Source organism: Rousettus aegyptiacus, unplaced genomic scaffold (genome assembly GCF_014176215.1).
Source record: "Rousettus aegyptiacus isolate mRouAeg1 unplaced genomic scaffold, mRouAeg1.p scaffold_m13_p_12, whole genome shotgun sequence".
Lineage (NCBI taxonomy): Eukaryota > Metazoa > Chordata > Mammalia > Chiroptera > Pteropodidae > Rousettus > Rousettus aegyptiacus.
Genome location: NW_023416287.1, coordinates 21,132,435 through 21,275,611, shown reverse-complemented (window position 1 = coordinate 21,275,611; position 143,177 = coordinate 21,132,435). Strand labels below are relative to the sequence as shown.

The 143,177-nt window shown below is 43.0% G+C and overlaps 4 protein-coding genes, 1 long non-coding RNA gene, 1 other non-coding gene and 1 pseudogene across 8 annotated transcripts; 3 read left to right on the top strand and 4 right to left on the bottom strand.

Annotated features, from left to right (window-relative positions):
- The first annotated feature begins 24,803 nt into the window (after positions 1-24,803).
- CSNK2A1 (casein kinase 2 alpha 1) lies at positions 24,804-67,420 on the top strand. Of its 2 annotated transcripts, none has more exons than XM_036229554.1 (13): positions 24,804-24,944; positions 48,897-49,106; positions 51,310-51,421; positions 53,255-53,356; positions 53,873-53,923; positions 55,238-55,297; positions 56,719-56,802; positions 60,068-60,178; positions 61,090-61,191; positions 62,185-62,285; positions 63,114-63,262; positions 64,269-64,355; positions 66,052-67,420. In XM_036229554.1, the coding sequence occupies exons 2-13, from the start codon at positions 49,006-49,008 to the stop codon at positions 66,165-66,167; spliced, it is 1,176 nt and encodes a 391-aa protein (XP_036085447.1). In that variant the 5' UTR covers positions 24,804-24,944; positions 48,897-49,005; the 3' UTR covers positions 66,168-67,420. The 2 variants fall into 2 exon arrangements, with proteins under 2 accessions (XP_036085447.1, XP_036085448.1); XM_036229555.1 differs by having other exon boundaries at positions 24,822-24,944; positions 53,554-53,923; positions 66,052-67,416.
- Positions 43,149-43,267, bottom strand: LOC118610527 (annotated as a pseudogene).
- LOC118609998 lies at positions 66,341-78,195 on the bottom strand. The gene is made up of 2 exons (XR_004953633.1): positions 78,093-78,195; positions 66,341-71,322 (listed from the first exon to the last, which is right to left on the bottom strand). It is a non-coding gene; the product is annotated as an uncharacterized LOC118609998 (long non-coding RNA).
- Positions 78,196-78,229: 34 nt separating this feature from the next.
- On the top strand, positions 78,230-93,709 carry TBC1D20 (TBC1 domain family member 20). Its single transcript, XM_016148881.2, has 8 exons — positions 78,230-78,420; positions 84,457-84,642; positions 86,146-86,226; positions 88,628-88,814; positions 88,967-89,068; positions 90,037-90,178; positions 90,968-91,155; positions 91,408-93,709. Exons 1-8 carry the CDS (start codon positions 78,351-78,353, stop codon positions 91,661-91,663), a joined length of 1,212 nt encoding a protein of 403 aa, XP_016004367.2. The 5' UTR covers positions 78,230-78,350; the 3' UTR covers positions 91,664-93,709.
- A 4,049-nt stretch (positions 93,710-97,758) lies between these two features.
- Positions 97,759-115,230, bottom strand: RBCK1 (RANBP2-type and C3HC4-type zinc finger containing 1). Of its 2 annotated transcripts, none has more exons than XM_016148878.2 (13): positions 115,189-115,230; positions 114,496-114,593; positions 113,239-113,383; positions 107,832-107,925; positions 107,526-107,724; positions 106,043-106,164; positions 105,792-105,965; positions 104,486-104,646; positions 103,353-103,464; positions 100,726-100,905; positions 99,929-100,027; positions 99,450-99,593; positions 97,759-98,430 (listed from the first exon to the last, which is right to left on the bottom strand). In XM_016148878.2, exons 2-13 carry the CDS (start codon positions 114,515-114,517, stop codon positions 98,350-98,352), a joined length of 1,533 nt encoding a protein of 510 aa, XP_016004364.1. In that variant the 5' UTR covers positions 114,518-114,593; positions 115,189-115,230; the 3' UTR covers positions 97,759-98,349. The 2 variants fall into 2 exon arrangements, with proteins under 2 accessions (XP_016004364.1, XP_016004365.1); XM_016148879.2 differs by having other exon boundaries at positions 115,154-115,219.
- A 7,057-nt stretch (positions 115,231-122,287) lies between these two features.
- TRIB3 (tribbles pseudokinase 3) lies at positions 122,288-133,852 on the bottom strand. Its single transcript, XM_016148877.2, has 4 exons — positions 133,661-133,852; positions 129,034-129,324; positions 126,369-126,661; positions 122,288-123,603 (listed from the first exon to the last, which is right to left on the bottom strand). Exons 2-4 carry the CDS (start codon positions 129,322-129,324, stop codon positions 123,111-123,113), a joined length of 1,077 nt encoding a protein of 358 aa, XP_016004363.2. The 5' UTR covers positions 133,661-133,852; the 3' UTR covers positions 122,288-123,110.
- Positions 133,853-136,226: 2,374 nt separating this feature from the next.
- On the top strand, positions 136,227-136,330 carry LOC118610193. Its single transcript, XR_004953845.1, has one exon. It is a non-coding gene; the product is annotated as a small nucleolar RNA U13 (small nucleolar RNA).
- Positions 136,331-143,177: the final 6,847 nt, after the last annotated feature.

Here is a 143,177-nt window from a genome sequence, read left to right as displayed (position 1 = left end):
GGATACCAGTAGACCAGGAAGCCAGAGGAATCTAGGAGAGTGAGACAAGGAAGGGAAGAAAGGCAATAAAGGTGAGTTATTGAGTCAGTTTCCAATTTGGGCAACCAGTGTCTTATCTCACTCAGACCTTCTGAGCAACCAAGAGAATTACCTCCAATGGATAAGAGACCGAGAAATTTATCCACTAACTTTCATTTCCCAGTGATTAAGGGTTGTCTCATGGTGTACCATCTCCTCCCAGATCCTGACTGAGAGAATTCTCCATGCTTCAGAGAAGTCAAAAGACTGACAGGCACTTGAAATGAGATGTCGTCAGTGAGCTGGGAAGTACCCACAGTAGCTACAGCTAAAGTCAATGATGGGCTGAGGGAACAGGTGTGGGACACCAATAAAAAATAATGATTTGATTTCATCTCAGAATAAGAATTCCTTTCCAAATGTCTAGACTGAAAAAAATAAAAAATGCAGAAAAAAAGGTCTAGACTCGGAGTCTACAGGCTTCATCAGTCTGAGGATTCATTTTGTTTCATTAGCAACTTATTAAATGAAATTGGAATCTAAGGCCTTTAGGAAGCTTGTGCATTCTTCATTTTGCCATAGGCCCCACTGTTCCCCATTACTCACATGCCTTCAGATTTCTGTTACCTGACTGGTTCCCAGAGGCATTTGACTTTGAGGCCTCTGCACAGCACGTCTCATTAGCTACAGGGTCCTTAAGAAGATCTTTGTCTTACATCTGTATCTCCAGCTCCACACAGCCTGGCCCATAAGAGGGTCTAATAAATGTTTGCCAGTGAATCTAGCCTCTGTTGCCATTTTTCTCTGTCTGGGAGCTCACGGCTTTCAAGGCTGCCTGCTGTATTGTCTGCTACCTGCCCCCACCCGCTCCTGCCCAGGCCCCCAGGCATTCCCAGTGGGGACTGGGGGTGAAACTCCCTGCTTGGGGTGAGCAGCAGGTTAATTTCCTCCTGGAGCTTCCCTCAACAAACAATGAGACAATGGCCAGCCGGAGGTGGCCTGCGTAAGACAGCGGCGGAGGGGAAGTTGTAATCTGTGCGTGAAGCCAGCGGGCAGGCAAAGGGGCGAGAAAAGCAGCCCTGGCCAGACCGGGCCCTCCACCCAGCAGGCCCCTGGGACCACTGCAGGCCCCAACCTGAAGGTCACCTGAGTCGCCCTTAAGGAAAACAGCCACAAACCCCCATCAGTGTGGAGAAAACACGGATGGGTGGGGCTCGCCCTCACACACCCTCCCTGACCAGATGGTCCTAGTTCCTCTCTGCAGAACCCCATCTGCCCACCTCGGGGCCCTGCTGGCAGGGAGACATCCCCAGACAGACACCATCTGATTCTAGCCATGTGACATTGGTTGGGGTGGGTTACTAAACTTCCTTGTGCTTTATCTGTAAACAGAGAGAATGATACCAACTCCTTCCTCTGGTTGTCAAGAAGATTATATCCCTCTATTTTCCAACTGGCATTTATTGAGCATCTGCTATGTGCAGGCACTGTATTGGATGTCAAGGATACAGTTATGAATGAGACAATGTTCCTGCCCTCATGGAGTGCACAGTCTTAACGTGGAGAAAGTCAGTAACCAGGCAACTGCACGGATACATGAAATCACACCAGTGACAGATGTTACCAGGAGAGCGGGCAGCACCATTAAGACTGCAACACTGGACCCAACCTACTTTGCAGGTCAGGGTGGGCTTCCTCTAGGAAGAGGCAGCAACTCTGCTGAACAGGGAGTGGAAGTTGACTATGCCAAAGGGAAAGAGTGCAGGGAGCAAAGCAAAGGCCCCGGATGCAGGAACAAAGTCAGCACTAATGAGGAAGAGCAAGGAGGCCTGTGCACCTGGGCCAGGATTTTGTTCTTTATCTGGAAAGCAAAGGAAAACCATTGAGGGTTCCAGTGGAGTGACATGATCCCATCAGCTTTCAGATAATGCATGAAAGCACTTAGCCCAGTGCCTGAACAGGTCCTGTTCAAGCACCTCATGCATGACAAGTCACTGCTTCCCCAAACCTCCTCATTACCACCAGCCAGGGTGGGGACTTGCTTTGCTCACCTCACAGATGAGGAAACTGAGGCTCAGGGCACAGGAGAGAGAGAGGTGCACACCAAACGGGTCCCAGCTTCCTCTTGGGAAGATTGGTAGTTGGCAGGGCATCCTGAGACCACAAAGAAACTCAGGGTGGGAACCCTGGTCTCCCCACCCACAAACACACATCTCAGGGTGGCTCCTTGCCCCCTTCCTTGGCCCCAGAGGCTCCCCTAAATCTAGCTCTGTACCCAGAAAGGAAAAAGGACCGCAGATGACTCAGGGATATCCCCATCCCAGGTCATGACCCCACATGTCCTCAAGAGCTGAGCAGCCTCACTCAAAGCCACCGCCATATCCAGTTTCAAAGCTTGCCTTTGGCTCTGCCACCACAGCCTATCTCCCAAGCGAGTGGCTGCACTCCACAGAGACTCAGAAAGAGCAGCTCTCACCAGGGAGAGTTGTAGCTGTGACTTTTACGGTCCTTTCTCTTAGCCATCCAGTTGCCATGAGCCCCACTTTACTAAGGAGGAAACTGAGGCTTGAGGCAGAGAGGCCTCCTGACCACCATCCCAGAACCAGCAAGGAGCCGTGGCCAGTTCTAAGCTGGTCAGCCTCAAACTTGTGCTCCATGTACGCATCTCCTGTAGGACCCCTAAGTGGCTCATTTTACAGACCATGTCACTGCCTGCTCAGAGCCCCTGCTGGCTTCCCATGGATTGGGAGAAGGCTTTGCCTTGGTCTATAAGCCCCATGCCTTTCTCTGCTCATGTCCTCATTCTGCACAGCCTTTCCTTTCCTCAGTCACTCGCTCCCACCTCAGAGCCTTCAGCATCCACTACCCCCTCTGCTTTATTCACACCTCTGCTCACATGTTACCCCAGAAAAGGCCGTCTCCAAACCCTCAGACCCTGCTTTATTTTTCCCCACATGGAGACATTTATTTGTCTGCTCCTCAACTACGAGCCAATGAGGGCAGCGCAGACTTGGTTTCCTGTTCACAGCTGAGCCCCAGTGCTTGCACAATGATAAGCGCTTAACAGGTATTTGTCACATGAATGAAGGAAGGAAGAATGAAAAGCCTCCAGTCCCACTCCTCCCCCAAACTGCATCCCCACCAGCTCCCCGCAAACACCTTACTTGCTGATGCTGGCCTTCCAGGTTCAGGAAGGGCCCGATCACAGCCAGCGCCTCACTGGTCACAAGCCCTACTCTAAAGAGGGAAGAAACCAGAGCTCAGTGAGAATATGTGACTTGTCCAAGGTCACAGAGACACAAAGGTCACAGAGCCACAATTCCCTAGGGTGTCTCACTCTCCTATCACTGCAGCAGGAGGCGCCTCTGCTCTGAGGGCCCAATAAAATGGGAATATGAAGGCTCCGGCTCACCCCCTTTCTCCAGAGGACCCAGTTATATTGAGGGACAGGGGTATTCCTCAGCTGCCAGAAGCTCCCCTCCTCCCAGTGCTGGGACTCCAGCTCCGCATGTTCCAGGAAATCCAGGCCACACTTCCCTCCATAAGCCTCCGCCCAAAGGGACCCTCTGGGGAGAGAGAGCATTTCTGAGGAAAAGGGGGGTGAAGGTGGGGGGTGTGGGAGAAAGAGTCACAAAAAAAAAATTGTGGCTGGGCCAGGAATGTGCCTGGGTGAATCGGAGCCAAGCCTCCTGTCACATCCACAGCTGTGCCGGCCAGGGCGGGGTGCAAGGCGCAGGCGGGGCCAGGTCACCCTCAGGACAGAACACCAGAAGCCAACCTGCTCCTGGTGGGCAGGCCGGCTCCCGGCCAGCAGCCTGGTCCAGGAGAGGCTGGGCAAGCACCTGGGCCAGGAGTCAGGCCAGGAGTCAACCCAATCCATTCACTAGCCTGGGCCTCAGTTTCCCCGACTGTGCAATGACCAGATTTGGAGTAATGCTGAAGCTGGGTAACTTTTTAGTAAAAGACCAGTTGAATAAAGTGAGAGACGGCCACACTTTTTAGCTGAGTTTAACCTGGGGTCTTAACCTTAGGAACTCTGTAAACTTGAATGGGAAAAATAGCAACTTTGTATTCACTAATTTTAACTGAAATGCAGCATTGCCTTCACGTGTGCATGTGAACTTTGAGCCATAGCAGGATTAGCAGTAACCTTGGCACAACAGAAGTTGAAGACATGACGGTGGTTGCAGATAGCTCCACGAATTGTTTATGCTCCTCCAGACTTGAGACTTGCATCCACGCCTTTGATTTAATGTGCTAAAGAAACTCATCTATTACTGCATCACAAACCTATGTTATTATCTCAGCAACAGCATTTCAGTATAGTGGGTTTCCTAAAGTATAATTCTACGCACTTTATTTTATGTGCTTAAAAAACATGATCATGAAAAGTGGTTCATCCTGTCGCCAGATGCCAAAGGGGTCTGTGGTTACAAAAAGCTAAAAATTCCTGCTTTATATGCAGCCATTTTTATTTTTAAACAGGAAAGTACTCTGTATACTGACTTGGAACAATGTCAAAACACAGTGCAAAGTGCTGTCCAGAAAAGCAGGATACACCAGTGTCTGTATAAGAACCAAGCCAGGTGCCTAAGTTTGCTTGATGTGGGGAGCCCCAAACTGTAACAGTTTGGGTCACCCCAGGGTCTGAAGGAGACCTGGCACTCAATACCTTGAGCACTGATTTTTTTCATATACATATACATATTCAGAAAGAGTCAAGATTCTGAGAGGGTGGCTGTGGGAAACACGGTTTTGGATCTTCCCAAATCCCCACCTCAAAACAGGCAAAGCAACTAGGTAGCAAACCAAAACCCCATGGACAAGATTCATAACTAAACTCCGTGACAAGAGGTCCCTACAAATCCCGAAATTCAAGTGGATGAAGACAAAGCTACGCAGTATCATGATCTGAGTGAAAGAACACTCTCGGCATGAGTGTTTCTTTCTTTGGGGGGTGGGGGACAAAAACAAAATGATAATAAAGTGCCAGCCTCTGACTCGAGGCCGGGATTAGCGGGGGACATAGATAATCATACAAACACATAAAATCGCAACTGTGACAAGAATAATTCTAAGGGTTTGAGACTCTGAAAGTGTACAAAGGAATCCATATATGAAATATTTTGCAGTTAAAAAAAAAGGAAAAAATCAAAGAACAAAAGGAGAAAGGAAATAAAGAGGCCAGCAGACAGACAGCCATGCGGGCAACTTCTCCTTTGTAGGCCCAGGTCAGTGGAGGCACCAGAGGGCAGCCGTCCGCCCACACAGGCTCAAGGGGAGGTATCTAGCCCCCTGCTCAGGCCTCAGTGCCCACTGCCCAGTGTCTTCCTTTTCAATGAATCATGTGTTTGTGGACTAAAAGGCAGAGTTGTCCCAGCCAGGAAGTCCTTAGAGCCATCAGCACAGAGGCAACCCCTAAAAATGGAAAAAACACAGCCCTCAGAAGTTGAAGACACAGGTTCGAGTCCCAAGCTGGCTACGTAATTAGGGGTGATCTCACATGGATCTCAGAGGTACAGAGAGAAGGCACCTGCCAGGGTTCACCCAGTAAACCTGCGGACACTTCTGGACTCCCAGGGGGCCTCCTCAGTGTGGGAGAAGTCAGAAGCCCCTGGCAGCCACAGGTAGGGGTGAGGATGAGGTGTGTGTTATGTCCTCTCTCCTCAGGCTCCCCAGATACTGAGGCAGCCCCACCCTTGGGGTAGAACAACAACAGAGCACTTGGGACCTAGCCACACTTCTGTTCACTCTCAGCAGGCAGATATCCTTATCCCCATTTTACAGATGAAGAAACTGATGCTCAGAGAGGGGAGGAAGGCCACTTGAGGTCATACAGCCCCAATGTGCTTTGACCCAGGTCACTCATGGGGAGACACTGCAGCCCCTGGGGCAGCTCTGTCATGGCAACCCCAACCTCACACCAAGCCTGGAGGCCCACTCAGGGGTGCGGCTGTCTCCCAGTGAACAGGACTATTTTTAGTGTCTGCAGCAGGGGCTAAGGGCCAAAGCCAGGAGTGACAATGGGGGGAAGGGGGTGGGGCTGCTGGCGGCCGCCCCCGCACCCAACAGCCGCCCCATTTCCTCGAGGAACCAGGCTGTGCACAATACAAGGAAAGCCGAGTGGGGAGCGGCTGGGGGCTCCTGTGGGGGGGCTGACCTAGCCCATCAGGGCAGCTGGGGGCCCAGAGCAGGCCTCGGGACCAGGGGGAAATGGACCATTAGTCCAGCTGCCTGGTCCAGAGAAGAAGTGATCTTTCATTCTCTACACTCAACACACTCATATTCATTCTCTCTCACACATACACACACTCATCTTAATCTCATTCACACATTCACACTCATTCTCTCATACAATAACACTTGTTCTCACACACTCATTCAGACACTCATTATCTCACACATACTCACCCACACTCATTCTCTCTCCTCTTTACACACGCGTGCGCACACGTGCGCACACACACGTCTTTTAGTAATTCTTAAGCCAGGTCATGACCTGCTCCAGCCTCAGAGGCCAAGAGCTGAGCCCTGGGGACTCGGTGAATTACGGTTCCCCCAGAGGCCAAGCAAGAATTGATTGGAGGGGCTAGGTGAGAAATGCTGTCATGAACACCCCAGGCACTTCTCCTGACCTTCTGGAGAGGGGTATCTTTGCTGGGAGGTCCTAGCCTGGACCTGGGGCTCCAGTCGCAGGAGCTATGTGACAGCCACAGGAAGGTGGTTCCCCAGAGCCTGTGGACGAGGGCTCCTTCCCTGCCCCTCTACAAAGGGGATCTCAGTTTTGCCTGAACACAGGTCTTGAACTGAACTTGATGTCTGATGTTCTCTGTATTCTCCCATGGCTTAGGGAGATGGCTTCATCCCCTCCCCATCTCTGCACTGCCGGCCACTGCAGACTGAACCCTGGCTGATACCTTCTCTCCATCCCACCTCCACAAGCTTGTGTACTCCATGCCCTCTGCTAGAGATGCCCTCCTCTGTCTTCTGTTCTCTTACTACCGTTAAAGCTCTGAGAGCAAGGACAGTGACATTTTTGTTTATCACCATGAACCCAGAACCAAGCACTGTGCCTGACATGTAGCAGGTGCTCAATAAATACATGTGGTATGAAATCTTGGCTTCCAGGAGGCCTCTCCTCCTCTCCTCATTTTGGACAAAGTTATCTCATCGGACCTTCTTGACCATCCAGTGAGGCAGACACATTCATCGCTGTTTAGGAAGGAGAAAATTGAGACTAGAGATGGGATGTGGTTTGCTGAGGGTCACACAGCGGTAGCAACATAGGCAGGATTCACATCTAGACCTGGAGTTCCCAGCTGTGTTCTCACAAACCTATGCCTGCCCATGGCCATCAGCTCTCCAGTCTGTAACTGATGGCTTGGAGGGGGTTCCTACAGTTCAGCCGAAAGATGAAGGTGACAGTGGAATTGAGATTTCAGAGGTATGTTAGAGATGGCACCAACAGGATCAGGTGATAGGCAAGAAGCAGGGGGTGAGGTGGGAGGAGATAAGGAAGTCACTATGTGTTGGGTGGCACCTTTACTGAGTCGGAAGAAATGCAGGAGCAAGTCAGGAAACATTAATGAGCAGCTGGAATCAATGTCCGGAGCCCAGGGGAGGGGCTAGTTCTACACCTTAGATCTGCATTTAAGGGTCATCAGGGTATGGGTGGGCTAAAGTCATGGGGTTGGGTGACATCGCCTGGGAATGAGGCCACAGAATAAGATGGCAGAGTTTTACTAAGAGAGTAACTAATACTGGTGAGAGTGAGGTTTGCTTGTTTTAGGGTGGTCCTCCCCAAGAACAGGGGCTTCTCCTGCTCTCCCAGGACCTGCCTAGAGCTGGGCTGTCCTTCACATGGGGCAGAGTTACATCCAAGGATCAGGAAGAGAAGGCAGAGGGGTTTTGGATACACACTTGGTGGGGGGTGGGGAGGCTCTGCACGGAATGAAAAATGACCCACAGGAGATGCTTAAGAAATATTTGACAGAATACTATTCAGCAATGAAAAGAAATAGATTACTGATACTTGCAACAATATGGGTGAATCTCAGAGACATCAAAACAAGTGAACCAAGGCACAAAACAGTACACGCTGTCAGATTGCACTTATATGAAATTCTAGAAGACTCAAAACCAAGTGACAGTGACAGAAATCAAATTAGTAGTAGCCTGGGCCCAGGAGGTGTGATTTATGGGTGAGGGGCACAAGGGAGCTTCGAGGGTGTTGGAAATGATCTGCAGCCTCATTGGGCACTGGTTACATAGGGCGTACATTCGTCAAAAGGCATGGAGAGATACACTTAAGATGGATAACATTGGGTACCGTTGATTTTATGTCAATTACATCCTAATATAGTTTATTCTAAAAATTGTTGCCATTCTCTCAACCTCGAGAATTTGATTGCTTATGAGTTGAACTGCATTCTTTCTAGGAACGTCGGGCACCTCCTCCCAGGCAGTTCACAAGTCTCAACTGAGTCTGCATTTAGGCATCTGCTGAACTTACTTCCAGGAGCAGAGAGGGTTATGAAGTGAATGCAGGCTGCTATTTATTGAGCAAAACTATTCATGGGTAACTCACTTCCCCCAGCTCTCAGTGAGGTGGGTACTCTCATTGTCCCCACTTCACAGGAAAGGAAAAACGGTAGAGGGAAAGGAGTCTTGCTCAAGATCACACAGCTGGCAGGCGGGAGAAAGGGAATTAGAACGTAGTGTGGCTCCAGTGTCCCCGTTCCCCACCGCGTGGGAGAGGGTACTGGGGCCACCGTTCGACCTTCCTGATGCTCTTTGCTTTTCTGGCCTCAAACGCTCCTCACCCCTTCCATAAAACAAAAGCCCAGCAGGGGCATGGACATGCTCTCCTTTGAAGGCAGTTGGGAGTGGTACCTGGGGGTACCCAAAGGGGCTTGCTTGGCTCAAACTCATCCAAGGGAACTTGTCAAGGTGTTCCTCCCAACACCTGCAGCCATCTCATTCCATTTCCTGGCTGTGTGACATGAGACAAGGGCCTCTGCCTGCCAGTGTTCATCCAAAAAATGAAAATAAAAATACTACTTGCCCTTAATGGGTTCAGAGTCTTCTTTTGGTGATGAAAATGTTTGGGAACCAGATAGAGGTGGTGGTTGTGTGACATCGAATGTACTAAATGCCGCTGGATTGTCCATTTTAAATGGTCTATTTTATGTTATGTAAATCCGGCCTCGCTAGAAAAGAAAAAATGGGGGAAAAGAGATCATCTATGTAGATATAAAAACTACCTACCTAAAAGCTGTAGTGAGGAGTAAAAGAACAAGCACTTAGAATACTGCCTGAGCAGTAGTCAGCATGCCGTGCATTTTTCCCTCGATATTTAGTGCTCCCGATTGTTGGCCAAGCTGCCATCCTCGCTGACCAGCCCGCTTCGCAAACCTCCCTGGGCTCCCTGCTTCAGCCCTTGCCACTCCTGGCCACCCTCATGTCCCATCACTCCCTTCACTCACTCGTCACCATTAAAACCGGCACCCTTGCTTTTCACGCCGCCCCCCATGCCAGGCAAGCCCTTGCCACAGGGCCTTTCACTGCCTATCCCCTCTGCCTGGAACGCTCTTCCCCCAGATTCACATCGCTGCTGCCCCACTGCCTTCAGACCTTTGCTCAAATGCCCCCTCCTCAGAGAGATCCTTCCTGATCATCCTCATAAAACAGCTCTGCTCCAACCACTTGTCTTCCCCTCACGGGCTGTGCAGCCTGATGTGATATCATACAGTGATTTGTTTTCTGTGTTCTGTTTATCTCCCCATGAGATTGGCCACTCCTTGAAGGACTTAATCTCTCTTCAGAGGAACTTTGTTTCCTGCTAGGAGCCTAGCTTGGTATGTAGTGAGCCCTGCATAAGTATTTGTTGAATGAATGAATGAATGAATGAATGAATGAATGAATGCCATGGATAGTGCCTCAGTGGTCCCAGTATTGCCTAACACAGGAAGGATGGGGACATCTGTTGGGGGAAAACCGCTGTCCAGTTCAGGGTCCCACCACCTGTGGAGTCTGGAGAGGCAGGGGTCTGGGTCCAGAACCCTGGCCCAGAGGCCTTGCCTGTCCCCCGCTCCTCCAACCCTCAGCCCTCTGCCCTGAAACTCCAGACTCTGCTTCCTCCCCTTGCAGCCATTCCTTCTGCCTCCCAGCCTCTTCCTTTCCTCCTTATCTGTGCCCTAGCTACTCTCCTCGGGTCTTTATCTTTCCCTTTAGCTGCTCTGCAGGAGCAGGGAGATACCTTCCTTGATCCTCTCCTTTCCCACCCTCTTGCCTGGGCCTTAAAGACGCTCCCTCAGGCTCAGCACCCCACCCAGGCTCTCTCCTCACCTCCAGCTACTTCCAGCGGGGAGGGGCAGATATGGGGAACAGGGGCTAGGCAAGAGTAACCATAGGAGCCTCGTGTCCCTCCGCAGAATTCTCAGCCTCCACAGACCTGCTCTGTGACCCATCTCTCCACTTAGAGGCCAGCTGGGGAACTAGGTTGTCCGTGCTTCAGTCTCAGCTCTGCCATTTACTTGCCAGCTGGGTAGCCTTAGGCAAGTCACTTAACCTCTCTACGCCTCAGAATTTGTCTTAGCACAAGGATGCAATGCACTAATGTGGAAGGGCTTTGTAAATTGCAAAGCCCTAAACCAACCTTGGCTGCGTATTTGTGCCATGTTTCTGATCCAACGAACCCAGAACTCTGAGGGAGAACCTTCCAGTGGCCCCTAAGCTATCTCAAATATTATCCTCATTACATGATCGATAACATCCTCAGGTTTCACAAAGGTCACAGGCAAGGGTCCATTTCCTTTGAGACAAGGGTAAGGTCCCAGAGAACACTCTAGAACAGTATCGCTTCAGCTAAGCCTATTGTCCCTCAGGGGCCTCACAATAATTTGCAACAGGAAGAATCATTATTATTCCATTTTACATATTTGGAAGCTTTGGGCTGCCTGACCCCAAAGCCCAAGTGCTAATGCTCTCCCTGGCCAACAGACTGGAATCCCTATCAAGCTATCCCATACCTGTGCTCACCTGGGCACCCTGAGAACTCCTGTGAGCTCCCTATACTCCTGCTCAGCAACTTCTCTCCCCAGTTTTTCCTAGGCACTTCCTCTCAGCTTGTTTATGTGATGTCTCTGCCCACCAAACACAGAATTCTGAGGAGCAGCCCTTACGCTCACCAAATGATATGGACAGTGAGCTAGGAATACTCACAAGATTGTAAACTATTTGTAGAGATGGTCTTATTCATCTTTATTTCCTTCCAGAGCACTCTAACCATCAGGCCTGAGACTAGGATGAGGTAATGCTGCATATCACATCATCAATAAGTATCCTTTCCATGGAGTCCCTGCTCACCCATTGACTCTCTGGAAGAGCCTGGAAAAATCTTCAGTTTCACTTTTTCAACCATTATTTCCTGAGGGCCTACTTGCTGCCAAGCACTGTCCTGGGCACTTGGGATAAAACAGAAAACAGGACAGGCCCAGTCAGTATTTTTGAGGGCCTAGAATCTAGACAGGAGACAGACGATTGGTTAATTGAGATAGAGGCTAAATAATCACAAATCACCACAAGCACTAAATAGGAAAAGAACAGAAATGAACACCCACAGGGCTGCCAGCTTTAGAGAAGGGCAGAGGGGGCCTCCTGGAAGAAGTGACATTCAAGCTGAGGCATGAGGAATAAGAGAATGTCAGCCAATGGAAAAGACATCACAGGTGGCAGGTACAGCATGTGCAAAGGCCCTGATGCAGGAACAGGCTTCAAGGAACATAGTGGCCATTGTTTAGCAAGTGACAAGAGATGAGGGGGCGGGGAAGCCAGACGTGAATCATGAAGGGGTGGTGGTGGGATCTGGCAAGTGACTAGATTTAATTCTAAATAGGATGAGAAGATGTGGAATGTTTTGGTCAGACAACTCCACTACCCCACCATGTTTCTCTCAAGGTTCTAGCCAAGGGCTTTCACAGTGAGGTCCCTGAACCGGCAACATCAGCATCACCTGGAACTTGTTAGAAATGCAGATTCTAGGGCCCCACCCCAGATCTACAGATCACACACTCTGAGGGTGGGGTCCAGCAATCTGTGCTTCAACAAGCCCTCCGGTGATCTGATGACGCTTGCGACCCACTCCTATACAATCAATAACCCACAAGTTAGAAATGCAACCCAGAGTCGCCACCTGGTGACACTTTTTGGGAACTACAGTCGGGCCGCCGTTTTTACCGCTAGCCCTTTCAGACCCGAGCAAGAAGAGGAAGGACATTTTCCACTGAAAGGACCCAGACCAGGGTCGTGGACAGGAAGGTGGACTTGGAGTTCACCTGTCCGCTTTTCTTGCATGCAAAGAAACACAACATAGGAGGTCTTCCACAGAGAATAACTTCAAGTTTTCTTCCTGCTATGACTGGAATAAAACACAGATTCCTTACCCAGTATCTCTATCTTCATTTCCTCTCTTCTCGCGCACACTCCCGGTCAGCCGTACTGGCTTTCTGGCTGTTTCTCAAACACACCAAGCATATTCTCACCTTAAGGCTTTGGTATTAGCTTTTCCCTCTGCCTGGAATGGTCTTCCCCCCACACTTGCATGACTTGCTTCTTCACTCATTCAGATTTCTGTTTAAATGCCATCTCCTCTGGGAAGCCTTCCATGACTACATGCACCAAGAAGCCCTCACTCAACTCTTTCTTTCTGTGACCATCTTGTCTTCTTTTTCTTGACATTATCTTATATATTTATTTCGTTTTTGCCTATCCTCCATATGAGACCGTGAGTTCCGATAAGGCAGGGACGTTTATCTCTTTTGTTTATCGTTATATATCCAGTAAAAAACCAATAGATATTCCATAGATATTTACTGAATGAATGAATATACTCATTGAGGCAGGTGTTATCACCCTCTTTCCTACTGATGGGGAAACTGAGGCTCAGCAAAGTGTGACTCACTCAGGTTCACAAAAATGAGTACGTGATTAAGGTCTAGATTTGAAGTGGGAGTTCTGGAGGCAGAAGGATAAGTTGTGTCTACAGTGGCACTTTGAGGTTCCTGAGGCTGGGGAGATTTTTCAATCAGGTGACTGCGTTGCCATCACTCGAGATCAGCAAGCAGGCAGCTATGAGTTCTAAAGGATGTTCCTTGTGGTAAAGAGACAGAGGACAAGGGTCCAGTGCCAAGATCTTAAGTGGGGCAGCACCGCCAGGAGCCTTGGGCGGTCCCTAGTGATTGGGGGTTGCCCCGAGCCTATGGGTGCCAATATCACACAGCAGTAGGTCCTAAGTCCGACGTGGTATTCTAATCTCCTTTTTTTAATAACCCGAGAATGAGATAAAATTCTACTTCACAAGCAAACACTGTTTTGTTTTATTTTGTTAATTGTTATTAGACTTTATTTTTAGAGTGGTTTTAGTAGAAAAATTGTGCAGAAATGACAGAGAGGATTCTTATACTCCCTCTCCCCAACACACAGTTTCTCTTATTATTAACACCTTGCATTAGTGTGATACATTTGTTACAACTGAAGAATCAATATGTATGTATTATTATTAATTAAATTCTATAGTTTATGTTAAGGTTCACTTTTCACGTTGCACATTTCTATGGATTTTGACAAATGTGTAATGTCCTATATTCATCATTACACCACTGCACTGGAGGGTTTCACTGCCCTAAAAATGCTCTGTGCTCCATCTGTTCATCCCTCCTCTCCTTCCCGCAAATCCTTGGCAACCACTGATCTTTTTTACTGTCTCTATAATTTTGCCTTTTCCACCACAGAGTGTATTTGCTTGGTTTTAATATACAATGATCCTGCCAGGAAAACGACCTCCACATAAGTCAGAAACAAACCAAGTTGTATTTGGTTCAGAACTTTACCTCAAATGGCTGGCATTTTGGATGATCACAACCATGATGAAGTCATGGTGCTCGAGTTACCGGAACTCCTGGTTCAGCCTCAGATTCGCGGTGATTCCACTCACAGCCGTGACTCCCCAACTACTTCGTGATGGTTTCTTTATATTGTGCCCTCATATTTACATTTTAATTCATTCTAAATTACTTTCATTTTGTTTTCTTTCACACCACAATTAGGATATTATGTACACTGAAAATTATGCGTGTCAGTAGGTTATGTTATCCAGGAATTTCATTTTAGAAAAGAAGCATTACAACCGGGTGTTAAAAGAAACATTGTGTCCCCTAGGGCTTCAGCCCACAGTTAACCTGCATGACAAGCACATGGTGGCAGCAAGCACTCAAAAGGCACTGTGTTGGGTCAGAGACTTACAGGTACCAATTGTCACATCCTCACAGTTCCCCCGCCAGGCACTACGCAGTGTGTTGTGTTGCCCTGTTTTACAGAGGGTGAAACCGAAGTTCTAACAGAATAAAGTCGCCTAGTGGGGCTGGAAATTGAATCCAAACCCACACTCCTAATAACTCAGCATCTTGCCCTGAATTTCCTGGGCAAGATGAAAAACCTGGAAAAACCATGTTGGGTGAGCTCCCAGGAAAGGGTGGAGAAGCACATGGGGAGCAGAAAGGTCAAGACTACAGGTTCTGGCCTGGATTGCAACCTTAGCTTTGTCACTTATTCATGCGTGACCCTGGAACCATCACTCCCTATCATCTATAAAATGGGGATGATATCACCAAAGTGTGGTAGGTACTATCCCTTTCCATATTGTCAGTGTGGAAACTATGGCTCATAGAGGGGAGGTGGCCTGCCCAGTGTTTAATGGAGGGTGATCGTCTTCTAATTACATGTTTAATTTGCGCAGTAAGGTCCCGTGTCTCCTTAAAAGCCTGATTCGAGACTCACAGATCATCAGGAAAAGGTTAGGGGCTACCTTCCCCGGCCACCCATCATTCAATCCAAGCATCCACATGTGATCTCACAAGACAGTAGTATCTGAAAGCTCCAATGGGCTGGAAGAGCTGGGGCAGGAGGTGCTGTCCTTGGAAGCACTGGGCCTCAGTTTCCCTGTGGTGGACTCCGGCTCCAAAACAGGTCCCACATGGATCCATTTTTCTCCATCTCCCCCACTTTCATCTTATGTCAACATAACCTCTCATATGAATCACTCATCTCTCCCCCTTGCTCCCCACCCTGTAGCCATAGAGATATTTGATTAATGTAAAATCATATAAAGTCACTCCCTTGGTTAAACCTTCCTTGGTTCCCTACTGTTCTTAAGCCAAACTTCTCTATGTGGTAACGTGAGACCCTGCCACCCCTCCAGTGTTCCTTCCACCACCACCCTGCATGTATGTTCAGGCCGCACTGGGCTCCTCCATGGCATTTGAATGCACCAGGCCTGTTTCTGTCTTAGGACCTGTGCTCATGCTTTTCTTTATCCTAGGTCAGCCCATACATGGCCCCCTCCTTGCTTTCACAGGGCAAACTCCTCTCTGCCTCCCCTAGGTGAGCTTTTTCTGCTATGCTCTCTCATACCCCACCTACTGGTCTCTCCTAGCAATAATCCCAGTTTGTGAGGATAGATTTGTCTGCTATCTTCCTCTCACTTGATCAAGCTCCACTGGGACGCTGATTTGTCTGTCTCTGAGTACTGAGAACCTGAAGTGTCTTCCCCAGAGTAGGTGCTCAGGAGAACTGCTGTCCGGTAGACTGAATGGCCACCCAAAGGAGAGGGATGGCCCATCTCCTCTACCATATGGACTAAGGCATCCAAGACAACTTGAAGGCAAGGAGGAAACTGGGGAGAAGCAGAAGGCAGAGGGAATCCCAGGCACAATTCAGTTCTCTGTTGAACATGAGCCTGCACGTGCCAGACACCATGCCATGTCTTAGGGACAGTGTATGTATTACAGGCTAGTGAGAGAACAAGCTCTGAGCCACACCACCTGGGCTCAGAGCCCAACTCACTGCTCAATAGCTACACATGTTTGAGCAATACACTAAGCCTTTCTGAAATCTTAATGTCTCCATCAACCAAATGGGAGAAGTGGAAAAGAATCTTCATTATGGGAAATGCATGCCTTAGCGGCATTAGGACTAAATGTGCCCTTGAAACCCTAGTGGAACCAGCAATTCTGTTTGGTCATTGTTGCTGCATTACACAGCACTCCAATATTTAGTGGCTAAAACAACCATTTTTTCCCTTACTGTTGTGTGTGAAAGGATCAGCTGGCAGTTCTTTGTTCCAGTCAGATGTTGGCCTGGTCTGAGCTTATCTGAAGGTTCAATAGCCGACTTTTGGCTGGGGGCACCAACAGGTGGCCTTTCCACCATGGCAACCCACTTGCCACTTTCGTTACCTGTACCCCTTGTATTATCTCGGTTTCAAGCAGTCAGTGGCCACCACCTCCTATCTTCACTCTCCAGTGTGCCAACTCTGACAGTCCTTCAGCCCCACTGGGAACTCCGATCCATTGAGCCTTTCCCCTCATATCCTTATCTCCCTCCTCACTGATTAAAGCCCACAGGGCATCATTATTCCCTCAAATGCCTGCAGTGTACCTACCCGCTGGTTAATACCAGTTGCCTATCCTTCTGTGCTTATTCTGCTACAGTGGGATGTGGCTGGAGAACAACACAGCACCATGTGGACTAGTTTCTCTTTACTCACTTCAGTACTGCCCAACAATTACACTATGCTCCCTTGGTCTATTCATTCTAGACAATTCCTTCCTATCTTCTCCTAAACCTCCATCTTCTTCTCCTCCATTCTCATTCTTAGTTGAGGACCTTGCTTTCTATTTCACAGGAAAAATTGTAGCAATCATAAAATACTTCCATTACACAAGGTTCAACTACACAGCTGCCTACCTACCCTCTTTGGTACCCATCTGGGACTATGGACCGGCTATCTGTGCCCCAAGCCATGGTCAAACCTCCTATACTTGTGTATAGATCCCATCTTTCTCTCTCTTCTTCTTCTTCCTCTTAGATCATTATTATTATTTCCAATCTACTGAGTCATTCTCATCATCATAAAATATGCTAATATTTCTTCATTGATTTCTCTTGAGCCCACTTTGCTCTCCATCTACCATCCCATCCTCAGTCCTATAGCAAAACCCTTCAAAATGTTGTCTGTACCCACTGCCTCAATTTCTCTACTTGTTCTCCTTTCATTACAGAAAAGGTACAAAAATAATACAAAGAATGCCCAAATACCAATGGCACAGACTTTACCATCTTTGTTTTATTATTCTCTCCCTCTTCCTCCTTCTTCCTGAAATTTTTTACAGTAATTTGCAAACATGAGTCCCTTTATCTCTAAACACAGGTGTGTATTTCCTAAAAGCAAGGACATTCTCTTACAATAACCAAAATCAGAAATTTTTACATTGATACAATATTGTTATCTACAGACCTCCTTCAAATTTCACCGATTGTCCCACTGATATCCTTTATAGTAAGTGAAAACCATTTTTCCTGGTCCAGGATCTCAAATCACAGTTATTATGTCTCTTTAGCCTCCTTAATCTAGAAAAATTAAAGACTGCTCCTCAGTCTTCCTTTGTCTTTCAAGACTTCAACATTTTTGAAGAGTAGAGACCAGTTATTTTGTAGAAATATCCCTCAACATGGGTTCATATAATGTTTCCTCATGAATCAGTCAAACATTTTTGGCAGAAATGCCACTGAACAGACACTGTGTCCTTCTCTGCATCATATCAGGAGGTACATGGTGTCAATTTGCCCCATTACTGGTGATACTTTCATCAGTTGGTGGATGTGGTGTCTGCTGTGTTTCTCCACCATAAAGTTACTATTTTACACTTTGTAATTAATAAGTTTCTTGTGAGGAGACACTCTTAGACTATGGAAATATCCTGTTTCTCCTCAAACTTTAATCCATTATTGATTGCAGCATCCATTAATGAGACTCCTGAGACAATTATTACGATGGTGGTTGCCAAATGGTGATTTTCTAATTCTTACTCTTCTAGATTTATTAGTTGACTTTCTACTCTTAAAAAGTGCTTTCCTTTCCCTTTCTTTCTGTCTTGCTGTCTTTCTATATCTGTGTATTTAAGCCTTTTCCTACTCTCCTTTAATCCCACTCCAATCAGGCTCTTGCTCTCACCAGTCTGCCTACACTCTTTCCTGTAACAATGCCCTCTGCTTTGCTAAATCAGTTCTCGGTTCTCATCTTCTTGACCTCTCAGCAGCATCTGACACAGGTCATCGATTCTCCCCCATTGAAGTGTTTTCCTTACTTGGTTCCCAGGACATACCTCACTGGCTACTCCTTCTCAGGCTCCTTTTTTGATTCCCTGTCGCTTCATGTTGGAGGCTCAGTCCTTGGTCCTCTCCCCTTCTCCATCTATGCTCACTCCCTTGAAGATCTCACCCAGCCTCATGGCTTTAAAAAACATTTCTAGAATGAGGATTCCTGTATCAGTCTTCTTGGGCTGCCAGAACAAGACGCCACAGACTGGGTGGCTTAAAAACAGAACTTTATTTTTTATTTCTCACAGTTCTGGAAGCTTAAAGTCCAAGATCAAGGTGCCAGCAGGTTTGGTTTCTAGTGAGAATTCTCTTCCTGGCTTGCTGGCTTCTCCTGTGTCCTCACATGGCCTTTCCTCTGTGCACACTCAGAGAGAGGGGTGGAAGGCTCTGATATTTCTTCCTCTTCTTGTAAGGACACCAGTCCTGTTGGTTAAGGCCCCACTCTTATGACCACATTTAACCTAATTACCTTTCTAAAGGCCCTATCACCAAATATAGTTATGTTGGGAGATAGGGCCTCAATACATGAATTTGGGGAGTCATAATTCAGTCCATAATAACTCTCAAAATTACATCTGCTTATCTCTCTCCTGGGCTCAGATCCATGCATGCAACTTCTAACTAGGCATCTCCATTTGGAAGTCAGATGGTTGCTTCAAATCTAACAAGTCACAAATGGAACCGTCATTCCTCCCTTCTTTCCTCTTCAAAAGTTCTCCTCCTACAACCTTCCTCATCTCAATTAATGACAAATTTCTTCTTTCAATTCTTCTGGCCAAAAATATTAGAATTATCCTCAATTCCTTTCTTTCTCAAACACCTCATACCCAACCTGTCCCTTAGCTTTATTTTCAAATTAACTTCAGAGACTGTGGTTCAAAACATCACCATCTTTTGTCTGGATTGCAGCAGTAGCTTCTTACTTGGTCTCCTGGCTTCAGCCCTCATTCCTATTCCACTTATTCTACACCTAGCAGCTAGAAAGTTCCTATAGAAATGCAAAGCTGGTCTTGTCCTCCCTCTGGTCAACCCCCACCTCACTCAGAGCAGAAGCCAGAGTCCTTACAATGACCCACAAGGCTATGAATGATCTAATTCAGGGGGATTTCCCTGACTTCATTTTCCTTTGAGCGGGTGTTCCTTAAGTCTACTTTACAGCCTTTGCCCTTTCTGTTCCCTCCACTTGGAACAATCTTCTCCCATATACCTCATGGCTCCTGACTCGCCTCTTTCAAGTGTTTGATCAAGAATCACCCTCCCAGTGAGGCGTCCATTGACTACCCCATTTGAAATTGCACCAAAGCACTCCCTTCTCCTTTCCCTGCTTTATTTTCCTCTAGAGTACTCACCACCATCTGACATACCATACATACTTCCACAGAACATGAGATGGTGAAAATGAGATTTTGTTTTGTTCACAGTTGCACCTCCAATAATAATTGTCACATTGCTTGTACCCTTGCTATATGCCAAAATGTTTTTAAGGGCTTTACTGTATCACTTACTTAATCCTGACAAGAGCCCTGTGAGATGGGTATATCAGTTAGCTATTGCTATATTAATGTTGCCTAACCAACCACCCCAAAATTCTATGGCTTCTTGCAGCAAATATTGATTTTTCCCTGTCTCATCTGCAGTCGTTTGGGTTTTTGCTGATCTCAGCTGGGCTCTGCTGGGCTTTGCTCCAGGTCAGGCTGGCTACATGCATCTTTCATGCTTCTGGATGAGCTTGTTTGATGCTAGGGATTTGGATAGGAGCTGCTGCTTACCTAAACCAACATAGAGCATTCTCTTCCTAACTGTTTAGGTTCCTGTCATTCAAAGTAGATAGAATTTATGAAAAAATACAATTTAAAATTTAATGCAAACTAACATCAAAATACAAAACTATTCTTAGCCCAAACTTTCCTACCACAACTTTGATTGGGACTCTGTTTCAAAAGATGCAATCCAACAATGACAGTCCCACTCTTACTACAGAGATGCACATTCCAAGGGGAACAATGGAAAACATGAGCTCTCTTAAGGTTTAGGCAGGAACTTGCACATTGTCACTTCCGCCTACATTCCACTGGCCAAAGCAAATTATATGGAGTAGGGAAATATCAACCACCTCTAGTTGGAGAGAGAGTGGCAGTCACTAAACAGTAATCTAATTTGCCACATGATAAGTTATGCTATATCTCCTTTCTCTCTCTCTCTCTCTCTCTCTCTCTCTCTCTCTCTCTCTCTGTCTGTCTCTCTGTCTCTCTCTCTGTATGTGTCAGACACTATACAACATACCATACACACATTAACTCAATCCTCTCAATAGTTCTGTGTGGCAGGTACACTTTTATCCCCATTTCTCCCATCCTCCCAACCAAACTATCTCTTTTCTCCTTCCTTCTTTCTCTCCTTCCTTCTTTCTCTCCTTTTACTTTCTTTCAGCAGATGAGGAAAGTAAGGTTCAGAGATGTTAAATAACTGGTCCAACCAGGGTTATACTCCCAGAAAATGATAGAGCTGGAGTCCAACTAAGTCGAAGTCAAATTTACAAATACCATGTACAAAACAACAACAAAAATGCCATGTGCCCCAGGCCGGGAGATTTGGACTTCACCTGAAGACAATGCAATGCCATTGAAAACTCTTGAGCAAGAAAAAAACTGGTGGTTAATAAACTTTTCTCCAGTGGCAGCGTGCATTCAGTGGTAGGATGCATGGGAGAGGGAGGGAGGAGGGACCCCCGAGGCAGTCACAAAACTTCAGGCCGGAATTGATAAGGAGCCAGGCTGGAGCAATGTCAAAAAAGAAGAAAACAGTAAGTGTAAAAATCAAATAGAAAAAGACAGAAGTGAGAGACAGGTTGAAGGACAATTTTAAAAGATTTTTTTCTTTATGGAGTGTTAAAATAAAAATTCATGTTTGTTGCTCAAAATTTAAACAGAAAAATGTGTATAATGCAGACAGAAGTGTTTAAAATAAAAGTTCCCTCCTCTTCCTCTCTTCAGAGATAAGCTCTGTCAATAGTTTGTGGTAAATTCTCTCTGCCTTTATGTAAAACTATATAACACATATACATCCACTCATTATTGTTTTTAAATGTCTTCTGACCAAACTTTTGTTTTGTTCTTTGCTTTTTATCACATAACAGTATGACAGGGTCAGCTTTACATGTCAGAATATTAAATTGCTTTCATTCTTTTTAATGGCTTGGCCACCTACTAGCTGTGTGGCCTTGCACAAATTGTTTAACCTCTCTGAGACTTGGTGCACTTACTTTGTAAATGGGGATATAAGTGTACCTGCCACACAGAACTATTGTGAGGATTATGTACCTGCCACACAGAACTATTGTGAGGATTAAGTTAATGTATGTATGGTATGTTGTATAGTGTCTGAGACATACTAAGTGCTCAAAAACTTAATTCTTATGATTGTTAATAGTTCCATAATTTATTTAATCAATTCCATACATATGGTCATGTAGTGTGGTATGTTGTTTGCAAAGATGACCACAATTCCACCCATTCCTGTATAGATAGATGACTGTTTGCAGTATGACTTGATGTTTTTCCAATCAAGAGAAAGAGTCTATTTCTCTCTCCTTGAATCTGAACTGGCATGTGATGGGCTTTGATCAATAAAATGCAGTGAAAGTTACCCTATAGCACTTCTAAGCCTAGGCCTCAAGAGGCCTTGCTGCTTTTGTTCTCTTCCTTTCAGAGGCCATCATGGGAGGAAGCCTGAGCTAGCTTTCTGAAGAAGCCAAAGGGAGAAGACCAAAGCAGTTAAGCCATAGGCCCAGTCAGCAGCCAGACCTGTGAATGAGGCCATATACAACCAGTCAGCTTGCCAACTTGCTAACTGACTGCAAATGGGGAAGGTAAGCCCAGGCAAGACCATGTACAGCAGAAAAAAGCTGTCCCAGCTGAAACATGTCCAAACTACCGATCCACACAAACATAAGCAAATAAACGATTATTGGTTTAAGCCACTCTGTTCTGGAGTGATTTGTTAAGCAGCAATAGAAAGTTGATACATCTAGATTCTTAATACAGTGAGCATGAGTGAGTATGGCCCAGGTTGAAATGCAAGCTCCATCTCTGGCATGTGACCTTGGGCATGTCGTATTATCTCTCTGAGAGATGTAGGGGGTCAGGAAGAGTAAGTGTGAAAGATAACTGAGCTGATTTTTGGAGGCTCCATAACTAGTGGACATTGGAGACTAAGAGCTTGTTGGGATCAGAGACCTACACCAGGCTGCCCTGGGAGATGGCAGGGTTTGGGTCTCAACTGTGTCCTGCATTGTACTAAGGGTTGTATGTGAATTGCTTGGGTGAGCCCTCTGAGTAAGGTCATGGAGGCTGGAATTAAGCGGAAGCATAAAAAATAACACTGTAGGAAACACTGAAACTATAGGAAAGGTGTAGGGTTAAGCCTTGGGAAATACTCTGCTTCTCACATGAAATCCCAGACTCCTTACCATGGCCTGAATGCCCTGACCACCTCTCCCACCATTTTTCCTACCTTCTACCCCTCATTCACAGTGCTTCAGCCATCCTGGACTCCTTCTTCAAACTTATCAAGCTCTTTCCTGCCCCAGGACATTCGTTCTTACTGTTCCCTTCTCAGAGCGACCATCTGAACCACTCAAACTCAAGTTTTTTATTCTTTTTATAGCACTTACTGCTACCTGAAATTGTCACTTATTCATTTGTTTACCTGTGCATTATTTGTTTCTCACTTGAGAAGGTGAGCTCCATAAGGAACTGGTATCTGTGTTGCTCATAACACATCCCCAGCACTTAACGGTGTTTGGCTCATAGCGAGTAATTAATAGCTTTAAACTGAATAAATGCTAACAAAATTGGGAAAAAGGAGCCATGAGAACCAAAACTACATAGTCCAAGAGCTAAGTGGAAGGCCTGACATTTCTTGAAAGGCGGCTTCAGGGAAACCATAGGATCATCTTATCTAACCTCCTCAGTCCATAGGTGGGGAAATGGAGGCCCAGAGAGGAGGAATGACCAGCCTGAGGGCACTCAGACAACCATCACTTTGGATTCCCAGCCTATTGGGATCAGATGCCACAGACCTGTCTCACAGATGAGGCTAAGAAAAGGTCGAGGCTACCTCCTTGAGGCCATCACTGTGTCTGCAGCAGCCACCACCCCCATCCCGCCCAGGAGGAAATTGTCTCTTTGGGAGCAAAGGTGCCAGTCAGCTGACAAACTGCCAAAAGAGGACTGGAGAGGGTGGGGGAGGCCCATCTCTGAGCCAGGCAGCTACTCTGAGGCAGCTTGAAGATAATAGCTGGTACCGAAATAACCCTACCTCCTCACCTCATCCTTGTTCCAGCCCTCACACCTATGTCCCATCAGAGGTGAGGCTAACACTTGAATTCCTCTCAGTAACAATTACATACACCAGCTTTTACAAAGGCCTTCAGGGGACAAGATGATCATCAGACCCAAAGCTGTCCATTGGGGAGTCATAGTCTGATGAAAGAGACAGGCTAGGGACCATCTGGATGCTGAGTGATGGTGCCTAGGTCTGTGGGAGCTCAAGAGAGGAAAGATCCGCAGAGGAGAGGACTCCTGAATTATTTCGATGGGCATACAGAAGTTAGCCAGTTCGGGAGGTGACATTAACATAAAGAATCGTCAGGGCGAAGGCAGGGAGGCAACACGAATATTTCCCGGGAATGATCTGCAGTTTTATTGGGTGGGAGCATCAGGGATTTGAAGGTGGGAGGGCAGAATGGGAGGCAGAAGGGGGTTGTGCGTTGTCCAAACCATGTGGGAACTTGGATGTCAAGAGGAGAGCTTGAGCTATCTTTGTTGCACAAAGAGCCTTGGGAGATTTTTAACCAAGAAGACGCCATGATCAGGTTTGCTCGGTAGAAAAATGTCCTCTGGGTGTTTAGGGAGGTTACCCAGGCAAGGACAGGGGCGGTGCAGACCCTAGGGAGAAATTATTCTAGATGGGCAGCTCTAGATAGGACATCTGTAGGAGACAAGAACTGGGTGTCAGACTCTAAGAGGGCTAGTATCGTCACCTCCACGCCTCCTGTGCCACACCAGTCCTGCGGTCCAACTTTCGTTCGCTTGTTCCGAACTCGAAGTTTGAGCAGAAAAAAATGTGCTGCTGTAACCCTAACCTTAAACGAGGGGTCCGAGCAGGAGACTTCAACTCCCAAACTGCTTCGCTCTACAGATCTGCGGGTTGCGCATGCTTCTTTTCAAGAAAGGCGGGCCGGTTTGTAGACTGATGGGTCTCGTAACCTGAGTGAAGTGCGGGAAACCTAGGGACCGCCATCTTAGCTTGGGTCAAACCAATTGTACACTTAGGGGAAGGTTCGTGTTCTTTCTTTCGTCAGTTCTTAAATGTACTGAAATAAAACACACTTAATTATTGCAAGTCTCTTTATTATGCTTTACGTCGAAAACGTCTATTTTGCGCTCTAATCCGGAAATGAACCCCAGGTTACAATAGCACATTCCGGCATGGCAGCACTCAGCGCAATTACCATGGGGGCGGAGTCTGAAGCTGACCCGCCCCGCCCCCTGGTAGGAGGGGGCTTCCGCTTCCGGGAGCAGTGGCTGCAGCCTCGCTCTGGTCCCTGCGGCTGGCGGCCGAGCTGTGTGTCTCCTCCTCCGTCGCCGCCATATTGTCTGTGTGAGGAGAGGGGAGAGCGGCCGCTGCCGCTGCTGCTTCCACCACAGGTACCGTGGGAGCCACCAAGCGAGGTTGTTCGCGAGTAGAGGTTGACCCAGAATGAGGCTGCCGGGCGCAGCCGCCCCTTATGCTTCCAGCAAACTCCAGAGCGGCTGGTCTCCTTCCCCTGCCCCCCCCACACACACACCGGCCGAGGCCCCTGCAGCCCTTCGGGGAGGCACGGGGCCACCCCCCAACCCGGTCCTGTGAGCAAGACTTGGGGGCAGAGGCTGATGCGAGGGTGGGGACTGGCTCGAGAGTCCGTCTTATTAGGGGGAAGACGGCTGCTCTGGGGCGGGGACTAGGGGGCAACTTGGAGGAGGGGGTCAACAGAGGGGGAAGGGAGCTTGTGGGGTGGGGCCGCAGGGGGATGCTGGCGACCGATGCCTAGGAGAGTAGTGCCTGCTGGGTAGGGTGGGGTGAACCTTCCCGCGGAGCAGAGCAACTGGAGTCGGGGGCCTTCTGAGGATCCCTCTGGGCGAGGCTGGGCTTCCCACCTGCAGACTGGGGTGCAAGGTGGAGAGAACCCCGTTTGAGGTCACTGAGGAGAAAGGCAGAAGGGACCACGAAGTGAGGCAGAACGGGTTGGAGTTAAGGGTTAGTTGGGAGCCTGGATGGAAGAGGAAGGGTATGTAGAATTAAAGGTTGGCTAAAGAGTAGACATGTTAGTTTGTGACCTTTTGAAACAGTAGGACTTTTTTGTTTTTGTTTTTTTGTTTTGTTTTGGAGCCTTGGAACATTTCTAGGCTAGGCAGGTAGGTGATGGGTGGAGCTTCTGTAGTTTGTTTTTGGGAAGCAAAGTCAGGGTCAGGAGAAGTTGCTTCTTGGCTATTGCGATGGTGGGAATGAAAGACTTCTGAAAAGGAGGTGGCAAATTAATTTGAGAAGTCTTGATTGCCTTTCAGCTACTACCTTCTATGAGACAGGTGTGCAGAGAGAGGAAATGAAAAGAAAGCTAGAAAGGGAAGATTTTTCTAAGAGTTGGAAGACCTCATTCCATCTAAGGGGTGACAGTATAGGCCCAGTAGTAAAGAACCAGACTGCCCGAGTTCTCAAATATCAGTGCCACTACTGCTTAGTTGTGTGACCTAACCTCTGTAAACCTCAGTTTTCTTAACTGTAAAATGGGGATGATAATATTCCCTAGGTCATAAATTTATGGTGAGGAGTAAAGATAATTTGTGTCAAGTGCTTAGCGCAGTGCCTAGCCAGGTAGTAAGTGTTCAATATATCTTACCTGTCACTATTATTAAAAGGGACTAGCTGGTATATTTGGGGTTCTAACGTTCTAAATAAAATTTATGGTTGAGAGTCTGACAGCAGGTAAAGCTTCAGAATATTATATTTGTAGTTACAGCGTTTTTGTTGTGAGTCATTTGGCTTAACTGTCTTCGCGGACCTTGGGCTAAAAGATCAAGACTATATCATTTAAAAAATTTCACCTGCAGTTTTACCTGAGTAGGTTTGTCCTTCTATGACTTTGAAATAGATGACTTTCATTTCTATTAGAGAAAGGTATGTGACCTGAAGAAGGAATGAAAGAATTGGAAGTTGCTTAGATTGATTTAGTAACTAATTTCAAAGTTAGGTCACTCTGGAGAGACTTTTTTATTATTATTTTCTTTTTTTTTTTTTTAAATGCCAGTGTAGGCCCATTATGTCCTTTTCTACTGAATACAGTAGAGGAGAGAAGCACACATTTAAGGGGTAACAGTGGGTTACTTTCTGCGTAATGGTTCAATTTCCTTGCTGTTTGGAGATGAAACAAATGGCAGCTTCTTTTCCACAATGCATTTTAAAGCCTTTCTTGTTGTCTAGCCCTTCTCTTCCTGGTAAATCCTTGATTTTACTATTGTCACTATCTCTTAACATACACCTTTATTTCACAACTCTTGAAGAAAGAAATTTTCTTTAGGAACTGAGTTTAAAGTCTTACATACGGTTGGTTGGGTTTATAGTATACAGAATGGCCTCCCACCCTCTAAAAAAGATGTCCATACTCTTATTCATAAAATCTTTAAATATGTTAAATGATAAAAGAGACTTTGCAGATAAATTAGGGTTAAGAATCTTAAAATAGGAAGATTGGCCTGGATTTTGTGGGTAGGCCCAGTCTAATTACATGAGCCCTTACATGCAGAGAAATTTCTTCAGCTGAGAGCTAAAAGATGGGGCAAAGGGGAAATCAGAGCTTTGAATCGTGAGAGGGACTCCATTTGCTGTTGCTAGAAGGGGCCACATGGAAAGCATGAGAAGGAGTGCTGGCAGCCTATAGTAACAAAGACCTGCCCCGGCTGACAGCGTGGAAGTGGAGATCTCAGTCCTACAGCCATAAGGAACTGAATTTAGCCAACAGTCTGAATGAGCTTGGACGTGGATTCTTCACCAGAGTTTCCAGCAAGGAATACACCTTGATTTTGGCCTTGCAAGACCCTAAGCAGAAGACATAGGCAAGCCCACTCAACTTCTCACCTACAGAAACTGAGATAATAAATTTATGTTGTTTTGAGCCATTATGTTTGTGGTAATTTGTTATGGCAGCAATAGAACACTAGACTAGTATAGATTTTAGTACCAGGAGTTGGCTCCTGTTATCTAAAAATGTGAAAGTGGCAGTGGAGGCCAGGAAAACAGTGTTTTTAAGAGAAGGCCTACAACAGATTGTTAGTAGAAATATAGATGTTAATGACTGCTAATCAGGGCTTGGGTGGAAGTGAAGTATGCATTGGAAAATGGAAAAGACTATCCTTGTTACGTAGTGAACAAGCTTAGAATTGGGTCCTGTGGTTATGTGGAAAAGATAATTTATAACTGACAAACTTGTACATATAGCTGAGATTTCCAAGTGCACCCTGGTTTATTTGTGAATGTAACTAATGGAGTGAACTCTTGTGAAATTCAGATAAAGTGTACTAGGTTCTTGAGGATTTTATACTAATAGAAATAATGCCAGCTTGGGTTGAAAGAGACAGTAGGAAGTTAAGGAGGGCTCTTGAACCCCCTATATTCTACTGGCTGGAAGCAGGCTGGTAAACTACTCAGGCGTGAATGTGCTGCTTTTCATTTAAAAAACAAACAGTGACTCAAGAGAGTGGAACCAAAAGCCCAGGAAAGTGGCGCTGAAAGCCACAGAAGATTTTTCCCTGGCCATGAAATGGAATGGAGTTTGCTCAGATTTTGAAATTGCTTTTGGACCGATGAATATGTTTTACATTTTTCCTGCTTGGACCAGAATGTCTATAACTGTTGCCCTATGCCTGTCCCACCATTGTATGTTGTTTGTAATCTTTTTTTTTTTTTTTTTTTTTTTTAAGGAATTGGGCCTCAGGGATTGTAGTTAATGTATTACACCCAGAGCCTCATCCACACCTGATTTAGTGGTGAGATTTGGGACTTTTGATGAACTTTAGGTGAGATTTTTGGATTTGGAATTGAGAGGTCAGAGGGTGGGCTTTGGTAGGTAGAATGACCCTGATGTCCATACCCTAATCCCTGAAATCCAAATTAAGTAGTGTTGGGCTGTAAAGGAACTTTGCAGAAAGGAAATTATCCTATTGCAGATTATCCTGGATTTTCTGGGTAGGTTTCATCTAATCCCATGAAAGCTGAGAACTTTCTCCAGCTGGAATCAGAGAGATTTGATACATGAAAGGGACTCAGCCTACAGGGGGCCACATGTGAAGTGTGAGAATGAATGTGGGCAGCCCCAGCTGACAGCCAGCAAGGAATTGGGAACCTCAGTCCTACAACCAAAAGGAACTAAATTCAGTCAGCAAATCTGAATGGAAGCAGATTTCTCCATTTTCAGCAAGGAACACAGCCCTGTGGACACCTTGATTTTTGGCCTTGCAAGAACCTAAGTAGAGGACCCACTCACCCAAGCTCACCTGACTTCTGATCTATAGAAACTGTGAGATAATAAATTTGTATTGTTTTTATGTTTGTGGTAATTTGGCAACAATGGAAAACTAATAGGAGTTTTGCTGATTTTATTTAAAAATCTTGGGATTATTTTCCAGAGAACAGAAGCAGCAAAGATTATTCTGTAAAGTGATTTGGTCTTTGGAAGATTTTCTAGAATAACATTGAGTGGAACCTATGCCTCTTCCTTGATGTTTAAATAACCTGTTACTGTCCTTTATATGTAATTTGAAGGGGCTAGATGACCAGCTTGGTAAAATGTAGATGCTAGAGCTACAGGCTGTTTTAGTAGGATTTCTATAAATTGATGATTCTTCCATGCCTATTATAAACATCTTCAATAAATGACATAATTTCTTCATTAAATTTTATTGGCTGAAAAAAGCAATGTGTTTATGTAACAACCTTTTGAAGACTTATTTCCTATTTTTTAGAGGAGATATAAATGGGTGATGTATTTTTACCTATATACAGTGGTCTGTGTGTTCTTTCACACTTCTTATCCTAATCCAAAGGTGCTGTGAGGTCTTTTCTCCTTGTCATCATCATTTGAGGTTAAGAGTCAGATTTTGGAATCATAATTGCAGAACGAGTTCTAGCTTTTAAGAAAAGCTTTTTCATTCTTCAACAGTATTCTAGTGATTAGATTCCTAAAAGGTGGACTCTCAGTTTTAGGGAGCCCTCAGAGCGTAGAGAAATGAGACTGTCTTTTTTTTTTTTTTTTTTTGAGTTAGTTACCTGATTAATGATTACAAACAGCATTTCAGGATATGAGTGACATTTGAGATTATCTGTTTGCCTTTTGGGTTTAAAAATAAAGGAAATGGGCCACATGAAGGTTAAGTGGCTCGGTCAAGTATCTCAACCCTAGAAACTGGCCTTGAATCCTGGTCCAGGCATTGGAGATTCATAGCTTTTGAACTACAGCAGGTCTTCAAATAACGTCCTTTCATTTAGAAGGTTAACGAGAGGCCATAGGAATTTAATTCTTGTTTACATCAGTTAGCCAGTGGTAAAATTGGTTTTATTATATGTCGTTTCACTTAAAGTTTCAGAATCTATAGACAATGTTAAGTGAGAATTTACTGTATATTTCCTGTGCACCCCTGTCTTGCCCTCTTTCTATATTTTACTTTGGTCAGGTTATCGCTCTGTACCTCAGTTTCCTCGTGGGGCCATCATGAGTACTGAGATAAAGTGTGTAAAATGTTTATTTACCACAGTACCTAACACAGTAAGTGCTTATAAGATGTTGACTGCTATAATGGTTATGATAATTGTTTTGACAACTATATGACAACTTTTGCATAAATAATACAGTACAATTTGTACACATTCAGAAATTGAGAACTGATGATTTGGCGTTGGGTTAGGTAAGGACTTAGCATTTTAAGGTAATGCTTGTGATACTTAATTTAAAATGAGAAACTGGATTTGATCTTTGGTCTATCACAATTCGGTGGGTAACCTGGACCAAATTTGTTTCACGAGAGTATTAGTATATTCATACACCTAAATTCTTTGAACTCCTAAAATAATTTCAAAAGTAGTATATCATTTAGTTGTAGAAATCTAGGCCAGCCAGCTCTTCAAATGAAGTTCCTCTAGGATTATTAAGGAAAAGAAACTTTGTAACTTGACCAAACTTCTTTTTTATACATTATAGAAATCAAGGATTGAGTCTTTTTTAAAAAGTTTAAAGTGAATGAATTCACAATATCATATTAGGAGTGGCATTTCGCTGGTTTCTACAGTAAAACAGAAATGTTTCTTAGACATAAGAGACCTACTTAGTAACTTTGGTATGGTGGGCAAGCTTTTTTTTTACATTAGTGATGTAGTGTTTTCATGCATAGAAAATAATTGTGTTATCTGAAGTGAGGGCTTTAGGGTTAAGTACCATGGTATACGTAAAGTGATCTTTTATAATTTTAAATGTGCTACATCTTAAATGCCTTTATGTTGGCCACTTTTTTCTTTTTTACACTTTCTAGTCTTGCAGATATTTCTGATAGGTTTTTATTAGCTGAAACATTTTAATGTGCTTGGAAAAGTGAACACGGAATTTTCCCGAAGTTATGCCTAATGGATTAATAGGCATTTCTCAATTTAATTATCTAATTAACATTCTACAAAATTCAAGAAAGCAACCTTCTTAAAAATTAATGGGTAAATTATTTTCCTAAATAATTTAATCATGTCCTACCAAAAAGTACAAAATAGCCATTTCGGGCTATTGAATTTATAACCAGTCAAAAGATGTTACTCTTTCAACAGACCCTGAGTGCCTGCTACATTTTAGGTAGGTGCTGTGCTAAGGATCTCTAGGTTGTCCCTGTTCTCAAGCTTACAATTGAGGACATTTTGTATTAACCCATATATCATTCTACAACTTAGTAGCTTTCTGATATGTTTTCTTATGAAAACTCCTATTGGCTTTGTATCTCACATATAAGTTTTTGAGACAGCTACAGGAATTGGAGAGGTGTGTGTGAGAATTTCTCATTCTTAATGGAATTCTTTAACTGACATTGCTGGGTCGGTGGTGGTTGGGGGCAACAAGATAGTTGGAAAGAATTCCAGCTTTGGAGTGAGACAGACCAAGTTCGAGGACAATTACTTAACCTCTCTCAAGCCTTAGATTACTACCTTGGACAACTTATTAACCTCAGTTTCTTCATCTGTAAAATGGGAATTTGTAGTACTTCTCTTAGTTTTCTTGCAAGGATTAATAACTAAAGCACCAGATAATGTTATCTCAGGGTTAAAGGAGATGATTTTATGAAATGTTGGGTGCCTGGCTAATATGAGTTCTTTCCTTTTCCTGTCCGTGAAGACAATGTGTTCATTGTCAGTGCTGCTACTCTTTATTCTTTATTTTCATTTTCTGCTGCCAAGAGTTCTTATTTTTTAATGAGGCCTTTGACCTGTGCTTCCTGCTTCTGTTATGGCTGTGGGTGAGGTACTGAATTGCTGCTGTTTAGGGGTGGGTCAGTATGTAATTCAAGCCCAGTATAGATTGTCGCCATTACTCATGTACAGTGCACATTGCCAGTGGTTATCTAGTCTTGGTGAATATAGGGTTCTCTTGCTTCTAGGTAAAAAAAAAAAAAGTGAATATTCCCATCTCATTCTTGGGGAAAAGTTCAAGATTTGCTCACCTATAAACTTGTGAACCTGGCCGGATCAGAGGTCTTATTTCCCAGTGGGAATTACTTGTATATTGTGTATTAGAGATATGTTTGAAGAACTTTTTCCTGCATTAACATCTTCTGTATGTCCTACTCTCTTACATAATGCACTAACTTGCTTTCTTGTTTGCTGTGTATTCTTAAATCATACACTCCTTTGGTAAAGCAGGAACCCGTCTTTTTTTTTTTTTTTTTTTAAGTTTATTGGGGTAACATTGGTTAATACAATTATATAATTTTCAGGTGTACATTACAATTTCATATCTGTATATTCTATTTTGTGTTTACCACCCAAAGTCCAGTTTCCTTCAGCTGCTATATATTTGATCCCCTTTACCCACTTCACCCTCTCTCTATCCCCCTATATTTGACCCCCTTTACCCCATCTACCTCTCCCTCCCCCTACCCTCTGGTAACCACTAGTCTATAGTCCATGTCCATGAGTCTCTGTTTGCTTGTCCTGTTTATTTGTTGCTTTTAGGTTTATATCTCACATAAAAGAGATATGTGATTTTCAACTTTTTCTGTCTGGCTTATTTCGCTTAGTATGATTATTTCAGGGTCCATCCATGTTGCCACAAATGGCAGTATTTCATCTTCTTATGGCTGAGTAATATTTCATTGTACATATGTACCACAACTTCTTTAGCCAATCATCTATCGTAGGACACTTCAGTTTGCTTCCATGTCCTGGCCACTATGAATAATGCTGCTATGAATATCGGTGTGCAAATATCTTTATGGATATGAGTTTTCAAGTCTTTGGGGTAAATACACACTAGATTGCTGGATCATATGGTAGATCAATTCTTAGTTTTGCAGTCTCACCAGCAGTGTATGAGGAAGAACTTGTCTTTATCAATACCGTAAAGTAGTTGAAGTGTTCTAGGTATTTATGACTGTATAGAATACAAATGGTCATCTGTTTTGGAGGGCCCCCCCCCCCGCCATCTTTTAAAATCAGATTTTTATGCCATTGTGTCATTGTGGCCAGCCCATTCAAATAAGAGAAAAATGAATACTCCTGATGGTTAAACTCGTATCCCTCACCTTGCCTCCAAATTTAAAGCAACCCATTTCATTGTATTAGTATAGGCACTTATTGAATCAGTGTGTAGAATTAGGGGAATAGGGTCGAATTAGTGAAAATAACCTATATAGGTCTTGAATCCTAAACAGACTTGGGTTCAGATCTAGCTTTCACCACTTAGTAATCCTGTGACTTTTGGCAGGTTATTTTAACCTCTGGACCTGTTTATTTCTAAAATGGAAATGTACATCTCATACCATGCCTGGCTTATAAGAGGCTTTAAAATGATAGCAATATTACATGTGTAGCCGTGTGATACTTTACATTACTCTAGGTTTCAAATGAAGTTTTCTATCTATCGGTTCCAAAGGGTTTTGGCCAGTGGAATAAATTTTCACATGGTGACTTTATTTTGCTTGTGTTGCCTGGTGAAAAGATACACAGATGATGACTTTCCCCATCGTTTATTGTATTTTGTATTATTGGAGACAATACTGGACTTCAAACTTATGTTAACGGTTTGAGATAGAACCAACTATCCATTCAGACGAAACTGCTTAAATAATACTTCCCTTCATTGGAAGAGGCTGTTGCTATGTTATTTATGTAACGTCGATACTTTGATTCCTTTACTGGTTTAAAGGTGGAGAAATAAAATTCACACAGAAGACCCAAATGGTAATGTTTTTTTGTATTCCATACTTGCTTATTTCATTTTATAGAAATTGCCTTTTAAAACAAGCATGTTGTAAATTTTGTAGATAGGAATAAAAACAATGCCCAGTGGTATGTTAGAATGTCTTAAATATTGGGCCAGTTTGTACAGGCAGTAACTTAATAAGTTATCAGGTCTTGTAAATATTTATATTCTGAGTTCAGCCCCTTAACAGGACCAGAAAAAACCGTTGGCTTCAAACAGGTAATTTTCTTATTTACTCAATGTGCACTTGGAGTCTTGGGATTTGAAGGTCAAAATGTGTTATAGAAACTGTCGAGCTAATTGTTAACCATTTTTACCTGTATAGTTTTTCTCAATTTAAAAAACAAAAACACCACTCTTTATATGGTATTGGTTAGATAGAATATTGTTGGCCATGTTAGTAGAAAAGTAGAATCATTATAAAGTGGAGGAAAAAGATAACTTCATTTAAGCTTACATTCATTTTTACCACTAAGTTGTTTTCTTTTAGCTTATATTTTTCAAGCTAGGGTTAGGAGGTTTAATTTGTATTTGTAGATGATCTCCCAGAAGAAATGGTTGTTCATTAGTGGTATATCTGGGCTGTACTTGAAAGCTGCAAAGATAATTGCATAGCTCTTGAAATAACCTACTGCATGGATTTTGACTGTTCAACTTGTGATCTCTATAGGTTATTTAAACCAGTTTTTCAGCCAAGGTACCATATCAGGAGTTACGGATGTGCAGATATTGGTCCCCTCAGCCCTCTGGCCATTTGTGCAGGGTACAACGGCATCCAAACCAATAACCTTAGGTCTGAAAGTCTCGATAATTTATCCCAGTGTGCCATACAAATATTTTCTCTTTGTGTTTTGATTTCTTGAAAAGCTGTAAGCATTAATTTAGAAAGTTCAGTAATGGTATCTTAACAGTTTTAAGATTCAAGAGGCCCGCAATCTTAAAGTAATCTTGGCTTTATGTTTAGAAAAGAACATTTTAAGATGTATCGCTGACCCTCATGTAATTCAATTCTCATTCCACTCATTATTCAAGAGATATAGTTAAAAATGTAAGACTCTAAACAATTTAAGTTTGGACGTTATGAAGAAATTTTAAATTCTTATTTTTTTAAGCAAGTAATGTGAAGCAAAAATGAAGTTTCCTTGTGTAAAATCATTGTCCTCACCCAACTGACTGAATACCACTCTATCTTTTTCTGAAGCTAACATTTTAATCTTTCATCAATCAAATTTGGGTCTCATGCTGGAACATAAATTGAAGCCTAGGATACATTGTCTTCTCTTTCTTAAGGAAAGAATGGGATATACTTAGTTTGAGAAACTTAATATTTTAATACTTACGTAAATTATCAAGTTAATCTTCTAAAATAGATATTTTACAGTGTTAAAAAACATGTATGTTTCCTTTTGTCTAGCTCAGCCATTCTTAATTCTTCTACTGGGGTTTACAGATTCCTCTGAGCCTAGAATAAAAGCTGAAGAATTTCTTCAAAAAAAAAAAATTGTTTTTTAAACCTGCACAGACTATTTTATATATACTTAAAGGGAGTTCTTGGACATCTGATCTCATCGATGAACTCCATTTTTCTGTGTCATAATTTGTATTGTCCAAATAACAGTTTTCCCCTTCCATTATTTTTACTACTGTAACATTTGCCTGATTTATCATTTGGCACAATATTAGTCTTTCAACAAATATTTCTGGACCATCTTTTATATAACAGCCTCTGTAGTAGACTCCTGAAGATAAACTGTTCTTTGCCCTTGGAGCTGTGTTTAGCTAGAGATGGATGTGTAAACAGTACATTGGCAGTGCTAGATGGAAGAGGTAAGCCAGGAACGCTGTTGGAGAATGGAAAAGGTGTGTTGACCAGGAGTACTTTTCTGTAAATCCATGGTCAGTTCTGTATTTCTTAATTGGCAAAAGGCATACTGTGAAATACTCTGAGGTGGGTTTTTTAAGTTCTCATTGAACTAATAATGGAAACTAAATCAAGGAGCAAATAGTCTTAAATTGAAAACTTAAATGTGCTTGCCATTGCATGTGGTAATGCTGAATATTTTCTTTGCTCATATTTTTTTCCTAGTTACCTTTCTAAAATATATAGTTTTAATTATTTTATAAATGAATATAGTTAGAGCAGAGATTGCTAACTCAAATACCCACAGTAGATAGAATAGTAAGTAAACGAATAGAGTTGTCCAGATTTACCTGTGTAAAACCAGTGAATGGGTTTTAGAGCTCATTGTTGGATAATCACAACTCAGTAGATGGGAGTGATTTTGTCAGTTTAGATGTGCAGAATCATTGTTATGAGACACATAGACCTACTTGCCTTCTCTTCTTCCTTTTGAGAAACTGAAGGTTAACTTTTTTTTTTAGTGTTGGCAACTAAGTCACACTTGTATAAGAATGTTCACAGCAGTGTTTTTCATAATGACCAAAAAGTGCAAACAACCAAATGACCATTAACTCTTGAATGGATGAACGGAGTGTGGTATACCCATACAGTGGATTTAGCCATAAAAGAATGAACTACTGTGAATAAAACTGCAACATGGATGAACCTTGAAACACCATGCTAAATGAAAAAAGCCAGACACAAGGTCACATATTATGATTTCATTTATATAAAATGTGCAAAATAGGCAAATCTATAGAGACAGAAAGCAAGCTAGCAGTTGTGAGGAGGGCAGGAGGGTATTAAGAATGTTTGCTGTGGGATATTGTGTTACTTGTTTGGGTGATGGAAATATTCTGAAATCAGATGGTGGTGAAGAGTGTGCATTGTGAATATACTAAAACCCACTGCATTGTGCACTTTAAAATGATGAGTTTTACATTATGTGGATTTTATCTCAATTTTTAAAATTGGGGTGGGGGGAATACTGTGTAAGCCAAATAGAACATAGATGCTTGCTGTGGAGCAGAATGAATGGGCTGTGAATCTGAACAGAATACTTTTAAATGCTTAACATTTAAAGAGTTTGTAACTTTTTAAGAGTGTTTTGGAAGTGTTAAGCTGTGCAGGAGAAAGACATTAGGACAGAACAGAGGTTGTAAAATGATACCTAGGTACAATACTGATTGAACTGGTCGTAATTTATTCTTTGTGTGTACATTTCCTTGCGTTTTAACACTCATAGATTCAGATAACCGATATCACAACCAAGGACACCAAACCGTTAGTAGTCACACTGTTTCCCACCCCTATTCTCTGGCAACCACTATTCTGTTTTCAGTTACTTTAGTTTTATTTTTTCAAGAATGTTATATAAATGGAATCAAACAATATATAATATTTTTAGACTAGCTTTCACTTGGCATATTGCTTGAGATTCATCAAAGTTCCTAGTTATTGCTGAGTAGTACTCCATTGTATAAAATTGACCACAGTTCGTTTATCCATTTAACAGTTATGAGTAGAGCTTTGATTATGAATAGAGCTTCTATAAATGTATGTGTATAAGGTTTTATGAATGTAAGTTTTTATTTCTTTAGGGTAAATACCCCTATGAGCAGGATTGCTGGGGCATGTGAAAAATGCAATTTTAACTTTATAAGAAAACCGCCAAACTTTTCTGGAATACCATTTTGCATTCTCACCAGCAGTGTATGAGAGTATTGTTGCACATCCTCTCTAGCACCTCGTATTGTCGGTATTTAACTTGTAATTTGGAAATAATTTTATATTTACACAAGAGTTGCAAAAATAGAATCCTTATATACCCTACAGTCAACTTCCCCAAATGTTAACATTTCACATGACCATGACAGTTTATTAAAACTAAGAAGTTAACATTGATAACAATACTATTAACTAAGAACTTTATTTAGATTTTACCAGTTACATCCTTTTTTTGTTCCAGGATCCAATCCAGGACACCACATTACATTTAGTCATCATGTCTCCTTAGTCTCCTCCAGTCTTTAACAGTTTCTTAGTCTTTCCTTGATTTTTAAGACTTTGACAATTTGGGAGAAGACTGGTGAGATTTGTATTATGTCCTTCAATTTAGGTTTGATCGATATTTTCTCATGACTAGATTGTGGTTATGGATATTTGAGAAGAATATCAAGAGGTAGTGTGTCCTTCTCATCACCAGGTATCAAGATTAGTTGATGTCAATATAATGTATCTTCAGTGATGTTTAGATAGTGACTGCCAGATTCTCCACTGTAGAGTTAACCCTATATCTCCCTTTCCATACTTAATCATTAGAAGGGCTTTCCTAAGTCTAACCCACCTTCAAGGGGAGAAACACTGAGCTCCACCTCTTCGAGAGAGGCTCATAAATAATTTTGGGGTATATGTTAAAAACATTAGTAATCAATCGATATCCTGGAGGAGATACTTAGAGGCTATGCAAGTGTCCTGTTTCTCTTAAAAGTTTTACTCAACAATTTTAGTATCTGTCAGTAGATTTTTGCCTACAGCAGTTCATCTGCTAATCTAATGCTGATTTTCTATTTCTTCTACATGTATAAATTGGGATTCTTATTACAGAAGATTTAAAATTTTTATTTAATGTATGTAGTATGGACTCATGGATATTTACTTACAATCTAATACTATTCATTATTTTATTCAAATTATTCGAGATTTGACAGTTTGGAGTTCTTTCAGGTTGGCTCCCATGTCCCTTCAAGTACAAGATTTGCCAGGCTATCTTACATTTTTCCTGCCCAATCCTAGAATCAGCCATTTTGCCAGAGCCCTTGTTCTTTTTATTGGATAAAAGTTTGAGAAACCATGATTTGGGCACTACTTTTTGATACTGCTTCTAGGTGCTCTCAGTAGGAACAGTTTCATTGCTACGGTGCAGTCATTCATCTTTTCTCTGTTTTTATGGTTTTGCCTTTGCCAGATGTCATATAAATGGGAACAATATGTAGCTTTTTGGATCTGTCTTTTTTAGCTTCATCCACGTTTTTGTATAAATCAAGAGCTTTTCATTGTGTGATCGTACCCCCATTTGTTTATCCATTCACATGTTGAGAGATCTTTGTTTCTTTGTTTTTGTTTTTGTTTTTTTTTTTTTGGCAATTATAAATAAAGCTGCGATTAACATTCTCTTGCAGGTTTTTGTGTGAATGTAGGTTTCAGTTCACTTGAGTAAATACCAGGAGTGGGTATGCTGGGTTGTATGGTAAGTGTATGTTTAACTTTATAAGAAACTGCCAAACTGTTTTCCAGCGTGGCTGTACCATGTTACATTCCACCAGGAATGAATTATGTAGTTCGTTACAATGAATCCTTGCAAGCTTTCAGAATTGTCAGTTTTTAAAATTTAAACCATTTTAATAGATCTGTAGATTTTCCTAATGACTAAAAATATGGCACATATTTTCATATTCTTATACATATATCTTCTGTGAAGTGTTTTCAGGTCTTTTGCCCATTATTTAATTGGGTTATTTTCTTAATTAAATTATTTATATATTATAGATACAAGTCCTTTTTTATGTAAGGTGTGAGATGTAAGTTGATATTCATGATCTTGCATATGGGTGTCCAAGTTTTCCAAAACATTTATAGAAAAGATTATCCTTTCTCCATTGACCTACAATTGTTGCTTTGTCAAAAATCAATTGACCATATTTGTGTGGGTCTGTTTCTATGCTCTTCATTGATCTGTTATCCTTTTGCTAGTACCATACAGTTTTAATAACTGTAGCTTTGGAATAAGTCTTAAAATTAGATAGTGTGCTCGGAAGCTAAGCAGGGTCAGGCCTGGTTAGTACTTAGATGGGAGACCACCTAGGAATACCAGGTACTGCTGTAGACATTAAAAAAAAAAATTATTTAGTGTGATTCCTCCAGCTTTATTTTTATTTTTCAAACTGTTTTGGTTATTCTGGTTCATTTGAATTTCTTTTTAATCTAGTATGACAGTTTTTGTCTTTTACTTGGCTAATTTATTTTGTATGTATTTAATATAACTAGCCATATTTCTGTTTTAACATTCTCTGTGTGTCTTATGTTCTGGAGTTTTTTCTTTTCCTGCCATTCTTTTGGATTCTTTTTATCATTCTACCCCTTTTCCCCCTTTTCTAGTTTGGAAATACCCTGTATTTTTGTTCTGCAAATAAATACCATCATAGATATTAATAACTTGGAGTCATAACATATCAAAGTCTATTATTAATCATTAATCAATATTTATTTGAGCTTTCCATATATTTTCCTCTTTTTTTCTCTTTATTTTCTCAACTCAAACCTCCTAGATGGGATTATTCTTTCTTTAGAGAGATTTACTGGATATAGAATTTTAATTTGGCAGTTTTTTTCCCTCAGCACACTGCAGATATTAAATTATCTTGGCTTCATGTTGCTTTTGGAAGATCAACTGTTCTGTCGCTTCCTTGAATGTAATCTCTTCTCTGCTTGTTTTCAGATTTCTCTGTGTCTTTGGTTTTTCTACTATTTTGTTATATGTTGTGAATTTCTTTTTATTGATCTTGTTGGCTTCTGGAATATGATTGTGTCTGATTGCTTCTGGGAAATTCTCAACTGTTAACCTATTCAAATATTGCCTTTGTCCTGTTCTGTTTTCTCCTTTTCTTCGAATACCAATTATTCTTTCAAGTATAGTATTATTTCTTTTATTTTTTCATAGTTTTGACTTTGCTGCTACTTTGTGGATGTCTAACCTATTTTTGAGTTCCTTAGTTTTTCTCTTTAGCTTTGTTGAATCTACTGTTAGTCAATTTCAGGTTTTTTTGGAAGTTCTATTTTGTTCTTTAACTTTTTGAAATCTGCTTAAAGTATCCTAGTCCTTGCATATATTCTGAAATTTATCTTTTTCCAATAAGCATAGTTTGAGTCTGATAAGATCAGAAGTCTCTCTGTTGTCTGTTTTTCTGCCAGATTTTAGTCTTGGAGTCCTCCTTCAGTGCCTAGTTAGTTATCTTTGGTTACAAGCTGGGTGTTGTATTTGAAAAATTATTTGTAGGAATCATTTGAGGTGCATACGTAGTAGCAAGGTACTTTCCTCCATAGAGAGCCTACTCACGTCAGGTATCTGTGGACATTACTGGTCCAGGGACCACCTTAAAACAAGTTTCAAATCTGATATTTCCTCTATAGGACTGTAATTATTCTTTCGATTTTCTACTCTCCATTTACTCTCACCCTAAGGTTGTAACCTTCTGAAATCTCAGTCCATTATGGAGAGGTTCTCTAATTATTGGACTCTTCACCTTGTGAGGGCCTTAGGCTTTGGTTTCTGTCAGAACAAAATTCTAATTTTCAGAGATAAACAAAGACCCATTGGGCTTCCTTGTTTGCTTCTTTGAGTTCTCATTTCTCTTCACTTTTGGTTATAATTGCTAATCTATTTTTGGTTTTTTTGTTTGTTTGTTTTTGTTTGTTTTTGTTTGTTTTTTAGAATATGGAAGAGATAGAAAGGGGAGAAGGTGTGTGTGTTTAATCTATTCTCTTGAGTTAGCCACAGTGGGAGGGTTGACCCAAATAACTTAGTCCACCATTACTGAAAACAGGCAAATTATCTGCAAATATCTTGTTTTTTAACTTTGAAAACTGAGAAGCTCTAATCACATTTTCAGGGATCATCTACACCCCTTAGTTGTCTTTTTTTTAGGAATTTTGCTCTGTGACCTCTGCAGTAAAAACTAATTTTTATGAAGAGTGAAGACAACAAGAGAATGAGATCTGAATTGCAATGCTTGTGAATTAATGATTTAATTTTTTATTTCAGGCACACACAGTAACAGTTGAGTAGAGTACACCAGTACTCTCAGAATCAGATATAAAAGGGTTTCTGATCTTATAGAGAATAACAAGATGTACCAGCCTTTGGTAATTTTGGGGTGAAAATTACAGGTGTTTTAAAGTTCTTAACTTGCTTAAAATATTGTGCTTTACAATTTCTTGTTTTAGTGTTCATCTGAATAATTCTTGTGTGTTCTTCAAAACTAAACCTAGATGTTATTTTTGCCCTGATAGCTTTTCCTCAGGTATTGAGAGTACTTCATAAATATTTGTTGAATGAGTGATCATAGGTTGGTGGGTGACTTAAATTCCTTAAGTCAGAGCACCCTGACTTAATTCTTTCAAGGACTGATCACATGAGATTGTAATGGTCTGTTTTCTATGTCGGAGGGCAGAGATATTTTCTCTTTATTCTTTAGAGCCTAGAGAAAGAATCCCTTCTTGGCAACAGGCACACATTTCCTGGCACGTGGTAAATGTTCAGTAAATGCTTACTGAGTGAACATTCTGCTCTTGATTGAAAAAGAATGGAGTATTGGAAATTAAAGGCACCTGTGGAATAAGTTTCAGATAGTATTAACTACTTATGCTTTCTTGTGTTCACATGGCCTTCTAAGCAGTGCCACTTTTGAAAGGGGAAAAGTCAAGTTTGTATGACTCAATATTTGTCTGCTTCTAAAACAAAGCAGTAACAGTTATTTTCTTACTGAGTTTATTCCACAAATTTTGTTTCTCTCTTACCAAGTTATGCTAGGAATAAAAGTTCATTCTCTGCAGCAGTGTGTAAAAGGTGTCATTTTCCTTATACAATTGCTTTTCCTCTCAACAGGCAGGCAGGCCTAAGTCATGTAGACAGTGCTATAGAAATCTTTGTTCTATCTCGATGGTTTTTAGCTCTTGTTCATTTACTATAGTTGATTTAGGGTTGGTAGGAGGATTTTTTTTTTTTTTTAAGTGGAGACCTAAAAACATTAGGGTTACAAGAACTAATAAAGCTGTATTCAGTTTGAAAATAAGACTTTTTAAATTTAAAGTTCCGGAATAATGTTTTACAGTTCTAATATTAGAAAATTCATCTCTAAAAATACGTTAGCACAAATGACTAATCAGACTGTGCAGTTATCTGGTGTTAGACCACTTACTAAGCCTCTAATTTTCTTTATACTTGCCAGATTGAAAAACAGAAATCACATGGAACAGAAAATATTAGAGGGAGAAACTGGCTAAAGAGGGCAAGAGGAGTTTTTATTGAAATTAATTGTGTTATATTTCATTTATGTCAATAAACCTCTCATTTTGGCAGTGCATATTTTAGCCTTGTTTAATGAAGTTTCCATTTCCTTGGCACTGTACAAAGAATGGGTCAAGCAGAGCCATGTAATCATCTTTGGTTATAGGTGTAGTCTGACTTGAGTAGGGAAAATTATGTCAACTAGATAATTTTTCATAGTTGATTGGATTTTGTAGATTAAATGAATGAACAAAACTCAGCCATGTCTTCAGAGTCATTCAGAGGGCTTTTTATTTTATTTTTAATTTTATTTATTTATTTTTTTAGGTGAGGCAAACCTTGGTTGACCTCACAGATTGCAAGAGCCTTGTTATTTTACAATCCCTTATATTTTATTTTTTACACACCTACAGCACCTGGTCTTCCTGAGTTGTCTCCCATCCAAATACTAACCAAGCCTGACCCTGGTTAGCTTCCAAGATCAGACGGGATTGGGCTTGTTCAGGGTGGCATGGCCATAGACTCTGAGGGCTTTTTTAGGTAGAAGTAATGATCTGAAGTGATTAGCCACTAAAGTTATACCTCCTTTGATGCAATTACATGGAATCAATAAGGATTAAGTAAGGTCATTTAAAATGGAAATTATTAGGAAAGGTAATACTTTTTCTTAAAGTATACTTGTATGACGAATAGTGGATAGGAGAATTAACCTTGAGGATATTCAGGACTCGGACACTTTTCCAGACTTCCAAATAATTGCAAAAATTAAATTCCTTAATTTAATTGTTGTGGAGGGGGAAAGACTAATCTGAACTGTGCCTCTTATTTAATAGAAGAAGCTGTAATGGAGGGAGAGACAGCGAAGGGAACAATTGCTCAAGAACCCTTGAGTTGGTCTTCCAGTTCTCCTAGCTGTATCCTAGATGACTAGAAGTTGGAGGCAATTTCATTTTCATTTCATTAAAAAAAAAAAAAAAGCTTTGATTCGATCAATATATTTACTGTGCATTCTACAAAATGCAAAGCTTTAAGCTGGGTACTGTAAAGTAAAAAGATAAGTGAGACTTGGCCTTGGCTTCAGGGAGCCAAGGGTCTAATAGGGAAATTAAGGTTTGAAAGACTACTGTATACAAGGTGTAGAAAGTGTTAAGTTCTGTAGGAATGAAAAGACTTGGACCTTGAAGGTCAGCCAACTTGGCTTTGAATCACAGCTTCATTTCTGTTGGAGATTCTTGGTTAAGCTGCTGAGCTTGCTTAGACTGTTTTCCTATCTGTAGATTAGGGAAAGAAATGCCTGACTCACAGATTGCTGGGAGGGTTAGATATTTAAAGCTGAGAACCTCTTTTAGCTCCAGACTTTTATAATATCTGATTCTCTATTCGGTGTCCTTTTTAATGTCTCAAAGCCATTTTAACCTTAAGCCCAAAACCTCACTTGTGAGCTCTCTTTCAGAATATCTTCTATTTCCATGAATGGCATCAACAGTCTAGCCAGAAATCTAAAACTCACCTCCCACTTCTTACCCCATTATCCAGTCCACCCAGAGCTATTGAGGTTACACCATAAAATTTTGTTCCTCATATTAGTCCACCTATTTCTATTGCGGCCACCATAGGTCCTGCTTTCATCATCTTTCACACAACAGCCTCATATCTCTCCCTAAATCCATTCTCTCCGCCTGTCCTATACCTGGCCAGAGCAGACTTTTTCAGATGTACAGGTGGGTCACTTTCTGCCTAAAGCTCTTTGATGAATTTCCATTATCCTTATTCTACAAATAAAATCTTAAAGGCATATTTGTCTCAACCTTGTTATGCTTTGCTCGTTATTATATTCCGAAGGCCTAGCTTAGTCGTTTTTCATAGTAAATTCTTATGTATTTAAGGGATGAACAAAGGAAGGAATGTATGAAAGAACCAAACGAAAAATTGAGAAATATAAGCTGTTCCTGTGTTTCCTTCCTGTTAGGCTGCATGTGAATATACGTGCACATTTACAGAGGTACATGTGAAATACTGTTTCTGCATAAAATGTTTATCTTTGATGATTTCTCTTTTCTGTCTTTTCACATCCCCTCTTATCCCATACCTTTACCCTCCCCCATTCCTCTTTGCACCATTTTATTTTTCTGAAGTTGCTGAGCTACATACAGTTCAGGAACCTGTTTCTTCTCTCCATGCAGTTAATGAAGGTCAACCATTTGAAATTCGCATGTGAATGATTTTCTTACTATAAGATTATTTGGTATGCATGAGAGCAAACAAGCACCTTTGTGAGGTATTGCAAAATAGGTAGTTGTCCTCCCAGTGGAGAATCAAATCCACCAGTTTATAAATTAGGGTCCCAGCTAATGAGGCAAAAAGCTGCAAGGGTCAGTCAGACAAGTACTTGAGAATCATCTCAAGAGTTTCATTAATGAATGGTCTTGCTCTGCTCTTCCCAGAGAATCTCAAAGCCTTTCGAGAGCAGAGGAAGACTGAGTGGTAAGAGTGTGGTAAATGGGATAGTAGTAAATGGAAGTTGGGGAATATTTCCATGTGAGTCAGGTGGTTTCCAGGGAGAAATGAAGTCTCATTTTGTAATGTCATGTCCACTTATGAGTTGGCCTTCAGAGACTAGGAATTAACCACTGCTCTATCATTTTTGTATTTTAAAGGTAACTAAAAATGAAGGCTGCGGCCTTTTTAAAGATAGGTTTCTGCTTATTTATTTTCATTAAGGAGCTATGGCATAATAATAATTTAATAATTTACATGTTTTGGTGTTTCTGAGCTGTTTCTGGAAGATACCTCACTTGATCTTCAGTCCGTAAAGTGCAGTTAGGCAGGCAGGTTTTGTAAATGATGAACCAAAGCTAGAAGAAGCCCAACAGAGAGGTCCTGTAGCCAATTAGGTATTTGAAACCAGGACTCCACTTCCTGTTTCATCACTCTGTTGCATCTAATCCCAGTTACTAAATTTGTGTCAATTTTACAAACTTCTTAAACTGATGTAGAACAGATAAAGGGTGTCTATTAGGTTTAAAATATTAACCAAGAGAATAAAATACCTATAAATAAATACAGAAACCCAGGAGAAAATATTGTTTTTATCAGAGCAGAAGCTAATTTAGTAGTTTAGTATCATTAAAAGCCTGGGTGGGGACAGTATTTCTACTGGTTTCAGCTGTTGTCTAACTGTTTCGGCTGTTTGTATACACATGCACACACACACACCCCTTTACCCATCTTAGTGTCTTGTTGTGAATGCAGACATAACAGCTACAAAAAAAGGGAGTAGCCCTAAAACAAAAAATGACCCGTTTCTTTTGGAAGAACAAAAGTTACAATAAAAGTCTGCTTTCTGGTTTTTTGCTTATTTGGGTATGTGTTTCACACTTAACCAATATTAGGTAAAGATAAATTAGATTACTATCACCCTGTTTGTTTTATAACACTGAAGAAAAATATTTGAAAATAATTTTAAAGACTGTTTAGGTTCACTTGTTTATAAGTATTTGAACAATATTGTTTTCTAGCTATTTAAATTTATATTCATGGGAACCTAGAGTTGAATTATATACTTATGGGATTCCAGATTTGAAGAGAGGCAAGTTATAGGAGTTTTATGGAGGAGAGATTTCGTAAGTAGATAGTATAATATATGGATCTTTTGATCTCATGTATTTCAGGGAGAGTATCACTGATTGTGTTTGTCACACTTCCAAGCTGGCATTAACTCCCATCCTAGTCTCTCTCTCCCTCTGAAAGCTTTAAGCCATTGAAATCATGGGCATAAGGAGACATCTCTTCTGGCTTATTTCCTCTGGGTATGGTAACTAAACTCCAACTTAAATACAGCATTGGTAAAGACATGCAGTTGTCATAAATGGATCTCTTAGTGCTCTCAAATAGGCACTGTTCTAAACAGTTCACATTCATTAATTCATTGAATTCTATGAACCACAAACCTATGAGGTAAATACAGTTATCCTTTCTTTACTTCAGTTTCCTCATCTGCATAATGGAGATGATAACTTTCTTTACCACTTTTGTGTTGAGGATTAAATAAAAAGTAAAGCATATAGCAAATGTGCATATCTGGCTGGCACATAGCGAATGCTTGTAGATGTTAGCTATGGTTATTTAACTAGTTTATGATAAGTAGCTATGTGATTGTGGGTAGATTTTCTAGTTGTCTTATACCTATTTTTTTAAACCTTTTATTTGGAAGTAACTTCAAATTTACATGAGACAAAAATAAAAACAGTATAGGATATGACACTAAAAGCACAGACAACAAAAGACAAAATAAATTGGACTTCATCAAAATTAAGTTTTGTTCAACAAAGGACACCAACAGAATGAAAAGACAACCTACCCAATGGGAGAAGTTATTTGCAAATCATGTATCTATGATGATAAGAGTTTAGTAACTAGAATATATAAAGAATCACAACTCAACGACTCCCCCCCCCAAAAAAAAAGGCAAAAATCTTGATTAGTCATCTCTCCAAAGAAGATATATAAATGGCCAATAAGCACATGAAAAAAAAATGCTCAGCATCACTAATCATTGCAGGGGAATGCAAGTGAAAACTACAGTGAGATAATCAGTTTACATCCATTAGGACAACTACTATAAAAAAAAATAAGTGATGTCAAGGATGTGGAGAAATTGGAACCCTTGTGAATTGCTGATTGGAATAACATTATGTAGCCACTGTGGAAAACCTCAAAAAATTAATTACCATATGATCAAAAGCAGGGACTCCGAAAAGATATTTGTACACCAGTATTCATAGCATCGTTCACAATAGTCTAAAAGTGAAAACATCGCAAGTGTCTATTGATGACATAATGGATAATCAAAATGGTCTATACATACAGTGGAACTATTCAGCCTTGGAAGGAAATTATGTCATTCACTGCAATATGGATTAACCTTGAACACATGCTAAATGAAACAAGCCAAATGTAAAAGCACAAGTATTATATGGTTCCACTTAAATGAAGTACCTAGAATAGTCACACCCAGAGATAAAAAATAGAGTGGTGTTTATAAGGAGCTGGGGGGAGGAGGGAGTTGGTGTCTGATAGGTACAGTGTTTCAGTTTGGGATGGTGAATTATCTTGGTGTTGGAGGGTGTGGTGATGGTTGCCCAAGAAATAAATGTATTCATTGCTACTGAACTGTATACACTTAAACATAGTTAAACTGGTAAGTTTCATGTGTGTATATTACAATTTTTAAAGTACATGTTTCAACAAAAAATAAAAGTACAAAAATCTGTATCCCCTTTACCCAGATTTACCTATTTAATAATTTACCCATTTGCTTTATCACATATGAGTGTACTCTTGAGTATACCTAATCTACCACCTAAATTGAGCTTTTGTCATTTGATCTTGAAAGTATTGGCTTTTTTTTTTTTTTTTTTTTTTAAATAGCATCTTCCCCCTTCCAGTATAGGATATAGTCTAGGGTAGGACATTGTATTTAGTTGTCATGTCTTTTTAGCCTTCCTTTGTCTTTTATAATATTGATATTTTTTTAAAGACCACCTTTCCCTCCCACCTTAATAAAATTTTTTTCGTTTTCTGTTTGTCCAATGTTTCCTTGTAATTAGATTGAAGTTAGAGAGTCTTGGCCAGAAAACTGCATAGGTGATGATGTTGTCCTCCTCAGGTTATGACATCTGGAGACTCAGTACATTTTTAATTGAATGCAGGGTAACAGAATCAACAGATACTATAGGAATCAGAACAGTCAAGGAAGAAATAAAGGAGACTTAAAATTTAACAAAATTAAGTGTGTCAAATGGTGACCAAGGACCTACTGATTATTATATAAGGTTCCTCAAATGATTTGGATCAGTAAAAAATGATGTTAAACTTTAATATAAAGAACATCCAAACTTGAGATGAGGGGTAAAAAGCCACATTGCAGAATAGGATTGGGGCTATTATAGGTTTAAGTTTCTTGGAGTTTTGGTTTGTGCTTTTTTTCATGTTATAGGAAACACTGTTGTTGAAAGAGTTGGGATATATGTATTGGTTTAACAGGTAGGAAAGTCAGAGGTATATTTGGGGCCATTCTTATAAGTTGTTTTTTCTTTCTATATACTTAAAAAAAAATAATTCCTTGGCCTTTGTGCCTTTTGTCTCTGCAGTTTGAAGAAAACAGGTCTGAAACAAGGTCTTACCCCTAGCTGTTTCTGAACACGGTAACTGCCAGATCTTCAAACATCAAGTCCAGCTTTGTCCGCCAACCTGTCTGACATGTCGGGACCCGTGCCAAGCAGGGCCAGAGTTTACACAGATGTTAATACACACAGACCCCGAGAGTACTGGGATTACGAGTCACATGTGGTGGAATGGGGGTAATTGTTTCCTTTTACTTCACTATACTCATCCAAAGGGCTGACTCTTGTGGATTTGTTGAGGGATTTATGACTGCATTTATAAACCTCAAGATCAAAGTCTGATTTGTGTTTTCTTTTGCAATGAGGAAGCATGGTATTGCTTTGGGAAATTAACAGTTTTGATGGGCTTATCATTTAATAATTTCAGTCTCATTCTTTTCTCTGATTTATATATTCTCTATACAAACCTGGTAACAAAGAGTCACCTTTCAGTTTGCTTTAACTAAAGGCTTTGCAATTAGGTGAGAATACTTGGGAGGCTTTAAAAACATCACACTCTTATGTAAAGTATTTTTGAGGTCAGAGAATGTTGTCCCATGATGATACTGAGGGATGAAACAGTTCTCCAGAAAGGTGTCCTCTAGCTAATGAGAAGCAAAATTAAAGCCTTGAAACATTTACCCTTATCATGAGACTAGGCATGTATAACATGGAATTCAGCCCGAATACCATCTTGAACAGTTGGGTTTCCCCTTCTAATTCTTTATGCAGTCTCATTGGATGTTTGCATATTTTATACCAACATGGTATGTATTTAATTGATCAGGTTATAACTTTTTGTAATAATATTTTGACATTCAATTGCAAAAGAATGCAATTTGAAAACTCATAAAGCTACAGCTCCTATATGCTACATTTTATATCTATCTACCTATGTCTATAGTCTGTAAGTTGATAAATAATTGTCATGGATGTATTTTAATCATGATTGGGCCATGATTAACAGCAACTACATTGCCTATGCACAAGGAAGCATAGTGTGCTTCTAAGATACCATCAAAAACCAGTGGTATAATACCAATTAATGTTGTCATTATTAATAATCTAACAATTTCCCTTATGTCACAGGCTTTGGACTCTAGGAATACCTATGTTTTGCTACAGAAATTTCAACCACTGTATTCAAATTGAGTGCTTTGCACTCAGTTCTTCTTAAATATCACTAAACAGCCCTTTTGAGTTTTTGGCATGGTGCTATTTGGTTGGTTGTGTTTGTTTCTATACTTTCCTGCAGGAGGAGAACTCATCAGAACTAAGAGCCTTCCTCTAAAAGTGCTATGATACTGCATTGTTCATTTTCCTTAGTACCTTTTGCCCTCTCTGTTTATTCACTTTCTTTTTAGGTGCTTGAGGAATATGAATGGCTGATTTGTTACATGTTGGGTTCTCAGTGTCTCTAGCAGGAATAAATAGAATTTAGGCTTTACTAAAAGGACGATGTTTGTCAGTCTTGAGAGCAGGGGTCCCTAACCCCCAGGCTGCAGACAGTTACTGGTCCATGGCCTATTAGAAACCGGGCCAAACAGCAGGAAGTGAGCAGCAGGTGGGCGAGCAGCAAGTAAAGCTTCATCTGTATTTGCAGCCACTCCCAAGCGCTAGCATCACCGCCTCAGCTTCACCTCAAATCATCAGGAATTAGATTCTCATAGCAGCACCAGTCGCTGGTGCCAAAAAGATTGGGGACAGCTGCTTAAGAGCAAAGTCATCTAAATTATAAGCAGCAGCAGAGAGAAAACGTTGGCTTTTCTCTTATTTTTTAAGCTACATCAAACATCTGATGTAGCTTAGTGGTCATGGAATATGGGTAAAAGGAGAGGAAGGTACTCCTAACTATGGTTCATGATCTGTAGTATGGTTTGCAAACTCTATTATGTGGAATATCCTCAGAGCGTGCCTTGGAAGGCAAGTGGGAGGTCAGGCCTATATGTTTAAAAGCCCATTGAAAATCAGCTGCTCTGCAAGTGTGGCTGAGTTGAAGTATTATAACATGTGTTCACTTCCTGCTATGTGCTAGTCAGTACTGGGCCAGGCACTAGGAGACAGGAATATATATAAAAATTATTCTCCATTGGAAAGCCGTCTATTGTTGGAGGCAGGCATACATAACACCCTAATACAAACTGGTTATGTGTGGTATGTCAACAGAGATGTAAACAGTTTGAGATTTGAAAGAATAATTAGAAGGCTTAAATTTTCTAATCGTAGGAACAGAAAGACATTTTTAATTGGCCCAATTAAAAAAATACAAAGTAACCAATTTGGAAATTATTTAAAATAACATTTCTTTTACTCCTACTAGTAGTAAAGGTTTATAAGTTGAATTAGTGCTTGACAATTTGAACTTTTTAAACCATTGACTTGTGATTCTTTTTCTTTATAGAAATCAAGATGACTACCAGCTGGTTCGAAAATTAGGCCGGGGTAAATACAGTGAAGTATTTGAAGCCATTAACATCACAAATAATGAAAAAGTTGTTGTTAAAATTCTCAAGGTGAGTATAAGAAGAGAGAGATTATAATTTCACAGGTATTTGGAATTTAGATTTAAGTAATGATGATGCCTTTTTTAAAGGAGCATTTGAAAAGGTTTTTGGAGGACTTTTTACACCACTGTTATATCCTCTGAAATGAATAGAGGTCATCTTCATTTGACAAATCAGGAAACCAAAGCAAGAGAGAGATTTGACTCAAGTCATACCAGCTAGATTGTGGCAGAGGAAGAGAGTAAAGGTTCAGTCTTCTCTCTCCTAGGTCTAATGTTAATTTGACTGCTTAATAACTGATTTTCTTTACTTTTAGTTATATTCCATGCTTTTATTTTAAATAAATTGTTACCTCTACTGTGTAAGGATGCACAATCACAAATACAGGCCTTTAGAGGGCAGGCAGATGACACATAGCTAGTCTGATGTAACTGCCCATGATTAGAGGAGGTGAGTGGGTACTGCAGCATGTGCCCCAGCTCCAACCGATTATTCCCTTGCTGTAGTGCAAGTCCAGTGTTGCTTGAAACTCCTTTGCAAAAAGAAACTAGAAATTTATATTAATATGTGAATTGCCTGGATTTTTCAGTGTCGACTCGAGATTTTAAGAACACTGTACAGATTCTAATTCAGCAGGTCTGGGTGGGTCTTGGGAATTTGTGTATTGAAAAAAAAAAATCCAGGTTAAAATCCAGGTCGTTGGTCATCATAGTTCAGTAGTTACCAGTCTTGTTACTGAAGTGATGATATATATTTAAAACAATTTCTGAGAATCGTATGCAGTGTGTCAGTAGTCTGAGGTGATTGATAGCCGAGGAAAGAATGGTCCAGTATGGCAGGCATGGGGTCACATGTGACTTTTGAGCATTTAAGTGTGACTGGTCCAAATCAAAATATACTGTAAAGATAAAATATACTAGATTGCAAAGGCTTGGTACACAAAAATATATACAATTACTCATTAGTAATTCTTCGTATTGATTTACATGTTGAAATAAGATTTTGAATATATTGTTAAAATATATTAAATACTTTTTTAACATAGACACTAAAATATTTAAAATATATATGTGGCTTACATTATATTTCTTTTGGACTAGTGCTGTTTTAGACTATTTAGAAGGAAGTCCTTGTGAAGGAGGTGCAGTTGGACCAAAGCCCTCCTTAGATCCCACAACAGATATGGAAATGATGGGTGAGGACAAAAGAATATGAAAGATACACTCAAGGGGTTCTGCAGAGTGATCTTTTTAAAATGGAGTGAGGGGTTCACATTTATTCTTGTTGATCATTTTATCCATAATGAAAGGCTTAAAGAGGTTATATAACTTGCCCATAGGCACACAGCTAGCAAAATAGAATTTGCATTAGGCAATCTTAATTCCAGGCCCATGTCAAACCCACAGAGTTATGCTCCACAAAGGTGGTTTGGCCTTCCTTGCTCTTGTTCCTGTTTCTATAACCTCTATTGATTGTTTATATAGAGTCAGAGGAAGGAGTAGAAAGAGCCCATGTTTCATCCCAATTGATAAAAAGATTTTATTACTAACCATTCATAATTCCTAGTTTGTATAGTTGTAAAAAGTTAACATATAAAGACTGATGATTGGAATTAAATCCTGATTCTGCAGAGGTCTGGTCTTTGAATTGAAAACTTTTTCGATTCAATATTTGCTAAGGACCTGCAGAGTGCCTGGCACAGGGCTAGGAGAATGGGATTTAAAGTTGAGTCTAACACATTTCTTTACTATAAGGGGCTCATAAGTAAGCCATTTCTGTATTACATTACCTGTTGGAATACCCTGAAATGCTTTATTTCACCGATGCTCTTTACCCTTTCAGCCAGTAAAGAAGAAGAAAATCAAGCGTGAAATAAAGATTTTGGAGAATTTGCGAGGTGGTCCTAACATCATCACACTGGCAGACATTGTAAAAGACCCTGTGGTGAGTGTATAGTAGACACTAGCAAGGCCCACTAGGGCTGAGGTGGTGTTTGCCCCAGAGTACAGCTGGCCTCTTTTCGTTCCCCCCTCTACCATTAAGTCCTGCTTTAAAAGTGCTTAATCAGTTATACCATTTAACTAGCTTGGGTCTTTCTTTCAAAGAGACCTCCACCCACAGACTATTTCTTATTCTTCTAGGCTAAGAGACTGATAGCACTGGAAACTGAAATGTGTTAATCCATTTTGCAAACTCAGGTCCGATGCCGATGGGCGATGGGCGCATTGTCGGGCTGCCTACAGCCTGGTGAGACTTCAGCTCCATGTCTTCTGTTTGAAATCCATCCCAAAACTGACCTAAATGTGGTGATGATCAGAGCGGGGAGGGCTTGTAGCAATAGAGGGTTTCCTACTACTGAGGCAAGGACTGCCAAATTCACCACGTAGCATCCGCAAACATTGTGCCCACTAAAGCTGCCAGGGCTATTGCTAATGAATGTTTTCTTTTTCTTTCCCGTAGTCACGAACCCCTGCCTTGGTTTTTGAACATGTAAACAACACAGATTTCAAGGTATAATATATAACTGACCATTTCAAGTTGTTGGGTTTTTAGACCACCTAGCAATCTTTTTAGGGATATTAGTTACTATTAGAAGAACTTCCATCTTACTAGCTTAAAAAGAGCTTTTTATCTTCACAGTGTCAAATTTTAAGATAAAAATACTCCTGTACAAACTGCTTACTTTCTACATCTTGATGTTTTTCCTTTTTCTTTGTTTCATGCTTTTTTTTAATGAGCCATACATTAACTTCTCGCCACCTTTACCATTCATTTGATAGTTTCTGCTGATGAAAGCAATAACATGTTCAGTCAGGATGTCTGGCCTAGGGCATTTCGCTTTAGAATGATAGTGTTCAAGAAGGAATGTACTGTGTATGTAAAAGCAAGGTCTGCTTATGTTTTAGGATTCCTCGGAAACTGGGCTCTAGATTTTAAAAAGGGATGAGTGAGGAAGGATAGTATAAATTCTGCTACAATACAAACTTCTACAGCAGCTATCTCTGACTTCTAGCCCATCCAGCAGCCTACTTATTTCAAACAGTTCTCAATTCCAGCACAACAGAAGAATATGGGCACTCTCTTGGGTTTTGACTTGCCTTTGCACCGGTCCAGTATCAGGAATGTTAGGTATCAATAAACGAATGAATTCTTTTGCTGAGAGGAGAAAAAAGGAAGAACTGTTTTAGAACCAGAACAGCAATTCAAAGAAAACGTTGTCAGAGGACATCACTAACCATTTAATGATATGTGCATGTTAAAAACAAAACAAAACAAAACTAAACTACAACTCTGGAAACTGGAAAGGATACATAACAGTTATTCAGAGTCTACTTCCAAATCAGGACAGGAATAGTTTTGTTATATTAGCTTGACAGATTTGGCAGCAAGCCATCTACCTACCCAGTACCTATAACTATGTAAGCCAAAGATGGGTGGGTTCCCTACTAAGGAGGCTGTATACTTGCCAAAATGCCTTTTAGAAGAAGGTGGGTGGGTGGGGGGCTTGTAAATGAAAAAGCAAACTCAAATTACAAATATATATCGATGCATGTTGCATATATGAATTGGTATGTTCCCAATAGTGGATTATAGCTTCAGCAATACAAATTTATGTAATTCTTCACTTTTACATGTAGAGTTGAAGACCCAAAGTATCTCTTTAAAGTGAATGTTATGTTGGAGAAGTAGAGACTGGTGTAGAGACAGATCTTGGAACGATGGCAAATGAGCCAAGTCTTGGTTTGAATTACAACAAATGAGGATGAGAAATTGCCTTCCATCAGCAGTATTTCATGGCTCAAATGTTGCATTTGTCTTTAACAGCAATTGTACCAGACGTTAACAGACTATGATATTCGATTTTACATGTATGAGATTCTGAAGGTAAGGGAACCTTGAATACTAAATATTTCTAGATTGATCTTCCCTTGTTAAATAACCCAGATGACTGTAGAAAAGCTAGTGAATTAGCTTTGTAAAATATGTTGAAAGAAGGTGCCTCTTCTGCTAAATGTAAGGGTTATGGGATAGGGCCTGGTAGGAATATAATTTAGAATGCTTTGGAAAGGGTATTTAGAAGAGAGAGCTGGGATCCCTTAAATAATTGTAATTTCCATCTTGCTCCTATAAAAATTAACAATTGTCCAAACTTGTAAAAATAGCTTCTAATGTGCTGGCTTCTGGTGTACTTTATTTCACTTAAAGTTGAACAAGTAAAACAGTAAACTTTTAACTCAGCTGTCAGAGTCATTGTCCTAAGGACTATGTAAATCTCTGCTTAGAGATTGCTCATTTAGAGTGGACTTTGATTTCTGAAGTGGGATCACCAGCTCGCTCTTGGGAGTCATGAGATCAGCATTGTAAATGAGAAAATTGCTAAATGTTGGCTAAAGTTTCTTACTAAATGAGAGTTGACTTAAAGCCCACATTTGAACCTTAGGCGTACCCTGAAGAGACTATGCCAGCAGAGATATTTGATCTTTCCATTGGCTCATGCAGTCTGTGGCAAGCAGTTCTTCACGAAGCTAAGGATATGCCTGCCTGCCTGCCCTGGGAACCATAGGAACCCAAGTTGCCCTTCAGGGAGGACAGGCATTTGGCCAGTGACATCAGCTGACTTAAAGGCAGGATTAGCAATCTCCAACATTTATGCCACTCATTTCACCTAAGGTTTGAGATTGGACATGGTTTTCAAATTGGATTTGATGTCATAAATCAGGAATAGGCAAACTTCTTTACAGAGATAAACAGTAAAATTTTAGGCTCAGAGGACCATAGAGTCTTTCCCAGACTACTCAGCTCTGCTGTAGTATGAAAGCAATCACAACATGCAAACAAATAGGCATGGCTGTATTCCAGTAAAACATTCACAAAAACAGCAGGCCATATTTGGCCTGCAGGCTATGATTTGTCAACCTCCATTGTAGACTCTTGGCTGCTACAGAATAAATTGTACAAGCCAGTTTTCTTCTTTTGAGGACCTTTGTTTATGAAAATAATCCAGGCTTTGGGTAAGGGATAAAAAATTGGAAGTGATGCAGTTGGTGTACACGTTGGGTCTTTTTGATCAGAAAGGATATTGAAACAACTGTGCAAGAACAGAACTTGATGTTCAGAGGCCATGAGTTGGTGGGATCTTGAACGAGTCTCTAAAGAATAGCTATGTGGGTGATTGTCCTAACCTTGATTGCCATGGGTCTTATGAGGCTAGAAGGAAAGCTGTGGAGGAAAAAGTAAAGGACTTTAACTAGAAAGACGCTCTTATACATGCCAACTCTTTCCTTTCTTACCTTTTCCTCCCATAGGCCCTGGATTATTGCCACAGCATGGGAATTATGCACAGAGATGTGAAGCCCCATAATGTCATGATTGATCATGAGCACAGAAAGGTAAAGTGATAGACTGACAAGTCTTCTTTATCAACATAATACAGTGAACAGCCTATCTTCAACATTTTATCTCTAGCATCTGTCATAGTTACTGGTACCTGTTAAGGCACTTGACAAATACTTGGTGAGTGAATGAATGAACATATCAGAAAATTTAATCTATTATTCATATTCCTAAGAATATCAAAAAGAAAGCATTAGTGTAGTGGGCAAAACATTAGTTTTAAGCAGGGAAACTGGCTTCTCATTTTATTTATTGAATAATGTCTTAGGAAACTCCTTTTTCATTTGCCTCTTCTTACCTTTACAGCAAGTATAATAATATTTGCCTTGCATGCTTCCGGGTTATTAAAAGAATTAAGTGTGCACAGCTATGAAATGAATGAAATATTTAGAAAATGCTGCTGCTTATCAGCAAGTGTCGTGAGGCCCCTAAGCTCTACAAGTGCTTTTAATGAGAGCTGCATGCTTTTTAACATTTCAGTGTTACAGGGTAACCAAGCCCGCCTTTTGTAGGCAGTGATAATTCTCTGTTGTAGTCTTTGTAGAGGTAGGTGATGTGTTCATTCCACTAATATTTCTTTAGATACATACTGTGTAATAGGTATTTTTTAGAGGCTGGGAATTTATGCATGAGACAAATAGTAAAAAAAATTCTTTCCATGGGGAGCTTGCATTTGGGGGAGATTGGTGGGCTAGAAAATTAAAAGTGATGTGGAAGAAAAATAAGTCAGGAATAAGGAATAGTGGAGGGTGTTGGCAGTTTTAAACAAGGGGGTAAAGGAAAGATTTCATTGGAAAGGTGACTTTTTGAAGAACACTTGGAACCAGCCATGCAACCTGTGTCCCAGGTGAAGGATGTTGCAGATGCAAAAGCTGTAAGGCAAGAATGTGCCTGGCATGTTGGAACAGCAACAGGATAGAACTGGGATAGAATGAACAGGGGAGAGAGGGTTAAAGAGAACCAGATCATATGAATCCTTAATTATCATCATCAGGCCTTTTCTCTCAAGATGCATAGCTTTTGCAGGGTTTGAGAAGGTTGACATGTTCTCACTTGTGTTTTAAAAATTTTACTACACATGTATTTCAGAACAGCTAAAATTAAAAATAGTGACCATACCAGATGCTGGCAAGGGTGCAGAGAAACTCAATCTCTCACACATTGTTGGTAGGAATCTAAGTGGCACAGCCATTTTAGAAAATGCCAAACTGTTTATAGTTTTTCAGTTTCTTTAAAAATTAAACAAACATGCTTACCAAATAATCTAGCAATAGCTTTTATCCCAGAGAAACAAAAACGTAGATCCACACAAAAACCTATATATGAATGCAACTTTACTTGTAATAGCTCAGAATTGGGGACGGGGAGGGAGTCCTTCAGTTAGTGAATGGTTAATCAAACTGGTATGTCTGTACCATGTAGTGTTATAACTGAGTAGTATGACTCAGCAATAAAAGAAAGAACTATTGATAATACACCAACTTGGATGGATCTCATGCTGAGTAAAAAAAAGCAATCTCAAAAAGTTATGCTGATGATTCCATTTATAGTATTTTCAAAATGATAGAGTTGGAGAACAGATTAGTTGCCAAGGGTACGGAAATGAGGGAAAGGAGTAGCATAAGAGACATCTCTAGTGATGGAACAATTCTATATCTTCTGGTGGAAGTTATATAATCTACACGTGATAGGATTACATAGAACTACATACACTCACGCACACTCACGCATGTAAAACTAAAGAAAAATAAGGTCTTTGTGAATTGTGTCAGTTTCCTGATTTTGATATTATACTGTAGTTATATAAGATATTACTAAACTGAATGAAGGGTACACATAGAATATCTCCAACTTCCTGTGAATTTATAATTTTTATAAAGCTTTTAAAAGGGATCATTCTGGTTGCTGTGTAGAGAATGGAGGGCAAGAGTGAAAGCAAGGGGATCAGTTAGGAGAAGGCACTATTACAGTAAAACAGGCAAGAGATGGTGGTGGCATGGACCAGGACAGTAGCGGTGAAAGTGATGAGAATAGTTAAAATATGGTAGAACCAATAGGATTTGTTAACATTAAATGTGGGATATAAAAGAAACAAGTCCAGAGTGAAAAATTTGGGGCCTCAATGACAGGATGAATGGAATTCCCTTTAGCTGAGAAGGGGAGCTATGGGAGAAACGGGTCTTGCGGGGAATAATCAGAAGTTTAGCTTGAGATGCCTGCGAGATGTCACAGAGGAAGAGATGGCTGGTAAAAGGCATGGGCTAGAGAGTATAGGTAAGAAATTCTGATATGCTGTCTGTGAAGCCACAGGATCAGAAATAGTCATCTGGAGATACATATTGATAAGAAAGGAAGCACATGGATAGCTCTGGAGCACTTATGTTAAGGCATTGAAGAAAAAGACTACTTAAAAAGTTATACTTCTTTCATACCTTTAGTTACGTTTCCCTTTGTATACTAAAAGAGAACAATGTATCTAGTTAACAGTGAACTTACCTAGACAGTGACAGAGTAGTCAGGCATTAGCTAAACCCTACTGCTCACACTTCAAATCATGGTTGTGCTTTGCATACTAGGCAAAGGTTGCTTCTTGTCCTTACTAGTACTTTCACACTTTCAAGAGCCATTTTATGTGGCCTTTCTCTTGATTCTCTTGATTCACTAAGCAAATATTTTTTTATTTTTCTCCTGTGTACTGGGCATTATATTGAATTTTAGAAATTACGAAGGTGAATAAAACAGTCCCTACTGCCAAAGAGCTTACAGTCCATATCGAAAAAGAAAAATAGAAAACAAATATATAGTAGATAGTTTTATGGTTGTATTAAAGAAGTAGTATATCTGAGGTTCAGAGGGTGCTAAAGGCCATGGTTGGTTCTACTTGGATAATTAGAAAAGACTTCAGTGAAAGGCCTAACAAATATCTCAGAAGATGAGGAAATATTTCCCATAGGATTCTAGGATGGATAGTGGAGACATTCTGCTTAGATGAGCAGTTTAAGAAATTCATAGAAGCATAAAATGAGACTGTGTCTTTTCGAAAGTCTCACTGGAGCACAGGAATTAGATCATGGAAAACTCTATGTCGAGCTAAGTTTGATTTTTATTCTAAATATAATAATAGGTAGCTACTGATGGGGTTTCAGTAGAGAGTGACATGGCCGATATTTTTAAAAGAGTACTCTAATGGCAGTGTGGTGGTAGCCTGAAAGATAAAATTGCTCATAGTTTATTTTGTTTGTTTTGTTTTATTTCTTTCAGCTAAGGCTAATAGACTGGGGTTTGGCTGAGTTTTACCATCCTGGCCAAGAATATAATGTCCGAGTTGCTTCCCGATACTTCAAAGGTCCTGAACTACTTGTAGACTATCAGGTGAGAAAAGAAAAGCAAATAAATTTTTTACTTATTTTTTTGCTTATTTTATATGTAATTTGCAAAAAAAATAACATTTTATGCTCTTGAATAGGTTGTTTATACACACCTCCATGGCTGTCTCTTATATGAATGAATGTAAAATATGAATCACCTTAGTTTGTCTATCATAATTAATGTTTTTATCACCATAATGTCAATTTTATATGAATAGATCTGCATTTGATTCTAATTAAAGAAAAAGTGTACCAGAGACACTTTTTCTAATCAGAAACTCTAGAGCTAGTTTGAGAATTATAAGCTAGGTTTAACCAATCTAAGGAGTAAACTAAAAAATGTTTCTACAATTTTCCTAAATTGTATCCTAGATAAAAACCTTTCCCCTACCCAAAAAAAAACAACAAAAAAAAAGTCCTCTTTCTCCTCACAGAAACAAAATCCTTAGGAAGGAGTCTTCTCAGGTTTTATTATCAGAACCTGTAAAACTTCAGACTTTGTCCTAGAAATTTCTTTTCTGGGATCTTGAGGACATAACCCTGAACTCAAACATTTTATGCATAAAAATATTTTTTACATTGTAATGGTGAAAAACAAAACATGATCCCATTAGGGGAAATTAAAGATTAAATTCTGAAACATTTGTGCAGTAAAATTTCACATTAAATGATTTCCTTGGGTTAACAGTTTGAGATGTTCTTACGTAAGTGAAAAATGTAATTCAAAATAGTATGTACAGATTGTTTTAAAACTGGGGGAAAATATAGAAGAAGAAACTGAGAAGAGTACCTGAAGATATTGGTATTCGGACTTTTCAATGGAGTGATTTTTTTTAATATCTTATTTTGAAAATACAAGATAATTCATTCTCATTGTTTCATTTTATGATGACAGTGTTATTTTTTTTAATGCAGATGTATGATTATAGTTTGGATATGTGGAGCTTGGGTTGTATGCTCGCAAGTATGATTTTCCGGAAGGAGCCATTTTTCCATGGACATGACAATTATGATCAGGTGATATATGTTGTTCCCATTAGGGAACTTACTGGTCTAACCTACATCAGCCCAAGTCTGGCTACTTATTAGAAACTCCAATAGTTCTTGCTAAAGTACAGATGCCCATTCCCTATGTGAGACCTGTTAATTCATAATCTCAGAGGGTAGGGCCCTATAATAATTTTCAATTCATGGTTTATTCAGCCAACCTGACATTGTTCCTCATATTGGTGGTTTGGAAGCTACCAGTTCAGTCTTTCGAAACCACAGTTTTTCTGTATCTTTTTAATTTGTGTTGTTTTATTGTAAAATAGGACAGAATTTCCTAATGTGAGCTTTCGCTGGAGTTGGGAATGTTTTCTCCAACCTGTTGGTTTATATTGGTAGTTCTGTGATCCTTTTGTGTCGTTATACGGATTGAATTGACATATATGTCGTCAGAAATATAGATGGTGTTTTTTTATACTAGCTCCACTTGCCCTTGAAGATCAGTTAAAATCAGTAGTAACTCTGTATCAGGCATGCAAGGTTGGGGAATACAGGGAGAAAAAGAAGACCGTCCTCAAATAGTTCATAGTCTGTCTGGCAAAGGAATCAAACATAAGGAAATAAGTTATAATTATAAATATCAGAGTAGAAGTGTAGATAAGGTACAAAAGGCAGTTGTAGGAGTGAGTAGTCCAAGTGTACAAAGGGAACTTCCCAAAAGAAGTGACACCTTCAGCTGGGTTGGGGGAGCGGGGGGAAGCGTAAGACTTCATCAGAGAAACATTTGAAGGGGAAGGAACCAGGTTATAAAGTGGTTTGTTTTTTTTTCACATTAAGTAATAGTTTAAGGAATTTTATGTGGAAATTCATTCCTATCATACACAGAAGTTTGAAGTAAAGTGAGGTGTAGCATTCATACCTGTAGCCCTGATGATCCCTTTATGTTAATGTAGCCATGGTTAATTTTTGATTTAATCATGTAATGTGCTTGTCCTGTGGGTTTTTTTCTTTCTTCAATCCTAGTTGGTGAGGATAGCCAAGGTTCTGGGGACAGAAGATTTATATGACTATATCGACAAATACAACATTGAATTAGATCCACGTTTCAATGATATCTTGGGCAGGTAAATCATAAAACAAAATCTCTGCATCCCTGCCTTAAACACTTTAGGTATAATACAACTGACACTTTGGTTCCTCAAAATAGTTACATTCTCTCTGCCAACACTGCTGAGCTGTCAGTGGTTCAGTGTTACAGCATGCTTCATGGGCAGGCCTGTGATAAAAGCACTGGATTGAATGGCCATTTTCCCAGATTTACTAACAGGAGTCTTCATGTGGACATTATAGTCAGAGGATTCCTATAAAATGAATGAAATGTAGACTCTAGTTACAGCTGGGCCAGATATCAAAATCTCTTGATTTAGCTTGTTTCTCCAAACAACAAAGTCCTCTCGAAGAGAAAGAAATAGTAATAGAAAGTGCATGCTTCAAAACTACTGTGCAAATGACAGATTCTGAAAACAGTGACTAGACACAGTATTAATTCATTCACTGCTTATCAGGCGGTGAACTTTCCTGATGCAAAGGCTTTCGCTGGCCAAATGGCAGATATACCAAGATGTGTGTGGGGATGGGAAAGAGGCTAATGATTAGCCCAGCCACCTGACTTCCTCACTGTGTAGAAGCATTCAGTCCTGTAAAGTAACCTGAATTATATTTTCTTAAAATTGTCAAGACCCAGATTTCCCTTTTCTGCAACACTGCTGTTTCCAATCTCTCCAATTAGCTTTGTCGTCTCCCCAGTGGCAGAGTGGTATAAGACTACTCTCCTGAGTTTTGATCTCTCTTTGCTATTGGCTGGGCTCCCAGCCACTAAGGAAAATGTAGGAGTGAAATGTTGGGCTTCTCTGCCCTTTGGTTTGTTTCTCATTCCCCTTTTGGCCCTGCAGACATTCCCGTAAGCGATGGGAACGCTTTGTCCACAGCGAAAACCAACACCTTGTCAGCCCCGAGGCCTTGGATTTCCTGGACAAGCTGCTGCGATACGACCACCAGTCACGGCTCACTGCAAGAGAGGCCATGGAGCACCCCTATTTCTGTGAGTCCAACTGTCTGATCCACAGAGCCTGTGCAGGCGTGCCGAGCAGACTATACAAAGCAGAGGAGAATATATGATGTGAAGAAAGCTCTGGGCCTACAGTCCTACAGAACAGTTGGAATCCCAGTTCTGCCTAGTTTGTGGCAGTTACTTCACCCAAGATAAACCTTGGTTTCTTGAATTGAGGACAGTAATAGCAGCTCTGTTGCAGAATTATAGGAAGGATTCTTGTGTTACAGAGCACCTGATACGTGATCACTGCCTAAATAAACTGCTTTTCTTACTGTGTGGGTGGCACTTCCCAGGGGCTAGTCTGGAGTGGTTGGATTATAACAAACAGCCCTTATCTGTCCTGTTTCTAGTAATCATTTATTAGAAAGAGCCAAGGAGACTTGAAAATCTTAACTGTATGAACACCTTGATCTAGGTTTGAGTGTAGCTAACTGCTTTCCTGTGTGAAAATGTCATTTAGACCCACCCTATCCTCACTGTAATGTGAGCATCAACGTTAGATTGTTCCTTAGGGAGTGGTGGGATGGTTTTGTAGTGAATTGATTATACTCTTATCCAGTCTTCTGTACCTGAAGCAGACTGACAGGACAAGTGAGATGGAGGATATAGTCTGTGGTCATAGCACTAACTTGTACAACCCTATAGTTTTGGCCTATCTGGCACCATGCATGACCAGCTGAGTTGTGGGTGGCAGTAAGACCAGTTTACTCTAGTCCAGGTTAGATCGTATTGTCTCATTAAGGCCGAATGGGATCAGTTTTGTTTTCGATGAGCTCTACCTCATTGTCCTACCATTTAGTTTTAAGAGGTTGCCTTACCACAGTTTGATAGGAAAAATAATTCAATTTTTTATTATTTGTCTGGTAGTTGCCACCTTAGTTCTTCTGGGAATAATGCAGAATATAAATAAAATGCAAAGAATAAGGGTGATTACTTTAAGACCATTAGTTAATTGTTAAGCATAACAGAACATAACCTTTCTGTCTTTTTTTAGACACTGTTGTGAAGGACCAGGCTCGAATGGGTTCATCTAGCATGCCAGGGGGTAGTACACCTGTCAGCAGCGCCAATATGATGTCAGGTCAGTTTGTTGGTAAACTTCCTTTTTGAAAAAAGAAAAAAGGTAGAAGTCAATTATTCTTCTTAGTTTTGGTCCCTGTTTGTGGCCTGGTTTGTGGACTTCCTCTTCTCTATAATGATTATGTTATTAACATACTGACCCATGTGGCTCTTTTCCACCAGGTTTCAGGATACTTTTGACACATGGTATACTTTAGTGACACTGCTTTGAGTAGGGTGTCAACAGCCTCTTCTAGGCCAGAATCCCAACAATTCTCACAGAAGGACATGGCTATATATGTGGTTAAAAATGATTTTTTTTCCAGAGCAACTACAGTGTTCCTAGTAAATCGTAAAGGTTTATATGAAATTATTTTTCATTATGGTTGAGTCATTATGAATTAAACCAAGTTTTTTTGTGCAAACTGTGCAATTATTCAAAAGAAACTATAGGCCCATCTTCTAAGAATTATACATGTAGGCAACATCCACGTGAGTATACTGTGGTAGTGAGGGCATTTACTCAGACAGCCTCAAAGAATTGCTGTTGTCCGAACTCTTTTTTTAAAGAACTAGCTGCCTTTTAGAATTTATTCTCTGGGTATCTTGCCTGTGTGCAAAATGATATATATCCAAGGTTACTCATTGTAGCCTTATTTATAATAGCAAAACACTGAAGACAGCTCTCAGGGAACTAGTTAAATGAATTACAGGACAACCATTCAGTAGAATGCTATACAGCCTTAGAAGAGAATGAGTTTACATGTTTTTTTCTAGCTCCAACTTCAGGGTAATGTGTAATGAAATAAGCAAGATGCAGAACTATGTCCAGGACTAGGAGTGAGCAAAAGTATATAATCATATTCTTAATATATGATTCTTATGTGAATATTCTTATTCATATATACGTGTAAGATATTTCTGGGAGGATACACCCCAGAAATGGTACCATAAGTTGGCCAAGGGAGATTTTTCACTGTATACTCTTGGGCCTTTTGTATATATTGCCTGTTCAAAAAATATAACATTTTGAAAATTGAATAACTGACTTATTGAAGGCAATAGGTAATTCTGATCATCGGATAGGTGGAAGAAACGAAATGGAAATAAATTTTAAAACACTATTTTAGCTTAGAGATGGGAAATGCTCCTTTCTCCACTGAAAATGACTTTTAGTGATTTTAAATTTTTACCTGGCAGCATGGTGTATGAGATTTGACTCCAGCCATCTGCTGTTTAGAATAGTAGTAGTGACTAGCCACATGTGACTATTTAAATTAATTAAAATATAATAAAATTTAAAAATCAGTTCTTTATTGGCACTAGCCATATTTCAAATACTTGGTAGCTACATGTAGCTAATGACCACCATGTTAGCACAGATTACAGAGCAGAAAGCTTGGTTGGGCAGTGCTTCCCTAGATAGACCTAGATTGGAATTCAACCATAGTTGTCACTTATTAGCTGTATACCTTGGACAAACTGCTTAAACTCTCCAAGCATAATTTCTTTACCTGTCTCCTAAATTTATTAGAATTTGCCATTTTAATTTGTGAGGATTTAATTTGAAATTAGTTTAGCTTATAAAAATCTGGCTAAGGAGATGCCTTCAATGAAAAGAATTGTTGTGTCACTGTTGAGGTAGATGCTGTGAAAAATTGGGGACTACAATTTCCGCGGTTGCTGTCTCTGGTTCACTGTCAGATGTTTTCTTTCAGGGATTTCTTCAGTGCCAACCCCTTCACCCCTCGGACCTCTGGCAGGCTCACCAGTGATTGCTGCTGCCAATCCCCTTGGGATGCCTGTTCCAGCTGCCGCTGGCGCTCAGCAGTAATGGCCCCTTCTGTCTCCTGATGCCTGAGCAGAGGTGGGGGAGTCCACTCTCTCCTTGATGCAGCTTGCGCCTGGTGGGGAGGGGCGAAATACTTAAGAAGCACCGTGTCTGAACCGTTGCTTGTGGATTTATAGTAGTTCAGTCATAAAAAAAATTATAATAGGCTGATTTTCTTTTTTTTTCTTTTTTCTTTTTTTTCTTTTTAACTCGAACTTTTCATAACTCAGGGTATTCCCTGAAAAATTACCTGCAGGTGGAGTATTTCACGGACAAATTTTTTTCTCTCCTTCCAAATTCACTTCCTCATCACTAAAGAACAAAGATAAACCAGCCTCAATCCCAGCTGCTGCATTTGGGTGGAGACCTCTTCCCATGACCACCATTGCTCCCCTACCATCCCACTTTGGGGGTTTGTATCTCATACTCTTCTCCAGAGATTACAAAAATGTAGCTTCTTGAAGGGAGGTGGGAAGAAAAGAGGAAGGGAAAACCCAACCTATAAGAGCAGTGTCCTGCTAATCACTTAAATCACTTTAAAAGTGCTTCAGTGGGGTCGTCCTGGTGAATCTAGTGGAAATGTCTTAGTTACATTGAGATGCTGAAAATCTACCCAAAGTGCAGACAGGTCCTGAAAACTTCTGTTCAGTATGAATCATGTCTTACTGACCTAACCCTAAATCCAACTCACTTATAAGTTTAGTCTCAGTTTAGTTTAAAATTTTAATAACCTTTCCTCCCAGGTTTCTTACCTTGGTCCTCTCCCCTTTCATCTCCCAACATGCTCTATAGTTGGTAGGAGGGGGAAGGCAAAATCTTTTTCAGTTTTCTTTGACTTGGCCATTTTGAATTCAGTTAGTTACTGGGCATAACTTATTGCTTTTTACAAAAGAATAAAAACATTGTCTCATAGGTTTCATGCTAGCAACTCTGGGAGCTAATGGAAGATGTGGCCACACTGTTTCATTTTAAGCTTTTACCTTCTTTTCCTCCTACCTTTCCCTTCTGTCACTTGCCATCCAGTGAGAAGGACCTGCCCCTTGGTATTGTAAATGTATCTGAGAGGTAGGAGCAGAGCCACTGTCTCCAGTGAAACTGAAATGGTAGACCTGTAATTGTGGGAAAACTATAAACTCTCTTGTTACAGCCCTGCCACCCCTTGCTGTGTGTATATATATAATACTTTGTCCTTCATATGTGAAAGATCCAGTGTTGGAATTCTTTGGTGTAAATAAACGTTTGGTTTTATTTATCAAGGTTAGATTTAAGTTCCCTGTGTAAAGGTCTCGCTGGGTGGGTGTCTCACGTTCACATCAAAGGGGCCTGCAGCCCTGTACCATGGTGGCTTCCTAAGGCCCCCATTTTTATACACCCCTCGTTCAACCCATGGTACTGGGCAGGGCAGAGAGGCCTTAAAAAAGCACCACAAGCCAAAGCGTCTCTGGGGATTAAGGATCCTTTGCCATAAAACTCATTTTGTCTCAGCAGTGCAGGGATTGGGGATGGAAAAAGTTACCAGTTTTTGTGTGTTTGTGTGTGTGTAAAGTGGATTTTCCACTAATCCAACCACCTAAGTTTATCAGGTGCTTCACTGAGGAAGCCTAGTTTTTTAAGCACAATAGCAAAACCATCAGCTCTGTATTTTCTCGTTATTTCATTACAGTAGCTGCTTGTGGGGACTAGGAAAAATTCTTCCAACATAATTTAAGGCCTAAAGTCTTAGTTCCCCATTCTCTTACCTTTATAGAGTCATAAGCCTTTCTCACCTAGGCGTCATAGATAAACGTAATTATTTGAGAAGTTGAATTTAATGAATTTATCTAACTTTGTAACCCATCTTGGCTCTAATAACTTTATCAAGGTGATGGCTTTAGTGAATATAATGGTGAGCTTTAGAGGAAGCTAAAGCCTCCTTTTATTATAATGCTTCTCAACAATAGGGAAAACATTCTGATTACGTGGCAGGGTGATTTTCTTCCTTTTGGCCACTTACAGTGGATATGTATTGTTCTTGACCCTTTTATGCCCTAGAATGCTGTGAGGGTTACCATGTTGAATTTGTGCAGAAGCTAAAAGCACCAGATGTGCCAGAGGTGCAATTTGTGATTACGTTTGCACTGGATTGTGATTTGAACAGGACACTTATGACTAATAAATTCTTTCTTTTGAGATGGGGAGAAGGGTTATAAATCAAAGACTTCACATCCTATCCTTGTAGCTCAGAGAATCTAGGTGTAGCAGAGGCTGATGTGGAGAGCTGCAAACAGCTGGATCTCCTAACAGGCATCAGACCTTGCAAGAAACTGAAAGTGAATGCAGAGGACTCTAAAATGCCACCCAAGAGCCTTTTTAAATAAATAGAAGTTTTTAAAATGCTACTTAAGGAGTCACTGCAGAAGCATGAAACAAAGACCCAGTTGGGGGTGGGGGGGGCAAGGGTTTACAGAGTAACAACTTCTGTGTTGTTGTAAATTACCTCATCTGTATACCTTGTAGTGGGACACTTTATTTCTCAGCACTACCTGTGTCTGTACTGACCAGATGGCAGGAAATGGAATGCCAGTATAAGACAGTTGTGTTGGCAATTACTCCGAAAGGTTTTTTAAGTATTTTTTAACTTTGTTTGAAGTGCTCCCCCCCTTTTTAAGGCTGAAGTCAGAAGTTCTCCCTCCCCCTCTTGATTTATTGGTTGTAATTGTATTGTAATTGGTAAAACTAAAACATAACTGTGCTGGGAAGAAGTTGTGCCATGAAGGTCTTTAATTTTTTTTTTTTTTTAAATAAAAACATTTAAACAAATGAAATGTCCCTGCAGCCTGAGCAGTATGCTTCTCCAACCGACACCGTGTGTGATAGATGGCTTAGTTCTCATGTACTTTGAATTTAATATTGGGTTGATGGAGATGTGCAGTGGGATGGCTTAAGAATGGTCGAGGAGCACTGAAGTCTGGGAGTTTTTGACATCGAGATACAGTGACAAGAGCGTGATGTTGCTGAACAGGACTGGTTTCATTCCTGCCCTTGTCATGTACTTGGCAAATTACTTACTTAACTTCTGACTCTGTTTCATCATCTATAAAATAGGGCCACTGCTTCCTTGGGATTGAACTAAATGTTAAATGTCTGGCACTTGTTATGCTCTTGATAAACTAATTCCCTTGGCCTCCTGGTATGGAGGATTAGCTCTTGGTCCTGACTTGGCTAATAATTCACAGTATAATCTCTTCCTTGGACCTCTCATAACCTCTGTTTTCAGTCAGGGGCAGACTAGGTGAGTTGTCTTCTGATTTCCTTTTCAGCTCTGACATTGATTTTAGAAGGTTTGGTGCTTAAATGAAAAGGTTTATAGAAATAGCTTGTTCATAGCAGAAAAGACCAGTGTTGAGTGAATGGAAGTAAGCCTGTGAAAGGTCTGCTTTGGAGATACCCCTAACCCTGCAGGCAACTTGGCCTGGAATGAAGGTGTGCTGGTCAGTTTATGGGAGCATATTTGGCAGCTTAAGTAGAAACTTTCAAGCAGACTGGTAAAAGAGGTGAAACTGAGTTTACTCACTTATCAATGCAAAATGTGTAAATTCTACAAAAGTAGACACTGGAATTGCCATTTATTCTTTTAATTAAAATTTTTAAAAATATCAGGAAATGCTGTTATCCCAAATTTCTAGTTTCCTTTAAACCTTCACTGCATATTCACTGCATACTATCTTCTGGCATCTACATGTTGCTAATGTTGGGAGTTGAAAAGTACGATTTAGATAAAAGGAACCATTGTGTAATGTCTTGTATCTGAAATGCCTGTAGAACTTACATGAACTTTCATTTCTAACATTTATTTTCATTTTATACATGAGAGAGATAGGAAGATTAAATTGTTAGAGTGGACCTGTTAGAAACAGGAATATATTTTATAAAATTAGATCTTCAGGGCATAACTAATTACTATAGCCCCAAACTAGTAGAGAAAATTGGAGATTGGTTGACATACGTAAAGAATTTTAATTTCCTCTCAGTCTTTAAATTTCATCTTGTTTCACCTGTTGTCAGGTGTGGTTATAATTAGAACTTACTGAGCATTTCTTGAAAAATCTAGTTTTGTCATCACTGCCTACAGATTCCCATCAGCAGATTCTCTCCCAAGATTAGAATTGGATTTGGGTAGCTGTTGAAACATCAATCTTTGCCTACCTCCCTGCTGGTAATTCTTCCTCCTTTGTGCCTCAGATTTAGGGACTGTGGCTGATTGTTGGTGGCATGCTTTTATTGTGTTATTTTGTTGATTTCTCTCCCCATCTGCATGTAAACTCCCTGAAGAGCTTGTACATCTTATTAATCTGTGGATCCTTACAAAAACCTTTTTTTAAAGTGGGCTGGTATCCCAGAGGATTGAATGGAGTAGTACAAGGACAATGCTTAGTACCACACCAGACTCATAATAGATGCTCAGTAAATAGTAATTTTATCTTTCACTCCTACTTCCACCTCCCCTCTTCCCACCACACAATAAGTTAATGGGAGTATTGTTGCATAAGAGCATCTCAAGATTAGAAAAACCTTGCCCTCAGGGTTTGTAGCTGTAATTATAAGCCACAGGTCCCCCAGACTGAATTAACGTGATAAAAAAATGTTTAATGAGCCCTTGGTGAAATTTTAAGTGACAGAAGGCTAAGCAATAATCCTGACCAATTTAGATCAAGATGCTAAAATATCTGCTTTCCACCACTCGTATATAATATGAAATTCAGACTATTCTCTGCCTAGAACAGTTATATAGAGGGTATCACAAGATAATCTGGTTCTGGAGTCAGTCCTAATGTAGGCAAGTACTTTCTAGATTGTATAATCTTACTATGATTCTGTGCTAAAAGTAGCTGCTTCAGAGAAGCAACCTGGTAGAACTATAAATGTCTTGGTTCTAATCAGTGTTCTGTCTGGTGTGTGATTTTGGATCAGTTACTTAACCTCTCTGAATCTTCACAAGTAACTTAAATTATTATTGTAAAACATTTTAGACATGTACCTAGTTATAAAGAAGCTATAACACACCCATAGACCTATGGCCCAAGTTGAGTGTACATTACCAATTCAAACGAAACCCCTTTTGTCCTTTCCTGATCGTGTCCTCTTCCTCTCTGTCCTGGAGGTCCACTATTTTCTTCATCTGTAAAATGAGGTGTAAATATCTGTTAGTAGGATGGTCGTTCAGATTAGACAATAAATGTTTGGAAAGTACCCAGCATAGTGTCTTACAATAGAGTTGAACTAAGTATTCATTTCCACTTGGAATAGTATAGTTGTGCAGATTGTATGCAGAAAAAGATGCCACATCTACAGTGATACTATAGATTTGTGTGTTTATTCCTACAATTTTACAGTAGATGGCAGTCACATGTCTTCTTCTAGAAGAAAAAAACATGCATTAAATATAAGGGTTTTTTCAGATGCAAGTCAAGTTTCTGATTTGCATTGCCCTGTTCCCTGCACCCTCTTTTCCTCTACGATTCTATCACCCCATCTCTGAATTTTTAATTTCTCTGCTAAAAGCCAAGTATTCTTGCACTGTAGCAAACTACAATCTGGATTTGCCTCCCTGTTGCCATAATCACTAGGGATTGTTAGTGGCCTCAGTGTAAGAAGCTCTCCCCCAGGTACCTCCAGGTGGGAGTTTATAGGGTGGCCAATCTGTTTCTTGGAGAAGTTCCTGAGGAAATTGGGTATTTCTGAGTCATCTTCCTTCTTGCATCACCTGCTTTGGCAGCATTTTCTTGGCTCCTTTAATGAGAGAAACGCAACAGTAGCTGGCAGGTGGTTTCCTCATCCCACCCTGTGAGTCAGAGTCAAATCTTTGTAGACTTAATCTAGAAAGGCTTGCTTCTGTGTGTTGAGCAGTTCTGAGAACTCTACAGTGAACTTCCTATGAAGAAGTCCAAATACCCATGGCTCTCCATACTTCGATGTATACCTCATTCTGTTCCCCACTCAATTCATCCTCTCAACCCAGGGTTCCTTGTGCACTCACTTTTTTGAGCAGTCTTTCCAGAGTTCATCTGTTTATTATATAAGATGCCCTTCAACACATATTGATTGGCTTCCATGGCCCTGGTGGCCCTGTGCTAAATGCTAGAGATTGAAAGAGATATTGACACAAACCCATGGGGAAATATATTCTTTTCAAATAGAAAGGCAGAAAACCAAACTCTGTATATGGGATCATTTCAACTGTGTAAAAAGAAATAAGTTTCCCAGGAAAAAATCAGATTGCCGGTTAACATGGTAGACTAAGCTAACTCATATAGGTACCCACTTTCTTCAAATTCTTAAGAATGCTGACTAAAATAACAATTTACTTTCAAATAAATAGCCAGTTTCAAAGGAAGAAATGGAAATTTCCAGGTGGCAGAAGACAGAATTCATCCTGAAGGTAAGTAGATATTGAAGACACAGATATTTAAACCCTAGACTTGGAGAGTCTAGGGTTTAAATGACCCTGGGAGGTAGGAGACAACCTCAGGGCCTTAACTGTGTTTGCATCTGGGAGTTAAGACTAAACTAGATGTCACAGAAGAACTCAATAGAAGAAAGGAGGCCTAAAATCTTGAGGAAGGGAAAATGGTCAAAGAAACCTTCCCAGAGGATGGGTTGCTAGTGCTGGCCAGGAAGAGGCATACCCCTCAGCAATTTCAGGCTGCCAGGGCTGGTACCTGGTATCGGAACCCATGTCTCCTGGCTCAGTTCTGCTTCTTGGACTGCCATTCCATCACTGTGTTGCCAGGAGTCTGTCCAGGTTGCTAGCCAGTCATTATAGATAAACTTTTTCTTTCTCTTGATTTTGTTCTCTGGTTTCTTCAACAAAAGTATCCTTACACAGATCTCTAGGTCAACTGTAGTTCAACTGATCTAAACTGGGTTTAGCCAAGAGCTCTACTTGAGGCTTGGTTGGCTAGACTGGGCTGGGCAACTGTTAATGAGACTAATGTTTGCTCCATGTGGCTCCTCTGGGTTCCATGCTGAAGCTTCAGCAATAACCTTGGGCATGCTCTTGTTATATGGTGGGTTACTGGAGCACAAGAGGCCAAATGAAATCACATAAGCAAAGAAATACTTGAAGAAATTAAGCTTGGGAATTTCCCAAAATTGAGAATGGACACTACGCCACAGATCCAAGGAGCTCAAAGAACACCCAGCAGAATAAACTTTTTACACACAATTACACACATTTGAAATGCTAACAAAAATCTACAGGCAGCCCAGAGAATAAAGTGACACATTACGGAAGAAGCTAAGAATTATAGAAACCATTCAGGCTATAAAACAATAGAATGACTTTAGTTCTAAAAAAAAAAAGAAACCTGTCAACCCAGAATATTATATCCAGTGAAAATATCTCTCACAATGAAAGAGAAATCAAGCCTTTCTTAGACAAAAGAAAAAAATAAGGAAATAACATTGCCAGGAGACATATAAGAAATATTAAAGTTTTTGGAAAAAAGGAATACAAACAAACGTGGATCTACACAACAAAATTAATACTGGAAATGGAATAAATGAAAAGGAATTTTTAATTACCTTAAAAAATAAAAAGTCAAATAGGAGGTCAGCAAACTTTCTGTAATGGAGCATGTATTTTAGGTTTTGTGAGTCCTCTCGCAACTGCTCAACTCCACTGTTGTAGCATAAAAGCAGTCTTAAACAATAGATAAATAAGCATGACTGTTTCAATAAAACTATGGGCTGAGATTTGGATTTCATATAAATTTATGTACCATTAAACTACTTTTGATTTTCCCAATCATTTAAAATTGTAAAGGTTGTTCTTAGCTGATGGGCCATTCTTTGCTAACCCCTGGTCTAAAGCAAAAATGTTAGCAATTGTATATGTATAGCATGTGGATAAATGAATTGTATAACCATATGATGAAATATGAGCAATAAATGATACATGCTACAACATGTATTAATCTTAAAATTTTGCTGACTGAAAGCCAGACCAAAATGACTCCATACTCTGTGAATGCATTCATATAAAATTCTAGAAAATGCAAACTAATATGTAGCAATAAAATGTAGTTAAGTGGTTGTCTGCAAATGTGAGGCTGAGTAGGCAGTGGGAAGACGGGATTTTAGAGGAAAGTAAAGTGTATGACAGCATGAAGAACTGAGAGAAGGAGATGAGAATCTCCTGTTAAGGTCTATGGACTTACTATACACAGAGTAGGATATTTGAAGACAAACTGGTTAATTAAAGATGCATGTTTAAATCTGAGGGCAATCACTAAATCTCTTCCCCTCTTTCTCAGTCCTAGGATTTCAGACAGGGCTACACTCCTGGATCACTGGTGGAGCATAAGATTCAGGCCTAACTAATCAGCATATTGTGGCCACAGTGACTGGTTCAGGCCTAGGCACATGACAAGTGTCAGCCAGTGAGAAATGTCAAGACTTCTTGAAAATACTGGGGCAAAGATGACTCATCCGTATTTCACAGGGTGAGATGTAGAAAGTATGGTGAGACCTAGAGCTGTCAGGGCCCCAGGCCTATGGGAGAATACAGTCAACATGAAGAGGTGGGGCAGCAGACGGGGAGAGAGAATGTAGAAGGGCAAGAACTTTTCAGTTATGAGAGCCTATCTTTGCCTGAACTTTTTGGGGGTGAGATTTTCAGTCACTTGGCTGTGTAACAAAATACCATAAATTTTAATTATCTCAGTTTCTGTGGTTCAAACATCCAAGTATAGGTTAACCCCTGGTCTCGACTGAGGCTCTGCCCTCTTCCAAGCTTACTGTTACCCAAACTCAGTTCCTTTTGGTGTAGGACTGAGGGCCCCCGCTCCTAGAGGCTGCCCGCTATTGTGACCCTCTCTACAACATGAAAGTTTACTTCTTGGAGGTCAACAGGAGAATATCTCTGCTGCTTTGAATTTCTCTTTCAGGGAATGTCTACGCCTTCTTTTAAAGGACTCTCCTGATTAGGTCTACCCAGATCAATCTCACTTATGGCTATTTCAGAGTTGACAGAAGAGGGACCCTCGTTACATCTGCAGAAGCAGAATCCCTTCATCTTTTCCTTATAACATCACCTAATCACAAGGGTGAGATCCCATCATCCAAATGTTGCCCACACTCAAGGGGAAGGGATTATGCAAGCGTGTACACCATGGAGTGAGAATCTTGGGTACCATCTTAGCATTCTGCCTACCACAGAACTAACTGATGCCATTTCGTACATTAATCATTAATTTCTTGGTTTCTGAGATTTAACATGTTCTCCCAGATTTACAAGTGGCCCCTTCTCACCTCTCCATTTTGTTTTGTCTCCTCCATAAGAGGCTGAGCAATTCAATATTTGTCACTCTACATCCCAGCGCACAGCCTGACACAGGTTTGGTGCTCCATAAACATTTATTGTATGGGTAAGTGGAGGTGAGTTATATTGGAAATGAGGATTAATTTAGATTACTTCAGACACTACATTCAATGCTAAAATTCTTTAATTCCACCCTGCTGACTCCATCTAGTCCAAACTCTTGAGTATGGTTTAAGAGGTCCTGCCCGACCTGCCCTTGCACACTTCTCTGCCCTCACTAGTATCAAAGTCCATTTTCTCTTTCATGTTGTGATGTAAAAACACTAAAGCACTTCCAGTTTCTATACTGATCTGCTTTCATTTGGCTTTATGACAGTGCCTGTGCTGTTAGCCTAGAATGCTCTTCCCTACATAAACTGACAATGCTTGCTGCATACCCAATAACTACCCCAGGAAATTTTCTTTCATCACCCTCTCCTGCCCCTGTGTGTGATTGGTGCTCCTCTGGATTTTAAAACCCTCTAAACCTTCCTCCTTTCCTAGTACTTGTCACCTCTTATAAGCTGAAGAGTCCATTTTCCCTACTAACCTGAGCTGTCCAGGAGAGCAAAGACTAAAGCAATATGTTGAGTCCCAGCATGGGCCTGGTTGTGTAAGAACTATGAATATTTGTTGAGCAAACAAATAGGTTTAGTCGTCTCCATGTTTGTGAGACCCATGTTGGGTCTTACAAGATCTTCATGCTTCTCAGTGTCCTGGGCCCCATGGCAAACCAGCTCAGCAGCCTCTGGCTCACCTACAGGCTTCAAACAAGCCACAGGGCAATGGATATGACCATCATAATGCTCGAATCAGGCTTGTTTCTATTGACCGAGGAAGGCTTTCTGAAAATTCTCATCTGCCACAGAGCTCTTTTCAAAAACAGTGGGCATAAGGAATTGGGAGGCAAAATGACCGGCATTCCTGATCATGCTGACATTTAGAGCTCCATGGTGATGAACTGCACTTAGGCAATGTACTTCCCAGAAGATGAGGTACCATCAGCCTAGGACAGGAACTGGTTATCTCCATGAGACACCTTGTTCATCTTGCTGAGCACTTGTCAGTAGCTTGACACTCTTTTTCCTGAGAGCCAGCCACTTATTTTACAGAGGATGAGAGCTGCCCTAGCTTCGCACTGACCATGCACTGTTTATCCCTAGAGCTGTGATGGTGAAGAGGCAAGCAGGCCACTGTCCCATCACTACTACATGCAAGAATCTAGCTGGCACAGTGACAGAGGGGAATAAATACCCTAAAGTGCTTGAGCATATTACTCCCAAATTGGGATAACAATTCTTTCTTCAGGGCAATAAGCATTTTTTAACTTAAAATATGATTTAGAATAACGACTAAAAATGTTTTAAACTCCCAGTGCTTATATTTTTGCATTAGGCGATCTATGTAAATGTGGTTCTTTAAATTCTTAAAAGATTTAAGATAATTTTGAGAATTCCGACAGATTCTCGTGGTACTAATTACAAATGTGCATTTGAATAGTTTAGACTTGTTATTTTAAGTTGTATTATTAAATTTGTATTAACATTTAAAAGAACCCATGATTCAACATATAAACATTTCATTTACAAGAATTACGTAAGGACTCGAAAAGCTTTGTTAGCAAATTGTAATGCTTAAAGGAAAGTGAATTATTAAATTTATAAATGCAGTTTTAAATCTTCAGAGGAATTTAACCAAGTTTATTAATGGGACCAATGAAATGACTATTAAAATTTACTAGATTTATGAACGGATTGTAAAAGTTGTCGGTTCAATTAAGTAAGAATTCAATTTTGGGATTTCTAATTTAATAAATTGAATATTAGTTTTAAAAATCAAATTAATTTCAGAGTAATCTTTGTACTCATGAAAGCTACCCAGAGGGCCTTTTTTTTTTTTTTTTTTTTAACGGTTTACAATGCAATGGTAGACCATGGAACGTGGGTTGAACTGTGTGAGCATGAAACCAGAGGGGCCAATATTAATAGGTCCCGTTTGCTGGAGGTCTCGGGAGAATAAAGAACTGTTACGATAGGGGTCATCCAGCAAACCAGAGTCACGGGAACTTAGCGGGAGAGATGGGGTAGACACATTGGAGATTTGGCAGGTGGGGCAGTTTCTGGCCACAATAGGGGTGTGACCTAGGGAATGAGTGGACAGTTGGCGAGAAGGACTGTCATTGAGATGAGAAGGTGGTCAAAGACCTGATAAGACAGATTCTCATTTTGGATGAGTAGCCAGTTTTGTACAACACAAAGTGGGGCACTGCTCACGTAATCGTCTCTGTGAACTGCGCCGCCTGGCGTTATGCAGTACACAACCTGCGAAGCCGTATACAATGATTCTGATAAAACTCTGAAGTCGCCAAGTATGACAGGAGGTAAAATCCTTAGCAAAAATAAGAGGTCATAATTGTGTAGGTGCTATATGCCAGGTAGTATTCTGAGCACTTTCCCAATAACTCTTGAGTTCAGTGCTTTTATTATCATCAGTATCATTTTAGAGATAAGAAAAGCAAAAGAAAATGCTAAAATCTGGTCCTGAACACATTCAAGAGCGCCAAGCTCTATAGTCCAGATAGAACTCACCGTGGCTCATTCCCCAGCTCTCTTCCTCAGTCTAGAGCGCCTGCGCTCCAGCTCCGGAGACCGCCGCTCGCCCCCGGCATAGCGAACGGTCACGTGCGGGGGCGGGGCCCGCGCGGGGATGCCTACGCGCCTGCGCGCCGCGGGCGACCAAGCTGAACCTTCCCAGTGGAGCGGGCGCTGGGTCCCGCGGCTGCAGCCGCGCCTTCTCTCGGCTCCGCCACCAGCCGGGGCTCGGGCCCGAGCCCGAGCCCCCGAGATATGGCCTCTCAGAGTGTGCAGGGCGAAGGCCCCACCTCCAGCCGCTGGGATGGCGGCGAGGAGAAGGCAGGTACGGAAGCCGACCAGTGCGCCAAGGGGTGGCCTGTGAGGACGGCCTGAGGGGCAGGGGCGGCCCGAGGGGCAGGGGACAGCGTTGGAGGAGCGGGCCCTGGTGCAAGCGGCGCCTGAGGGGTCGCGCGCGGACTAGTGGCTCACTTGGCGATGGCGCGGATGCGCTCAGGGCCGCGGGCCGGGGTCTGGACGGCGGAAGAGGAAAAGGCTGAGGCAAAAGAGAGCCTAGAATCGAGCTCAGCGGAGGTTGAGACCAGAGGAACCCTAGTGACAGAACTGCGTCCCTAGTAGGAAGTGCCGGGACCCAGCGTCCGGCCTCGTCTTTTAAAAAGAGAATTGGGTTTCTCTGAGAACTGAGGTCAAGTCTCAGCCCCGACCTGAAACAGTTCGGCCACGTCCACAGACTCCTGGTGCCGCCTCACTAGTTGTAAGGCAGGTTTCCCAAACTTCATTCATATATCGCCGTCTTGATTTACGGAGTGTACATGACCACCTATTTCTTTTAATTACCATAAAATCCACCCTTTTGAAGTGTAAGGTCAGTGGTTCTTAATACTTAACAAGGTTGTGCAACCATCACCACTAATTCCAGAACACTAATAATTCCAAAAAGAAAGCCTGTCACTCCCCGTTCTCCAGTCTCCACAGCTCCTGGCAACCACCAATCTGCTTTCTGTCTGCATTCTCTCCCAACTATTTTAATGCTATTTAATTGCGTGAAAAGCGATTTTTATTTTTTATACTGTTACATACTAAGTAATTTCTATGAAATCATGGTTTGGTTGTGCACTGTGTTTTCAGATATATTTTACATATAATTAAGACGTGACTGTTGAAATTATTGTCTACTCTGTACCAAGTAAAATAATCCCGCCCCTCCCGCGTTTCCCCACCTTGGAGAAGACTAAAATAGTTTTCCCACTTTTTCGTTTCTTATGGGGTGGTGCCATGCCCCTAATAAAACCAACAACATATTCAACCCACATATTTTGATGAAGCACCCGGTATCCACATCTTGTTTCTCTGGGCTCATTTTCTGTTATCCCCTTTTTATCCTATTCTAGTCCTGGATGGAAGTGGAGCTTACTCCTCATATTACTTCTCTGGGCCCTTTGTCCTTGTAACCCTTTGCTGGTGTTTGTATGACATCTGTCCTCATGGCATAATAGTCAATGTCCCAGGTGGTATGGGTCCTGTGACCTGTCGTAGCACAACTATGTATAGGCTTGGAGACTTTATCCTCCAGTTTCCTTGGTTTTGCTTCTCTGGATGGATGGGAGGAATTTAGAAATCAGTTTTTTTTGTTTTTATTGCTTTTATTTATATTGGTGAATAAGCAAAGTTACTCATCCTACAAGCTCTCGTTTGTAGAGTTTATGATCAGATTGTTTCACTCTCTAGAACATTTCTCTCCATTTTGGAGTAAAGCAGTCTTTCTTAGTACGTGCTGGTCTTTATGCCTCCGGTAGTTAATGAGTCTCTGCTAATTCTGGCACTGTTTGTTGAAACTAAATAGGACCTCCAAAAACAAAGGCCACTTTGTTTTATTTTGTTTTTAATAGGAACCTTACTTAGGAAAAGGTAAGTTTTTTTCTCCCACTATGTTTCTCCAGTACAGATATGAAGTTCTAGCATAAAATTGTAAGTTAATTTCCAATGTCAATATTAGGAGTTCAGGGTGTGGGATAGGGTGGTGTCCATCTGTCTGAAGGGATACCTGTCTATCTATACACCTCCCTCCCTAGCCCCGACTAGCTCTTGCATTTTTTTGATTAAGGCTAGCATTGCTTAGTTTAACTTCTGTTTAACTTCTATGGAAAACTTTCTTGATATACAAGCTTAAACTAAATAATTAGTATGGAATTTTATATTCTCATATAAGATCTCATTATTAAGTATGTAGATCTTTTGCCTGATGTAAGTCACTAATCTGTATTTTGCCAATATGGAAAAACTTTTAAAGGAAGCATAGCTGGTGTTCATCTTTAGTCATTATCATTTTCCTTCATATTTAGTTCCCCAAGTCAGGTAATTTTGGAGATACCTCTTCCTAGGCAGAAATCTTTACCTGGATTCTGTAGCCAAAATTAAGAAGTATTTGAGACAATAACGGGCTCTGCCATCTTTATGTGAACCATTAAGAACTACCGCTTCAGCGCCCCTTAATTAAATGATCATTTTAATGGAGAGCAGCCCAAGTCATGCCTACGTCATCACTTTGCTTTGTTGAATGAATTGCTTTTTAGGCATCAGGATTTATTTATAGCAGTGACTTATATTGCAGCCAACTACAGGATAGTCATTTTATTCTGTCATGGTTATGACAGCCAAGACCTCTCTCTTACTGTAAAGAAATTTGGAAGGTATCAATTTTGGAATGTATAATACATCTCTCATAAGTGGGGCAAAAATAAATTGGAAATGAAAGGATTCAGGGATTTGGATTACATGTATGCTCTCTCCAGATGAAACGTGGGCTTTTATCCCAAGCCCAAATAGAGCATTTTCAAGTTCAGAAGTGTGTCCCACCCCAAAGTCCGTATATAAAATTTATCTTTAAATAGCTAGTAGGCATTAATTGTAATATTTTCCCAAGCATCCCAAGAATAGCTCAGTGATTTTCCTCTTTCTGAGATAAAAAGGATATCTGTAAATTAGTTCAGTCGAGACTCTGCTAACTTTTCTTCCTCATTGTGTAGTCTAGCAGTTGACCTTATTACTCTGTAATTTATACATCTCTAGCCAACTTGAGTTTTCTGTTTTTTCCTCCCTTTTTATGTCACAATGAGAGCTTTTCTCATCTGCCATTAATACATTATCACTGGAATGTAGGATTGATGAAGGTGATATTGGGGCCTGAACAGACAGTAGCTAAAATCCACATCTGAGCAGGATCCTACTCTGAGAAGTACCAGTAGCTTTAGAAAAATTCCAAAGAGCCTACAAATCTGTAGTGATGCACCATGTAACAATATGTGGTCAATGACAGACCACATATACAAAGGTGGTATATAGCCTAGGTGTGTAGTAGGTTATACCGTGTAGGTTTGTGTAAGTGCACTCTATAATGCTGGCACAACTGCAGAATAGCCTAACAACACATTTCTCAAAATGTATCCTTGTTATGTGGCACATGACTGTGTTTAGAGTTGTGCAGTAGGCATATCGTAACAGTAGTAAAGGAAAATAATGTCGTTTACTCTGTGCCAGTTTTTCCAGAGGAGCAATAGCTAAGCTAAATTATTCTATTCTGCACATATTTCCTGAGTTCTCATGGAGCACCAAAACTAGAAATGGTAGTAAATTCTGAAATGCAAGATTAAAAATAGAATTAAAACAGTGTTAAGAGAACTATGTACTAGAGCTATGGTTTGGGTTCAGAATTAGTAAAAATTCTGGCAGATTATTTGCCAAAACCTAATGGAAATCCAACTGATTGCAGTGTTATTTTTTCCAAGATACAAGCAATAGTTTTTCCTTTCCCCCAGATTGCTGAATAGCTTAGTTAGAAAGAGCGACAAGGTGGATATGTGTCTAAACAAATTGACATTTTTCTATACTCTTAGCAAGTAGGTTAACAAGATGTCTAAACATCAGAGCTTACCTCAAGCCATGTTTATATTACCATTTAAGTGTTTTAATTTATGATGTATAGAAAGTATAAGGAAACTAAGTAAAGAAAATGTAGGCTATCTGGTACTTTTTTTTTTTCTTTGTTGGAAATTAATTCAATTCCTACTTATGTTTTGTCTCAGTCTGTGTTATTATATAAAAAGTCTCCTCTGTTTCCTGTATCTACAGTCCCTCTTTGAAGACATACACCCTTCTCTTCCAAAGGATAGCCTTTTGACCCAAAGTAAAATCCCTCCTTGTTCTCCCTTGAGTACAGAATAAAGCCCAGAGTCCTCGACAAGATAAAGCCTGCCCAGACTCTTCCAGAAGCCACATTTACTGCATCCTTCCAGCTTCTGTTCTCTCCCTTTACCTAACACATCAGCCTCATAGAATTTTCTGTTTTCTGGGCATGACGCTTCTTTAACATGACAGGGTCTTTGCGCACACTCTTTCCTCTGCCTGGAGTACTCTCCCTTCAACCACTCTTCCATGTGCAAAGTTTTCTTTAAGAAAGTACCAGAATATATTCTTGGCAAAGCCTTTCCTGATTGCCTCAAGAGTAGTCATTCTGTCCTCTGATTTTTGTTACATTATGTATAAAAATTATTTGTGTCCCTCAAGGGCTGGGAGTGTGTCACATTCATCTTTTTATCCCTAGGATAATGCTTTACTACAAGTAGATGTTCATTAAATTATGTACCAATAAATGAATAGATAGACTAATGGATGGATGGAGGGACAGACAAGAGCTTAAAGCACCTTGTAAACAAACATTTGACTAGTTAGGTGCTCTACTGACACAGGGAATTGAGACTGGTTTTTTGTGATTCCTAGGTAGAGTTACCATTTAATTTAGCATCCAGTTAAAGTTTTGAGAATGCAGATAGCTGGAGGGGTTTGCTATGAACAGTTGTGCCAGTATTATAGGTGAGAACCAGACAGACTGAAAGAAATGGTCACCCTACTAGGTTACCAGAGAAAACAATCTAGCCAGGAGAACAAATTTACCTAAGTGAAAAATCACCTGTGTTATTGTCCTTTCTGCACCTCCAATTGCATGTGACTCCAAACTAGTTGGTTTATATGTCACAGCTCTCATAGGTAGGTAACCAGGACCATTAGTTCCAACTTTCATTTCTGTCACTAATATGCAGCTTCATCATGGAAACAATTTGTAGACTATTGCCTGAGAATAGAACATTACTGAGGAAAGCTGCCTAGTGTCCCTTCCAAAACCTTATCTACCTTCCCATGTTAGTCCCTTCTAAAGCCTAACCTACTTCTGACATTAGTCTTATCTAAAGCCTAACTTACCATCTGGTATTATCTTCCACCTTACATAATTCTAGTGCCTACACCTGGTATATGCTACATAGCTATTTTTTAATGAATCTGTTTACTGTTAAATGAAAAGGACTTGTATTTCCTATCTCTAAGCCTTTCTTCTGCTCTATACCTCCTTCCAGCCTTTTAAAAATCTTCTTTTTTCTTTTTTAAGCTACACTCTTCAGTAATGCCTTCTCAGATTAGCCTGACCCACAGCAGTCTCTGAGCTCTTGGTGTCTGCACATACCTTTATTTGGCATTTATAATGCATTGCTTTGTAACAGCTCTTTTGTGGTGTCTTGTTTAACTTTTCTTGTGTTTACATTTTCTAAAATTAGACATTCTTAATGAAAACTCTGAGAGCCTATTACTCCATTATGTTAAATAGGAAAATTATGATGTGATAAACATCAACCACAAACTCAACCAATTTCCTAGAAAGTTATTTAAACGCAGTAAATGCTTGTGTGTGAATAACGAGCTACCGTGTAAAGATGTAAGATGCTTAAAACATTACTTTCTGATCACAGTAGATAATGTGGTTGTTAAGAAACAGTTGCTTTGTGTGCAGCACCATGCCACTCTTATACCATCCACCACACTGGAGATCAGAGTGTATATACCCTTTGACATTCTGATTTTGAAAATATTCCTATATGATTCTGATGTTTTACCAGTTGTATTAGCATGTAACTGGAGACTTGTGGTTTTGTTTAAAAATGTAGTATTGACTTTTGGTGGCATACATATACATTTCCTCTACAAACAACAGGAAATAATCATCGTCTTAAGAGATATAAATGCTCTAAAGGTTGGCATTAAGAAAAACAGGCATTCCGTTAGGTGGATATTAACAGTACCTGTTAACATGTTAATATATTAGATATGCCTGAATTTACTATTTATTATCATTGTAAGTCCTTGCTTGTTACTTATATGGTATATCTCCTTAGTGTTTTGCATATTATATGCTAATTAAATATCTGTAGGTTGGTTTTAAATGTACCTACCTGTAACTCAGACTGAAAAGAAGATTGAGCCCTGAACAGAAAATGTACACATGCCGAATATGTGTCTACCACTTTTTTTGCAGACTTTAATGCCAAAAGGAAAAAGAAAGTGGCAGAGATTGACCAGGCCCTGAACAGTGATCCCACTGATGTGGCTGCCCTTAGACGCATGGCTATCAGTGAAGGAGGGCTCCTGACTGATGAGATCAGGCAAAAAGTGTGGCCCAAGCTCCTCAATGTCAACACCAATGACCCATCTCCTGTATCAGGTAAGGGTAGGGGATGGAACTGTGAGACAAGGGGAAAAAATCCAGGATCTTTGATTTTTATGCTACGTCAAACCAAGAATAGATGAGTAAATTTAAAACATTTTAGGATATGCATGAGCCCAGTCTGAAAATGAGGCCAAACTGATAGGTTGAATTTTATTCAAAAATGGAATGAGCTTTCATTAGGTATGTATGTATGTAGGTAGCTTTTATTGGCTAGGTAAGGGAGTTTATTAAAAATATCCAGTCTTGAATATCTTAGAGGTTGGTTATAGTAATCAGGAAACACTAAGATCTTTTGGAACTCTAAAATTCTATAATTCTATGAATAGCTGTTACTTAACTAATTTGCAAGGCCCTTGTAGTAGGAGGAATTCCTTGGAATATAGTGCAGAATTCAAATAAAAGTACTGCAGAACAGTGAACCCGCTTTGTCATTTATTCACTCAAACATTTATTCCTTTCCTGCTATGTATAGCCAGAGTCCAAGTGCTTGGGATTTTCACTCATTCAGCAGATAATTGTGCTCCTCTTGTGTGCTAGGTACTAGAAATGATTAAAACAGCCTCTGCCAATAAAAGTTCACAGTGTCATAGTGCAGCCAAGGGTGTTAAGTTGCCACTTGTTATTATATTTTAAACTGGCTGGCTTGGAGCAATCAGCTTTTTGTTGGAAGGAAAAGGCATTGCCATGTTCATACTCTGTATCTGAGATGATGTTCTTCTATCAGATTCCAAATTTCCCATGTCTTTATAAGATGAAGTCTTGGTTGGGGAAGTATTGCACAGGCTCATGTAGTAATAGCTTTTGATTTCAGCTTGTGAAGGAAATGTAGACTTGTTATACAACACTCAATTTGGGTTGAGGGCAATGTACACTTTTTATGTATAATAGCTAGAAACTGCCTCCTTAACTTTCACATTTTAATGGGCTTATCATCTAAACACAAGTACTATCTCCTATTTGCAGTGTCTTAGTTTTAGAATTTCTGGGTCAAGAGAGGTTAGGACAAGAGGGTTTATCTTACTATTCCTTTCTGAACAGCTCAGTGCTCCCTAGACTTTACAGATGTTAGAGTTTTCCCAGTGGCGTGTGGTTTCCACATTCACAATCTTATTTGATCCTTACTCTAACCTAAGAGGTACATTATGGAAGGGAATATCACCATTTTACAGATGTGGACTTTGAAATTCAGAGCAGTTCCCCAGTGGCAGCCATACTAGGCCCCTGGCCTCCTGACCTCTCCTCTGCTGCTCTTTCCAGCTCACTCAGTTGCCTCCTGGACAGTATGTTCCCGCCTCCTACTGTCATCAGGACTTGCATGAAATAACATGTTTGGAACTAAACTAGGGATTCCTCTCTAAATGTTGTATCTTGAATCATGTCCTTTTCAGAAAAAAAGACAAAGTATGCCCTCCAGGCATTTGATGTCATACCAGAATGTTGTGCTCCTGATCTCGCTTCCCAGATATTTCTAATAATATGTTCCTTTTCCTCCAATAGGGGAGAACCTGCGACAGATGAGCAAGGATTACCAGCAAGTGCTGCTGGACGTCAGGCGGTCCTTACGGCGGTTCCCTCCTGGTGAGAAGCTCTCTCAGTATTGCTATGCTGGAATTTCTGTCCCAGTTGTACTTACTTTCTCATTTTGATATTTGCCAGTTCCAGGGAGTTTCCATTCTAGCACACAGTTTGACCTAACATGTAGGACCCTGCCTCCTCTGGGACCCTTTGTATTTCCAGTCTGCTGAGTCATTCTTTCATTTACTTGGTCACACTTAGACACCCACTGTGAAAGCCTGAACCAAAAATAATTTCTCATGGCCTGGATGTGGTAAATGAGAGGTTTTGTCCCCCCTTTTCAGAGAAGCCACAGAAGAGTCATCAAAGGGATTACTAGAGCCATCAGTCTGGCTTCAAAGAGCAGATTGGGGACTAACAAAAACTATTAATATCTTCATTGGATTAGATTTTTATAAATAGGGATATCTTGCAATACATATATTGAGTTCCTTGGACTGAATTGCCTCCCAATTCCAGGAAGAATGAGAAGAATGACCGTTGTCTCCATTTTCACAGTGAAGAAAACTGGTCTACAAACCTGTTTGTTATCTATTTCTCTTCTTTTGGCATCTCTACCTTTATGTTCATGAAGAGAGGATAATTGCTAAAGGGAACAAGAGCCTCTAAACCCATTGCTTCACTCCTCCAAACCCATACTCTGGCTTGTATTTTGTCTGTTAAAGGGCCTTCTTTCCTGCCCGCATTCTTGCTTCCAACGGAGGTTCTTGTGTAGACAAGTGGCCTGTCATCTTGGGTTTTTTTATTTTTATTTATTTATTTATTTATTCATTCATTTAGTTATTCTTTTATTGAGGTATAGTTGACATACAACACTGTATTAGTTTCCAGTATACAACAGAATTAGATATTTATGTATATCCAACTTGGTTTTGATGAAAACATGCCCATGGTCCAGTCTCCTTTCCTATCCTGCCGCTTTGAATGAGACTACACAGGACAGGTGCCTCCCAATTTTCCTCTAGGTAACCTGTTTTCCCTCTGAACTCTTTATTCCTCTTCCATTTATGTAACATTAGTCTCTGACATTCTTTCTGTAAGTTGAACTTTCCATGTGCTTACTACATATTCTTTTTGCATTCATTGTTCTAAGCTTAGCTGACCACTTTTATACTGAAAATTCAAATAGGGTTTAATTTTTTCTTTCACTACTTTCATGATTTTACCTATCCATAGTACTTTGTTTATTTCATTTTCTTTTTAATTTTATCTTTTAAGAGTATGCCCTTTTCGAAGATGTGGATTAAATATGGGCAAGAGATGAGCTTTGCTCTCACCTTAAACCCTTTGCTAAGTTTAGTTTGGGTCCTTACAATAGCTGTTTTCTCTCACAGTATCTATGCTGTGTGTGATTCTTCTAAGGCAGTTCATAAGGCCAAGGTTTGGCTTTTTTATACCAAAAGCCAGATGAGCAGAGGGGCCCCACTGACCACGGCCAGAACCAGCTGCATACACAGAAAGAGGTCCCAAGACAGGCACCCCTGCTTCCACTTGCATCTTTGGGTCAAGGAAGTTAAAACTTCCTGTGATAATTTGGTTTAGAGGAAAACATGCAATTTTTTTTATTTTTATATAATTTTATAACTATAGAAAAATAGCAAAAATAGGACAGTTACCTAGATACCTTTTACCCAGATTTTCTTATATGTTAACATCTTACTGTATTTGCTTTTTCTCCTTCTCCATTTATACACACAAACATTTTTTTCTGAACTTTTTAAGAATAAGTTACAGACATGATGCCCCTTTGCCTCTAAATATTTCATGATGTATTTCCTAAAATCAAGGCTCTTACATAATCACAGTACACTTACCAAATCAGTAACAACATTGAAAAATACTACTATTTGATCTACAGATTTTATTCAGAATTCACCGTTTATCCCAATAATGTTTTTTTAATAGGAAAAGAAAATATAAATTCATGCATTTCCCATTCAGGTATCATATCACTTTAACTTTCTTTAATCTGAAATAGTTCCTTTGTCTTTTATGATAGGCCAGTTATTTCAGAAAATTTCTCTCAATGTGGGTTTGTCTGCTATTTCCTCATTATTAGATTTTGTTTATACACTCTTGGTAGGAAATCCACAGAATTCCTCAGAAGCAATGCTGAGTTCTTTTCAATGCATCACATCAGGAGGCACATGTTGTCAATGCAGTGATTCAGTTAAGATGGTATCTGCATGTTCCCCCACTGTCAGATTGTAGTCTGTGACTGTTTCCTGTGTGCCACATATTTCCTACATGTGTGTAGATCTTAATATGTGTTACCAAAATGCAAATTTTCTTTTATTAAACACTTTCTCTAAAAATCCATTGCTGACCATCTTCTAAACCTTCGTGTTACTAGGCTGCTGGCCATGTTCAAGTGCATCTCCCTCTCCCTCTATCCCTTCCCCAGGCATGCCAGAAGAACAGAGAGAAGGGCTCCAGGAAGAACTGATCGACATCATCCTCCTCATCTTGGAGCGCAACCCTCAGCTGCACTATTACCAGGGCTACCATGACATTGTGGTCACATTTCTGCTGGTGGTAGGCGAGAGGCTGGCAACATCCTTGGTAGAAAAGTTGTCTACCCACCACCTCAGGTACCAGCAAAGAGGGTCGTAGAGTCTGTTCATCACTCCTCAAGTCACCCTCAGGGGTAACTCCTCAGCCCATTTTCTAGTCATTGTTGCCACCCCCACCTCCAATCTTAGATGTTTGGTCTGACCAAGCTTATCGAATTGTCTCCCTCTAGGGATTTTATGGATCCAACAATGGACAACACCAAGCATATATTAAACTATTTGATGCCCATCATTGACCAGGTGAATCCAGAACTCCATGACTTCATGCAGAGGTATTTATGTGTCTACATTTATGTGTACACACACATACACACAGACACACATACCACCTTCACTTTTCTCTAGCCTCTGTTTCTTCCTCACAAGTTTAGCTTATCATCATCTTAGTCAATTAGTGTTAAGTCCTTCCAAGTTGTCCTTTCTAGTACCAGCGATCTGGATAATTTAGTTCTGTACACAGTCTTGGAGCCCTTTTTGAGTGCTGTGCTTTTGTTGGGGGGAGGGGGCAGGGGGAAGTGGTACAAGAGCTATCACAGCCCATACCTCTGAGGAGTTTACATCTAGTGGAGAGAGGTGGACAAGGTAAGTAAGCTAAAGTAGACTTTGAGGTTATTGCCACAAGAAAAGTAGAAAGTCCTAAAGGATCCAGAAGTGAGAAAGACAAGGCCATCCATGGGTGGTTTTATTCAAAACCAAGTACCAAGGAGAACTTTCTTTGCAAATGTCATATGACTTTTTTTCTCTTCTTTTTACTTGGAAATGTATCTTTGGCTAATGCCTCACTTTTTTTTTTTTTTTTAAATAATGTTTATGTCTTAAGATGTTGCAGTCATCTCATGATAACTGAAAAATTAATAATACAGTTATATTTTCAAGCCTGAGAATATGTGCCTGTGCCCCCCCAAAAGGGTATTTATTTCTGAGAAGGAAAATCATGGTACAGCTTTCTGAAAACAAATACTTTTTGTTCTTATAGTAGACACTTCTTGGCCATTAGGAGAGTACCCAGTTATATAAGGCAACCAGCACACTATTGTAGTGTTAATGACATGATGGTGGGTACATTTTAAGGACTTTGTATTTTGTGAGGAGAAAATGCTGAATTCCTAGGTGGCTGAATTTTCCAGAAAGCATATTTCCTAAATGCTTCCTTCTCACGGCACTGAGGACAAAGAAGGCCCAGAGAAAAGGAAGGGATGACTCATCAGGGAACCTAACATCTGGATTTCCTTGCTCCTAGAGCCGAGGTGGGGACCATCTTTGCCCTCAGCTGGCTCATCACCTGGTTTGGGCACGTTCTGTCTGACTTCAGGCACGTTGTGCGGTTATACGACTTCTTCTTGGCCTGCCATCCCCTGATGCCCATTTACTTTGCAGCTGTGGTAGGTACAGGCCATGAGCCTGCAGCTAGGTTCACTGTCACCCATTCTCATTTGCTCATTTCCCCTAAAGGGAAACCTGGTGATTTTGGAAAGATGCAAAAGACAGCATTCCCCAAACTGGTGTGCCTGGACACCATTCTGTGCAATAGTAATGGTGGTATCATGGAAAAGAATGTTCTGTGTAAAAATAAGTTTGGAAAATGCTGATTAGACAGATTTGTTTACTGAGTGATTTTTTTCTGAACATTTAAATGCTCACCTGCATTGCAAATTGTGTTTCTGCTGGCATCTCCTGGAACTAGTACAAATTGCCAACTCTGGGTTTAAGAAAAGAGAAGGTGATGATATTATGATAGAAAATTGGGTTGGCTTGCTGTGGTATGGGGGTGATACTCCATTTATTAGAGAGCCGAGTCATAGGTGGTGGGAATGGAAGTGGGGACTCATCGTTCTTCTTTCTACTGTTTAGGACCATTTTTTTTTTTTCTGTGTTAGAGCTCTAGGAATCTTCCAGTAATTCCTCTTTCTTCCTCCTAAAAGAATCTCCTTCATTTACTTGATCACTTTCATGTCATGGGGTGGAAGTTTGCCTCTAGCAGGAAGGGCCAGCCTAGTAGGTAAAATACTCAGATATGTACATTATTACTTCCTAGGTGGCTACCAGAAATTGCTAAGCATTTGGGATGAGCCCTGTTACCAATTTAAAATTCATGTTTAAGGAGAATGAAATGCACATGGCCAGTGCCTTTGTATGTTTTGGTCTCTGATGCAAGGCCTTGCTCCTCACAGATAGTGTTGTATCGAGAGCAGGAAGTCCTGGATTGTGACTGCGACATGGCCTCGGTCCACCACCTGTTATCCCAGATCCCTCAGGACCTGCCCTATGAGACGCTGATCAGTAGAGCTGGGGACCTCTTTGTTCAGTTTCCCCCATCCGAACTTGCCCGGGAGGCAGCTGCCCAGCAGCAAGCTGAGAAGTGAGTGAAACCAAGGCGGGGGCAGGGGGTTGTTAGTGAACAGAAGTGATGGAAGATTGTGTCTAGCAGTGACAAGGCTGGGGAGAGTTTTCAGAGATCTAAGCCTATGCCAGCAGAATTCCCACTTTAGTCTTCATGATCTTTATCAAGAAGTTTTTGAGCAATGGATTGCTCTGCCCTCTGCCTATTTAATCTAGTTTTCTTTCCCTCTTTTTCTTTCATACTATTTCCTTCTTTCTGTCTCCTCTGCAGAACGGCAGCCTCTACCTTCAAAGACTTTGAGCTGGCATCAGCCCAGCAGAGGCCTGACATGGTGCTGCGACAAAGGTTTAGGGGACTTCTGCGGTCCGAGGAGCGAACAAAAGACGTCCTAACCAAACCAAGGACCAACCGCTTTGTGAAACTGGCAGTGATGGGGCTGACGGTGGCACTTGGTGCAGCTGCTCTGGCTATGGTAAAAAGTGCCCTGGAGTGGGCCCCTAAGTTTCAACTGCAGCTGTTCCCCTAAATGCCAGAGAAGACACTTCTGACATCACATTAAAGTCTCACCCTTCCATGGAAGGTTGGGGAGGGGGTAGAATGTCCTTTATTAAAAGGGTTTCTGTCAAGGGTTTTCTATTCCTGCCACCCTTTCCTGCCCGTCCACAGTTTGCCTTTGCTTCAGAGGCCAGTAGCAGAGCCTGCCCGACACTGGGCACTAGGGGGACTTCTTCTGCAGGGTGGGCTTCCAGGTGGGCTCTCTGCTGCCTCCTCTTGTGTTGGAGGAAATGGGGGTTTTAGCTCCCAGATGCCTTTGGAACCGCTGGGCCTGGTTACTGGGGATCCTTTTAGCTACTCAGCAGTAAGCAAGCTGGACCACTTAATGCCCACCTCACAGCTCCTCCTGTTCTGTCTGCTGCAGCCAGACAAAGAAGGAAGGAGCTTCTGCTAAAGAAGTCGGACCTTGGAATGAAGGCAAGGGGGCAGGGAAGGCTAGCCTGGGAATAAGATTAGCCCCTCTTAAGAGCAGCTCCATTAGCTGGTCAGAAATCAAGGAGACAGATGTGAACTAGGTTACTAGGTAAATCCTACCAATTTTTAGCCTAAAAATCACCGGGGAATTTCCAGTCAAATGGGAAGGAATGTTAAGTTTTAGGGCCCAGACATAGACTGGTTTGCCTGCCCCTCTTCTTCTTTTTTTTTTCCACTTGCAACCACACAAAGTTGCTTATAAAAGTATCTTTTATTACTATTTTTAGTATTACATAACACCCAACATGTAAAGTACCCTTTAAAAATAACAGTTCTTGCATGGAAAAAATAGTTCTCATCAGAAGGATGAGCTTCCAGGACCCTGAAGTTTCCTCTTTACTCAATTATTTAATATTTCCTTTTAACCAGATTTGCTATTTGTAAACGTCCCTACACTTCCAAAGTGTCCACTTTGCGCCCAGCTTCCTTTTTTTTCTTCAGATCACCCATCTTCTCCCAAATAGGTACCCACTTACTACCTTGGCTTTATTTTGGGGGTTTGATTTATCTCTTCAACTGCTGATCTCTCTTCCTGGTTGAAAATGTCATTGGAAACTTGTCAGCACCCAGAAAGAGACAAACCACAGCCTGCAGAGTGTGGTGAGCCTAGAGCCTGGAACAGCCAGCTCCATGTCTCAAGCTGCCTGAGAACTCTCTGGGCCTTTGAGAATAAGATGGATCATTCAGCCCTGGGACAGCTTTTCCTATAAGCAAAGCCAGGTTTGTTTTAGATCAACTTTGGCTGGCTTGAAAAAAAAAAAGTGCCTTTTGCTGCTTTAAAGAATTGGAGTGTATAATATGAAGCAGCCATATACTTTAATTTCCTGGTCTCTCTCTGGTAATGTTCTCTCATGACAGGTGTTTTCTTAAAGTGAACATGACAGAAGCACTCTACTATACCCAGACCTCTGCATCCTCCCTGCATACCCGCTGTGTGCAGAGTGGAGGACTTTTAGCATGCCAGGCACCTGGCAAACCCAGAAAAATTAGGGGTGGCGTCAGCACTAAGTTACACTCAGCACTTTAAAACCAAAAAAAAAAAAAGAAAAAAAGAGGGATGGATCGTTCTTTATAGCAGGAGTCCCATCTGGGCTGAGTGTGATGTGAATGGATTAATCTAGAAAGTGGTGGATATATCAAGACAAAGGAAATTCTTCCAGGATCCACAGGTGATGATGTAACAGGTATTCCCAGTCTTCTCCCACAGCAAGTTTGTCCTCTTGACATCTTTACAAATGGACAGCAGCATGGGCTTCTGCCACAGCACTCGAGCCTATCGGTAAATACTGAAGGAATTGATGGGGAAGAGGAAAGGTGCACATGATCAGGGTCCCAAGGCCACCGCTTTCTGGATCCCAGGGAACAGGGCATTTGCTTCTGTTGTGGTCTAAGGAGTGAGGTCATTCGATTTATAGCTTTACTGACACGAGGATTCTCCCCACCAATGAGAAGGCATTATCTTTTTACCTTCAGGTGGTTTACTATTGTGTAAATATTTTGTACAGAGGCCTGTATGAAATAAATAGCCATATGTGGTTACTAATCTTTTGTCATTCTGTCTTGTCCACCACCTGTTAGGAATAGACTCTGGTCTTAGGCATCTGGCCTTGATGTTCCCTACCTTCCACTCCTGGCCTGGGACTGTGCTCTAGTCTGTTGACTCCTGGTTGGTGCTGACTTGCATGGCTACCTGCAGTCCTATTTCACCTGCATTAAGTATGCCCTACACACTCCAGCTACCGCCTTGGGGCCAGTGGTCACAGTTAAGCAGCACAGATGGTATGGGATACTACTATGGGGTGATCTTGACTTTTTCACTGTTCTGGGGATGCCTTCATCTCTGAAAGCTGATAGTTTTGGAACCTAACCAGAGCCTGGTGTAAACGTAACTGTGCCCCCATGTGTAATTTCCATCCACAAAGGAGCTGCGAGAGCTGTTCTTGCCAAGTGCTTCCAGCATCTTAATACTCCCAGCTGTCAGGCAGTGGGAGCCCAGAGCAGTGCCAAGTACCTGTCACCTCCACCCTGAAGAGGGGCCCATCATGGAGGCAAGAATCCATGTCATCTGGGATGTGACTGTTTCTCTGGCCCCGAGGGGAGCAGTGAGGGCACCCAAGGCTGAGCTGGCATCACAGCTCCCTGACCATGTCCCACTACCATGGGCCATCTTGCCCTTTGATCTGACTCATGGAGTACACTGCCTAAGAAAGCTACACCAGAGTTGCATTGAAGAAGCAATTTTTTTTAAGTGGCAGAGTCACTGGCAATTTTATGGGAGTTGATGGCTGAATGTTGAAAATTTTGAAAATTGGAATACTGAAGAAAGGGTGTATGTGGTAAATACTTGGTTTTTATCCCCAGTTCCCCTAAAATTCTTGAAATTTACTGAGTGATGGGAATGTCTTTTGTTGTTCATAATCAGTCCCTTTCGATTACTCCCACCTGATATGACTTCAAGTATCAGGTAGTTTCAAGAGTAGGGCAGGTCACCAGAAAGGCCAAATGATTTGAGGGTGGGAACTTTCAGTCCCACCCCATGGGCCTCTTCAGGGGTAGGGGAGGCTAGAGCTTGAACTCTATAAAAACTCGATTTAGAGACACAGAGCTTCTGGGTTGATGAACACACCAAGATGAAGGGAGGGTGGTGCACCCAGAGGACTTGGGAGCTCTACACCCTTCCCCGACACCTTGCTCCATGCATCTCTTCTGACGGGCTGTTTCCGAGTTGTAGCCTTTATAATCAGTAAATATTAGTGTGTTCCTGAGTTCTGCTAGCCCTTCTAGCAAATTATTGAACCTGAGGGGGGCTGTTGAAACTCGTTAAGTTAGGCAGGCAGAAAGTGTGGATAGCACCTCATTTGTGGCTGGCACCTGAAGTGGGGCAGTTTCGCGGGACTGAGCCCTTTAATGTGTGGGATCTCATGTTAACTCCAGGTAGTATCAGAATTAAACCAAATTGTTGAAAACCCAGTTGGTATTGAAGTAGTGTCAAAGAATACCACACATATGCAAGGCTAAGGGGACAATAGTGTAAAAATAACAGCTGAACAAAAAGTGTGGATGTTTCATACCTAGCAAAGCCCAGGAGGACCAAAGTTCGGGGTCTGTGGAGAGATGGAGTGGGCAATGTCAGTGGAAGGGTGCTTAGGGGTCAGGGACAGCTTTGAGCACTGAGGAAGGGAGTTGGGACTCTATATTGGGGGCGGAGAGGGTGGTGAGGATAGGACATCACCGAAACTGGGTTTGGAAAGTGATTGGTGACATAATGGCAAGTGCATTACTTTCTGGTTGTGAGCCGCTGCGAGTCATGTCTCTGGGACTCGTCAATAAAATAGGGATAGTCCCATCGCATATGGGTGGCTTAATGATGTTTGAGAAAGTGCTTTACAAACTATGAGGTCGTGCAAGTGTTTTGATTTCATTTCAGTGAACATTTATTAATCAGTAAATACTTTCACCAGCCCTGCACGTGGGCCCCATGCTCATCCAGGTGACCGAAAAATGTAGGCCAGAGGCCTTTGCCCAATCCAACCAAGAGATGATGGGGCCTGAGGCTCAGCCTGAATTTCTCTTCTTTTTCCCCCATCATGCTGTCCCCTCATGTTTTCTGGTGGTGGCTTCTGCTGCCATTTTTCCTGTCCTCACAAAGGCCCTCTACTTGCTAGTCATCTTTCCCCAACTTACATATGGTTGAAATTTGCCCAGAAGCCTTTGTGAGCTGGCAAGGCTGTGGGATTGCCTCCAGCTTCCTGCTTTTTAAGTGGCTTTCATGCCAGCCCCAGACACTAGAGGAAGACACGTGATGGTTCTGGCACAGGCTTTGGGACCCATTCTCCACTTCCTGCCCACACCAGCAGCAGCTGCTCTTTATCTGAGCAATGGGCTTCCACTTGCCTTTTCCTGCTCCAAGAGACAAAGATTTGGGTCTCCCACTGTATCCTCAGGTAGGTGGTTTGAGTCAAAGCCTCCAGGGTTTGGTTTTAAGTCTGCTCTGAACAGTTGGCGGTGGGCTCTCGGCCTAGGGTCTCGGCCTGGGGTGACCCCTTGGGAGGTGGAGGACTCTCCACTTGACCCTCCAGCAGGATGCACTTGTAAGCCTGCCTATCTTCAATCCTTTACCCACTGGTGCATTGAGTAGGGCACTGGCAGCTAGAACCAGATTCCCTGCCCGAGTTGGCATGGGTGAAGTCAAGTGACAGACGCAGCCTACAAAGCCCCTTCTGATACAGCCATAAAAAATACTTCATTAATACCTCAATATTTATGGGAAAAAGAATGGTGCAAGGGCACTGAAAAGACCTCAGTGCGAGAAGTAATCAGGGTGACGATAACTCTGGTGAACTGGAGGGTGTGTACCTTTGCGAAGAGAGCTACCATCATATGACTCTGGGCCATTCCTGCCACATAAAAATGAGGAGCCAAGGTTACCAAGCTTTAACTTTTTCAAGACAGGCTGGGCATCTAGATTTTAACATAGTATCTCTCAATTTAAAAATAATGGCAACCAATTCACATTTCTAAAACAATATTGGGTGAACTAAGGTGGCTTACCAAGCTGCATCCTCTGCACCAAGAGAATGGTCTCTGCTTTGCTTTTGTGCCCAGGCCCCTAAGGGATACCAAATGGGCCCTGGCAGAAGACAGAGGAGCTGATAGGAGCGTTCTGCCCCTATCTGGACCCCATCTCACTCTCCTACAGCCCAGCTCTCAGCTGCTGCTGTGTCCTCCAAGTCGGTGGCTCTGCCAGACCAGTTCTCACTCTCCCGGAAGGCTGCTCGAGCATGCCCTTCAGCTGTGACAGCTGCCATGAGCCAACACTGGAAGAGCAGGAAAGCACTCAAGTTCTCTGATACTTCTGCTCAACACTTGGGATCAGCTCTTTCAAGTCCAAGGATAGGGTGGTAGTACACTTCCAGGGGCTAGAATAAGTCTTTCTCCTCAAAACTACATGCCCCAAATTCTGGAGCCTGGCATCCAGGCCTTGAATAACAGAGTCACCCCCTCCGCCTGTTGTAACAAGATCCGTATCATGGCTCAGATGATGTGATGGCCATCAAATACGTATCTCACCAGGAAAGTGGGGGCTGGGTCAGAAAATGCTATAAAAACTTACAGAATGGACAGCCAGAACCATATTTTATTAATCTCTGACCAACAGAGGACTAATAAACATTGCTGAACCAATACTGTACCATCTTGTAACGTTAAAATTGTAACGCTAAAATTAAGATGGCCTTATTCCTCAATTGCCACAGCTTCACTTGATCTTAAAATATCTGTTTCCCAAGCCTGGACGCCCACTGAGAAGCCAAAGGAGAGAATCAAGACTTTCCTGCCAGCACACAACTGCTGCCTCAGCCCCTCCCTGTCCCTCAAACCCACAGGGACCTACAGACCCTGCTTTGTGGATTCCACACACTGCAAACTGGGTGAACATAGACCCAGGAACACCCTGCCCTCAAACTGGACACAGGGATACCAAGAGGCTCACATATCTACTACCTGCTGCAGTTCCCAGAGAGCTTGGGATCCTGCCTGTGTGCAGAGTCCCAGCCCGTGCCCTCACACTCTCGCAGACAACACACTCATCCCTTCCTGGAAAACCATTTTAATTAGCTTAAACCAGCAGCAAAGAGGGAGACATAGAAGCTGGACCTGATGGGCTGTGCTTTAGAAAATGCCAGGTCTCCCTCTTGGCTCTGAACAGGATTAGCAGCAGTTCTAAGAGGCTCCAGGCCTCCCACAGCAAAGCCAGAGGAGAAAGTCACCCTCAGAGAGTGACAGGGGAAGTGGCAGGCTCTGAGTGTTCAGCATTCAGCAGACGGGGATGGTGGATGGGGAGTGTGAAGTCATACTGGGCTCTCAGAGGCTCCATCCAGCAAGGCCTCTGGCCAAGGCTGTGTTTAAGACTGGGTCAGGCAGAGGTGGGAACCGCAAAGAAGACATGAGAGGTCTGGCCAGCAAGCCCCAGGGGAAGGGCAAAGGCACTGGGGCAGAGGTGACCATGGACAGCAGCCAACTCAGGGGGAGCCCTTGCAACATTCCTAGCAAATAAGGCCATCTATGCAGCTCAGGAGCCTTGACATCTCCCAGGCCAGAAATCAGAGCCAAAGCGCCTGCTCTGTCCCACAGCAGCTTGCAGACATGGGACTAGGTCAGCGTGGGGACAAGGCCATCCTCAGCTCAGTGGCAGTTCTGACAGCTGCGGTGGCAAGGAATCCCATTCACCCGGCAGCGGCAGCCCCCACTGGTATCTCCTGGGCCCTAGAGGATGGGGGGATTGGGTAGAGAGAATAGGTCAGGGTGGGGAAGACAGCATCCCTCACCCCATGCTATTCCATCACACCCCAAAGGAGTGCACACTCCACTTGGGCCTTTTCTCAGGCAAGTCCTCCTGCTTCTCAGCTGGACCTCTTAGCCTCAGCTACCTGATGCGGGCCATCATGAAGGCCGGTCTGGGCTCCCATAACACCCTCATTTCATGGCCTCACTCAGTCTGCCCACCCCCAGATGCACAGTAGGGAAAGGAGCTGACGGATCTTTGCATATTCTGGAAGGGTCAGCACCTTGGCAGCATGAAAAAGGGTAGCTTCCCCTGCCTCCATCTATATCTCAATGCCTATCTGTGTATAACAATGAGCCCCCAATTCCAGGAACATACCCCCAATGATAACAGCTACCGTATGTGATTGCTCACAATGTGACAGGCACCTTGCATTCTTTCATTTGATTCTAACAGGCCCAAGATAGGCCCTGCTATTGTCTACATTTTACAGATAAAGAAACAGGCTCAGAGAAGGCAATAACAGCCTAACCACACATGGGTCAGTGTGGGCCAGAGCCAGGGACCCATGCCACCTCTGACTCCAGATTGAATGAACCCCTGATCACTATCTTCTAGGGCAGGGGTCGCAACCCTTTTCTGTAAAGAGCCAGATTGTTATTTTTGGCTTTGGGTCCACATGGTCTCTGCCTTTGCGCACAAAAGCTGCCATAGATAGCATGTAAATGAATGAGTGGCTGTGCGTCCCTAAAATATCACTTATGGATGCTAAAATCTGTCTTTCATATAATTTTCACAAGTCAAAAAATATTCTTTTGGTATTTTCAGCCATTCAAAAAATGTAAAAAACATTCTTGCTTCACAAGTTGCACAAATACGGTGGTGGATTGTGTTGGATTTGGCCTGTGGGCTGTAGTTTTCCAATCCCCACTCTCCAGCAAGGCCCATGAGGGCCCCCTCCTCTCACCTCTCCAGAGTCCTCTGCTCCCTAAGGACTCACCCCTGGGCCCCAGCGTGGGCCCTTGGTGACCCAGCAGATCTCGGTGTGGCAGACAGTGCAGCGGATCCAGTCGCAGCCATCCTTCTTCTGCACCACAATCTGGCACTGCGGGCAGTGCATGGCCTCGCCTTGCTGCAGCATGGACTGGGGCAGAAAAGGGGCTGACCTGGGGGCCAAGCAGAGGCAGCTGCCCAGCTTCGCCCCTCCCCACTAAAGAGGGAAACTGACAACTCTGCAGGAGTTGTGCAATCGCTTGCTTACACTCTTCGTTTCTGCAGTCTACTCCCTCCACCCAGACACTAGTTCTGCTGCTCCCACCTGAACACTTGTCCCAAGTCCCAGCTCCAGATGGGAGCAAAGCTGGCAGGGAGGTCAGAGCCTCCAGAGCCATGTGAACCACAGCCCTTTCTGAGAGGCCCAACCCCCGACTAGCTCCCAGCACTCAAATCCCCAGGCCCTCAGCCCTATCCCAGCCTCACCCTCAGCATCTCTGTTGTCTGCCGGGCAGCCACGTCATTCTGAGCCCGCAGGGCCAGGTCATCCTGGTACTCCTTGCAGTTCATGTGCTCGTGGATGGCCTGCATTGGGGTAAGAGGCTCAAGGTGAGAAGGTTTCCCAGCAGGTTAAAAAGCTAGGAGAAGTGGTGTGGGGTGCGGGGGGCGGGGGGGGGGACGGGGGGCGGGGCAGAGCAGGCATCCACACAAGCACTAATTCCTTTAGATGTGGTCACTAACAGTGCCTCACTTTGTAAGCCATACACCTATTTTACAGAAGAAGACACCAAGCCAGGGAGGTAAAAACATGGTGATCACATGTGATAACATAATATATACTTATTTAAGTCATGAGTAGCACAGAAACCCTTAAACTACCTCTCCCCCAGGCTGTAGCCCCTTGTGCCTGGCTAGGTTCTGCCCTGACGCAGGCCCAATGCTCTGAGACTGAGCCTGCTTAGGGTGCAACCAGGCTCAGACCTGTCTATTCTTCACCAGTCTGATGGTCAACTGTTGAGATGACAGGGGCAAGATCAGCCTGGGTTTGTGGTCAGTCTAGGAAGAGGGTTCAGTCCAGGGCCAGGGCTCTCAGTCCAGGGTCAGGGCTTGGTCCAAAGCTTAGGCTCATTTCGGAGCCCCAGCCAGGACTCATCACCGACATGTAGCTCTAAGTCATGAAGACCAGGCCAGTATCAAAGCTCCCTTTTTAGAAGAACAAGCGCTGAATGGAAAAACTCCTGGCAGGAATAGGGTGACTAAGAAATGTGGGTCTCCATCTTCACCTTGCAGAGCAGGCAGTTGACGTGGAAACACACAGGGCAGGTGAACTCATTAACATCATCTTCAAAGAAGCACCACCCCTTGCAGTCTGGCGTCTTGCAGTGGTAGCTGAAGGCACTTCGATTCTCTGCGAGGGAGACGCCCAGGTCCAGAAACCGCTGGTAATCCTCAGGCGTCAGCAGCTGCCGACACACCACAGCCTTGGTCTCCAGGGTTCAGAACACCTGATATGTTTGCCACCAAATATGCTCCTGGAAGCCCCTAATCTATAAAGCCCGACCCAACCCTAGGCTCTTTTTTTTACATCACTCCCAGAGTTTAAAGACTCCATTCAAAAAGTGAATCAAAAGTTTTGAAGATGGATGGTGGTAAAGGTTGCACAACAATGTGAATACACAATCCCACAGAACTGTACATTTTAAATAATTAAAATGGCAAATTTTGTTATGTATATTTTACCACAATAAAAAAAAGAAAAGAAAAAAAAATGGACAACAACAACAAGCAATGCTGGGAAAGATGTGGTTAAACTGATACATTTCATTCTGAGAAAACAATGTGGCAATAACGTATTAACCGTATTAACCATCTCAAACTTGTCTGACACTTTGGGACTCACACAAGTTTATCCTAAAGAAAAAATATAAAGAAGAGACACCATGCAAAATGTTCCTTGAGGCATTACCTACAAATTAAGACAATGGAATTAAGAGAAGAGGTATAAACAGGATATATGCCACAGAACTTACACTAATCTTTAGAAAGATTTTGTAGCAAAATAGCCAAAGCTGTTGTATCTACGCCAGTTACAATGAAGTAAAAATCATGCCTATGTTCTATGTCTTGAGTGGTGGCAGTTAGTTACAAGTGCAAAGTAAACCTTAATAAAGTCGATTTAAAAGGGGGGGAAAAATCATTTTCTACCCAGAGACACCAAAGTTAGTAGGAGAAAAATACAGTCAAGATCTCCTGAGATGGAAGGGTTGTAGCTGATTTTTCTTTCATTTGTTCTGTGGTTTAGGCATGTTTTTTGTGAAAACCTCCACTGCATTATTCTACTGGTCCCTCTATCCCTTTCTCTCTCTTCCATACTTAACCATTTTGAGGTCATTCTGAGGCTTGTGTCAACTCACAGGGGCTCCAGGGAAGCATGGGCCTATCACGATGCCCCTTGGCAGGGGTGCCTGCACAGAGAAGACCTCTGGGCAACAACTATGGGTGCCAGGCCATGTGGAATGACTCTCCAGCCTCAGCAACCTACCAGAACTGCCTTTCTCAGAAGCCCCACAGAAGGTAGATAAAAACGGGGCTGCTCTTGGAGTAAGGGGTGGAAATCCCCAAGTTCTACCATTCTGCCTGCCTTTTTAGCCTTGAGGCAGAACTCCCTGAGCTCCAGGAAATGTTTGGTGAAGTTGGGGGGGAGAGGTTCTTAGAAGCAGGGTCATAGGAGAGAGGCAGGAGTGATGGGGAGAAGCAAGGGCCTTGTGCATGTGCCTGTGGGGGTCTCCCATCTGGACTTAGGTGACTTGTGGCCCTGCCTCCATGCTTTGGCCTGAGAATCCCAAGATGCCCAGATTTGGGAAGGCCATTCCCCAGCAATTGAAATCAAGCCCAAGAGTCCACTTTACAGATGGGGCAATGGAAGCCCAGAGAAGGGACAGGACCTGCTCAAAATCACCATCAGTCAGAGAAAGAACTTGATAATACCATCGATAACAGTATTAGCAGCAAATACACACAAGTGCAGACACAGACAGCACTGTGACAGATGGCTGGAAGAACGGCCCCAATCTGTCCATATCTCCCTGGCTTCATAGCTTTGGGTGGTCCCCTCCTCCACGGACTCTGGGCTTGAACATGTGACTTGCTTTGGTCAATGGACTAGCAGCAAGTGAAAGAAAGCAGACTTGGGAAGCACTTATATAGCTGGGCTCCCCCCTGGCTGCTCCTAGAACCCTGAGACCACCACCGTGTGAGCAGCCTAGCCAGCCTGCTGGTAGACGGGAGGCCAAAGTGGAAAGAAACCCCATCATCCCAGCCATGGCAGGCAGATGAGACCATCGTAAACCAGTCCAGGACAGCTGACCCACCAGCTAAGTCCAGATTAGATCACCTACACCCAGGCTGGACCAGAAGAATCGTTCAGCTAAGCCCGACCCAAATTCCTAACCTGCACACAGATAAGCTAAATGGTGGTTGTTTTAAGACAAAAAGTTTGAAGTGATTTGTTACAGAGCAAAAACTAACACGAGGGCTTACCATGTGTCAAGCACTACTCTAAATTCTTTACACGTATCCTCTACTATAATCTTCCAAACCTTGAAATAGAAACTAACTCTAATTTTGACTTTAACCAAGATAAGAAGACTGAGGCATAGACAGGCTATTTGACTGGAGGTCACCCAGACCCACTCTAACTGCTGGGCTGTCTTTCCTTTATAAGGGTAGTTTCTTTACTAGCTGCCTCCCCCAATTCCTGTCCTGTTCACTGCTTGGGTCCCCAGCATCCCACACAAAGGCTCTTGATAAAGGTCTGCTGCCTGAGACTGGCACTCAAGCCAGTTCCCACCCGCCAGCTCAGGGCCCAGCTCCCTGGGACGGGGTGTACTCCCCGCTCCCCAGGCCTTACCGCCCGGATCTCCCTCTCCAGCAGCTTGCCCGAGCACGAGTAGGTGTTGTCAATGAAGGGGCAGGCGACCTCGGCCTCCTGGCTGTTTCGGATAGTACCCTGCAGACACTCCCTGGGGGAGGAATGGGGTGGGGGTGAGGTCGTCTGAACCCCATCCGCTGGGATTCCATCCCTGGTGAGTCTGACCCCAGGTGGGCTTCTCTGCAATACCTCCCGTCCTTCCCATCCTTCCCACCAGCCCACCGCTGCGGTCTCCACTTCTGCTCACCCCACTACCACCCTCCCTACTCCCTTTGCCCAGACGACTACATTAGCCTCCTCCTGGGCTCCCTGTGTCCACCATGTCCCTCCCTAGTAGCCCTCCATCCCATCCTGCCCAGAACCAACCCAAGCCCCTCACAGTACTCACAAGAGCCCCCAGGACTTACCCTTCCTAACCCCTCTGTCTATCCCTCTGCTCTGGCCAAATGGATTCCTTTGCTCCCACGCACAGGCCAGGTACACACGCATGACAGAACCTCTCAAGTGCTACCTCCTAGGGGCTCCCCCAACCCCCTGCTGGAGCAGGGCCCCCTTTTTCTAAAATCATAATCCACTGGTATTTGGTATTTGACATAATTAAGTCGTATCAGTGATTATTTGATGAATATCGGCCTCCCCACTGGAATGTAACTCCAGAAGGCAGGAATTGAGCTTTTGTGATCTCTCCTGAATCTGCAGGCCTAGCACTATCCCTGACACTCAAGGGCTGCTCACCAAATGTCTGCTGTGGGGTGAAGGATGTGTTCTCCACAGTCCAGGATGGACGGGCCGGGAGGGGAGCCTCAGAAGGGGCAGACTGCCCTCCAGCCAGGCTCAGGGTGACCAGGGCTAGGGCCTCAATGTCCCTGCATGGGTCAGAGTGGTGAGGAGCCCAGGCTCTGAAGCCAGAATGCCTGAGCTGCGTGCCCTTGAGCAAGTTGCTGGCCTCTCTGAACCTCACTTTCCTCCCCTGCAAAATAGGGTGACAGCGCCTACCTCGCAGATTTTTGTGGACATCCAATGAGATGTAAGAGCACAGATCCCGCCCCCTTTCTGCCCTGGGTAGCTGGTGGCTGAGATCAATGCTGCTTTACTGGGAGTGGGGGCCACACCTGCAGAAGGCGTGCAGACACTCCCGAAGCACAACAGCCTCGCCTGGCGCCAGCACCAAGTAGCACACGGGGCATTCGGTGGGTTCAGTGTTCAGCACCAGGCTCCTCTGATCCAGCTGGATGTGCTGCAGGTAGTTCCCCTCCTGCTGCTGCTGCTTCCGCTGGGCACATGGGGCGGGGCCGCGGGGCAGGTCAGGGTCTCAGGGATGGGTCAGGCCAGGAAGGGGGCAGGACCAGGGGACTCGGTCAGATCCCAGAAAGGAGGCCAAGCTGGGAGAGAGTGAGGATTCCAGGGAAGGGGTGGGAGTGGCCAGGCAGTGGGAAGAGCAGGAGCAGTTGCCAGGAGCAGGTCAAGCGGGGAAGCCAGGGGCAGGAGGCCGGCCAGGCTCAGCAGGTTGGAGCTACAACCAGAGGTCAAGCCAAGCAAGGGAGAGATGGTGGAAGGGAAAGGAAGGGGGCCAAGGTCTGAGGAGGCAGTCAGAGGTAATAGGGCTCACATCTCTGCCAAGCAGAGTGGGGCTGGGGACAGGGGAAGGAGGGAGAGCCAGGTCAAGGTCACAGAGTAGGTGAGAGGGAGAGGAAGGAGAGTAGTGATAAAGCCAGGGAACAGAGCGAGGAAGAAGGACAGATCCGGCCAAGGTTGTAGATGGGACCAGGAGTAAGGTCATGCCTGGGGTGGGTAAGGGCAGCACTGGGTCCAAGGGGAACGCAGGTGGAGGATAGGGGGCATTTGATCAGAATGGGGGGACACTCAGGGCAGGTATCTGTGTAATCAGTGCTTGTGTCACGATGGGGGGCAGGGCTAGGAGAGGAACAGGACAGAGTGTGGGGTCAATATCCCAAGGAGAAGTGAGAGGCCAGGTCCAGGGTTACAGGAAGTTAGGACTGGCCCACAGTCAGAAAGACAATGCGGTAAGGAGTAGTAGGGTCCCAAGTGTGGTCACAGCTGAGTGAAGCAGAGCTAGGTCACAAGCACACAAAAGGGTGGTGGATGGGGCATGGTCAGGGTCCCAACCAAGGTGCTGGAATCTCAACCAGGCACACTTGTGTACATAATTGGAGGGTATGTCAAAGCCCCACATGAGGGCCGAGTCTGGATGGGCATCAGCCAGGAAGCAGGCTCAGCCACAGGATTATCTCCAGGAGAGGGAGGGTCACTGTCAAGTGAAAGGTCAGTGCCTTTGGTATGGTCATGAGAGGACAAGGCAGCAATGGGAAAGGAGCAGCGGTGTAGAGAGGCCTCCCTTCCTGGCCTCCGCCTCCCTGTCCAGTCTGCAGGTGTCTGTCAGGGGACATCTCTGCCCACCTGCTGGTACTTGCGCAGGGCTTCCTCCTCGCCTGCCAGGCGTGCTAGCTCCTCGGCATCGGGCTGGTATGAGGGGGGCACCTGGTAGGCCTCCGGCCGTGCCCGGCAGCACATCTCGCAGCCAGGCCGCGTGGGCTTGTTGATGAAGGTACAGCCAGGGCACTGCCAGCCCACCTGGGGGTGGAGGGGCCATGAGCTCAGTGCACAGAGAGCCCAAGGCAGGGTGGGTCAGGGGTACAGGGTTAGCTTACCGGCGGGGGCTCAGGTATGGGGTCAGGCTGCCTCTGCACCAGCTCCTGGGGGGCCCCAGACTTCAAGGGCACCGGCTCCAGTGGGCCCCGGGGCTGCAGCGTGAGGTCCTTGAAGCCCAGATCTATGGAGAAGGGTTAAGAGGCTGGCAGATCCATGCAGCCCACTTCGTCCACAATGCCCAGCCGGCCAGGAACGGTACCCTACACTGAGTCCTCTCCTGCCCTCTCCCTCCTCCCTGGAGGAGTCTCCAGCTTAGTCCTGCCAGGCGGGCTCAGGCTTGGCTGAGTTATCCTGGCTCCCACAGGGTCAGAGTCCCATTTCCACCCATGAATGCTCTTGTGTCTTCTCAGCTTATAAATCCTGCCTAAAAACCGACCTCCTGCACACTTAAGAAGTGATGCACTTAGAGGGACAAAACAACATCTCTGAGGGGGTCCCACCAAAATACTGGGTCTGATCCATTCATGAGAAGGCACTGGACAAAAAAATTAACAACGGGTCTGGATTCTTCAAACATCAATATCAGGAGGGTCAAGGGAAGACTGAGGAAGCCGAAGACTGAAAAGGTCGTGGGACAGGACTACTGGATGTCCTTCCACGACAAAGGACATTAGCGCAAAAACTGGTGAAATCTGACTAATATCTGTAGATCTGATAACAGTACTGTGTCAATGGAAATTTCCTCAATTTGATAGCTCTATGTGGTAATATAAGAAAATGACTTTTTTAAAGGAAATATACACTGAAGCAATGTCTGCTACTCTCAAAATAGTTATATGCATATAAATTATTTTTATAAATAACTGTATATATAGAATGATAAACGGGAGCAAGTATGGTAAATGTTAACATTTGAGAAATCCACACAAAAGACCCATGGGAATTATTTACATAGTTCTTTGTACAATTTTGTAACTTTTCTGTAAGTCTGCAATATTTCAAAATAAGAAGTGAAAAATTTAAACTAAACACTATTATTATCATCCTATCCAATTTAAAGATTTAGAAAACTGAAGAGCAGGGACAGGAAGGGCCTTGCCCAAGACCACACAGCTAATAAACTTCAGAGCCAGGATTAAACTCAGCCCCTCTCCCCTAGGCCAGGGGTCCCCAAACCCCAGCCTCAGATGGTAACTGCGGGTTGTGGTCTGTTAGGAATCTGTTAGGGATCAGGCTACGCAGCAGGAGGTGAGCGGCAGGGCGGAAGATTCACCTGTCTTTGCAGCCGCTCCCCAGCACTAGCATCACAGCCTCAGCTCTGCCTCAGATCATCAGGCATTAGTCCCTGGTGCCAAAATGGTTGGGAACCGCTGCCCTCAGCCCATTCTCAGAATGGTTCTAGAAATGGCTCCCTCCTGGGGTGTCCTTTGTCTCTCTTCCCTACTATGGATAAGACCCTCCAGGGTGAGTCCCTGACAGAAAGTCCATGGCCTCAGGACCTCAGGTGAGTGAGTCCCTTGTCGCTCAGGAGAAGAGCCTCACCTTCCAGCATCCGCAACTGACGCTCCCGCTGCAGCTCCTGAGGGTTGAGTGTGGTGTTGCAGGCTGATAGGAGATAGAGGTAAGCATTGTCGCCATTTCGCCGTACCCCATGGGAATGCAGGGTCTCCTGGTCCCGGGCCAGCCGCTGCCCAATCACCCACTGCTGCAGGGCTGGCGGGAAGCCATAGTCTAGGAACACCTGGGGTTAGGGAGATGGAGACAGGAGGAGTGAGCAGGGAGGGCCAGTGATACAGAGCAAAACGGGAAGCCTCCGCCCTGATATCTCCCTTCAGCCTCCTCACTCACCATGTCCTTGAGGGAAGCCACCGTCATGTCAGGGCGCACTGTGAGCCAGATGGTGACAGTGTGCATGTGAGCATCCTCCACACTGACACACAGCCTACAGAGAACAGGGGTTGGGGTAAGGGCTCTGGCTCCAGGTCCAACCTCAGCCACCAGCTATAACATGGACATCTTTGCACACCTGTGCATGCACATGCATGTGTACACACACACACACACACACACAACCCCCCAGTGAGGGTTAAGCGCCTCTCCTAGAACCCCGCACCCCTGTGCTTCCTCCTTTATCAGAACCCACCACTAAAGGCCCTTCAATGGCCCCACACTGCTCCTAGAATAAAATCTACACTCACTATGCATAAAAGGTCTCCATGATCTGGCTCCTCCCTACGTCTCCAGCCTCTTCTGTCATTCTCTCCCTTGCTTCTCAGCCGAGCCACCCAGTTATTATTTACCATATGCCAAGACACTCCAAAGCACTCGACACATATTAACTCATTATTCCTACTTTACAGATAAAAACTTGAGACAAGTTATGGTGACTCTGCCAAGTCAGCAATTAATAACTGCTGGAGGCAGGATTTCAGTCCAAACAGTATTATTCCAGAGAAAGTGGTTTTATCATCCCAATTTTACTATATGTGCTGCTGAAGCGAGCACCAGAGAAAGTGGTTTTAAACACCAGCCTTCTCCAGGATCCTCAAACATTCTGGAAGATCGAAAACATAAAAAGGGAGGGCTAAGAAGTAAAACCAGATCCCAGAGGAAACAGATAAATTAAGGTACAAAACAAGAACAGTAAAGTCCACTTAGTACCTTCAGAGAGATGTAGGAGTACACGGAATCCATCAAGCAAGAACAGCAAGAAGCAATGAGAAAATGAGGAATGATTCTTGGAAATGTACAAAGTGATTCCTGACGAACCTAACCTTTAGATCCAACTACAAGTTCACAAGGAAAATGGGAGATATTAAATGATACTCTGAAGAGATAATAAATGACTCCAGAATGTCAAAAAACTCTAGAGGTCAAAGACCAGGTTTCTTTAAAAAATTAATGGCACAAAAATAGAGGAGAATCACAAAGGCTTAGATAATATTAAGAAATACTATGTGTAGATCTCATCTGGCTCCTGATTGGAACAAACCAACTATAAAAAGTATTATTGTGATAATTAATGAAATATGAATATAAATTGACTATCGGGATTTCAGGGAATTATTGTAATTTTTTTAGGTGTGATCATGGTATTTGGGTTATTTTTAAGTCCTTATTTTTAAAGACATATCAAATAACTTATGAATGAAATGTCTAAGATTTGCCTCAAAATACTCCAGAAAATACCCTCAAAATTCCTCGGGATAATGATTTTCAATATCCAGCCAACTATCAATGAAGTGAGAAGGCAAAATATAGAAAAATTTAGGCATGTAAAGACTCCAAAAGTTTACCATCCACTTTCCCATATGAAAAGGTTTTTTGTTGTTGTTGTTGTTGTTTTTAAATATACAAGAAACAATAGTTGAGTCTGATGCAGGAAAATGGAAGAAAACTAAAAGGAAATTAAAAGGACTAGATTTTAACCTTCAAAATCCCAAAGGCTGAAACACAAAAGTACATACATTTTCGATTGCACTACTTATTCTACAGTGACTATTTCCATAATCAAAGTGTTATAAATGCTATTTTAGTGGGTTTACATTTTTAGAATCAACCTAGAGGCAAAGCACTTAAGCCTTAATTATAGTTAGAAAACAAAATCTAAAAGCTACAACCTTAGCACCAATAACAAAAAAATACAGTTAGAGCCTTTATAGACAATGTCTTCAGAGTCAGGGGTGATTAGTTATTCAAAAAACTTGTTACAGAAGAGAATCACAGAAAGAGCTGCAGATAAATCTTAAACACTTAATTTTATTTTACAATTCATAAATGCCTGGTCTCTAAGTGAACAGCCAATGACTTTTCTTTGAGTTTATATCTGCTACAGGAGTTTCCCATGGGTTTTTTTTTGTTTTTTTTTATGTGAACCACCTCCATAATACATGGTCTATGATTTGCGGTATCAGCTTCTCTAAGGTGGACCAAAACTTAAAACTTAAAGACACTCTCAAAGCATCTGAGTATGCAATCCTTCTGGATTTTTACCATATTTTTTAGAACCACCTCACTCTAGAGTGGTGTTTTTTGGTGATTTGTCTCTAGCTTGTCTTTCTAAAACAATCAACTTAGTTTGTATAGAAACAATTCTCTTTTAGCACTCACGTCTTACTGATGTAACAGCTAATTAAATTATTACAATAACAAGCACAGTAGATAGAAATAAGCTGTGTGCAGCTTTTTTTTATAGCAGAAACTATAGTGCCATTTAATTGGGGGGTCAAGTGGAGGTCGACTGGGAGAGTTTCCATTATAGTATTTTAACAAAAACCAAAAAGTTAGGAAAGAGAAAAGTGAGAGATGAATAGGTTGACTAAAGTCCTCATTTTCGTAACAAGGAGTGTCTAAAAGACAATTTATAGAGAAGTGGATATATAAGTATTTTATTGAAAATCAAATGGCCAATTGATCTATAGACTCAAAGGAAGTCCTATCAAAATCCCAGCTGACTCTTTTTTTTCAGAAATTGACAAACTGATCTTAAAATTCATATGGAGATTCAAAGGACCCAGCATAGCCAAAAGACTTGTTCAATCTTGAAGAAGAAGAACAAAGCTGGAGAACTCACACTTTCTGATTTTAAAACTTACTACAAAGCTACAAAACTATCTTAACTGTGGGACCAGAATAAAGACAGATACATAGATCAATGCAATAGAAATTAGAGTACAGAAATAAACCTCATATTTAAGGTCAATTAATTTTCAACAAAGGTACCAAGACGATTAAACAGGAAAAGAATAGTCTTTTTAACAAATGGTGATGGGACAACTAGATATCCACATGCAAAAGAATGAAGTTGGACTTATACCTCACACCGTATGCAAAAGTCAACTCTAAATGGATTAAAGACCTAAATGTAAAAACCAAAACTAAAATACTCTTAGAAGAAAACAGTAATAAATTTTCATGACCTAAGATGAAATCTAATGGTTCCTTAGATGATACCAAAAGCACAAAAAACAAAAACATAAATTGGATTTCAAAAAAATTAAGAATTTGTGCTTTAAAGGACAATATCAATAAAGTAAAAAGACAACCCACAGAATGGGAAATGAGAATATATGTATATACCACATTTTCTTTATCCATTCATGTGTCAATGGACACTAAAGTTGTTTCCGTGTGTGTGTGTGTGTGTACACACAAACTGGAATATTATTCAGCCATAAAAAGGAAACTGCCATTTGCAATAACATGGATAGACCTTGAGGGCATTATGCTAAATGGAATAAGTCAGAGCAAGACAAATCAGTATGATTTCACTTCTATGTGGAATCTTAAAAAACTGAAGTCAGAGAAACAGAACAGATTGGTAGGGGAACAAGTGAAAGTGGTCGAAAGGTGCAAACTTTCAGTTAAGAGACAAAAAAACGTTACGGAGATGTAATATACAGCATGGTGACTAGAGTTAACAATACTATATTGTGTATTTGAAAGTTGTTAAATCTTAAAAGTTTTCATTACAAGAAAGTATAATTCGTAGCTATGTGAGGCAATGAATTAGTTTATTGTGATAATCATTTCACTATATCTACATATACATATATAATATATACATAGTGAGATATAGATATACAAAAATATCATTACATTCTACACCTAAAACGGTTCAGCGTGTGCAGGAGGGGAGGAGGAGCTTCCCACACAACACCAAGCAATTTTCAGACACCAGTAGGGCATCCTACAATTCAACCCAATTCTGACACTACCTGCCCCCACCCCCAATTTCAGATGCCGAGTAAAAGCCCAGGTTATCACCTGGGCTTCTGACCAACAGAATATAGATTGGGGGTTCCAACCATCCCCTTCTTGAACTTCAGTCTCTAGTTACAAGTCCAGGTTGTTACATGTACTTCTGACTAACTGGCTGTAAATCAGAGATGTGTCCATATAAAAACTTGGACACAAATGTTCATAGCAGCATTATTCATTTAGCCAAAAAGAGGAAAAACCCTAATGTCCATCAATTGATTAACAGATAAAGAAAATATAGTATATTCACACAATGGATTATTTGGCAATAAAAAGGAATGAAGTTCCAATACATGTTACAACATGGATGAATCTAGAAAACATGATGCTAAGTGAAAGAAGCCAGACACAAAAAGTCAAATATTGTATAATTCCATTTGTATGAAATTTCCAAAACAGGCAAATCCCTAGAGATAAAAAGCAGACTGATGGTTGCCTAAGCTTGAGGGGTTGGGAAACGGCAGGGGGATGAGGAATGCCTGCTAATGAGCACAGGGTTCCTTTATGGGATGATTAAATGTTCTAAAACTGTGGTGATGCTTTGCGCAACTCTAAATATACTAAAAGCCTCGGACCACACACTTTAAACTGTTGATTTGTGTGGTATGTCAATTATATCTCCATAAAACCATTAAAAAAAGCAAATGGGATTCACAAGGATCATTCAAAACCAGAAACTGTAAAGCTACTGTTTTACTATGCAGCAGCGGCAAAACCAAAAAAAGATAAATACCACTGTTTCAGTGATTAACACGTGCCAGGTGCTGTGCTAAGTGATTTAACATCAAATTTAAGCCTCCTGGGATTGAGATTAACAGTATCCATTCTCCCTTGCTTCTCATGCTAAGAGAACCTCTGAATCCTTGCTGGATTCCTGGCTATATTTCATAGCCTCCCTTCAAGCTGAGAGTAAGTTCTGGTCCACGTGAATTAAGTGGAAGAAGTATATGTAACTTTCTCAGCTGTGCTCTTAAAAGGAGTGTGAAAGGGAGTGTCTTTCTTTCCTTCCTCCTCCCCGCTGACAAGAATGCTGATGTGTTGATGGTGGCTGAACAGCCGCTTTGGTCCATGAGGTAAACATCAGACTAGAGGCTATGAATGGAGGAGCAAGATGGAAGTTATTGAGAGAACATAAGTATCTGAGGACTACAGGGAGCAGAGCCTCCACAACTGGACTGCCTGCCACCAAACTTGTTCATGCCACTTGTTACGTTCTTTTCTGTTATATGAGACCTAATATCCTAATACATCTCCTAACGACCCTATGAGATACCTCTTATTACCTCATTTTTAAAATGGAAAAAACTGAAACTCTGAGAGGGGAAATGACCTGCCCTAGATCTCACAGTTGATTAGTGACAGAGCTGGGGTTTGAAACTAGGTCTCCTGACAAGAGAACCTGCCATTAAGAATAATCATTCTATCAGCAAGAATATCTTGCTGCCCACAGGGGTTCAGGAAGCTCTACATCCCTGACCAGCCACACGCTCCTCACCTGATGTCCTGTGTAGAGGAGACCTCAGGCTTCAATTGCACGCTCAGAGGCACCCGTTGCTCGGCCAGCCAGATGGCACACTGCATAGCCATCTTTTCATCCCCACCCGCCACTGCTCGGGTGAGTCTCAGGGCCATCTCCTCGGCTAAAATCCAGCATAGAAGCAAGTCAGCACAGGGTTTATTTTTCAGGAGGTGGGAGGGAGGGGGTAAGGGAGGAAATGATCCTTTGTACATGCTGCTTCCTGTCTTTTGGGTGAACTATATATTCTTCAGCACTCAGCTTAAAAATCCCTTTCTCTGAGAGGCCTTCTCTATTACTCCTCACTCTCCCTCCCTGCCCATTCGGTTCTATTTATCTTTCATACTCTCAGGTCCCCCACACTTCCATTCACTTATCTGACAAGCATTTATTATTGTGCTCCTACTGTGTGCCAGCCACTATCCTAGGAACTGGGATTCAGCAAGTGAATAAGATAAACAGGGTCCCTTCTCCTCATGGACCTCCCACCCTGGTAAGATGATAGACAAATTTAACAAGAGAAAAAAATTCAGATTGTGATTCATGCTGGCAAGGAAATAAATAGGGTAAGGAGATCAGGGAAGGCCTCTAGGAGGAGGTGATACTGACACTGAGACCTGAAGGAGAGGCTGGATATGTCAAGACCCAGTTGGGGAAGTATTCCAAGTAGAAAGAAAGGTAAGGGCAAAGGCCTTGAACATGAAATGGTGGATTAGAACAGAAAGGAGCCAGTGGGGCTCCAGAAGAATGAGCAAGGGGGTGAACAGAGGAACACTGGGGTCAGTCAAGCCAACAGGGCCTGTGAGCTACTCAAGGGCTCCAGGCTTTGTTCTAAGAACACAGAGGCGCACAGGAGAGTTTTTGAGCAGGGTGGTGACATGACCTGACTTATGTTTTACAACACTGGGTAGAGGGGTCAACAGAGGAGGCAAGGACCCCAACTATTCCGGTCAGTGAAATATGTCCCCCACCAGCCTGGGAGGTTTCTTTTGTCCTCTGGGAGATCCCATCTCAGGTAAGAGCTGGTTCATGAAGGCCTCAGGGGTATCACATACATGAATGAAAAGATGCCTCTAGAAGCAACCCAGCCCCAAAGGAGGAAACTATAAGGCAAGTGGGCAGAGGGAAGCCAGAGTTAAAGACTCATCTCCCAGGTCCTCTTGCCAGGGGAGGCCGGGTTCTGGCAGAGCCCACCTTCCACCCTAAGTTTCCCAGTCGTCTCCAGGCTGTGCCCACCTTTCTTGGTCTTCTCGTCCATCTGGCGTGGCTGCGCCCATCCCCCAAGGCGGGGGCTGCCGCTCCAGGGAAACGCGACCTCTGGGTCACCTGGAAGACTGCGGACAACGAAAAGCTACTCAACCCCGGCCTGTGGCCTCTGGCATGGCTGGAGACCTCTTTGTGCCTCGGTGCCCCCCTCAACAGTTGGGAGGCATCACACTACCCGCAGAATGGGGACGAGGCCAGGGATAGAGGACAAGTCGAAACCCCGCGTGGAAAGTGCAGAGGGCACGAGCCAAGCGACAAAATAAAGGGACAGGCCGGGATGGGGGAGGGGAGCGATACCGCTGAGGCCGGACGCCAGAAGGCCCCGAGCAGGGCCTCTACTTCTCCCTGCAGGGAGCGCCCCGGGCGCCCGAGATTTCAGCCCAACTCCCTCCCCTCCCGCCCCAGCCAGTCGAAAGGAGGAGGGGAGCAGTCTCGGCGGAAGAGAAAGTGAAAGTGGCGTCCCCGGAAGTGGGGCGGAATACCGTCGCGGGATCCCGGACGCCCCCCCCCCCGACACACACACACACGCCGCCGGCCCACGGCGGGCAGTCCCTGGCAGCCGCCGCCACGCCCGAGGTCACCGCGGTCCCAGGCGCTCAATCCTCCAGCCCCTGGGGCCCCGGCTCACCCCGCCGGGTGGGCCCGAGACTCCCAGACTCTTACCCGCCCGGCCGCCCAGCACCGCCGCGGGAGCGGGGAGGGGCGGGGGCGGGGGCGGGGGCGGGGCGGCGGCCGGGGTGGGGGGTGGGGCAGGAACTCGGCGGGGCGGCGGGGCGGGGCGGCGGGGCGGCGGGGCGGGGCGGCGGGGCGGCGGGGCGGGGCGGCGGGGCGGCGGGGCGGGGCGGCGCGGCGCGGCGCGGCGGCCGAGTGGGGCGGGCATTGGACGCGGCCAGCCCCAGCCGCGTCTCAGCCACTGTGCGAACACAGGGGAGGGCAGGCCGGTCCTTAGCTAGGTTCGCAGAGGAAAAGGAGACTCCCTTTATGATCTGCCCGCGGCCACATAGTCGGATTTGAATCCAGGCCTGGCGGGCTCGAGCACTCACCCTTAGCCAGCTGGACGCTGCCTCTTGGCGATCACTCTCCGCCTTTTTATTGGGCCGCCGATGAAGTTTGTATTCACCTGGGACAGGCTGGAAGCTCTTTGTATTCTCCAGCCTCTTCGTTCCTTATTTTCCTCCCACCCCATAGATCAGCAGATCCTGTGGGCTCCACTTGCAGAACAGATCCAGAATCTGTCACCTCTCAGCTTCTCCACACCCCATCCAGCTTTTCCTCCATCATTTCTCCCCTGGTATCCTGAACCAACCTCACTGGGCTCTTCCTTGCTTCTCCTTTTGACTCCTACAGTCCATTTTCTACCCAGCTGCCAGAGGGTCCTGTTAGAATGTAAATCAAACTACCTCACTCCTCAAAACACTCCCAATAGCTCCCGTCTCACTCAAAGTAAACTGCCACCTCTCCTTTGACTACTCTACCCCTGGCTCACTCCACTCAAGCCCCTCTGGCCTCCTGGGTCCTGGAACAAGGCAGGCACACTCTCACCTCAGGGCCTTTGCACTTGCTATAACCCAAATGTCTTCATGGCTTGCTCTCTCCCTTTAATGTGGTCATTATGCAAAAGTCTTCCTTGTCCACTCTATCTGAAATTTCACATACACACCTACATCCAGCAAATTATATCCTCCTTCCTGGCTTCATTCCCCCCCCCCCAAAGTGTGTATTACTATCTAACAACGTATTTTTATTTATCTCGTGGTTTTTGTTTTTGTTTTTGGTGTATTTCCTTCTTCTAGAGTAAAGGGACTTTTGTCTGTTTTGCTCACTGCTGTGTTCCTGGTGTCTAGAACAGTTCCTAACACATGATATAGGTGTCAAAGGATTATATCTCAGACTTTCATCTGGGATCACTTTTCTTTTTGCCTGAAATACATCCCTTAAGACAGAAATTCTCAGCCTGAGCTGTACATTTGAATCAAGCCCAGACTACATCTCAGATCAATTGACTCAGAATCCCTGGAGGGTGCCCAGGCATTAAGAGTTTTTAACACTGGTGTTTGTAATGAGAAGCCAAATTGGAGAACTGCTGTTTTAGAATTCCCTGTAGGGAGAGTCTTCTGGTGACAAACTTGCTTGGGTTTTGTTTGAAAGTCTTTATTTAGACCTCATTCTTGATAGACATTTACACTGGGTGTAGAATCCTCACTGGCATTTCAGCACCTTGAAGATAAAATTCCATTGTCTTCTAGATTCCATAGTTGCTGTTGAGACAGCATCACCTATCAGTTCTTTTTTTAAACGTCTTTACTGAAATATAGTTTATATACCATAAAATCCACATATTTAAAGTGTACTATTTAATGATTTTTAGTACATTTACAGAGTTGCTCAACTGTTACCACAATCCATATTTAGGACTTTTTTTATCACTCCTAAAAAAACCCTGTACCCATTAACAGACATCCTTATCTCCTACTCTCGACTCCCAGCACAAGTCTACTTTTCGTTTCTATAGATTTTCTTATTCTGGACATTTTATATTAATTAAATCTTAAAATACATAGTCCTTTGTGACTGGCTTCTTTTACTTAGCATGTTTTTGAGATTCATCCATGTTGTACTGCTGCTGTTCTTTTGAAAATAATCTATTGTGTCCCCTCTGAGTGCTTTCAAGATTTTATCTTTGTTTTTTTTTTGCACTTTCACTATGAGGTGAAAATTTATGGAATCTCTTAAACCTGTGATTGATGTCTGAGTTTTGTCTCACTAATTCCCTCTTTAGCCAATCTAATTTGCTGTTTAACCCATCTTTTGATTTTTTATTTTGGTTATTATATTTTTTATTATAGACATTCTGTTAGGTTTTCAAATCTGTTGTGTCACTTGATAATAATTTCTTACACTTTGGTGATAGTTTCAAGCTTGTTATTTATTTAAGCCCAGTAAACATTTTTGTTTTATAAACCATGTCTGATGATAATGTTGATATCTGAACTCTGAGTGTCTGTTTCTTCTGGTTTTCACTCTTGTTGCCTTGTTCTCTCCTACTGCCCCTGCCAGTTTATAATGCTTATGTTCTCTTCAGCCCTGAAGTCATCTGCACAAGTTTATATTGGGGGCAGATAGATTCTTTCAGGTGTTCTGGTCTTAGCCTTGGCCCTTCAAGGGCAGAGCTGGCATTCACTTTGGGCATCCTTAATCCCAGTGGGTAGACTGTAGTCATTAAAACCTGGGTTTACACTACCTGTGTGACCATGGACAAGAGATTCCCATTCTCTGGGCCTCAGTTTTCCCTTCTGTACAATGGTGATCATTATGGTCCCTCCCCCATAGGGTTGCTGTGAGGATCTGTATCAATTATTGTTTATTGATATGTAGGAAATTACCCCCAAAACTTAGCAGCTTAAAATGACAGTTTCTATGGGTTAAGAATTCGGGAGAAGCTTCTTACATCATTTGGCTCAAGGTCTCTCATGAAGTTGTAGTTAAGATTTCAGCTGGGTTTTCAGTCATCCAATGGCTTGAAGGGGCTGAAGGATCAATTTTCAAGAAAAACCACTCATGTGACCGATTAGTGCTGGTTATCTGCAATATGCCTAAGTCCCTCACCACGTGTACCTTTCCATAGGCCTACTTGAGTGTCCTAGCCACATGGCATCTGGCATTGCCCAGAGGAGACAATCCAGAGGAGCAAGACAGAAGCCACAATATATGTTATAGACTACTCTTGAAAGTCATACTCCATCATTTTCACACTTTCCTATTAGTTACACTGGTCAGCCTAGCTCAGAGTGGTAAGGAACCACACAAGGGCATGGATATCAGGTGTCAAGGATCATGTAAAGCACTTAAATCTATTCTTAGCGTGTAGCGAGTACTCGGTAAACATTAACCATCCCTAGTAAGTGTCCTGGCTTTGTTCTAGTCTCTGGATAACAACTACTTTTGTTTAGTCATTCAACAAATCTTTGTTGAGCAGCTCTGTGTGCTAGCCACTGTTCTAGGAGCTGGGGAGACAGTTGTAAACAAAATATAGTCCCTGGCCTTACGAAATTAATGCAGACAGATCTAGAATGTTTCTGCCAGGTAGTGTTAAGTGCTAATAAAGAACCACAAAGCCAGATAAGAGGAAAGAGGATGATGAGGGGTGAGGGCTATATGTCTTTTCCCATGAAGTTGGTACAGCGGAAGTGGTGGCTCAGATTTTGACCTCTGATAAAACTCTCTCACACCTGTGAGCCTATCCTAGCTTCACAGGCAAATAGAATTTATACCCATGTTACACCTGGGCTGGAGTCAAACGGGCACAGAAAGGAGCTGAAATGAGTTCTGAGTCCCCAGGAGTCTGGATTTCTCCCAAAGCAAAGGTTCTCGAACTTGGGCGCACAGCAACATCACCAGGAGGCTTGTCAGGAGTCAGAACTCCAGGAATTCTCTGGGGAGAGTCCAAGAACTTGCATTTTACAGAAACACCATCTAGGAACTGATGCAAGGAGCTGCCCAACCACATCTGAGAAACCCTATTCTGCCCAATGTCAGTGGTGCTGGGGCAGGAGGCCCGCGCTGACAAATGTCAGCCTAAAGGGACGGGCAGAGCTTAGCTGTCGGAGCCAGCCGACCGTCGAGCCAGGGCCTCCTGAGTGACGGACGGGATTAGAAAAAAAGAGACATATATACAAAAGATGGGGTCGAGAGGGATGAGCTCAAAGACTCGACCCTGAGCTTTATTTTTTCTCAGCTTATATACAGAGGACTTACATAAGCACTGCTTGGCCACAATACACTCTTTGTTCAAGTCAGCGTGTTATCATAACCTCTAGCAGCCCACCTCCCTGTTCCAGAGACTCCCTGTTCCCGGACTCTCTGGCCGACCCATCAAGGCCAACTTCCTTATCTTGCAATGCCGCCCCAGCTCCTAACAGAACGGCTCCCAACACTTAGCCATAGAGGAGGAGAACAGGCTGAGGCCCAGAGATACCAAGCAGCCTGGCTCCAGAGTACTGAGTTCTCAACTACTACGATGCCATCTGTCCTGTTCCTCAGGTCATGGATCTCTCTAATGTGACACCAGAGACAACAGAGCACGGATGGGGAGCCAGGTTCTTGCTAACAGTTCTGAGAGCTGATTCAACAGTCTTGAAGCTCAGTGCACCTATTGACTTCTTGCTTTGTGTGAAATATATTTCCTTCTTTTTTTTTTTTTTGACTTTAAAAAAAATTATTTATTTTAATTAGTTTCAAGTATACAGTACATTGGTTAGACATCTATATAGTTCATAAAATTATGTCTGCAGTTGCTCCCTCCTTCCCCTGACCCTCCACCTAGCCAATGTATTAATGCTAACTGCATCCCCTATGCCATGCTCCCCATCCCCGTGACTATCCATCAGGTACTAATCTGTACTTTAACCCTTCACCCCATTCTCTCAGCCCCCCAAATCCCCTCCCCTCTGTCCATCACCAAATTGTCCACTATATTTGTGAGTCTGTTTTTGATTAGTCTGTTCTTTTTTCTTACTTAGATTCCACATATAAGTGAAATCATATAATGTTTATCTTTCTCTGTTGACTTAAATACCTTCTAGGTCCATCAAAGCAATATCTTTTTCCATCTCCTTCTCTTAATCTGAAGTGAGTCTCTTGTAGGCAGCATGTAGGGGTCTTGTTTTCTTATTCATTCAGCCACTCTATCTTTTGGTTGGAGCACTTAATTCTTTTCCGTTTAAGGTACTTATTGATAAAAATGTAGTTGTTACTATTGTTTATTCTTGTTTTTGATACATGTTTTTTCTTCTTAAAGAAGTCTCTCCAACATTTTCCTGTAATACCGGGTTTTTAGTGATAAATACCTTTAGCTTATTTTTGTCTGGGAAGCTCTTTATCTGTTCTTCAACTCTAAATGATAGCTTTGCTGGATAAAGTATCCTTGATTGCAGATCCTAGTTCTTCATCACATCAAATATTTTGGGCCAAGTCCTTCTGTCTTGTATAGTTTCTTTAGAGAAATCGGATGCCAGTCGTATGGGTGTTCCCTTGTAAGTAAGTATCTGTTTTTCTCTTGCTGCTTTTAATATTCTTTCTTTGCATTTAACCTTCAGCATTTTAATTATGATGTGCCTGGTGTGGGCCTCTTTGGATCCCTGGTTTTTGGGATTCTCTGAGCTTCGTGGAGTTTTATGTCCATTTCTTTGACGAGGTTAGGGAAGTTTTCCATCATTATTTCTTCAAACAGCTGTTCAACATCTTGATTTTCTTTAAATACACCGATCAGACAGATAGTGTCCCATATGCTTCTTAAATTATTTTTATAGCCTTGGCATCTTTTTTCTTGCCATTCTGATTGAGTGTCTTTGGCTTTCCCATCCTCTAAATAGGTCATTTGATCCTTTTCTTTATTCACTTTGTTTATCCATTTATTCCATTTAATATGCTTCTCATCTCAGATAATGTGTCCTTCATTTCAGACTGGTTCCCTTTTATAATTTCCATTTCCATTTTAATGCTTTTTTTCTGTTTGTTGAAGTCCTCTGCTTCCGAAAGTTCAGTAAGCATCTTTATAACCAGTGTTTTGAACTCTGCGTCTGTTAGATTACTTGACTCCATTATATTTGGATCTCTGTTCTGTTCTCTCATATGGTTTCTGCTACTTTGTCTTCCCATTTTGGCTGCCTTTCTGTGTCTGTTTCTATATACCAACCAAAGCTCCTAAGTCTCCCAGTCTTATTAGTATGCATTTGTGAAGTAGGTGTCCCATGGCGCAGTCCTGAGAGGGGTTCAGTTGCAGGCCAAATTTAGCCCAAGCCTCTACCCCTCTGGGGCCACCTGTTAAGATTCAGCAAGCAATCCACAGATGCTGTGCTTATAGTTGCCTCAAAAAGCCACACCAGAAACCGAGGCAAACTGCCTCCAGTGTGAGTCTAGGCGCTCAGCAAGGAGGACCTGACTTCCTGAGGCTATACCTGGATGTGGCTTGGGTGGGGTCATGAGTTGGGGGAGGTGGGGTTTCCTCTGGGCAGAGCGACCTCTGTTATCCAGTTCAAAGACATCAGGGCTATGGTGATGCACTGGTGGGGGGAGGGCTCAACAGGGAACAATGGATACGCGGGCACTTCTGAACCCAGCAAGTCTTGCCTTGGCCCTCACTCCGACAATGTCTCCCTGTAAGTCCCTGGTGACCCCTGCACACAGCCGAATTGGCACTGGTGTTCAGAGTGAGCAGGTCTGTCACTGTAGAATCCTCTCACAGTCACAGCTCCTTTAAGTGGCCTCTGCCACTGCTGCAGCCTCCATCTCACTCAGCCTCTGGAGACTGGGCAGCCTCACATTCTGCCTCATCCAATCTTCTGCTGTTGCAGGGTGATTTCTTGGATTTCTCCCTAGCTGTTTGACTTATTCATCAAGATCCCAGGTGACTTTTTCCTTGCTGCTTGCTTCTTGTTTCCATCACAACTTTGATTTGGTCGCTGAGGGATGAACAGAGCCTCTATTATCTACACCATTTTCCCCCACCTACACTTCCTTCTTTTTTAAGCCACTGACTCAGAGTTTCAGTTAATTGCAGCCAAAAATTACCCCAGTGGAGACACCTTTGCCTCCAGAAGGAAGAGAGGGAGTCTAGAGGACCCGTTGGACTGTATGGAGTCTGTTCTCACAAATCACTCCAATGAGGCTGAGACACAGGCCCACTGGCTTTTCACCATGGGGCTGGTTTGGAAAGTGGGGGAAAACAATGAGAGGATAGAAAAAATGTCCAGGAAAATAAAAGTATTTCATAACTTCTTTATTAGGCACAAGGTAAAATTATATACTCATGGCATCCCAAATCTATATGCTGACATGGGGTCCTGGACCCCAAGTGTCCCCAGAACTGGGCTTAGGACTTTCTAGGAGGCCAGGAAGCAGACCCCACCTAATATGTCCCCCCACTTTGGTGCTCAGCTCAGGGGCCACTGAGGCAGACAGGCGTGGACCCTCATTCCAAACCACTCCTGGAGTTAGATGAGGACCCGTCTCACAGTTTGCATTTTTAATCTTTCAGCCCAAATCTTTGGCTCAGGCATGACCAAGAGGTATAGAATTCCCAGCATAGCCTGGGCTCTGGAGTCCTAAGTTGAAGGGGAGAGGCTTGGAGCCTTTGGCACAAGATGCTTCCCTTTCTCTGAAAGGAACAAGGTACAAAGGCATCTGGGTTGTTTGTGAAAGGGACTGTCCTAGGACAGAGGTGCTGGGGCACTAGCACAAGTGGACAGTGACACCTGCACTAACTGTGCCCAGCCCAGTGCAGACACTGGCCTATGGGTGTGGAAAAGTACTGTCAGCTCTGTGAGCAGGAGTTTTGTCCTTTTTGTTCTCGGTTGTATTCCCGGAACCAAGAACAGGCTGTGGCACACGAGCTCCCAAGAAGGACTTATTGAATGCACAAACCATGTGCACAGGCGTGTCGATGCACATGAATGTGCAACCACACACTCCGCACATGCCTCTTCTTTTCTCTTTACTAAGAAGGCACTTAAGGTTTGTCAGTTCCAAGCGGCAGGAGACACCCCAAACTCAACCCACTGTTTGCAGCTGAGTCTGGTAGGGTAGCCTTAGCCATATAGACCCACTTCTCTTTCTCCCTCCTCTTCCTCAGCCTCCTCCAGTGCCGGTCCTTCGGGGACCACCTGGTCAGCCTCCCAGAGGTGGGATCTGGATGGGACTGAGGGGATTGGGTTCTCTCGCAGCCAGGGGTGCAGCAGGATGCCCGAAGCTGTTAGCCGCTCAGCTGGCTCTCGTCGAAGGAGGCAACGGATCAGGCAGTGGGCAGGGGCTGAGAGGCCCTCGGGCAGGGTGAAGACTCCACGGCGGATCTTGCCAAAGAGCAGAGCAGGCTCTGAGTCCTGGAAGGGGTAGTGGCCAGCCAGCATGGTGAAGAGCGCCACACCCAGGCTCCAGACATCCGCTGCCTTGCCCGAGTAGGATGCCCGAGAACTGAGGATCTCAGGTCCCACATAGGCCGGGCATGCGTGCTTGTCCCAAAGGGAGTCATCTGGCCCACTTAGCACACAGGCATCCTCCAGGTTCTCCAGCACCAGCTTTGTCCTGTGGTAAGGGGAGAAACAGAGGAGTCAATTCCTTCTGGGAGCCCCAAGCCACCAGCCCACACTCTCACCCTGAATGGCACCCATTTCTCAAGTCCTGTGAGCCTGGATGATTGAGCCCATTTTACAGATAAGGATGCCCAGGCTCAGAGAGCTTAAGTCATTGCTCAAGGTCACAGAACAATTAAATTTGAACTAGAACTCTGAGAGGAATACATTTCCCACAGTCTCTTGGGGAGGGGTTGAGGAGGATGGGGGCATTAAGCCTCTTATAAACCAGATGCAAGCTTAGAATCCAGGCAGGTGAAAAAATGAGAGAAATAAGAAGTGGGGACTGTGCCAAACATTTCAGCATGAACCCTGCCTTAAAAAGGCACCACTAACAACAGTCAATATTTATGGATTGTCCACTGAGTACCTGGCCCTGAGCTAAGCTGTGTACCTGGTGTGTCTCATTTCATCCTCATACAACCTGTGAGGAAGATACCATTTCACAGCCACAGGGTGTAGGGCTGGGATGTGAACCCCAGTTCTCATCCATCAGAGACAGCACTATGAACCACTAATATAGTTCCCAAGGGGCCCCACATTTCCATTTTTCCCCAAGAGAAGCCAGAAATCATATTTTAATGAAAAAGTCCAAGTTTTTGAAATGTTGACAACCAATTTCAACTGAAAACAAATGAACATGTACGTGGGGCCAAAAAGAAAAAAAAATAAAATGTGTGTGTAGCCCACCATTTGAAACTTGTGCTTTAAACAACTCCTATGGAGCACTCTATGTTACTTTAATAATAGCCATCTATTTCCACTGCTATTCATCTAATTCCTCTGGTACCACTTCCTGAGTGCCTGATAGCATTTCACAGACATTGACTAACTCAGTGAATCATAGCACAGGAGTGTGTGTGTGTTGTGTGTGCATGTGCACCCATTATTGGCCCATTTTACAGATGCAGACGTCAAGACTCAAGCAGGTGAAGCCATTGCTCAAAGAGTAGATAAAAAGTAGAACCAGGATTCGAATCTAGCTCTGTCTAACTCCACTGTCCCTTTTCTACCAACAGTGCTTCTCAAACTATTGCCTTGAAAGAGAAGGAAGCACTTTCTCACCTTTGGGAGGTCTGGGGTTATTTCACCCACTCCTAAGCTCAAAATTTGAAGTTATGTATTAGCTAAAAATCATTAGAAATCTTACACTCCACTTCTTATTGAAGGCATGTTCATTTTAGTATAAAATGTAGAAGGAAAGAAGGAAATAGAGAATCACCCTGAGAAAGTATAACTGTTACAGGGGAAGATGGATGGCTGCTAAAATTAGTGGGTGAAAGTTTAAGGAGAAACAGTATTTATATGCATAGCCTCACAGTACCTCAAGGCACTTATTAATTATAAGACATTACCCAAGGTATTTATTAATTGCAAAGGGTAAATTGGGAACCTGACAGTGTAGACACTTGGCAGTACCACCCTCACCAATGATCGAGGTTGACATCAGAGTAATACATATTATCGGCATGTATCTCCTGATAGGAAGTGCTAAGAAGGGTCTATCGCTTCTGTGATATTCTTGCCCAAGCTGCATAACCTCAGCCTAACCGTGAGAAAAACATCAGCAAAATCTAAATTGTGGAACATTTTACAAAATAACTGACAGGTACTCTTCAAAAGTATCGAGGTCCAGAAAGGCAAGGAAAGACTGAGGACCTGTCTCAAATTGGAGGAGACTAAGGTGACATGACGACAGAGTGTAGGGTGGGGTCCTGGATTGGACCCCAGACAGAAAAAAAGACATAGTGGGAAACTAATGAAATCTGAACCAATCTGTGGTTTAGTTAACAGTACTAGACCAATTTCTTGGTTTTTGTAGCTGTACTATGGTCATGTAAGATGCTAACATTAGGGGAAACTCGGTGAAGAAAATACGGGAACTCTTTGGATTATTTTTTGCAACTTTTCTTAAAGTCTAAAAGTATTTCAAAATAAACAGTTTAAAATGTTCAATGGGGTCGCCCTCCTCCCCCCACGAAAAAATCTTGAAATGAAATCAGTACTCTCAATGGATGTTCATGGGGATCTGATGGCTTGGTGAGTTCTCTGACAGACCCTGCATACTCCTGGGAGTCCCCTTCTGTTCCCTCTCCAAAAATCACTGAGTTTCAGTTTCACAGGAAAGGTTCCTGTGTGGGAACTCAGGGCCCCTTTTAGCTGTTGTCTATAGCCTAGAAATCCTGGAAACATCTTGACAATCCAGCCTTTTCTGTACCAATGGGAAAACAGAGGTCCAGAGACACTGGGTCACCCAGAGTCAGCAGGTAAGCCCAGGCAGGCCTCCCACCTCTCTAGCTCAGAGGGAGTTAAGACTCTGGCTCTGGAGTCACATCTGGGTTCAAATCTCAGTTTTACTATTTATTTAGCTGTGGGATCTTAGGCATTACTGACCTCTCTGAGTCTCAGTTTCTTCACCTGCCATATGGGAACGGTTATAGTGTAGATTTCATATTTCTAAGGATCCAGGCCAAGACAGTCAGTGCAGCTATACAATTCACCCTGTGGCTATTATCCCAAAGACAATGCTCCCCATCAAGGGGCTTCCAACAAGACTGAGCTAGCATCTCCCCCGCCCCACCCAGAACCAAGCAATAGTGCTAATCCAGGCTTCTCCACTTTTTGCATAGGTTACTTTGCCTTGCTGAGCCTCAGTTCCCCCATTATGGCCCACTTCTTGGGTGTGTCTGTGGGTGAGTTCTCTGCGGCCACACTTACCTCTCACAATTGGTGAAGACAAAGCGACCCAACTTGAGATCCCGCAGGACTAGACCGTGCTGGTGGCAGTGCGCCACAGCAGTGGCCATCTGGCGGAAGAGGGTGGCGGCCTCGGGCTCCGGGAGGCGGCGACACCGGCGCACCAGGCTGTGCATGTCCCCATGGGGTCGCAGGAAAAAGGCGTAAAGGTGTTGCTTGCCCGCCAGGACCTCCGCAGGCCGTGCCACGTGCCTGTGGGGGGGCAGCCGCGAGTAAGGCTCCAGCACAGCAAGGGCATCACGGTCCCAGTATACCTGTGGGCGGAGCATGGCGTGAGCACAGGTAGAAACTGCATGGAGCCCAGGCTGACCTTGAAAACAGTCACGGTCAACCCTTTGGACACTACTGGGTGCTAGGCACTGTGCCAAATGCTTCCACAGCAAGCCACTCAATCCTGACAAAGCTGAGAAGCCACATATTCGGCAAGTACTCTTAAATAGCTACCTTACATGGACTTAAGATAATTGAAAAATGAAAGGTAACTCAAACAAAAGAACCCTGAAAGCAGGGGAAATCCAGAAGAGCAGATGATGCAGAAGTAACTTTAAGTCCATCATCATCATCATTACCATTCTCTAGAATTCACTGCTCATTCATCCTTTCATTCATTTATACCTGTGCCGGCCACTGAGGATCTAACTTGACTGACAGCCGTGGTCCCTGCCCTTTTGGTGCCCACAATTCAATGCAGGAGACAGTTAACAGGCCAAAAAATGAAATATTTACCAATTCAGATAAGCATTGCAAAGGAACTAAGAAGGATGCTGTGATGCAGAATATTTTAGAAGGAGGCACCTATTTTGGAAAGTGTAGTCCAGAAGGGACTCTGGAGAAGTAATCTGAGTGATTCAGAAGTGCCCATGGGATAAGCTTTCCAGGGGTCACAGACAGTGCAAAGTTCCTGAGACAAGAAAGAGCTTGATCAGCTCCAGAAATCCCCAACAAAAGATCAACATGGCTGGAATGGGGTGGGGGATGGAAGAGGGGGCACATGGTAAAAGTGGCTGAGTTTGTCAGGAAATGTGCTGGAGGCTTTATGGACATTAGGTGGAAGCCTCACCACAGTCCTGAAAAGATGTTCAGAGGAGGAAGGGGATTTGTTGGATGGAAACCACATAGCCAATCAGCAACCAACCTGGTATACTCATTTTGGTTCATCTGACTTTAAACTCTTTGCTTGTTATTTTAGCTATGTCACACAGAAAATAAAAATAAATAAAGCATGTACATATTTAATTCATCAGGAAAAAAAAATGTAAGCCTGTTTCCTAAAAAATAAAGTTGGGTGGCATGGAGGAAATAATCCAAAAACAGACATTATTTTTAAAGTTACAGCAAGCGTATCCCTGCCTCTGTGCATCTGCACTTGACTTTCCTGCTGCCTGGATGCTCTTCACAGGGCTGGCTCCTCCAATTCACACCAGTCACAATTCAAATGTCACCTACTCAGAGAGGTCTTCCCAGACTTCCCCAGCTGAAATTACCTGCACCACCCCCCCTCTCCTATCTTCCTTACTCCTGCCCACCAGGAGCAAACCTGCCTGGGTTGTGTCTGAACCACCTGTTCCAGCAACGGGCACGTGGCTCTGGGCTCAGCCTGCCCAGGCCCATTCTCAGCTCTGACACCTCCTAGCTCTGTCATGTGGCAAGTTACTACATCTTTCTGAGCCTCAGTGTCCTCTCTCTATAAAATAGGCCCAATAACAGTAACTACTTCATAGATTATGCACAAATTAGGAGAATTTTGCATACTAAGCAATTAATACACTACCTGGTATACAGTAAATACCTGTTATTATACTTTCTCAGCTCCGTTCTTTTGAGCTGTTACTTGCTAATGTCCTGTGTGGGCCTGACCCTCAGGGGGCCTTAGCCCTGTCCATTTCCAAATTTCTGCCAAGTACCCTGATTTTGGCCAGGAACATCGGACCTTGTCCTAGAAAGCCAGGCCCGATTCTATGTGGCTTCATGCATGGCCCTTCTCTTGACCTCAGTCCTCCTATCTGTAAAATAGCCACATGGTAGGCACCATAGACTCCAGGGTCCCAGGATTTTCGATGCCTACCATATCCTTCTCTTGTGCAAATATCTTCAATGGCTCCCCAGAGGCCAGTGGGAGCTCCGGCCCAATGTCTTCATGCCCAGTGGATGCCAGCCCTCACCTCCCGTCCCTGACCGCATACTCTCCCAGTCGGCCATAGTGAAGTCCTGTTGATTCTCTGAAGCGCCGTGCTCTCACTCCTCTAGCCCCCTCCCTGCCTGGACCTCCCGTCCCCTGCTTCTGTCTGGCTAACTCTTACTCAGCCTTTTCTGACACCCCCCTTGAATACTTGGAGGCTTCTCCTCTGTACTCCTGTCATGGTCCCTAAGCTCCACCCCTGTGACATATATCCCACTATGAGGCCCTAAGTTGTGATTTCCCCATGCCCGAGGCCATCTGGTTTGCCTCTCTAGTCTCAGCCCAGCCAGGAGGCTTGACAGAGTGTTGGAGGCTCACTGGCTGTTTCTCCAATAAACATAGGACTAAATGAATATAAAGATCCCTCAGTCCTATCAATCCTCTAAAGTGAAAGCCCTATAAAGGTCCCCTGTGATGCTGGCAACGAGCAGCCCCCAGAGCATGTACCTTGCAAGTATATTCAGTGCCTGTGGGGCAGTGAAGGGCCCGGTAGGCCCGGCCACCCTCCTCAGGCTCCAGGAGGATATAGGGCCCAAGCCGGGAGGCAGTGGTCACAGCAGGGACATGGACTGGAGCAGGGGGTGGGCTCAGAGGCAGTGGGCAGCGGGGAAGCCTGGGCCAGGGTCCACTTCGAGCTTGTTTCCGTATGGGACATTCAGTGTCTAGGTCATCGTCCAACTTCAACTGCTTCTTCCTGGAGGGGACACCCATAGGAGCTGCCAGAGGGGTGACTCGCATCTAGAATGAAAGGGAGAAAGGTGCTAAAGTGAGCCTATTTGGTGGCCTCTCTCTTCCCACCCTTGTTGGAGAGCACATTGGCACAGCCTTTACGGGGGGTGATTTGGCAATGTGCATTAAACTGATGAATGCACACGTCCTTAACTGTGTGTCTCACTTCTGGGAATCTATTCTCCAATTAAAATTCTTGCCAAATATGTGAAAAGCTGTTCATCAGAGCCTTATGTCTAATAGCAAAGGGCAAGAAACACCTAAATGTCCAGTAGTAGGAGGCTAGTTAAAACATCATGGTACAGTCATAGAGTGAAATACTATACAGTTCTGAAAGAGAACAGGAAGCTCTCTACATACTGATGTAATAATGCAAGTATAAGGTTATTCCTGCAGCCCATGTGATAGAAACATCCATCATTAGCGGTCTGGTTAATTATATTTCATCCATACATGGAACAACTGTAGCCATTTAAAAGATTGAGGAAACTCTTTATATGCTAATTGAAAAGATCTCTAGAGTAAACTATTAAGTGAAAAAAAAAGTAAAGGGGAGAGATGGACTGGTAGTTGGTTACAGGGAGACTTTGCACTGTATGTGCTGAATGTTATAGGGTAGGCAGCTAGTACCTATGAAATGGAGGGAGGGATGGAAGGATAAGGAAAGGAGAGAAGAAGGATGATGAAGGACAATAAATGAATGAGGTGTGCATATGCGAATGTATATTCTGGAACGAATATATTGTCAAATGGACAAAGTGAGCTGCTGAATAATACACCCAAGATGGTCTCATTCATGTTAAAAACCCCAGCAGCATATAATATGTTGTAACTCTATATATATTATACATGTACAATATGTACATACATGGAAGCGCACAGGAAAGACCCAGACTAAACTGACCACAGGAGTTCCTGGCCTCCTGGGAGACCTCCAAGAGAGGAAAGGATTTGGATTTGGACAGGAGACAAGGGAATTTTCTATTTCAATATTTGAGTGTTTCAAAACAGATAGAGTGGATTTCTTTTTCTCAGCTGTGAATTTTATCTACAATTGCCTGATGGCCCTAGAACTACCGGAATCACAGGGTCCATATGCAGAGTTAGTGCACCAGCCAACTCAGTTTCATCATCAGGTGAGAAGTGAGACAGGGAGGGGAGGTCTCTCAAAGTCCCCAAGATTTATTCATTCAACGGTGGAAGAAGCCACCACCCTCACAGCTGTGTAACTGTGTGTTGAGTGAAGAAGATGGCAATGGCAAGTCAGGGAAGAAGGGTTTTCTCCAAGACCCATCTGCCTACCCATTTAGATTCCAGATGAGGGCCAAGGAGGCCAAGTATGAGGTGTTAGAGGGAGACAGACTTCGGCCCAGTTAATGACCTTTCCAATAGTCTGAGACAGGATTAATATCACTCAGAGTCAGTTCTTAGACTGATGCCCACCTCGCCAATCATGCTGCTCCCAAATGCATGGACTGCCTTAGGAGCGAGGGAGGGAACCCTCAACTTCGAGTGAAAGGCCATAATCTTGTCTTTGCAATAGGGGGTTGCTGCTGTCAGATATTCCCAGGATCTGATCCTGGCTCACATTCTTCCTGTGCCAATGTACCTGGTTCATACTCTTTCTAGCCCTGGGCAAGGTCTGCAACCTTTCTGAGTCTCAGTTCCCTCATAAGCTCATAGAATATTTTTAAATTATTTTAAAATTTTCAATTACAGTTGACATTCAATATTCTATAAGTTTCTTTGTACAACACAGTGATTAGACGTATATACATACCTTGTGAAGTGATCCCCCAATAAGTCTAGTACCCACTTGGAACCATATATAATTCTTAGAATATTATTGACGATATTCCCTATGCTGTACTTCACATCTCTATGACTAATTTGTAACTGCCAATTTGTACATCTTAATCCCTTCACCTTTTTCACCCAGCCCCCAATAGTCCTCATCTGACAATCATCAGTTTGTTCTGAGTTTTTTTCTGTTTTGTTTGTTTTGAATTTTAGATTCCACATATAAGTGGTATTTGTCTTTCTCTGTCTAACTTATTTCACTTAGCATAAAATCCTCTAAGTCCATTCATGTTGTAGCAAGTGGTAAGAGTTCATTTTTTTATGGCTGAATACTATTCCACTTTTCCATTTCGTGTGTGTATATGTGTGTATATACATACACACTACTTCTTTATCCAATTGTCTATTGATGGGCACTTAGGTTGCCTCCATATCTTGGCTATTGTAAGTAATGCTGCAATAAACATAGGGATGCATATATCTTTTTGTACTGGTTATTTGGAATTCTTCAGATAAATACCCATAAGTGGAATTGCTGGGTCATAAGGTAGTTCTATTTTTAATTTTTTGAGGAATTTCTGTACTATTTTCCATAGTGGCTGCACCAATTTGCAATCCTACCAACAGTGCATGAGGGTTCCCTTTTCTCTACATCCTTGTCAACACTTATTGTTTATTGATTTATTGATATAGTCATTCTCACAGGTGTGAGGTGATATTTCATTGTGGTTTTTATTTGCATTTCTCTGATAATTAGCGATGTTGAGCATCTTTTCATATGTCTATTAAAGCCCATAGGATTTTTGCAGTAAAGAAATTAAAACACAAATAAAGTAGCATGTACTTGTTACAAGAAATGGTCACTATTGTTTATTATTATTATTATTATTATTATTATTCATAGCTGAAGATGTTTAAGTGCTACCCTTGGGAGTCTCAGAACTCTCCCCAGGGATAAGATTAAGCTGACACTCCTTACCTCATGGGCTGTTCTAAGTCAAGCGAGATGATCCCTGGCTGTGTAGATGCTTTGTGCCCTGCAAAGCAGAGGCTCCCTGCAGTGGCTCTTAGGTAGTTGTATCAGCACTCCAGGCTGCTTTAGCTCTATCCATACCCCAGAGCCTGGTGGGGCCTGGGATACCCCATTCCACTGGGCAGGGGATATCTGAGTCTATAATTGAAGAAAGGACTTTGCAAGCCACACTACTGGATCACTACTGTAGGATGGATGCAGTTCCTATATACATATCTCTTGCTGTTCCCTGACATCCTACCCCGGCCCCCCACCCCCCAATAAGGGCAAGTCGTACCAAACATGCACTCACTCAACAGGGCAGGCAGGTGCACACACCCCTCCAAAACACACTTTGTCCAAGCCAGCCAGCTCAGGCACTGATCCAAGGCAAAGAGGGGCATACACATAATTAAGCAACACACACCTCTCCTTCTGCAGGCAAGCGTGCACGCACACACACAACTCTCCCGCTATTACACTCACAACTGCAGGACTGATACCAACAAGGCCGCAACACAGTCTGACACGCCCCGCTCCCCACCCCCTACGCATACACCAGGCCTCCTGCAGCCAGGCTCCTCCTCCCTTGCGAGCGGAAGCGGCCGCCGGTGTTTCGGGACAGAAAGTTCAGTGGAGACCGTGGAGCGAGGGGACCAGGAGAGGGTGAGGCACGGGAAGAAGGCTGGGCCCGAGGGCTGGCGGAAGGGGCGGACATGCGCCCCTCCGCCACACCCGAGTCTTCAGGTACAGCACAAACCGTCTGCAGGCACAAAACAAGGGGCGCACAGTGCGACGTGCAAACCCGTAGCCGCACCACTAGGTGCACACCTGCGGTCAAGATCTAGCACGTACCGGAGTCCTGCATCCGCGCTCCCACTGCACCTGTCGCCCTCTCTCAGGGTACCCAGCCCTGTCCGGACCATGTCGCCCATGCAGTCAGCACCTGCCACCAAGTGCTCCCCGCAACTCGCACACTCCACGGAGCCTACGAACCCCGAGACATATCCCCACTCGCACCCCACAGGCTTACGTGGACCCCTGCAGACATACGTCCACAATGACAAAGACCCTACAAAGAGTCCCCCAGTCCCCCAGTGCCTCTTACAGTCCCTCACACACAGACCTCCCCGCACCAAACCACAGGACTCCCCCGCTCCACCCAAAACACAGACAACCTCACACCTCTCTTGGGGCGACACCGGGACACCTCAGTCCCCGGCTCCCTCCGCCCCCAGGACCCAGCTACCACGCCCGGGGTGTGCACCCTAGCCCCAGCCGGAATCCGCCACACTTGGAGCGGGGGCGGTGCGGTCACCTGAGGACCGGCAGGAACACCGCCCAGATCGCTCCCCCTGACGGCGGTCTGTTAAAAGTTGTTTTGTGTCTGTAACACGCAGCAGCCTGGAGCGGCCGCGAGACTCCCGGACCACCCACCGCAGGACCGCGCTTCCAACCTACCAGCTCCTGGCCCCCCGCGGGTACCTTACCCTCATGCGGCGGGGTCCTGCCGCAGCCCGAGTGCAGACTTACCTGGGCACCTCTGGTGGACTGGGACCGTTTCTGCTGCGACTGAGCTTAGGATCCGGTGGAGCTCTAGTCTCGACCGCTTGCAGCCCGAGGCGTGAGAAGCCGCTGCCGCTTCCGTTGCGAGTGTCTCGTGGACGCCGGGCGCCAGGCTCTGTCTCTGGCCGGGATGATGTAAACCTGAGCTAATCAGACGCCGCCTGGTGCGCTGGGGCCCGGGATTGCACCATCTACCCGTGCTCCGCCCCTCGGGGTCACGCCCGAGGGTGCCTGGCCCCGGCCCCTCCCATCGGGTCCCCGCTCCGGCCGGGGGCCCCCATCGCCACTCTGGCCCTCTAGGGGTGTCTCGTCTCCACCTCCTTTCCCTCCCGCCCAGTGTCCGAGGTTTGAGTGTAGGCACCAAACCTCGATCATCTTGGAAAAAAGCTTTTTGCTTTTCTGAGTTTCAGTTTCCCCTTCTGTGAAATGGGAAGAGGGTCCTGTGGATGGTCCCGAAGAGAAAAAGAACAGACAATAAGTCTCCCGGATACTTTCCGTTTATAAAAGCACGTTTCCACCATTGCTTTATTAAACTTTAGAGAACTGTTGACAGGCAGAAAGCTCCAGTCTCCCCATTCCACTAAGGGGCAACCAGAGACCCAGCTATGGGAAAACAGCCCAGGAGCTTTGCAAAACCCACAGATTTATAGGAGCTGACTCAGGGGTTCAAAAGGGTCAGTGTGGTGCCCTGGGCAAGCCTGAGGTTGGGTGGGCTTCACAGCATTCATTTGACAAAGGCAGTGCAGCCTAGGGTAAGAGCAAGCACTCTAGAGCCATCCTGCCTGAGTGCATCTCAACTCTGCCCCGACCCACTGCGGATGTACCTCAGGAAAGCTACATAAAACCCCGCTTTAGTTTCCTCCAATATAAAATGGGCTTATAATAGTATGGCACTCACTTCATAGAGTTGCTGTTTGGATTGAAGAAGTCAGTAAAATGCTTCGAACAGTGTGTGGCACATCATAGATGTTCAATAAAAAGAGTGGACACAAAGGAGGCTCAGAGAGGGGGAAGGTGGCTATAACAGGACTTGCATCCCAGGCCTGGCAGGCCCAGGTGGCACTTGTCATTTGGTAAAGCATTCCTGTGCAGCTCCAGGGTTCCAGCACCTTTCAGTGGAAATATTTTAAGGTCTTCCTGTCAGAATTTACCAGTGCCAAAAAATAACTCCTCAGGCAGACGTTGAATAGGAGGTGGGTGGAGTCACCTTTGTTTCTTTAGTTTCAGAACCTCAAGGACCAGCCTACTGTGTCTCAGAGCCTTCAGGGCACACCAAGGAATTCTGGGATCTCATTTAGCTCTGGAAATTCCCCTGCCTGGGAGGAATAAATGAACTCATTTTTTACACCAGGACACCTAGATCAAAGTCGGAAGATCCCACAGCTGTAAGGGACAAAGAAAGTCAGGATGATTGTCTTCTGAGCACCTCTATGAAGCCAACACTAAGCTGGGTTTACTCACACATTCCTAACTTTATTTTATGCTGTGTCAGACCCATACTTGTTATGACTCATTGACTCATTGGTGTCCTCACTTACCTGTAAATCAGTGGGGAGATGGACCATTATCAATAACATAAAACCAATAAACCAAAATCATTTAAAATAGAGTCTGTTTGTTCTTGAATAAAACAGAATAGAGTTGTTCTCTATAGATACAACTGAGGAGTGGCTATTTTCAGCAGGGCTCATCAGGAAGGTGATGCTTAAAGTAGGATCTTTAGGAAGAAAAGGAGTGGTGATGCAAAAATGTGAGGGGGAGACATAGAGAAAAGTAAGTGCAAAACTCTGAGGCATTTAAGGACCTGTGAGATGGCAGGGCACCTGCGTCTACATTCTACAGATGAGTCAAGGGGAGGGGCTTACCCAAGACCACCCAGCTTAGTAGATCTGGATTGGAACCTGGAGCCACTGACCCCAGTGCTCACACTGGCCAAAGACATTTCACAATCTTTGCAAACCAGCAGCCTCAGCTTGCCCTTGTGAGTATGTTCTCTGGAACCACACCCTGGGCCTAACCCCCAAGTTTGAGGCCCTTGTCACAGTTGGGGGTGTCCAATCCCAGTCCTCTAGACCAGCACTTTCCAAAAGGGCATAACATGATCCACACATGTAGTTTCAAATTTTCTAGTACTATGCTAAAGAAGAATAAAAAGAAACAGGTGAAATTATTTTGTTAATATATTCTCTTTAATCCAATATATCTAGCATGTTATAGCAACGGGTAATTACAAATTATTAATGAGATCTAAATTTTTTTCATACTAATGTCTTCAAAATCTGATGTGTATTTTACATTTAGTTTGGACACGAATCAGCATGGAAGCTAAATTGTCAATGGTTAAAGTGAAATGTTGTCCTACCAAAACAATTAAGCTATGTAAAATGGAAAATTTTTTTAACTGTTTTAAAATTAAAATTTAATAAAATGAAAAATTCAGTTCCCTGGTTACACTAACCACCTTTTAAATGCTTAATAGCCACATGTGACCATATAGAGTAGCACAATCCTAGACCAAGAATCCCTGACACAGGTCCTTCTGTAGTTCATAAGCGTGATGATTGGCTGTTCATTCTGTTGTGGGAGATGTGCCTTCCTCAAACCTTATTATGACATCAGCACATTACCCATCTGATGCAAGGAAGAAAAAAAGAAGAAGAAGAATTTCTGACACACTGTCCAGGGAGTATAGCAAAGAATTGGAGTCTGCCGGGTCTATGACGCAGATGCCAAGCAGCCTTGAGCCTCAGTTTCTGCATCTATAAAATGTGATTAATTATACTCTCCTTGCATTGTAGTCTTAAAGATTAAGTACACTGAGACAGTCTTGTGTCATAATCAAACCACATTTCCTGGGTTCAAATTTTACCACTTCCAAGTGATGAGATTTTGAGTAAATTACTTAAGCGCTCCATGCCTCGGTTTCCTCTTCCATAAAATGGGGATAATAATAGTACTTCATTGATTTGTCATGAGGATCAAATGACAATATTTGTGTAGTACCTGGAAAACAAATACTATATAAGCATTTGTTAAAAAGTGAGAAAATAAATGGTGACCAACCCTGTTGTGAGAAACTCCTGCAGTCTTGGTGGGATGCCTGGTGCTTGGAGCAACAAGGTCATCAGAAGCAAATGTGGACTTACAGACAAGGACACATTGCAGGGAGGGTGCACACGCCTGACCTATTCTGGGACTTCTTGCTCTAGGGACGAGGATGGGAAAAAGTTACCTGAGAAGAAATAGCTGATAACACAGTCGTGGCCCTGAGGCTGAGTCTGGGAATTGGCTGTAGTTTATAATTGCTAACCTGATAGTAACTAATGATGTTTTGCAAAGCCAGCTTTGTGAGGGAGAATAAAAAGCATGGAAACAGGGGTGGCGGCCGCTAGCATTGCCGTTCCTTGCCATTCCTCCTCTCCCTTATCCATGTTAGTAAAAGCATTTCCAGACTCCGACTCTTCTTCCTAACCGTCTCCGCAACACAACCCGCCAAAATTAAATGCAAAAATGTGCCCTTTCCCAGAGAGAGAGTTCCGCTTTCATGAATTCCCTTCTTTCCAGGCTCAGAACATCCTTACCCAGGTGTCTGAGCCAAGCAGCCTACATTTCTATTTGCTGTAGTTCTCGTGAGCCCAGTCTCTGACCCTCGGTGCTGGGGAGAAGTTGGAGGGCTGTGCTCCACGGGCAGAGAAAAGGAGCGGGGAATGAGGGGGTACTGTGGACTGCTATGATAGGAGCCACACCTGACACCTTCCTTTCCACCCAGGTGACACTGGTGATCGCAGTATGCCTGAAACTTCACCGTTAGTGTCCTTAAAACTTTCATCGTTATAAGTTCTTCCCACAAAAGTGAAACAATGCCTTGGAAAGAGTTCTGGTTAGATTCTAGGTCTGGCTGAAGCCACTGACCCTGTGAGATCATGGGCAAGTCACCTTCTCTTTAGGGGCCTTAGTTTTCTTATCTGGAAAATAGGAAGAGATAGTTGGTTTAGGTCAGTGTTTTCTAAAATATGGTATGTACAGCAATAGCAGGTGCAAGATGGTTTTAGGGTTTCCAGGCAGTATTACATAAATTTACTCATTTCATAATACGCATATTTCCTTTTGATTTTCTTCCTGTTCCTCCAATAACTGGGGGAGAAAATCTCATTTAACAGCTTCTGTGCCTTTAACACCTCACTTGTTAAGGAAGAGAGAGCAGGGCTCAGTTCAGAGCCTCCAGCGAGAAACAAGATTTAACTAGAATTTAAGAATCTTGTTTTGCTTTTCTGGTATTTAATTTTATAGTTACTTCCCCTCTATGGCAAATGATAGTGGCTTTCTATCTGAGGTCAGTAATTTAAATTTTCCACTTTAAATACATTTGCCTAAGTTTTAAAAAATGAGCTGATTAAACTGATTGAAAGAAAAATGTTATAGAACTAATAATACAGTCGGGTGAATGGATTTGGGCCAATTGATTTGGGAAATACCGTGGATGATTCAAGAGTTGCAGCTCAAGCCTGTTCCTCTTGGGGAGCACTTAATAGGAGTCTGGGCACTGCTCCCTTCTCTGGGAGCTTTGCAGAAATCCTTCATTATTTGAATCTGGCTCAGGCCCCAGGAAAGGAGTCAGGCCAGTGCCTGAGCAGCATCAGCCCAGCGGTGGCCCAGTGGCAGCCACAGCCCTGCTGGGTGATCTGGCTCTGCCCCGTGAGCCTGGGTTTTCTCCGCAAAGAATGTGATTCTCGTGCTCGTGGGTCGAGCATAGTCCTGTGTGGGTGCTTCCCTTACATCACCTCATTACATCCTCCAACCTCTCCACCAAGTTGCTGATTTCATCCCTGGAGGTGGCTGAGGAAACTGGGGCTCAGAAAAGTGACATCACCAGCCTAAAGAGTGAGGGGACAGTGGGATTAGAAGCTCTAACCCTAGGTGGTATTTGTCCACTGCTTTATGCCACCTCTTTGGCCTATACTAGTTGTATGACACTGAGCAAGTCACTTAGCTACTCTGAGACCCAGAACCCTCATCTATAAGAGGGAGTTGATAATGGTATGCTTCTGATAGGGTTATCAAACTGTTTATTATTATTGGGAACTGTTATTGGATTAAGTGGAGGTTAAATGAGTTAACACAGTTAAAGTGTTTATTTCTTTTTCCCCTTTTTGATTCCCCCACCTCCACCCCACTTCCACCCCTGACCTAAGGGATGTTGCCATCTCCCCTTAAGCACCGGATCTCTGAAGGCAGGGCATCTCCTCCCACACACTCATGGCATGCACCCGGGGCCTGGCGCACCCGGGTATGGTCCGTGGCTCCACCTGGGGCACAAACCCATGACCTTCTGCATGTAAAGCAGCTGTGCTAACAGCTACACTATGGAGCCGCCCTGCAGGTATGGTGTTTAGAAGAGTTCCTGGCACCTGGTAAGCACTGGATAAGTAGTTAATATTATTTCCACAGAGCCCAGGATGCCACCTCTCCCTGAGGCCTCCAAACACACACCCCTTGAGAGCCTAAGGTGAAGGAAAAGAAAGGAACACATTTCCTGAGAATCCCCCATGCGGCTGTGTCCTTCATCTGCTTTTTCATGTAATCCTGACTGCAGCCCTGTGAGCTAAGGATAAATGTATGTCTTTTTCATGAGTTAGAAAACCAGGCATCAAAGAGAAGTAACCTGCCTAGGATCACAGGGCAAACCAGAGGGGTGTGAACCCAGGTCAGTGCGGTTCCAAAGCCCACGTTGGCTCACTGTTTCAGAAACTGACCTGAGATTGCTCAAAAGTTCCCGGGGAGGTCCCATGCCCTCCTCGAGAATGAGGGTCCTCTCCCCAACCTGTGATGGAAGGAGCTAGAAACCACAGGAGGAAAGCTTTCTTCTGGTTTTGACCTTGTCTCTGACGGTTGGATGACCTTGGGCAGCTGCCAGTGCCTCTCTGCCTCAGCCACATAATTACTGCTCTGTGTGTCAGAGGTGGGGCTCTTTGAACTTCCAGGAGTCCTAATGTTCTCAGTTACTTTCCAGCTGGGAAGAGGAGGGGGCCCCAGATTGATCCCCTCCTAATACTGGAGTTGGTGCTGAATTGCTGTCATCTGATCTCCCTGGGCCTTCCTGCCTACCTCATTGCCTCCTGCAAGCCGTTAGGCTAGGGAAGGAAAGAGAGATTTTATGTATGTTCCATCCAGGCCATTGCCCAGCCCCTCCCATTCTGAGAAAAGTTGTGGGGTGGGGTAGGGAATAGGAGGAGAGCCAAAGCATTCAGCCAACAGCCAGTTACATCAGAAGACCTTGTGTAAGGCTCCCTCCTGGGTCAAGCACAGAGCCCTGCCGCATAGCCCCTACCCCTACCCTGGTCCCCTGGGGTGCCAAAGTGAGAACCATCAGGCCTTGTGGGGGACATCAACCCAGGACTGGCCCTCAAGGCATGGCCTGGGGGAAGGTCAGGGGATGGGGGGACAGTTTGAAGAAGGTGCTGCTCATCTGTCTGGGGGATGGGACTTTAGGCCGGAAGATGCTCCTCAAAGCAGTCCAGAGCCAACTTGCCCACTCGGTCCCTCGCTGGAGAAAAAGGAGACTAGGCCAGTGCCCTGGGAACTGACTGAGCCCTGATCCTTGACTCTGGTTACAGTCTGAGTTCTACTTTCTGACTTTGGACTCCAACTGAACTTTGACCTGGAACCTTGAACATAGCCTGATCTCTGAGCCTTGATCACTGCACCCAGCCATGGCTAAATCCTGACCCAGGCCCCAAACGGAGTACTGACTTGGTCATTGACTGGGCACCCACTTTTCCCATGCTGACCCCTGCCCAGCTCCTGACTGAGTTACAAACCTGCAGATAGTCTTAGCTCTAATTCATTACCCTTGACCCCATCCTCAGGTAAACCTCAACTCTAGTTTTAAGCCTCGTTAGAGATATTCTTTCGAAAATTAGGAGAGCTGTGCTTAGGCACAGGCATCAAGAGCTTGACACCGTCTGGTGACCCTTCTGGTTGTTTTACCATCTCTCAGACTAAGGATGGTTAAAGGGCTGGGTTGAATTCTGGGTCCCATGGAGCTGTCCTCTGACCAGCCTGACACTGTGAGTCAGCAGGGTCAGGGCCGGGCCACTGGGGATGGGCAAAGGCAGTGCTGAGTCAGGCCAGGGAGAGAGAGGAGAGTCTCTCTGAAATTAGAGCTGCAGGGTGCAGGCAGGTCTACAAATGAATGCTGCATGCTACTGGCCAGGACCATCAAGGTAAAGCAGCCCAGTCTAAGTCCTACCCACTTCCATCTACCCGTTTATTACCCATTTTCCATCCTTCATCTATACGATTCTCTCTTAGAGCATCTTGTTCTTTTCCTTCAGAGTATATCTTTCACATATTATAACTTGGAATTATATATGTATTAAATTATATGTAATTATTATATATTAATGCTATAAATTACATATATTATATATCTGTTATAGTATAAATTTTATATTTTTTGTATATCTGTCTTCTCCACTAAACTGTAAGCTCCCTTAGGGCAGGTGCCAGCTGGATTGGCTCACAAGTATATCTTCAGTGCATGGTATAGTGCCAGGCACGCAGTAAGTGCTCAGTAAATAGTAGCTGAATGGATTCAATCCCTCTACCTATTTATTCATCCCCCATCCAGCCATTTACTATTCACCTATAACCCATTCCCCACTATCTATCCATTCAACTTTCTACTACTATCTCTCCATTCTTTATCTACCCTCCATTCAACCATCATCCATCCACCACCTATATACCTTTTCAGCATCAATCAAACCATTTATATTTCATTCATTCATTTAACAAATATTCATTGAATACCTACTACTTGCCAGGTATTGTTCTATAGGCTGGAGAGGCTACAGTGAAAATAACAGACAAAAACTGTGCCTACATCCCACTAGAAAGAAACTAGGCAGGAAATAACATAATAAGTTATTATGTTAGGCATGTTAGAAGGTGATGGGTATTAGGGAGGAAAGTTTTTTGAAAAAGTAGAAGGGTGGGGGCAGTAAAGAGGATCCGGAAGGGAAGGTGGGGGCAGGCAGTGGCCATAATGACTAAGGTGTTCCAGTGGATACCATGAGACTCTCTGGAGGGTAAAATGTTTAGGAAGGGGGACTGGCTTATGCAAAGGCCTACAGGAAGCTTGACTAGTGTGATGGTCAATGAGGTCAGTGTGGCTAAAGTGGAGCAAGCGAGGGAGGCGGTCGTGGGTGAGGTCAAAGAGGTTAAAGAGGTTCAGACCATCTGGAGCTTTGGGGGCCTTTGAAAGGACTCTGGGGAGAATAGAACAGGTGTTGCAATAATTCTGTTGAGAAATTCCGGTGGCTCAGTGGGGCAGTGGCTGTGCAGGTGAGGAGATGTGAATGGACTCTAGGTATAGTTAAAAGGTAGAGATAACAGAATTGATGATGTTTCAGATATGCAGTGTGAGGGAATGGGAAGTGTCAAGGATGCCTCTTAGGTGTCTTGGCCCGAACAGCTGTGAGTGTGAAGGTACCACCAGATGAAATGAGCAAAGTGTTTTGGGGAAAACCAGAGGCTGGGCTTTGGTGGTGTTGCATTTGAGGTACCTTTTAGACATACTTGAGGAGATGTTGGGTGGACAGTCGGATGTATGTACCGAAGTTCAGGGAAGAGGTCTTACTGAAGATACAGAACTGGAGTCATGGACACGAGACTGGATGAGAACACCAAGGGACTGAATCCTGGACCACTCTAACAGGAAGGGTTCCAAGAGGCAGAGAAGCAACCATGATGGAGGAGGAGAGCCTGGAGAGTGTGGAGGCCTGGACGCCAGTGAAGACAGAGGGTGTATTTAGGGAGCAGGGAGTGGTCAATGGTGTCAAAACTGTTGATCTAAAGCCGAAGACTGAGAATTGAGCGTTGTCCCATGGTGACTTTGACAAGAGTGCTTTCACTGGGGGTAGGGCGGCAGGTAGAAGAGCGATTGGAATGGATTTAAGAGAGAAGAATAATTAAACACAATTAGTATTAACAAGACCTTTGTTGCAAAGGGAAGCAAAATAAATGGGCGGTGGCTGTGGGGAGGGCTGTAGGATCAAATGAAGGCTGTTGTATTAAAATTTATCCATCTACCATTCATCCATGAATCCATTTAACCACCATCTACCTGTCCTTCCACCACTTGTTATGCATCTACCCAAATAGCCATTCCTCACCTGTAACTAAGCAATCTGTCCTGAACTCCTACAGGTCACTAATTCCCTGCCAGGTACTAGGGTGGGAGGTAGAGGACGAGAAATGGAGAACTAAGAATGTGGCACATACTAGTCTTGTAGCCGCCAGCCCCCAAAAGACACATGGACCACCAGAACTCAGTGAGTGAGTTATAGGAAACACTCTTTATTCAGCCAGCTGGGTCTGCCAGGGGTACGCAGATCCCAAATTAAGCAGCAATGAAATGCAGAAGTACAGAGGTTTTAAGCTCAAAATCTTAGCCTTCATTCTGTCTAAACACAAAGGTCTA

Excerpts from the sequence above, each read along its gene's own strand:
- CSNK2A1 (XM_036229554.1), top strand. The coding sequence starts at position 49,006 with ATGTCGGGACCCGTGCCAAGCAGGGCCAGAGTTTACACAGATGTTAAT. Across the intron at positions 61,192-62,184 it reads GACATGACAATTATGATCAG|TTGGTGAGGATAGCCAAGGT; the intron begins GTGATATATGTT and ends CTTCAATCCTAG. Across the intron at positions 62,286-63,113 it reads TTCAATGATATCTTGGGCAG|ACATTCCCGTAAGCGATGGG; the intron begins GTAAATCATAAA and ends TTGGCCCTGCAG.
- TBC1D20 (XM_016148881.2), top strand. The coding sequence starts at position 78,351 with ATGGCCTCTCAGAGTGTGCAGGGCGAAGGCCCCACCTCCAGCCGCTGG. Across the intron at positions 78,421-84,456 it reads TGGCGGCGAGGAGAAGGCAG|ACTTTAATGCCAAAAGGAAA; the intron begins GTACGGAAGCCG and ends CTTTTTTTGCAG. Across the intron at positions 88,815-88,966 it reads TTGTCTACCCACCACCTCAG|GGATTTTATGGATCCAACAA; the intron begins GTACCAGCAAAG and ends GTCTCCCTCTAG.
- RBCK1 (XM_016148878.2), bottom strand. The coding sequence starts at position 114,517 with ATGGACGAGAAGACCAAGAAAG. Across the intron at positions 100,906-103,352 it reads TGGAGAGGGAGATCCGGGCG|CTGCTGACGCCTGAGGATTA; the intron begins GTAAGGCCTGGG and ends GTGTGTCGGCAG. Across the intron at positions 99,594-99,928 it reads AGACAACAGAGATGCTGAGG|TCCATGCTGCAGCAAGGCGA; the intron begins GTGAGGCTGGGA and ends TTTCTGCCCCAG.
- TRIB3 (XM_016148877.2), bottom strand. The coding sequence starts at position 129,324 with ATGCGAGTCACCCCTCTGGCAGCTCCTATGGGTGTCCCCTCCAGGAAG. Across the intron at positions 126,662-129,033 it reads GCACTGAATATACTTGCAAG|GTATACTGGGACCGTGATGC; the intron begins GTACATGCTCTG and ends CTCCGCCCACAG. Across the intron at positions 123,604-126,368 it reads GTCTTCACCAATTGTGAGAG|GACAAAGCTGGTGCTGGAGA; the intron begins GTAAGTGTGGCC and ends CCCTTACCACAG.